The sequence below is a fragment of the Pipra filicauda genome, unplaced genomic scaffold (genome assembly GCF_003945595.2).
Source record: "Pipra filicauda isolate LSUMZ 115617 unplaced genomic scaffold, ASM394559v2 scaffold376_size704792_pilon, whole genome shotgun sequence".
Classification (NCBI taxonomy): Eukaryota; Metazoa; Chordata; class Aves; order Passeriformes; family Pipridae; genus Pipra; species Pipra filicauda.
This window is the reverse complement of record NW_024104505.1, coordinates 1-130,563: the sequence shown is the minus strand read 5'-3', so window position 1 is coordinate 130,563 and position 130,563 is coordinate 1. Positions and strand designations below refer to the sequence as shown.

The following is a 130,563-nucleotide window of genomic DNA, read 5'->3' as shown; positions in this document are numbered from 1 at the left end:
ATGGGGCATGATACGGTGACAGAAAGTGACTGAAGGAATACAGTGCATTATTGAAACCTGACCCTCTGGAAGAGAGGGAGCTGCTGGCCTTGGAAGGCGTTTTTCCTAGAAAAACTTACTAACGCCCTTGTCACGGGAAGAATTTAGCCCTGGCATAACCCGGGGAGAGAGAGGACAGCACGGACACTCCTACTGCCTCCGCCACCGGCAGAGCCCAGGATGACCAGGAGCGCCGCCCCGGGGCGGTGGGAGCCCAGCCCGGGAGGCGGCCCGGCCCCGGCGGAGGCAGGGCTACGGCCGCCCGCCCCCTCGCCCTGCCCCCGCCCCCCGCCCGACACCCCCGCGCTGCCTGACACGGCTCCGCCGGCGGCGGCCCCGAGCGGCGACAGCGGCACCGGCACCGGGTGAGTGGCGGCGGGCGGGAGCGGGTCGGGGGCGCCGCCCCGGCGGCTGCCGTGCTCCCACCCCTCCACGCCGGGGGCAGGGAGGCGCTGCCCGGGCAGTGGGTGCGGCTGCCGCTGGCCCGGGCGAGGCCCCTTCCCGGTGCTTCCTGCGCGGGCGGCGGCGGGAGTCGGATCCCGGTGGGGTGTGGGAAGGGGACCGCGCTCTGCTCCCGGCGCGGCCCCGCCGAGGAGCCATCGGTGTCTGCGAGGGGAGAGTCGGCGCGGTGGGTGACAGATGTGTGAGCGTTCGCAGCGGTTCGGCGCCCTCCTACCAAATAAGGAGAAGTTTAGTTTTCATACCACGTAGTGAAAAACCGCGCTGGCTTCCAGCGGTGTATTGGCGTCAGAAATATTACAGTCTAATAGTTGTCATGCACTTTTGATAGGTGGTGTGTTGAGTCGTTGACAGTATAAAATAAAGATTTAAGTATTGCGATACTTCTCTACTTCCTTACTCCTTGCATAGCCACACTTCTCTCAGAAGTTTTGCCCTAATAATATAGAATTAATTTTTTTTCATTCTAAATACTGCTATTTAAATTGATGGTATACGTGCATGAGGGAAAATAATATTAAATTAATGTGAACTTAAAACAGCTAAAAGTAAAAAAGAACCTTTAAAATGAAAAGGACATCTTTAAAGAGAAGCTAATTATGCTACTGTGATGACCAATATTAAAATTGGCAGTCTGACAAATTAATAATGAGTGTAAGCTTTCTAATACATGAGTCGTATTTCCTTGGTGATGTGCCACAATCTCTTTAGGGCTGAGTTAAACAAAATCTAGGAGTTCAACTAAGGCAATTGGAGCTCTGGATAGTTCCTGTTACCACGTGTTAGGGATGAAACAGTAGTTTGAAAGGGGCTTTGCCCAAAACCCGTGCTGATAGTTAAGCTTGCTCAGTTTCGCATGTTAAAAAGACGGATTTTTTGCAAGTGAATTTGAGATCTAAAAATCAGGCTCTGTTGCAAAGGGGTTTTTTGCTCTTTGGATAAATTGTAAGGGGTTGTTGTAAGAGGTGGAAATATGTCACTTTTACCTATTTTAACTCAATAAAAAAAGAAAGGAGGGGAAGCTCTTATGAAGAGTTTGTGATGCATCCAGTTGTCAATTTTTTAACTCCACTTACGTACCAGTGCAGAACACTGGCTTCTTGAACAATAGAGTGGGTCTCCCTGCTCAATGAGCACCTTTTAGACAGTGCTCAGCTCCAGAAGCTCTCAATGGTTTTTGTTCCATTGTTGCTGCATTGTTGGCATTGGATGCTTTGCTTTGTCTGTGAGGCCCAGTTTCTTGTGCTAACCTCAATGCCAAAGATTTTGCTTAAGGAGTTCAACATCTAAAGGTTTCATTGTGTTGGTGCTGCTTTGCACAGCTTAGATCACAAAACACCTTTCAGGTGTCTGCAGTTTTTAACCTTGGACACTTTGTAGCCAAATAGCGTTTTGTATGACTGTGGTGTTGCCCGGTGCTGAGCTGTGTATGGCTAAACTGTTGCAAGGCATCAGTGTACACTGGTGAAAATTGCTGTGTTTCACAGCCAGGAGGTGTCCAGGAAATATTTGGCAGTTCCTTGGGATCACTATGAATGAAAATAAATGTTTGATTAATCTAAATGTTAGATTACTTGCATAGTTTGGATCAGTTCTGCTCTTAGTAGCACATATGCAGGAACTACTGTCCTTTCAGACGTTGTGTGTGTAGACCTGCTGTAACTGGCTGGATGTCTGCAGTATCTTGCCAGCATATGTGGAAAGCTGTGGTATGATTTAAAAAACCAAATCTACCACATATCCCAGAGAGGAATTTAAAGGCAAATGTTCCATTTTAATTGAGGCTGTTGGTGGAAAGTTGCAAACCCCTGAAGACCTGTGGCTTTAAAGAGTTGCTCTGATTCTGTGGCAGTTTAAGCTCATTCTTCATAACAAGCAAGGCTCCTCCTCCTTGACCTTCCCACATCTTTCATGTTTTGAGATACATTCCAAACACAAATGTAAGGAGCGCACCAAGATTGTAGTTTCTGTTCACTTGCCCTCAAATGTGGAGGTGCAGAGGTTCTTTATCTGTTCAAGACTAAAATCTTATATTATCCTGTAGTCATGTGTTTCCAGGCTACTCGGATTTACGAAGTGTGACATTCCTAAAGAACAGAGAACAGGCCAGAACAGTGCAAAGGATATTTACAGGATTCCTAATAACTTCGTAAAAATTTATTTTACTTGTAGGCCACAATGAACGTGGAACATGAAATTAGCCTCTTAGTGGAGGAGATTCGGCGGCTGGGAACCAAAAGTAAGTATTGTAACATCTCTGACTGTACAGATGTAGTCATGTCATAGATGCATGTATGTATATGACATATATTTCATACAGATGTAGTCATGTTATATCAACCTATGAACCTGGAAAATTTAATTAAGCAGGCTCAGGTAAACTGAAAACTTGCATATGCACTTAATGTTGGACTGTCTAGTACTGCCTGTGTCCCATTGTCCCATCCTTTAAAGTAGTTCTGTTATGAAGTTAAACATTTAAGCCTCTGCAGCAGGGAGGATGTAGGCCTGAAATCCTGCTCCCACTAAAATCACCAGGAGTATTGGTTTTCGATACTCACTGTAGCGATCACAGAAGAAAGTTGCACCTTTTCCTTCCACCTCCTTCCTTGGTAACTTCTGTACTTCAAAATTCATACACTTCAATTCTGTTCATGATTGTGTTATTTGGAAGAAATTGATCTGTATGCCTAAAACTAATCCAGGAGTTATAGGTGTAGTCTTAACCTTCCTTAATCTTGCTTAGAAGGTAGCCTTTTCTCTTAAGATTGTTTCTTATTGCTAAAACTCCTCTTTCCTTACAATTATTTATGCAGTTTGTGGATGCGTTATCTGCTCATATATGGCAGTTCTAATGTCATTTGTTCAGTTCCAGTAGTTTTTCGAAACCTAAGGGGATATATATGTCATGTTTTGTATGACTGCATCTGCTTTTTAGGAGTAACCTCACTAACCTTAACATATATTTTAAAATTCTTGCTTTGCGTGAGAAATGAGTTCACACTGCAGCCTTTTCAATGTGAACCTCAAATACTAATGAGTGAAATAAAAATGTGAAAAAATATTTAATGTTTGGTTTAGATTTAGGTAGAAGCAGCAGGGAATTGGACTTGATACTTATGGGTCTCTTTCAAATTGAGATAATCTAGGATTCTAGGGTTTTAATTATTTAAAACTAATTTCCTCCTTGTGCTTTGAAGAGGTTCAGTAGCCTGTGCTTGTCATACATTTCAGAAAGCCATCAGTAAAAGTAAACACAGCAGATATGTGGTCCTTGATATGAGTCTTTGGAAGAAAATGGAAATTTATACCAGGCAGGAGTTCTGCCTACCGTTTATCATCAGCATTTATAATATGTTCCCCAATAAATTGGGAGACACAATGGGATTTACTTTCAATGTTCTGACTGTGTCCCCTTGTTTCCCCAGCAATCTCCTAACTAAAAGGAAATCTGCATGTGTTTTCACATTACATCTTTGATTTAGATGCTGATGGACAAGTGAGTGTGAAATTTGGTGTGCTGTTTGCTGATGAAAAGTGTGCCAACCTCTTTGAAGCCCTGGTGGGAACTCTTAAGGCTGCAAAACGGCGGAAGATTGTCACTTATCAAGGAGAGCTACTTTTACAAGGTGTTCATGACAACGTGGATATCATGCTGCTGCAGGACTGATGCAGTGTTTCAGCTATGCATTAATGGAATTGTTTGAAACGGTGACTTTCCATATCCTCTGAATAAGGCTGATCATTCTATGGTGTTTTGATGTATTTTATATATCTTTATAGCCAAAAGAAAACTGTCCTATTTTGGAAAACATTCCCTTTTGTAAGTCTTCCTAAAATGGTACTATACGTGTGTAAGGTAAAAGGTGCCAGATCTTTTTCTCTCTTTTTTTTTTTTTAATTTTTTTTTTTTTTTAAATCTCAGGTAATTCTCTCAAATGTCTAGTGGTTATTTTCAACATAAGAAGAATGGAACTGGTAATTTAATGTTTACAGATCAAAATGTGCCATGAAAGTATAAAATAAAAGCACATACTTAAATTTGTGTAATTCTTATTGCTTTGGTTTCTCTTCTTATTTGTAATCTGAAATGAAAGCAAACTGAATTCCTGCAAGGAACATATTTAGGCAACTGTACAGAAAGCATGGCATTGAGATAGAAATAATTTTGCATCATGATTCAATAGAAGAATGACCATCCTTTAGAGTGACCAGATTGTGCACAAAAAGGCATGAATGTTAGATGTACCTCATTCATCTCTGGCAGTGTCATATGCTTTCATTTTCTTATCCTCTAGACTTTTCAAGGAAGTGGGTGAGGAGCTCCCTGAATGCTTTCATGTGGTATTAACCAGAAGTTAGTACAGCAGCTTCAGATTGTGATTACTTTCGTCAAAGAAATCATACTTTCTCTAAATCACTGCAGGCAGAAAGTAAGAGGGGAAAGGAAAAAACTCTTTCAATTGTTTTCTAGCTTACTGCTAATTCTTCTTAGCAGGTAAAAATGCTCTCTCCAGTAGGGAGAAAGAGTTGTTGCATGAGGAAAGCAGCAGTGGGTGAGTAAACTGCTTACTGCTCTTTGCTTACACTCTACAGCTGCAGCGTTATGCAAGTGCAAAATGCTTGAAAAGTGTGTCCTTTTTTCCAGATACAGGAAAAGCATGCACAGTTATGGAATTTCTACAAAGCTGTGTCATTCCAGCTGCCATCCCTTTCATCTTTGTTTGTTCTGCTTCACACAACAGGAAGACAACTTAGATCCTGTATGCAAACAGATCTGGGCTGCCTCTGCCTGTGCTGGCCCTGGGATCTGGAGAGCAGGGAAGTGATACGCAGAGAAACTTGAGCTGTCTGGATCTAAGCCAGCTGGAGTGGAGAAGTAGAGCAGGAGCTCAGCACAGCTTACTGGCTCCAGTGCTCTGTCACTCTGATGCAGCAATGCTGCTTCCAGACCTGAGCTGGCAAGTGCCTGCACCCCTGCACTCCAAAGGCAGAAAGAAAGGGGACAGACACCCAGACCTTCAGCTGGAGGGGTGAGACCAGACAGCTCTGCATTACCAGATAACCACAGTCTTCTGCTTCTGTTTTGTCGAAAGCCTGAGTCATTGTCTGGGTTCATAGGGTAGCCTGAGTATGCTGACTGATTTTTTTTGTGATTGTCTGACATGCCAGTTTTGGTACAGAGGGCACCAACCTGCCCCAATCAGGATGTAGTTCTCTGTACAGGCTCATGACAGTTCTTAAAACACTGAAGGTGGCTCAGCCTTGAAAATTTAGTGAAAACAAAACAACCAAATGAGTAAGTGTAAGGCTCAGTGCTGAGTTGGAGTTGAGATGGGACTATGAAGAGACCTTTATGTATCTCATTTAAGATTTATCTTAGCAATACTAATAAAAGTGCTCAGGGCTTCTGGGAGCATAGAAAGAGACAGAGTAACTTGGCATTAAAACAAATCTGTAACAATCGGAGAAGAATGTGACTTGTGTACTACCTGAGGGAGTTCAGATTCATTTTTCCTCTGCTTCTGAAAGCAGAAGAAGAACAAAATTAACAAGGATGTATATCCAAGAATTGTCCTCAGTACAAAGTTTAATGTATCTTCTGAACTGTGTAGGGTTCTTCACTTCAGGTTAATATACAGGCACTGTTGATTTATTTTCTAACTTTTTTTTCCGAGAAAATCAAATACTAGTGTTTCTTCACGTGGATGGGATCACATATCTGTTAAGGAAATAATTACCACAGCAAATGGCCTGGACATGAGATGCAGTTCCTGGAGCACTTGACACAATAGTAGAAGGGCTGACTATAGGGAAAGCATTACCTATTTCTGTAAACAGTGGTACAATCAGCAGTCCCCTGTGATGGGTTCATGACCTTGCCAGCCATGGGTCTGAAGGAGATTTGTAGGTCAGTCAGGAGCACCAGTGATTCCAAAATAGAAATAATTCTCCTGACTGTGAGGAAGTAGGAGGAATCAGAGATCTTTTGTAACAGCATAAGAGGTGTCAGTAGAGCTGTTACCTGCATGTGATAATGCTGGGAAATTAGCAAAAGTATAGCTTAGTTAATTCAGACTCTATAAGATCCGAGAGCATGGTGGAACCTTGAAGAGAGGTTAGATGAGCTCCAGGCAAATCTAGCTGGTACAATGTAAGATGCTATCAGTGGGTATCTTCAGCTGGGACTGTTAAAAGTAACTGATTGAGTGGAGTGTGTGCACTTACCTCACCTCAGCTGTTTCCGTGCAAAATGCAGTGACTGGAGATAAACATGCTTTTCAAAGCAGTTTTGACTAAGCTGTGAAGGTGCTGAGGTGCAGGTCATCATAACCGCTTGTGAGAGGTGGTGACATCTTAAACTTTGCAGCTATTTCTCCTGTGAGCATAGTTCTTTTGCTGGGAGCATGAGCAAAGCAAGGGTTGAAATGTACGCGACACTATCTTTTACATGCGTCTCTCATGTTGGAATGAAGTTTGAAAATGAATATTGTGGTTTGCTTGTTTCTCATCTCTCGTCCAAAGATTTGCTGGAGGTATTCTTTCTGCTTCGAGGGATTTCTCTTGGTGACAGCAATGTCACTTTTGCCATTCATCGCTGTGTAAAGCTGATTATCTTTGCCACAAAAAAACACTTGAAGGAAAGAACAAGAGTAAGAGGAGCAGGAAATTCTTACATGCTGAAAACTTATTATATTGCCACTGATATTAGTGGTTTTATTTAAAGTTAGTTGGATGTTTTAGGAACAAGCTGAGATTCTGCTCTACTCCAGCAGCACAAAATGCTAAGTATGTTTAAACAGTTGCAGAGCATTTGCCAAGGAGACACAACATGAACCAATAATTGTCACAGGACTGGCCTTAGGGCTCCATATTAAAACGTTAACCCTTAATGTTATCTTTGTATCACCTCCACCTAATATAAAAACAAGTCCTAAACATTTGTTCCATACTCTGCAGCATAATTGATGTTCAGCATTACTTGAAAATTCTGTCTGATAACTGTATTATGGGAATCATGCTTACAAGGGCTTAAAAAAAACCCAAGGTGTTTTTTTTGGAAGCTGGCAAAGTCAGTAATTTTGCAAAATTCATGTTCTTGTTCATGTCCTTCTTGAGAAAGTATGGGACGTTTGGCCTGTTACGGATCTTTTTGTCTGATGTGTAAGAAAATGATTCATTCCAAAGTCAGCCACAAAAGGTAGAACTAAATATGAACAAAGCAACTTGAAGGAAAATGAGCTCCTAGACCAAAAAAAGGTGTTTCAGTTCTCTGACAGTTGTTTGGAGCAGGTGATATGACTAGATTGAAGGAGTTTGGTGGCCCAGAGTCATATTTAAGCCTGGATACCTTTAAGGATCAAAGTCAGTGTGACATACTTTGTTTTGAAACCCAAGAGATGATGATATATGCCAGAATACTGGGGGGTGGGGAGGGGGGCGTTCTGCTTTCCTACAGATCAGTTAATTTTTTACTTTGTAAACTGTCTATTAAGCTTATGCAAAAGACCCAAACTGTTCCCTTCAGAGCATTTATTATGTACCAGAGTAAAAGACAAGGACAAAAGTACCGATTAGTACTCTCCAATACACGCAGGCAGGATCCTAGTCAAGACTGTTGATGTTACAGGTGATGTTAAGAAACAGTGATCTACCTTTGCTCTAAGAGCCAGCACCTATATCAATTTAGATCTCCTAAGGATTTGATTTTCAAGGAAAGATCTCTTCAGCATTTTGATCTGAAATGGCATTCTCAAAAAAATCAAGAGCAGGTTGAAGAACTGCTCCAGTCCAATGATTTCCAGGAATCTCTATGGGCAAAATTTCCAGGTACTTCTGTTTTAAAAATAAGTTGAATGGGTTAGTTGAGGATAAGTGCTTGATAGTGTTTCTAGAAAGCAGTGTTTTTAGGATCTAGTTACATAAACTGCTCTAATGTGAAATTATTCCAATAAAGTTTTCCTGAGGGTGGCAGTTCAGTTTAGTTCTGCCATTCTGTGTACGGCTTTAGCCAGAAATGCACTGTAGAAGCACATTTAAGCAGCTGAAGCTAGTCTGCTGGCAGGTATTTTGAATAATGCACCAGAAGCAGCATTATCTTGTGGTGTAGCCTAGATGTCATTGCAGATTATGCTTATCTCTGCCAGACCACCTGGGCGACTCGGTGAGGTTAAATAGCAGTCTGGTAACCTAGAGAGGGAGTAGCGCGACCTACAAACACTCTCCGAAGTCTTGTCAAATCAAATCCAGATGAAATGTCCTTTCAGAGAAATGCTTAGAGTTATACCTGAGCATTTTCTAGTACAGCATTTTCAAAAATACAGCGGCATTATGTCCATCATCTTGCTCCTTTTTGGAGCTTATTCCTGCACAACCACCGTAAGCTGAGTGACACTAAGAGTTTTGCTGCCACCTTGCCATGCTTAAAGCTGTTCTCCAGAGAGAAAAATTGTATGTACCATGTAATTGTATATGCATAATATGTGTATGTATTGGTATAACAGGTACTTAAAACCTATTTTTTTCTGAGTGGGGAAACACTCAGTAAAATGACAGTTATGTTTGCATGGGAATATAGTGATCTGCATTTTCTGGTCTTTGCTAAGTCTGCTAAGTGCCACAGAATATCATGTTAGAATAATTAATATCTCTATCTTGCAGAATTAGGTCTTTTGTGAAGCTTTGGTAATAGAAGATGTATTACTGCCAGGTCTTTATGAGTGAAGAGGCCTTGATCTTGTCTCTGCAGCTAATGTTCTAAAAAGCTTCCTTTATAAACTTGTATTTTGGAGCACAGTATGATTTTCTTGGATATCTGTTTTCAGTTTTCTTAGAGAAAAAAAAAGGCAGTCAACAGCAGTTGAAGACACCACCATTCATCAGGACTTCAGTACTATGTAGCAGTTCACACAGAAGTCAAGATACAACCATGGAAATAATTGCATTGCAGGTACCTTCTGTGGTGCTGGAATACTTAAATTCAAGTATGTGATGTTTGCAAGATACTCTGGTAGATCCAAGTCCACCTCAGTCAAACCTAAGGTTTGACTGGAAAAATTTACTGGAAACCTAAAATCAGGTGAGCCTTTGTCATGGTTTGAGAACCCCAAAATCCAATTCCCTAGTCCAAGCCCCCTCCCACATCTCAACCCAGTGTGAGATGGTTTTCCAGACACCACACAAGACTCAAAATGGGGGAAAGGGAATATATATTACAATGACTGTACAAAATAAATACTACAATACATGATATACAATCTTAGTATTTACAATGGATCAAATCTCTTCTCCCCTCCAAATAAAAGTCCAGGAGGGAAGTAGGAAAAGATCCTTTTCCACTCTCAGAGCAGCAATGTCTCATAGGGAGCAGGTTGTCCTATGGAGGAGCTGTAGTTCACCCAGACAACAGTCGCGTCACCACGTCATACCACAAAGCACGGGGTCTTCGTGACAGTCTGTATCTTCAGGGGATTCAAGTGCCCTTTGCAGAGCTCTGTGCTCTGTCTCAAGCAGTGGGGGGGGGGCAATGTAACCCTCTCCACATTCCTTCTCTGAGCTTTTCAGCTCCTTCTTACAGTGCATGTTGCACTTCACCCCTCCCTTCTAGGAAGTGAGGGGTCTCCAAGGAGTTTGGGCTCCTTTGGTTCAGTTCTTACCCCAAAAACTCTGTCTGTAGAGCTTAGGTCTGCTCCTCTCTCTGCTGCTGGCTCTCTTTCTCTCGGACAGCTCTGTGTCTTCCTTGGCTGCATGCTTGTTGCTGCTTCTTCAGTTATCTCTTGGCTCTTAGCCACAATCTCTGGACGCTGCTGCTGCTCTGTCTCTGCTCACCCATGGTGGAGAAAACTTCTTTAGCTTTCAGCTACAGGTACTTAGCCCAGCCTTACACTGTTCCAAGTCCCTGCAGCCCCCCCCAGCCGGGGGCTGGGGGGCCAGAGCCCCCCAGGGGGCTCCTGCCCTCACTCCTTGTGGCCTTACAACATGGCTACTCTTTCAACAACAACTACAACTACCTTCTCTTCCGTTCTGCTTGTGATATGTTTATATTTTGCAGAAGCGCTCATTGGGTAAAACCTCAAGGGTCACCACCCCTTGGGGTTTTACCATTTTATAACTTCAGGGGGAAAACTGTTTCCCCCCACCACAGCCTCCATGCACCCAGAGGCACTGCCACCTTCTCTGTGCTGAACACCAAAGTGCCTGTCTCAGGCATATGTCCATAGGGGATCAGCACACACATCTTAAGTCCACCAGGATCTTGTGCTGGGAAGCAGGGACACTGAGCAGTCCTCAGCTTTATACAAAAATGTCTGATTTTCTCCTTAAGCATCCACTAAGAGACTTTTTATGATCTTGGCGAATGGTTCTGGCTTGAAGAGAGTGGGAGCATCAGCAGCAGGTGGGCGCAGGTTGCTGCCAGGCCCCTGCATGGCACATGGTGTGCCAAAAAACATGTCAGCAGGTGAGGAGAAATCACTACATAAAAAACTGTGCCTCAGACTCCTTGGGGAGCTGGTTTGCACTTTTTTGTCAAGCAACATCAAGGCTGAATGGTTTGCTCAGAGCCAAGAGTGGGATTCCCTAACCTGCGTCTTTGTGGTGTGGAATACAATGCCTCTCTGTGTGCTTACATTTGTATTGTGTTACATTTAAGCAAGCCCAGCCAGCTGGCCTGATAGTGGGGAAGTGTCATAATGGGACTTCTCAGAATTGTTCTCTTCTCTATAAACATTTTGGCAATTTATAGAATCACAGAATATTTCTAGTTGGAAGGCACCCGTAAATTTGAAGCACACATCAGCTTGGTTTTCTCTCAAACACCTTGTATAGTGAGAAAAATAGCTCCCAGTCATGCTTGGGACCCCATTCAGAGATGTGCACCCTAGTAAGGGTCTTGACAGCTTTGTTGACATTACTGAACACATCTTGTCTTAGAAGTATAACAATATGTGGCCCAGAAACCGAAGGGTTAAAAAATGGCAATACTGCAGTCCCACTGCCATTACTAAGTTTAGGCCTGTATGCAACGTGCTTCCCTTACATTTTTAAAGAAGCCAAAGACAGCAGGGTTTGCACTTCGATGTAAAAGTGAAACCTTCCCCTCTGCAATCTGCAGCCTGCGCACCAGCAGGATGTTGTGGTGGGTGACAGCCAGGGGTGAAACACTTCTGCAGAAAAGGAAACAAAACCAATTCATGTCAGCAGAAGCAAGAGGGAGTAAACGGTATAAACAGTGCAAACTAAATGATACTGGAAATTTTTGCTTTATGGCAATCCAGACTGCTAGTGATCATGCAAGCACATATTTTAAATTGCTATGTTGATAATCTCTATTTTAAATAAAAAAAGAAACATCACTGAAACTGTCTAGAAAACTCCTAACTTGAGCCATACCTTGCAAGCTGTGTCAAGTCTCATGTAAATCTCATTTACTCTCCTGTAAATGTAAGAAACAAAACTAATAATCTTTGCATTATTAGTTACAGATGATGGCAATGATCTTGGCCAGCTAGTGATGTCTTGAGAGTATGCAGACAGTTGGCACTTTATCTATTTATAATTTTTAAAATGGCAGTGCCATCCCTTCACTCCCACTCCACTTCTCCCACATACACTCAGCATTTTATGAGTCAGGCTGCAAAAATATCAAGAGGCTGATGCAAAAATTAGATTTTGGAAAGTTCTTTTTTAAAGAAGGCTTGAGGTGCTTTTCCTTTGCTTTCCTTATTTTCTGGCTGTGAATGGGTCATATTTCCAAGCCTTGTACTGTCTGCAGTACAAGGACAATGTTTTCATTAAATCTAAAATCTGAGAGTATTGTATGGTTAAGGCGAGGCCACGAAAGAAATAAATATTTTTACACCAGATTTCTAAGAATGCTTTTGTATTTCGTAGAATCTTTATTTTTGCAAACATCTATGGGATGGTTCACATGAGATCAAGCCATGTATTAGGCTGTGGCTATAGAAGCAAGAGGGCAGTCATGAAAATCATGAGTCTTATCACTGCGTTCAGTACTTATGCATGTTTCCATCCTCAGCACAGGTAGTACACATCAGGCCATTCAGGCATAACATCATGATCCTGTGGCTTCATAACTACAGCAGTTAGGGATACCATACCATTAACTAGACGATACCAAGGCCACAGCTTGGACATACAATCATACTCTAGACACATTTGTCTCATGAGAGAGGTTTATATTACTATCTTCACCCATTAGCATTATGGTTTGAAAGAATATGGCATGAAATGTGTTTCAGGTTTAAAGGTTCACTGGGGTGGTAGAGATGTGAAGGCTGCTGAGTGACCTGGTCTCCTGGTTGCTGGAAGGCAGCAATCCTGGGGGACAAGTCCAGAATAAAACTCCTGAGTAAACCTGACGTTCCGCTGGGTGCTCAGCCCAGTCCTGCCCATGATTGTGAGAAGGGGCTCTGCTCCGGGGACACTGTTGTCTCTACTGTGGGTACAGCCACGTAGCTCCTCCTCACTTGGAGGCCCATAGGGTGAGGGGTGGGCATGAGGCTTCCACCTTCTGCCTCTGAGATGTGCCTTTTGGGGTGACTATCCAACAGAGTGATATATCTGAGCTTGTTGGAGAAAGTAAAGTGTGAGTTTGTGTCTCTGTAACACCAGCAGTCTATTTTACAGGTATCTATATTTTTTGTTTTACTTTGTGGCTCTAGGGTATGCCCATGCAGCATAACCCTACTTGTTATACTGCGAAACATCTCCATCTTTGCATAATGGGCAGACAAAATAGCCTTTTGAATTCTTAGCCCATAAATCCCAGAAAAATCTCTCATAAAGGCATCTGATCACAGAGCCCATCCCTGGGGCTTTCCAGGTAGCACCAGGGCTTTTTAGTGGAAACTCTCCAGTGTAAGTATTGTACTTTGAATTTGTGCAGTTATGTGTGGGGCACAGCACAGGCTGAAGGCCATGCTGGATGTGCAGCATGGCACAGCACAGGCCCAAGACTGCTCAGGTTAGCTGTGGAGTGGATGACTGATTCCTTGATGCACAGCAGTCACAACACAGGTGAACTTTAGTTGATTCCTTAACGCTACTCCTTGGCTCACTTCTGAAATGAAGTCATTTAATGTACCAGAGAAAATGGGAAGAAAAATTGGGGAAGTACTTTCTGTTGTTTTCAAATAGAGTAACTTGTCTTTGTGGGAACTTGGGTATGTCATGTATTGGAGTGGACTTTACCTTAAAAACTGTCCCAAGGGGAATTTTGCCAAATACACATTTTCTATTAAGTAAGAACTGTATTGTATCACACAGGATATTAACAGGTACTTAATCCTACTGGGTGTCATGTTCTGTTTCTGTGCCTTCCTCTTCTTACAAAGTGTTGGTCTTTTCTGATTTCCAGAGCTGCCAGACACTCTAATGTTGGCCCATGTTATACTGACCCACACATTTTCTTTTCTGCTCTGTTGTGTCTGAACTGCCGATTCACTGTCCAGGGAGCAGACTGTGGGAGCTGTGGTTACAATCAGGGAGGAAGTGTGTAGCAGTGGCAGAGACATGACTGAGTTTCGTTTTGTAATGTTCACTTGCTTTATTCCAAAAGACATGCTCTCTCCTGTAGTCTCTTGCCTTTCCTTTTTGCAGAAGTTTCATTTCCTACATGGTAGAGCAAATGAAGCAAGGAGCCTCATTAATTCCCAATCTTACTTCTTTTTCTTATTGCTGTTCTCACTATATGACAAGATCCCTGTGAGAAAATAAAAGGAATAACATTTAATTAAAGGTTATCTTTCATTGTACATACACTAGGATCCAAATTAAGGTGCCATGGAAGGTATCATTTATAATTCTAGAATGTTTAAACTCAGTCTAGAACATATTATATAAATGCTGTATGATGAACATATATACTTATTGATAAGCATTATCTCCATGTTGATAAGCATTTTTACATACGAGTCTTCCATGAGGAAGATGGATAAGCAGGGTCTCACTCTGGATCCCTGTAGGAGTTGTTCTTGGTAGCATACTCTATCCTCCCTCTTCACAAAGGGCTCATGCTCTGTTATTCTGGCAGGATATTGGTGGGGCAAATGCAGACGGCAGAAGGACTGCAGCAACCTGAAAAATGCTGTTTGTCATCCAAGCTTGAATGGAACTCCATGGAAGGCAGGCAGCAAACTTGTCACCACTCTCCTCTCCAGACTTGCAAGGGCTTGCTATGAGGCAGAGGTAGCACTGAGCTCCTCCAGAAAAGGTCAGATATCTTTTGCAATAGCAAAGACTAATCAAGCTAAATATGTAACTCCTCACAACCTGCACATAGAAGTTCAGTTTGCTCTCTCATATCATTCTTACTGCTAACCTAAGTCATGGCAAAAGGCAGGGAAACCTTTTCAGAAGAATGATTTTGGCATGCTTAGAAATTTGGTAAACTTAGAAATGTGTTTAATTCTTTTTTTGTGGGTACACAATGGCTTTTAGAAGCAAGTGTAATGTTTAAACACATGCCATTTGATCCCATGTCACTAATTACATCTTACCGAGCATCGCCAATTGACAGCTGTTTGTTCCTAAATACTTTTTTTAGAGATTTCCTTTCTTAACATTTCCTATTAGCACAGTACTAGGTCTCAGACAGTGGAAGTCTTGCATAAATAATATAGAAACTGAATGAAAGCTGTGTTTTCCCTTTGGTCCTCAAGAATGCCTATGAGCAAGGTTAGAGGATGATAGTATTTTCCTACTCTCCAGCTGATGTTGCCCGTAGGAATGAAGCTGGTGTTCTTCCAGTCTTTTTTCACTTTCATTTTATGTAACTTCCACAATTTTGTGAGTGTCCTTCATCTTTCTATCTTTTTTCTGCTTATTATAGCAAGGCAATCTCATGGAAGCAAGAAAATTTTATCTCCAGCTTCTTTCTCCTTGCAGAAGAGAGCATTTGTTCATTGTGCCTTTTCACAATGATGGCAAAATGATGTACAATTATTACTAGATTAGAAAAGGTGTTTGTGCTAAGTTTGCACAACAGCAGGTGATTACATCAAGTGTAAACTGCTGTATGATTAGGCCCAGTGTTTCTAAATATATGCAGAGCTACAAAGGGTAAGTTATATTGGAAGTTTTCCAGCAGAAAGTATTTGATCTTACAGCTTGTACTTTGATGTTTGTTGAATATGTTTCAATCAGAGCTGTAAGATTGGGCTTAACATATTCAAAGCAGTTTGAATCTTTCAAGATCATGTCTTTTTTCCATTTCCAAACCCAATGGCTTCAAATCATCACATTCCACCACAGCTGAAGTGATTTATAAGTCTTAGTGCTGCAAACTGCAGTCTTCCAACCTGGAACTCTCTCCACAAAATATTAATGTTCCCCAATGATTTCAAATCACTTTGCACACTGTAAAAAGAGCTAGGCAATTTAACACCCTTAAAAACTCCCTATGTTTGGCAGAGATTTGTATTTAAATCCTAGGCATGTAGAAAACCAGGCTGATACAAACCACAAGATGTATTATTTTGTACCTTTGAACGTGAAAGGTATTTCCCAAGTTTTTTTGCTCTGTTAGTCAGCTAAACGTGTCAGAGTCTGTAAAATTACTCTCTGCCTCTTAAACTTCAGCAAGTTCTTGTAAAACAAGCCAAGAAAACTGGTGGGATTTTTTTGGCATAAAATGCAAACTTATATTATGCTTTCCTAAACTACATACTCTTTCTCACTACTGTTTCTTCTGTCCTTTATCTTCTCCATAGACTATACAGAACCTCCTGTTCAGCGTGGGGCATTGTTTATATAGACAAGAGAGTGGCTCTGAGACCATACAAAGAAGATCCAAAGCTGCATTCAAGGATTAGAGTAAATCTGTTGGATTTCTTCCTCCTCTTCCCTTTCTATGATCTGGTAAAATGAGGGGACTTAGAGTAACAGCATGTGAGGTGGGATCAGTGGGTGCTTATGTGTTGGTTGGAAGCAGATGGGCCTTCTAGATTAGTTGCCAGTGGATACAAAAGTATTTGCACAGGTGGAGTAAGAACAGTCCAGTGTGGGAATTCTCCTGGTTTGTTTTTGGTTTTTTTTTTTTTTTTTTTTTTTTTTTTTTTTTTTTTTTTTTTTTTTTTTTTTTTTTTTTTTTTTTTTTTTTTTTTTTTTTTTTTTTTTTTTTTTAATGCAGAACAGTCTATCCTTCTACATTCTGGAAAGAAAAGGCCAGGGCTTACTGCCTTCCTTAACAAGTTGCAAGCACAAAATCTGTCCCCTCTACCCTTATACACATAAATACTACCTTCACTCGTGCTGGTTTTGTCTGGAGATGAACTGCTTCAGCTGGTTCAAATTCTTTTCTCTTCCTCATGTTCCTTTTGCTCTGCACTTTTGTTTTCCCATACAGCTGAAGTCCCTGCTGGTATTTTGGATAACTAGAATTTTGTCACTGACCTGGTAATGTCCACAGAGACCTAACCTTTGTTATTAGCCCTCCTGAATGTAAGTGCCAAAACCTATGTGTTTGCCTTATCTCATCAAACTGGAACCAAATTCTGGTGTAAGCACATTGCTGCCACATCACTCAGTCAGTCCCCTTCAAGGCTATAATGAAGGGCAATAGCAGCCATGGACAATACTTGTGGTGCAAAGTGCAAAGGTTCTTTGATAAAAGGATTCCTTCCTGAGTATGTGACTAGGGGATTTCAGCAAAAACCCTGAGAGCAAACAAGCTGAACCACATAGTTCTTTTATAGCACAGAGAATTACTGATGTGTTAGTAGGATAAATCAGATATCAGCTCTCCCAGAGCACCAGGTTTGGCCAAGCATCTTATTTTCTCTGCTAAGTTTGATGTTGTGTTTTTAAAATTTATTTACTTATTTATTACATTTTCTTTCTTTGTCCTGTAGTGAGAGGAAAGGTCTGCAAACTGAACCATACCTGCATGCTTATATCAATCTCATGGCCCTACAAGCAGAGAGCCTGTAAGATGAACTGAGCCATAACTACAGGAGCAAGAAATTTGTATTGGTTTGCCTTCGAAAGGAACAGTCAGCTATGGGACCTGTGAAGCACTTACTGTTATGCCTCTGAGTTTAAGGAAAGTCCAGGCTGTTGGTTTTATTTTTTAGGGAGACTCTTTCTGTATTTGTATGCACACATAAGAAATGTTGAAAATTAAATGAAAATGAAACATTAGCTGTTCTTCAAAGCTTGTCACTGTTATTTGTTGTGCCTGCTATTTTGCTACTATAACAGCAACCAGAATCCTCTAGAAATACTGTATAGGGCTCCTTGAGACCTCAATTCATCTCAACAAAGAAAGAACAAGTTACAAGAAGCCAAAAGTTAAGAAGTCCAATGTCCTCCACATAAAGAGGGAGCACACTGGATACCATGACAGGTTGACTGCCACCTTCCTCTGTTCCAGAGGAGCTAGCTTGAGTCTGACTCTGAAAGAGAGCAGTTGTGTTGCCTGAGGGGGGCAGGATGAAAGCTAGCATACTAGAAAGTTTGGATAGCTGTTTCCCAGTCCTGGCACTGGCCCCAGCTCTTTCTGTGACTTGTTTTTCCTGTATGTAAGGTAAGGGTTTCAGTATTTACTTACTTGGCAAGGTGAAATGATGATTAATTTGTCTTGGTTTTTGCAGTCTGATGTACAGAGTGCAATTAGTTGCAATGTGTGCACACATCATCCCCCGGGCAGGCCGCCTTCAGGCTGTTCTGGCCAGCACGAGCATGAACCCCAGCAGGAGCAGCTGCTTTCAACTCCTCCTGAACCAGGGAGAGAGGTGTCTGGATTTTCCCTTCCTCAGTCCCACACGAAGATGATTGTTTGTCTTTCACCTGAAGGTTTAGTGCAGGTGTGGGCGTTAACCATTCCCCAGCTTCTGGGCTGGCCCTGTGTGTGGTGATGAAGATCCAGTGTACGTGAGCTGGCAGTCATAGGTGGCCAATTGCATTATAGATTGCCCAGAAATATCACCCTTATCCTTCAGTCAGGACAATGCCTCCCATGAAGACAAATTTCAATCTAATTGTAACAATATTCTTTGAGTATAATGAGACATAATACAAAAAGATTGTGATGACAACAATATAAATCAGCACAGCAGTTAATGGGAACACCCCACAGGCCATTCACGCATATGCTTCCATTAACTGGTCTTAATTCTGTGACTTCATTTTTTTTCCTGTTTCACTGTAAAGGATTTGCAGGTCTGGATATTAAATCTATCTGAGTTTTGTAACAGAGAAGTGAACAACACTGCAATCTAAATTTAAACTCAATAACTGACAGCCTACTCTTTCTGATTAGAGAAAAGAAAAAGGTCATCTCTTCCAAGAAACTTCATCTCTTCTCAGTGTTTCCAAAGACTGAATATCACCTTCACTCTCTCTGCCCTTTTCATCATGTGCCTGGGGCTGTACTCCATAAATTCTCTATGGATTCACTAGCATTGCTAGAGCTTGTGGCATTGCTACAGGTTCCAATGTCAGCTTCTCTTTTCTGTAATGCAGAGGTCTATAGTACAGAAAAGAGGGAAAGAGCTTTAATGATCTACCCCAGAGCCCCCAGTCCTACTTGGAGATATCAAGGAATGATGGTAAATTAGATAATGAAAAAGACCTCAATTTTTTTATTCTTCCTGGCTCATAGAAGATTTTTTTCTGCTAGAAATTACATATATACTACAATTTCGTTATTATAATTTACACTGAGTTCATGCATTTTTCCTGGTGTGAAGCTCTGTGATACTCAACCCACTTTTATTTTGAGAGTTGAAAAAGACTTCTTACAGCAAGAAGAGACCTTTCAATCTGTGACAGGAATGGCACTGAGGTTAAGTCTGGCAGCAACGGCTGTGCCAAGTAGAGATGCTGTTGGCATTTCTGTACCACCTTTGTGTACTTTATCACCTTTACCCATCCCCATTCTGCCCACATCATCTCAACTATTACTTGTGGCAGAAGTGTATTGAGTTGTTACCTAATGGAGTCTGCTCCTGAAAATCACAGATCTCAGATGTTCATAGTAGCAGCCAGACCCAGAGTAACAAGTGCCCTCACATTAAGGGTATTTTTCTGTGGTGAAGCAAGTACATTGGGTGTTCTCTTCTCCTTTCTGAGTTTTCAGATTGCCCTGAAAGCTTTTTTTCAACTTTTCATTGAAATTATCTGAGGCCCCTGTTAATTTGATGCTGTAGCCAGCAGTGGGGACTTTGAGAGACCTCAGGTTGCAATACCCACTGCCTGGATTGTGCCTCCATACAAGCAGCCCAGGAGGACCCAAGAGGGAGTAGGTAAAGCCAAGCATACGTTAGGGTGTGAATAAGCACAGGGAAGATGGTGCTGGGAATATCTCCTGGGATCTTGCTGTTCAGAGCGCTGGCAGTTGGCCATGCCAGACCCCCTTCTGAGCAGCTGTCTCCAGCTTGCTGGTTTCTGCCTTGTTCAAGGAAGCAAAGTCTTGTACATTGTAAACAACTGGAGCTGTGTCAAAGACACCCACCTCTCTTATCATTACTCTTCCTAACAGAAAATTACTACAGAACCTTGAATTTTGGCTAAGCATTAAGGTTAAAACACAAAAAGAAGAGAAACGCTAAAATACACAAAGTATGCCTGGTTCTCTTCAGGCATCCTGCAAGATTAATTTTCTATTCCTCCTTACCCCCTGCCTGAGGCACCACATTGTCTATAATGCAGGATTCGCTTGGGAATGTACTTTGTCTTGGAAGTGATCCTTGGTATTTCTGATTATTTTTTTCCCCTGGGAACTTGTCATTTGCGGGAAATATTAATGATTTCTGAGTTTGACATGATATGGGCCAAAGCTGAAAATGAAAATAGAAAACAAAGATATTGTCCTTGAGCTGGGATTATGGCCTTTTCAGACAGTTTCATCTAACTAGAACACTCCTGAAAAACTGTATGCATTTTTGTATCATTTCAGGATAGCACTATGAGGTTCTTAGAAGTTGCTTTGTAAATGCATAACGCCAATAATTTTTCAGTGTAAGGCTTGCTTTTATCCATGGATTTCAAGGCATTTTACAAGGGACAGCCATATCATGATCCCATCATTCTAATGAACACGAGATTTTAAACTAGAGAGAATGATTTGCTCAATATCATACCATAAGTGTGTGGAATTGCTAGGAAGAGAAGGCAGATCTCCTGGAAGAAAAGTCAATATTCACAAAAAATAGGCAGCAGTCCCTATCCCTGTATCTCAGCATGAACTGAAGGTTTCATTGGCTATGTACACAATTTTGAGTCACTAATACAGAGTCTATTGGAATTGAAGCTATTTCTGAGTGACCTCTCTCAAAGCTTGCAGTTTCATTTATTCATGGGGTTTAGTACTGTATTTACAGCATCCCATTTGTCTTGTTTTGTTGGCCTGTAGAACAAAATGGACTATTCTGCAGACCTGAGTCTGTGCAAAGAATGATACACTATTGGCAGATAAAACTGGGAAAATATGAAAAAACTAAGCTCCCTTTGGCATTTACTGACTCAAGTTGGATTAGTACAGAGCGAAAGGTCAAAGTACTGGCAAATTCCTTCTCTCAGCTGGGGGGAAGTGAGCAGAAATCTCAGAGGCAGAAAGTACATTCTTCAATGGGGAATTTTGATAGATAATATAAATGAGCTGAGAAAGAGAGGGAGGAAAATCCCATTGATTTAAGTTAAATGTAACAGCCATAGCTATGAGTAGGTTTTGTCTCCATTTCTTAATAATGAAAAAGTATTGAAAGTAAAACAATTAGAAAATTATTAATTTAAAAACAATTAGTTGAAATAGATCTGTGAATGACATCATCAAGGCTAAGAAAATATTTTCCGAGTTTCTCTTTTTTTTGCATTGTTTTCATACAGCTGCAAATTACATCTCTTCCTTTCTTACAACATGTCTTGTTCAAAGCAATTTTTAAAAACCTCACAATTAATGTTTTGGTGAACGATCAAACTTGAAACCAGATCCAGAATTTCCCTGAAAACCCAGATAGTCTTATTTGCTTTTTAAATGGGAAATGATGGATTTCATGCTTCTGAGAGCAAATGACTGGGACCTGGATCCTCAGTCCAGACTTCTGAGGCCTTGTGACATTTAACAGGCAACTTTTCTCTTCTTTCCTATGCCATCAGTTCATTAGGAACTCTTTGTCAGCAGCATCCCCTTCCCTCCCCTTTCCTTACATGTGGGAGTCCATGTAGTAAAAAGACAGAAGCAGCGTTGTCCTAAGACCTCTAAGCTGCATAATGTAGACCAAGTCCTTTGGTCACAAGCAGACCCAAGGGAATGGACTCTCTGCTGGCTCTGGGATCTTCATGGGGCTGAAATATACTTCAGGCTCTTCTTTGTCATCCACACATGTTTTTTGTCAGGCACTGGACTTGTGACTGCTATCTCTGGTGACTTAGGTCACTATTTGACCCATATGCTGGAACACAGAGTTCAGTGGACATCAATAGCAGGTGAGCAATTCCCTACCTGACATTATCTAACTGTACCAATCAACATCTCCCATGAATCTGGGGGAAAAATCTAAAAGCTCACACAGACCTATAAGCTATTCTACAACAGATTTAAAGCCTGGAATATGTCTTTCTGTAAAATGTACTTACCCCTCGCTATACTTAGGCATGTTCTCAGAACGATCAGTCTGGATTAGCTCTTAAAATAAAATTAAAGTTGCAGCAGCAGCCATAACAGGGTTGTCACCAGCAGGACCCAGACTTGGTGCATGCTGAGGGGAACAGCTGGTTCATTTCAGAGAAATGAATAGCCAGCTATCGTCCTTGCACCTGGCCGGAACCGGCTCCCACAGCTGGAGATGATAAACAGGGCGACCATGAAATGACTGGTGTATTTTTCTGGAGAGGAATGAATTAAGTAATAATTGTGGCAGAAGTGTATGATGTGTAGGAATTACATACAAAGCAGGTGTCATGAACATGATCTTCCACTTTCCCCCATCAATGAAAGCTTTTTAGCTCTCTTGTCTTAGGGACAGAAAAACATTGGGGAGAGGGTCTTTTCACAACATGGAAAAAAGAGGAATCACCAGACCAGGGAATGCAAATGAGCCTTCCAGACCACTGGACAAGACTCTAATCCTCATTATTCTTTGCAGATGCAGTGGAGATTTTGATTGTTGCTTTTGTTAGCTAAATGCAACTGAGATATGATTTGTACAGGAAGCCCATCTGTTTGTAAGAACGAGGATGATTGGAGAACAGCAAGGCTGAGCTCAGCCTCCCCTGCTGCTTACAGCAGAGGGTGTACGCAATTGTTCCAAACATCGGCGATGTCTTCAGGCATGGAATATGGAATAACTGACTATTATCACCACAAAGGGCTTAACCTGGTGACTGGGAAGGGGCAGGTAAGCCTGCTGTACTGGCTGTGCTCAGGAGGCTGAATAAACAAACCTTGTCCCTGTGCCTGCAGCCACAGCTGCCCTGGTTCCATAACAAGGCAATAAGGTCTGGGGCAGTGGGCCTGGGTTTCAGCACAAGGTGAACATCATGTTCATGCTTTGCTCTGGAGTCAGGGCCTTAACCTTTGATCATTAGTGCTCAAACTTCCTTGAGCACAAGGGACTTCATACAGCACCACTTTCCTTAATTTCACATACAGCTCTGCAGTGCTTTGCAGCTTCCCTACCACAGATGTCTAAACCAATCTTCCCATTCATTTGAGTAATAGCAATTAGTAATAGCGGAACCCATCTCCTGAGATCTCATTATAAATCCCCAAACCCAGGCGTTTACACATAATTAGTGATAACAGAAGAGACCGATCCCCTGCCTGTCACTCATCCCAGGGATGGCAAGCATATCCCCTCTTACATTTTTGGAAGCTCAATCTAGTTTTTCAAAAGTAAACACTGCAACAGTGAAATAAAGACTGCTCCATCCCTTCTCCTTCAACAACTGTTGCTATACCACCTTTCTACAGATGCAGAGAAAACTTGCCTGTGTGTGGCTTGGAGCCTTTGCAGAAAATAGCATCCATTATTCAAAGGATGAGTAACAGCTCACACATTACATGTTGTGTTTCCTTTTTTTTTTGTTAAGAAATGCCTGAAAGAAAGGCTAGCAACTTCTTTGCAGTGAACACCTATGGAGAACTAGAAAAATTCCCAGGTTATGGATAATTTTGTGTTTTGCAGCTTCCCAAAACTCAGGTATTTTTCACAGACACATGATATTCTCTTGGAAAATCTGTGCCCTGCCTGTCATCTCAGCAATAACTATGTGAAATTGATATAATTTTCTTTAACTTCATCATCTACCAACTTCTGAATAGCAGCAGTGAAGGTAAAAAATGCCACCAATTTTCCCTCAGTAGTCGCAAAAGCTGTGAATGTGCTGCTCTGACACCAAAGCTCCCAGGACTTGAAAAATACTTGGCGCTTTGCAAGAGTCTGCATTCAGCCAGTTGTCGCAAATAATTTCTGAGAAGCTCACATTTTCTGATTAAACCACTTTTCCTTGGCAAACTTCACTGGCCAACTGCAACGGTAACAACCTGTCTGCCATTATTTCATATTAGGGACAGAGAAAGATGCTTCAGGAAACGCAGCTTTTATTGTCTTAAAAGGTGGAAGGATTCACATAACACTACTCAGGAAAAATGATAAGCGACTTCTAGGACAAAGACTCCTCACAGACAGTGGGTTGAAGAACAGAAGTCACTTCATCTTTCGCTTTCAGAGTTTCAGCCAAAGCCATTGAAGAGAGGGAAGCTGCAATACAGATGTTCCCAGGCACTCAGCTGGGAGCTTTACTAACAGAGGATAGGAGGTGAAAGACCACTGTGGCATCAGTGGAAAGTGCAGATGGGAGCCACAGAGAGAGAGGATGAGAGACTCATCTCTCTTCAGAGCGGGTATTTTTGAAAGACAACTAACCGGAGCCCAGATGTGAGTTTTTAGTTGTCTTAAGAAGCTGGGTGAGGCATAACCTGTTATCTGGAGAGGTGATGGTAATAGCTAGCAATAAAATAAACCAGTCAAAGTACTCCATTTTGTCTCCCACAAAGGATGTTTTATTTTTATTTCTTGGTTATGGGTAGTTCTGTTTGATCAGTTTGAATCTGGACTTGAATGAACGTTTTACAGCTGTGGAGAACTGCAGAGGTTTGAGTTTTCACTATTTTAATCTAATTCTTTCTTTTTAACCTTAGGCTTACATAAAAGCACCTGCATAGAAAGTTCATAATACAGGTTATTTGTATTAAATATTTCTGACAGGAACATCCCAAAATGATTCACAACATCTTCCCACTAGCTTTCTCTCACACTTTTTGACAGCCATGGAGTGAAATATGTCTCTCTCTGTCAGTAATTTAAGTAAAATGGCACTATTTTATCTACTCCCATCTCTAGTCAATTGAGTCTCTTTTCAGAGTATGTCCCTGATTTCAAGTGTCTAGTCTGTACCTACTAAGAAAGTCTTGTTGGTTCCTATACCATCGTGCTGATCAGGTGCAGTAATTTTTTTCTGTTATTGACATTTTCAAGCTCATTTTTTAACCTCAAAGAAGATTACACCAAGAATGAAATATTGGCCAATGCCTGTAAACCCAAAATATATTGCTTAGGGGAATTTTTCTTCTCTGTAGAAAACAGACTTAGTACATTTTCTCAAAATCTCTTGATCCTTTCTATGTGCAGCTCTTTTGAAGTACACAAACGCGATGCTGTTTATGTTACTACAGATGGGTGTTAAGGTGCCTTTTATGTTCTAAATCAAAATTCAGTGAGATTTAACAATTTGTGAACGGCTGCAAATCAAGTATGTAAGGTCGGCTTTCTGACTCTGTTGCTAGCTCTTTGTATAGGGAAAGAAATAAAATATAAAAAATACAAACAAATAAGAATAAAAGGCGGTGAAAGGTGATGTGTTTTGCTAACATCTTCCTTGTTTGTTTAAGGATTTATCTATTCTGATAAAGGAACTCCTAAGAAAGTATGATAAATGGAAAAGATCTAAGTGTGAACAGAAATCTGGTTCAGTTTTCCAAAATTTGTGTGAATGATGTAACTACTTACCCGACTTCTAAAATAACTAATTTCAGAGTGAAATGGTCACAACTGATCTGTGTAGTATATATAGAAAGAAAAAGAGATACTTACTTTTGAGTTATGAAAGCTTCTGCAAAGGATTGGATTGTGAAGAGAGAATTTGCAGGACCAGTTGGTGTGAACTTGCTGCACTCGTCAGAAAGATATATCTCCAGGACAAGTCCTGGCTGATGATGTGCAGTAAGGACTTGCTTCTATGGGACAGGGAATGGGAAGGCCTTTGTGGAGAGGCTGGTGGAGACCCCTGATGTTTAGGGATCCTCATTACCCCACAACCAACCATGGGGCTAAGTAGGACATGTACAAGGGGACTGTGCCAGTCTCGTTCCCCTATCAGACCAGGCCAGGGAAATCAGGCAGCATATATGGTAGCATTGGTACTTGCCACACTTGTGGAAGACTTTTTTCACGCACAGAACATTACAGCAGATCTCCATGACTGCTGAAATTGTCGCAAATTACTTGATCTCTGCACTTGATTTCTATGATCTCATCCTGAGAAGGTCTTGCTCACACATGGCACAACCCTTGTAAGAGTGTAAAAACTGAGTGGACATCACTAAGATTTGACCTTCCAAAGCAGGAAGCTTACATTTTGCAAAACTGATGTTTGAGATGTTACACTCCTTTACCCAGCCATGAAAGTTACTCCTCCAGCTCTTCTGATTCATAGTAAGGAGCTGCTGTCTTGGCTCAAACTGACACATTTAGTCAATTTAGTGTCAAATTTAGCCTGACACACCGCACGTACTCTGGACATGAGAATCAGGCCTCTATTTTACATCCATGGGGTTTTCACTGTTTTACAAGAACTTGAAGACTTGAAAAGTTTTCCTTGGAGGTCTGATGCTGTTACTGCAGGCAAACACCTTTACTTGCTAGTGAATGAGATAGTGGAAGGGATCCTTTTTTTGTTTTTTTTTCTCCTGTGTAAACTTAAAGAAGGGTAAAATCTGCTCTTGTCAAAACAAATAGAAGGTTTATAACTGAGGTGGCTGGAATCAAGGTTTGCCTAAACTTGTGGCCTCAGAAATTGGCTACACTTTCTCCATTCCTCTGGTTTCTAAACAGAAGTGCAATTTAGAAGGTTCAAAATTGTGAACCTAAGATAGGCAGGACATTTAGCTATGGCAATGCAAGATACTGAAAAGCACATATTTTCAGAAGGTTTCCACGAACACAAGAAACTGCTTTAAAATCGCTCTAAAATGTTGATTTCTGCAAGGAAAGAGACTAGGCTATGTGACTCAAAACTTCTTGTGATAGCTGCTTCAAGACTATTTCAAAATATGGTGGCTAATTTTCTTGCAAAACTAAGGTTCTGGCTTAGGTAGGCCCAGGTACAAGATGATCCGGGATGTATGTGCAGTGTCTCCTAGGAAAAGATTTGGAAACTGTTCCAGTCCATTTGCCCAGTCACTGCGGATAAAACTGTGACTTACAAAATACAGCACCTTCCCATCAGACAGACCTCACTTATTGCACGTTTTGACCCATCCACTTTGACTTGACCTCTAGAGCCCAGACAGCTTAGGCATACTCTTGTCCTCCCAGCCTGGATCACTCACAGACCTCTAACCATAACTCCTCAATTTCTTGCATGCCTCTGTACGTCTTCTATGAAGAAATCATGGAAGACTAATCTGCAAGACTTGGAAGAGAAGGAAAAAAAGTTAATCTTTGTGCAAGGAAAAGCTTGCCAAGCTCAGAATAACAGCTCATTCTGGGAGCTGGTCTAATGTTCTTATAATAGGTTGTAATTTTTTATTCCCGAGTTGGATAAGCTGGTAGGTAGCAATGTGAGCACACTGCCAGATGGTACTTGTGAGCTGATGCTGCTTGTCAGCCAGGCAAAGGCATGTCACGAGTGCTGCTGTTTTGCAGCTGACAGGCAGCATCTCACATCCCTGGGTGCAGGAATCCCATGAATATTAGTTACCAATTTTCCGCAGGGCTTCCCCCACTGAGAACTCCTGGACTCCTGCAGAAAATGAGGCTGATGCCCCTCCACAAAACTTCTGTAGAGGCTCGGTGCTTCCAGCTCTGCTCCAGGCGTGTGCAGCAGTTCGAATGTCTTCATCCAACTCATATCCTAAAGGTTCGTCCCATTATCCGTCACCCACGGATCTACCCCTACCAGGAACCACAGAAGACGAGAAATCCAAAGTCAGGGCTGTACTGTTGTAAGGCTTTGTGCTCCTTGACCCACCCCCCAACATGAGACCGCATTGTTTTGGTTTCCTCCCATCCTCCCCCCCCTCTTTATTCCTGCACACTCAGGTGACATTTTCCAACTGTTCCTCGCTGTTTGGACATTCACACCGCCTGGGATGCCGCGGTGGGACCCAGCCCTCACCGCACGGGCCAGGACCGGCGTGAGAAGCCCGCAGGGAGACCCCCGGCCCCCGCCTCGCCCCGCCTGCGGGGGCACCGGCTACAGCCCCGATCCCCGCTCTGGCTCCCGGCGGCGGGGCGCGATCCGTCCCTTCCCGGGAGGCGCTGCGATCCCACCGCCCGTGCCGGCGGGAGCGGGGCTTTCCCTTTCCCGATAAGCCCCTCCCGCTGCCCGCGCCTGGCTCAGCCCCAGCCCCCCCCCGCACACGCCGCTTCCCGCCGCCGCCCGCGCCTGCTCCGGGAGGAAGAGGGGCGGCGGTGGCGGGCGGCCGAGCGGGACACGCCTTTCGCCCTCCCCGGCCCGGCCCCCCGGGCCCTGCCGCCCACCGCGGGCGCGGCGTAGCGCAGCGCGGCCGCCGCGGCCCCGCCATGAGCCGGAGGTAGCGGCGGCGGCGCCTTCTGCAGCCGCCGCCGCCCGCCCGCCCCGCCGCGGCGGCGGCCGGGCCCGCGATGCCGAACCAGAAGGGCGGCAAGGGCAAGAAGAACAAGCGCGCCAACAGCAGCGGCGACGAGCAGGAGAACGGGGCGGCGACGGGCGGCGGAGCCGCGGCGGCGGCGGGCGGCGGTGCCGCAGGTGGCGGAGCCGGAGCGGCGGCCGCGGGCGGCGGCGGCGGCGGGTGCGGCGGGGCAGGCGGATCGGCGGCCGCGGGCGGCGCGGCGCCCGGAGACGTCAAGAGCGGTGAGCGGCAGGGCCGGGCCCCGCGGCCTCCCGCGGTGGCGCAGGCGGCGGCGGGGACCCGGGGTGCGACGTGGGGGGACCCGCGGAGCGGGGGCGCGCCCGGCGGGAGGGGATGTGCGGGCGGGTGCCCGGGGCGGAGGGCGGGTGTCGCCCGCGGCCCTGCGCGGCTGCTGCCGGCGGGATCTCCCTGGGCTGCGCGCCGGGGTGTCCCCGCCCGGTGTCCCTCCCGGCGGCCGTACTGAAAGCGGCCCCGCTGCACCGTGGGCCGTAGCCTTGAGCAGCGGGGGCCGCCGGCCCGGGAGCGCGGTCCGCGGGCAGAGCGCATCCCCGGCGGGCGGGAGGCGCAGCGCCTGCCGGCAGCGGCCGCGGCTCGTCGGATTCGGTGCTCAGTTGAAAAATCCCCGCTTTATTTCATCACGATTGAAAATGGAGTCCTGCCTTTCGGTCCGTTTCGTTTGCCGTTGTACAGCAGTTGGGTTTGTCAGGGTAACGTACTCACTTTTTCATCAACCATTTTATGGTGCTTTCGGTCGGTGGGTTGAGTTTTGGTTCGGAGCAATTTTGGTGAGTTGTTTTCTTGCAGAAACTTGCGTTGCTATTCGTGTTTGTTTTACTGTAAAAGGATACGTCAGGCTAAAACTAAAGGCAGGCAAGGATTTTATTACACTTTTTGCTGAGCCAAAAAAACTCCACCTCTTAGGTCTGCTGCTAGGTTTACAAACTGTGGCATGGAGTCCCTACTCTTGACTTTTTTCCTTTCCCAAGTTGGATGTCAGCTTCTTACTCTTGATGCTTTACAAAAAGTGAGAGGGTAGCTACAATTGGTTCTATGCTTTGTGGTGGTAGTTTTGCCTTGGCTGCTTTTAGCCACAAAGGCAGTTTCAAGAGCCATAGTTTGGTTTTCAAGATGTCTGATTCCCGTGTATTATTTAATGGAAACTTTTCCTTGGAAATAGTAGCAATTAATTACAAATCACTTCAGCTTACAGGGTGTTTGCCAGACTGCTTTTGTAAGAGTATTTCTTACTCCAGAGAATCATGGAGAATGCTTAGAATTTCCTTTTTCGGTTTGTTTTGGTCTTTTTCTTTACTGTTTGCTTTAAGTGAGTGAACAATGGGGGAAAAAAAGAAAAAGAAAGGTTACCAGGAGTGAGAGAATTTCTAGAGCATTTTTATCATAACTTCAGTATGGTGTCCAACGTTCACTTTGCAGGTGATGTCTCATACATGGCACTGTTGGCTTTCATTTAGGTGGGGAAAAGCAGTGTTTGGAAATTTTTTTGCTCAAGGACAAGTGGCAGCAGAGGTGCATTTCTGGTGTGGCTTTTTGCCTGTGGATAATGAGGTGGTGTTCTATCTGCAGATGCCCCAGAAGGTGATGCCACTGAACACTGGGTGGTGGTACACCTCTCTAGCTGGACAGGTTGTTAGTCTTCTTCAGCTGTGAGACTGTGTGTGCCAGGTGCCTGACGTATCCTCTGTGCCGGCCAGCTTCCTTGGAAGTTGAGACTTGCCTGTTTGAGAGCTAACCTGAGGTGCTCCTTTATTCTCTCTCCCTGCTTCTGTATGACTTCAGTGTTCAGAAACATCCTTGACTATTTTGCCAAGTCCCTCCCCTCCCCGTTTTTCCCCCCTCACAACAGATGTACAACATCAGCTTTGACATTTGCTGTAAGTGCCTGGTCAGCACACCTGATCCTTGCCTTGACAGAATCATTGCATCTAGTCGTACCTTTCTTTTCAGATAATCATAAAAGCTGGAGGAGTAGATGTGGTTGCTAGCTTTATTTTACACTGGCTACTGCCCATCAGATAATCCTGAGCTGTAAGTTTCGTGAATTGTATTCTCACTGGTAAGTCCAAAGCTTTCAACAGTTTTGGTTCAGGAGATGAAAGGAGAAACTGTTCCTGACATGCTGTAGAATTAGGAATCTGGCTCTCATATGCGAGGAAAAGATTAGATGATGATAATGGATTCCCTGAAGTCTTCAAAACCGATGAATCTGAAATGAAACTCTGTACTGTAGCCATGGCCTTGGAGACAACTAGCCCATTACTAGACTCAAGACATTTGTAAGAGGCTGTTCACTTTAGGGTTGCTTGATCACTAAGCAGTTTATGGAGGATGTGGCCTGCTGCAGTGAGTGTTGAGGTTAATAGAGTTCTGTACACAATCAAGCCTCACTTATTCATGGGAGACTATCTGGATTGCGGATTAAGTGTGCTGGGTGCAGGGAAGCTCTTCATCGTGCTGCTTTTGGATTGTGCAGCTTCATGCTGTGACTCCTGCTACCCAGGTTCACTGGTGCTGTGGATCCCCAGGCTCATTCTTCTCTCCTGCATTGTCACCATATGCTGTTCTAGAGTAATTTGCATATGCCTGGTCTCATTGGTCTCCTACTCTATCTTTACCCTGGAAAAGCAAGGGATGGTCATAATAACATAACCTGTTTTCTTTCATTAATGTGACAAGACAGAAGTATGCAGAGAGGAAAGCATCAGATTTAATAATTGAAAATGTCTGTGCAAACCTTGGCTTTGCATCATGGTGTCAGTATGACAGTCTAATTATGCAGTCACATCAGGACTCTGCTTCACTCACGAAGAAGTAGTGATTCGGATATGGTTTTTTTTAAGTTTTCAGAGTTCATTCTATGTTCCATGTATTATTTCTGCCCCCACCCATGTGCCATAATGAAACAGAATTTTCTGATTTCCTCTGGGCTTATCCGTGCAGCTCTGACTAGTGGTGCTATGTAGTAGAGAACTGCTGTTACAGCACCCCTTTACGGTGGAAAGTTGTTCCCTTTTACTTTTTGATAAATTTTGCTTCAATCCCTGCGCAATTTTCCCTCAAACTATCATTCAGTTTTTGGCATGATATCTGAGAAATACCAGCTTTTCCCTTTCCCCAAGAGGGCATCTGTTTATGCTTTTTTGTTGTTGTTGTGATGTTTTAATTTTTGCGTGTTCAGAAATCAAATTGTGCTCGAAGGGTTCTACAGTTGTACGTGGGAATCAGGAAGACAGAGAGTATAACCACTGACAGATGTGATGGCTTTTCTCCATCTTGCACTGTGATTTCTTAGCAGGTATTGGGATGATGCCTAGAAAGAGGATTCACATTCTGTGGCTGTGCCTTTCATTCCTCTCTCTTCAGTTAGACCAAGCAGGAAATCTGTATATAATAGAGTAATCTTTCTTGATGAAAGGAGTGGTCATTTTCTGCATTGAATGAGGCACAGGTTGTGGGAGAGAGAAGTGTGGGGTGTGGGTAGACTAGTTTAACAGTATCATAGTGTACAGGGAGACTGAGATGTGGTGTCACAGAAAGCCTCATTTCTTAGATTCCTTGTCTTTAGAGTGATTGAATAATGTTTCTAAAATGTTTTTAGTTTTCTTGATGGTTTTCTGGGTTCCTTTTCATAACAAAACTGAAAAATCTGAGTGGTTATCATGTAACATTATGCCAGCAGCTGCATAGGATTGTGCAACCTCATTGACACCAGCATTCCTGATGGCAGTAGTTGGTTCCCTTCATCTGTAGACATAAAGAAGTGTAACATTTTGTGGATACTTTGCCCTGATCAGCAGAAGAGGACAATGATCGATGGGGTTTACTTTCACGTCTGAGGCTCTGAGTAGCAAATTCCTATTCTGTTCCTGCCACGCTGAGGCTGGGCACTTCTACACCATCAGCTCCAGCTGTTTTATCCCTTTGTCCTCTGAACTTCTAGCTTTAGTCTCCACATGCTATTGTTTCTGACCCTAAAATTCTTTATTCTGTCCATTTTCTTTGACTGGTTTCCATTCTTGGTGTCATTGTCCAGTAGACCCAGGTCCTCTTCCTCCGCTTGGTGGTTGCTATCTTAGCATCTTGCTGCTTCATCTCCTTGTCCTTGTCACTCTGGTCTCTCCAACACTGCTGCTGTGAAGAGATGAGAGAAAGAAAGAAGCTGGCTCTCCCTACCTGTATTTTCCCCTTTAACATGGGGTTAAATAAAGCCAGCTTAATTAAATTCAATGAAAAAGCTGTTCCTGAATCGTTGTTTTAACAGTATACTGGCCACCTGTTTTAAGACCATAATTTTCCCCTTCTGGTATAGGTCAGCCCTTAAACTGCACAAGTGTCAGAGCTGGAAACTTGGTGGGCTGTCAGGTGGAGCAGCCAGTGGTCAGATTTGTGTCAGATTTGGACACTCTTTACCTAAGTTTCACAAATTTTTAAGACTTATGTACTTTCAAATAAAAATGGTAACGTAGAACAAGTGTACGAAGAAGAAAATCAGCACAACAGTAACTAATGTGTTGAAAACTGTGATTGGCCAGCAGTTATGATTTACTAAGAAACAGAAATTATATCCCGGAGGTGGGATAGTTAAAGAGGGCCAGAAAATTTGTCAGTGCAATGTTTAATTTAAAAACGTATTTTCAGAGCATGAATTGTAGTAATATTTAAGCCTGGATTAATATTTGCTGTCAAATGTTCCCTGCTGCATATAACATTCAGTTCCAGTTTGGCACTCTAATGATATTCAGTATTGGCACCTTCTGATTATTTAGCCTGAGGGAGTCCCATTGATATCAGTGAGGCCACCTGGAAAATTAAGTTTCTATTCTGTTGCAGTGACTACAGAATTTAATACCTATTAATTTACTAAAGGGAAATAATTTTACTTCATAATTCCATTGCATTCGTCTAACTGCAGAAATCAATTGAATGCAAATTTTGCTGTCTCAATGCAAATCAGGCTCGAAAGGACTTTCATGTTAGTTTTAGAATTTTTAAAACTATGCAATTACATGCTTTGGTAGCAAATACAGTTCATGTTCTGCAAATCTTTGCAAATGGAATCATGTCTATGGTATTAATGAATAAAACAAATACTGTTCTTTCATGCAAGCACGTACACACCCATTTAAGGTTTTTTTTAAAGTTATTTGCTATCAAAATGGTTATCAGTGACCTGACAGCATTCTCTGTTCATATGATTAGTCATTGCTCAAGTGTAGTGCTTTCATGAGTAAGGGTTAGGCTTGATGTTTGTTCTGTTTCATACAAGGAAGTACAGTTTTTGAACTGATTCCTTTCTTTGTCTGTACTCATCCCGTATCTTACTCCCAGTGATCTAACAAGTAGTGACAAAACGATTTCTAGTCCTTGGAGTCATTTGTAAGTTTTCTTCAGCCTCGCTTATAGCCTTGCATATTGAGACATCCTTTGAGATTAAAGTACTTTCATGACTGGCAGGCATCCATCCTTCTCTGCTTTTTTTCCTGCAGCGTGTGTGAGCGAAAAAAATGGAGGTAAACCTTGCATCCAACTCAGAGTAAAATATTCTGCCAGGGGAGGTTTAGGTTGAATATTAGGAAAAAATTTTTACAGAGAGGGTAATCAGACATTGGAATGGGCTGCCCAGCGAGGTGGTAGATTCACCATCCCTGGAGGTTTTTAAGATGAGACTGGATGTGGCACTTAGTGCCATGGTCTAGTAACCGTGGTGGTGTTGGATCAAGGGTTGGACTTGATGATCTTGGAGGTCTTTTCCAACCTGGTTGCTTCTATGATTCTGTGATTACAGCTAATCTTCAAGGTGTCTAAATTATAACAGCATTAGTAGGGCATGAGCTTTCTTTAACAGTTTTGGTAGAAATTCAGATAATTTCAAAGAGGCCTCTCGAAGCAGTAATCTAGTCACTGGAGTGGGTAATTCCATTTTGAAAGCTTGTGGGATCTTGAGTGGAGCACTGGCATTTCCTGGTAGATTTTAGTGACATTTATCTTGAGAGCATTCACTTCAACCTTCATATCTTTGTCTCTGAATCTGTCAGTCCTCCTTCCCAGGCTTGAGGGGGATGTTGCCGGTGTTCCTGTCTTGAATGCCTACTGGGAGAGGAGGTAGCTTCTCTTAGAGCCTGGCTGTTTGAGTATGTCTGGCACTCTCAACCTCCACTTCTGTGCTACTGATACCCGTTTTGGGAGCAGTGTGCAGTTGAGGTTTCTGTGTACTGCACAGATGCCAAAGACGGTACATGACAGGGCTGAGAGCCAGCAGAGCATCATGAGGGAGACGTTTATGGGAACCAACAACTCCTTGCTCAGGAGCTGCTGTCTTTCAGAGATGCTGGGTACTGCATCTCCATGTTTCCCACTGAGTTTCTACCAGCTTCTTTAGGCTTTAGCATGGGAAATAAAGTACAGTCTGTCACACTGAAACTTGGGAAGGATAGCCCAATGACAAAAACATCCCCAGACTTGAAACTATAGGAGGTGCTGATACCACTTGATTCAACCTATTTTCTTTTCTCTTCTGCCTTCTTGTGCTTTTGGACTGGGTCTGGTGGCTAACTGGCTCTCAGTCTGGGTGAGTCCAGCCTGCAGCATTTACATCTGTACTTGGTATTAGGGTATCTACTGCATGCCACGGTTATCTCTTTATTCCCAGCATGAGTTGGCGTTTGCAGCTGAAAACTTACTAGGCAGGTGCATTAGTCTTGCTTTATTTATTAAAATGTCTGTTTCTTTAGGCACCGAGGTTAGTTCTCTATAACAGTTCAAGTTATTAAAAGCTCTTGGAAGACTAAAATGAGAGGGTTTAGTGGTGGAAGTGCTCTTCTGTGAGGATGATTCATGTGCAGACTAAGCAACAGCCAATGTTCAAAACACATTAAGGCCCACCAGGCTTGAGATAGTCACTAATCTCTGCATTCACCACAGTAGAGGTCACCAGAAAAATCCACCCAATGCTGAGGAGTGCAGGGAGTCTTCCTGGCTAGGGCACGATTGCATATGGGATGTAGAACCAGTTGTTGCCTGACCTCTTTAAACCAACTTGGAGTTCATATGGGAATATCAGGAGTGCATTGGCTTTAGTTGTCCTGGTACTGATACAGCTAGAGGCTTAGGTCTGTCCTCTCTGGTATGGTGAATTGGGGATATTTTCAGTTGAATTCAGGGTACTACAGCACAAGCCAGGGCAAGATTTCTCCTATGCAGAGAGGGCCTGCGCATCCTAAGCAAAAGCCAAAACTGGTGATTGAGTTGTAGTCTGTATTTGGATGAAACATATTAAATGCAAAGAAGCTGGCTAAGTTGGCTAGATGATAACTGTGCAGATTATGGTGACTTGTACAAGACCATGTGAATTCTCATATGATGGATTTCAGCAGTGTAGGCAGTTGGTCCAGCTTGGAGCACAGATGGCTGTGTAAACAAACTGCAAAATTATTGTGCAGATGTAAGTGCCTATCCTCCTTAGTTTGTACAGTTTTGTGCTTGACTTTCTGCCTTACTTTGGTGAGGTGATGGCTTAGCTGGGAGTGGGTGGTTGAATGAGAGCCTCAGATAACTGACTTTGTATCACATGTTAGTTGCTGATTTCATAAACAGCCATTAGGTCCGGCTGTGCTGTAAGTTAGAAGGTGTTAATGTGGCAGGTATGAGTTAAGCCTTCATGATTTCCATGGCATCTTCCTACTGTTGTGTAGTTTCTAGGCTTCTTATTTTTTTATTGTGAAGAGATTCCCTTGGAGGCCAAGTGTGAAATTAGCATAAGTGAAGTGCATGGAGATAGTCCTGCCATCTGAATTCCCAGATGAATCAGAGTTTATCAGCTCCAAATTACCTGAAATCCTTTCTAGGGAAAGGTGATCATTCATGTGACTGCTCACTTAATAGAATTAGTGACATCTTGCACAGGGGGTAAAGCATGTGAAGGAGCTGGGCTGCTTATGGCTTTGTTCTCCTTAAAACCCTTCTGAGCATAAATATTGATTGCAGCTTACCTGGTCCTTGAAGGTAGGATTGAACTCCAGATTGGCACCTCAGTGGCAGTATGTAGGTGCTTATGCGTATAAAGCTACCAGCCAGACCGCCTTTGCGATGAGGAGTTGTCTGGAGTCAGTGGCACTGTCTGTTGCTCTCTGAAAATGGAAACCTCAGCTTCTCTTTCCAAGAATGTGTGAGGGAGTCTCATGACACAGAAGAAAACCGGTGTTAAAGGGGGCTTGCCACGTACTGCTGTCTTGTTTTTTCCCTTCCCTCTTGACTGGAAGCTTTAATATTGATCAATTGGTAAAGATTGATTAAGAAGTTTTGAAGACACATCACTTATCATCAGTGAATGTTACAAATATAAGAAGTGAGCTGAACTATTCTGAAAGACTTCTCTTACTGTTTGTTAGCTGTTGTTTGCTGTTGCTTCACTGAAGATCCAAGCCTGCCTTTTGGATCCACTTGGGAAATATTTTTTCTCATTCTATTCTTCTGCTACATTCAGGCTCTCAAGAAGGTGGTTGATCATTTCTATATTGCCATATGATTTGTACTGTTTAGCCAGTTATGGGTATGGCAATACCATTTTATCACATCTTGATAATCTTTTGAATATTAGATTGTATTCCAGGGTTCAACCAAGCAAACAATTAGTTCAAGTTTCTGTTTCTGTCTGTTTTGTTGTTGTTGTTGTGATTTATTTTCTATATTACAGCTGCATTACAGTATTAGCACCGTAGTATTGCGTGACTTCAGTTAAAATAAAGCTATGCTGCTGATGGCAGAGGAAATTCAGAAGATTTTTGCAGATGGTTGGTAGGGAGTAGCCTTCCACGGGAATGACTCAGCTCTGGTTCACACTGGCAGAGTGAACAATTCCTAGTGTGTAGGGTTGTGAAGAGAGCAGTGTTCATGGGAAAGCAGAGTAGAGGTTAAAGTGCTTGATTTGCAAAGTATGTGTCCCACAGATACCCCTCTGGCCTACATAATGTGCTGGCAAATAAAGTGTCCTTGGCATAGATGATGAGATGGTAGAGTAACAGTAGACCAAGAGCAAGCCATAGTAAATGTCTTGCAACTGATCTGGTGCCAAGACCTTACCTTTTTTTTTTTTTTTGGATGATTACTTTTTCCAGACTCATAACAACCTCCTGTTGCCTGACAATTGTTTTAAGATGACAGTAAGGCTGCCTTTTCCAGCAGCCACCGCACTTCCCTCTCCTCTGCTCCCAGCCTCACATGTTTAACACCTCCCTTGAGCTTTACCAGCAATGGCAAGTCTGTGCAGTGAGCTGAAACCTGTGCTGACGAGTATGGGAAATAATTATGTGTTTCTGTCCACTGACTGAAAAACTCTGGTGCTTAACACAATAGATAATGTGGGAGCGTGGCGGGGGAAGAGCCAATTTTGCTTTAGGCATCTACACTGAGGACTTGGAACAAATGAGAGCAGTCACGAAACTGAAGCCATGGAATCATTACATTTGACTTGCTGGATGCAACTTTGGTTTTATGATGGATGTGTAAACAGAAGTAAACAACATTCTCCTCAATTTACTTCACCGGGGGAAGTTCCTCAAGGCAGCCGTTGTTCTGCTGCTTTGATTTGGGTCATGAAATGGGAAGGATGGTCTTCATATACCCCCTCTCTTTTTTATTAAAAGGTAGAAACCAGTTCATGTGGGCGTTTTTTTGTTGAAAGAGGTTTATCTCAGATGTCTGTTTCTGTTCCTGGCTTTTACTGATGTTTATAAACCTGAACAGAAAAGCTGAGAAAAAGCCAAACAACCCATTCCAGCTTCCTTGCAGTCTTCTGTCATGTCCTCGTTTTTGAAAGAAAAGTTAATTTTGTGGTAGTTCTGTCAAACATAAAACACAACCTTGTTTAAACAATGAGCTGTCTTTGCTCAAATGTATGTTTGTGTGGAATATTGTATGTCACATCTGTTTTTGAAGAAATTTATGTAGTGCTCCTTGCAACTATTTTCAGAATTACTGTTCCAAATCATTACAGAGGAATATGAGAAAACCTGGTTTTTTTTTATGTGGAAACATAACTTCTGGAAAGAAGCAGCATGCGCCTGTAGTTGCAACTTGACAGCCTACATTGAAGCCGTTCCACTACACAAAATTGTACTCTGTCTTGCTTTGTTCTCTTAGGCTGTGAAATGCATCTTGAAACTGAGAGTTAAATAGAAGTTCTTTTATCATTATTTTGGCATTCTTTTAGAAGGGGCAGCTGGAATAATGGATGCTGCTCTCATACCAGGTAATCTTTCATTTTTCCTGAAGTTCAGTTTCATAACTTTGGAAACCAGAAACCTGTTGAGCTGCTACTTGGAAGCAAATTATATTTAGGTGACAAACCAGCTTGGGGCTGCAGGTGCAGATGGGCAGTTTGGCCTTGTGAATTTCTATTTACTCCCCATTATCATCTCTCTTGACAGTAGTCATTGCACCACTATCATAAAATGTTAGAATGATGACGACTCTGACTTTTTGAAGAATATCTCAAGATACATTTTTAGTTATGGGAAGTACAAGGGCTTGATAACAAGAATTTTGAAACTTTTGTAGTACTGTAATAAACGTTCTGTCTCATCTATAAAACGGTGATTAAATAGCCCAGACCACTTTTGAGGATGTGAACTGATGGAAACAGGTCTTCACATTTGCTAAAAAGTGGCTCCCATACTGATCTGAATGCTGTCTCTTTTGCTCTTAAGTCATATCTGTTGCCGTGAACTGGGAAAGTTGCACAAAAATAGCTGTTTTCTGTTTCTCATTTATTCTTCATGCAGGAACATGTGGCATGGTTATGTTTGGCAGGAGACATGGATGGAGAGAAGTCTGCAAGGGATGTTCAGTCCTGTACAGTCTGTTTTGTACAGATAGACCTGCTGGAAATGGAAATGTTAGGCAGAACCAAATGTTGGCTTGAGGCTTCTGTATGCTTTTCAGGTAGTGGAGTTTTCTGCTTTCTTAAATACAGGGATACTACAGAAGTGGTAGAACTTTCTACTGAGACAATTTTAATTAGCCATTCTGGGCTCTTCAGTTTCTCTTGTGGAAATACTGCTGTAGTTTAATCAAGGCCTTCTGCAAACCAGCAGACTTCATAATAGCAAATCTGTATCAGTGAAGGCAGGTGCTTTGACTGGCATGGCGCAAAACCGTGCTGTGGAGCATGGCAGCACGGCAGAGAGACCTGTTAGTTTTCTACCAAGTATTTCTTATGCTGCTAAAGTGACAGTAGTGAAGTGTCAGGGGAGTGCCCAGAAGAGCTGAGTAGAGACCAGCTTCTCCTCTTAGCAAGGATGGTTTCCAAAGTGATCTCAGTGCCACAGTTTAACAATTCACTGGTGTCTTTTGCAAGGGGGAAGGCTTTTTCATTCTCTTGCTTTCTTCCAGCTGCTCTAGACCTGCTTTTGCTATGGTGACCAGCCAATTCACACTGGTAGATAGAAGATCAGGTGAGGTAATGTCTGAAGACTTAGTAATCATCTAGTTAACTTAAATGTTGAAGAAGACATCACTGTCCAAAACTTGAAGCCTTTTTTTTGTTCATAGTTATGCTGTATGGGAAGTTCCTCAGGTAATCTGACATCTGTAAGTTCTCAAGAAGCTGGAAAAGATCTCATTCCACAGTATACTTCCATTGACCAACTAGGAAAAGGGAAAAAAAATATGTTGAAAGTTGCCCTTACATTAGCCTCTAGACACCCAGTACATGATCATAATGAATAATTGTGAACGTGTTCTGTGGAAATCATGGGCTGTGGTAATTTTTTTTGTATTTCAGTCACTTATTAATTTCATTTTTTTGCCACATAGTGAAGGGTCTGTAAACTTCTCAGGGGGCTAGAGATCATATGTTTTTGTGTACAAAACAAAAAATATGTTCAAAGGTTAATCGAGAAAACACTTTTTTCAGTCAGTTAACTATGCCAGTATGGATGAACAAGTGTAGGGTCTTCATTCAGTTCTAGACTTCTCTGTATAGTAACTTTCTCAGCTGTCAGCCATAATTATACCTGCAATTGTTAGAACATTTACTATCCGAAACACGGGGAGAGTACAAGTGGATTTTTGGCATGTTCTTTCTTTCCTGCCTCCTTGTGGTGGTGGTAAGGAACATGTATCAAAATAGATGAATACAGGAAATGCATAAGTGAGAATTGTTCATGTTAGTACCTCTGATATAGAAGGAACTTCCGAAAAGTCCCTAGGGAAAGCCTCTCTCGTCTATGTTCTCTCCAATTTGGTAATGTGTTTTTAATGACTGAACATATCCATATTTTGAAATGAAATAGGCTTTTTCTGCTTTAAAAGACAGTTTTTGGCAATGTGCTGTGCTTGCAGTTTATAGGCGAGTCCTTGAAGGAAAAGTGTTGCAGAAAATTCTCCGTGCAATTGGTCCAGTTCTGGCATTAGAAACAGAGGCCAAGAAATGAGGTGAAGGATGTGGCATCTTCCAGGGAGTGGCTCAGGAGAGGTTTTTTTGTGCTATTTGTACCTGTTTCTTCTGTGTAAATAAATAAGTCTTAAGAGATACAGTAATCTTGAATTTACTGAAGGTAACCTTGGAGATTTTGTTTGTTTATAGCATTTTACAAAAACTTGTTGGGAAGGAGCAAAACACCTAGTGTGGTAAAGATCCCTTGTAAAACATCATGTGTATTGCTGCTGGAGGACAGGTGATGATGGGTAGTGTGTCTGTTACTTAGAGTCTGAGTAAAAGTAAATGTAGCAGTGTAAAACCTATTATTCCACTTCAAATTACATTGTATTATTTATGCTAGCAGTGATAAGAATGGGATTAAAAACAGTGCAACCAAGTGATGGTTTTTTTCCCTGCTTATCAGATAGAAATTTAAGGTCCTAAGGAAAAAAAACCTGGATCATGACAGTCTCTCTCAACAAGGCTCTCTGTACCTCTGCTGTAGATCTTGGAACTCTAGCTGAGGCAGGGAAACAGCAGGGAGCTGTGCTGTGTTGTGTACATGGGGTGAGGCAGCACTTGACCATGGAATACCCCGAAGGAGTCTACTAGTATTTGAATGCAGCCATACAGAGGTTAAAAGGCAGCCTGACAGCCATGTTGGATCAGTATTTTCTTTCTATCTCTCCATCCAGTATTTCCTCCAACTGCCAAAGAATTTGTTGAGCTGTGTGGTGCTACCCTGAGTTGGTCTAGTGATTACTTTAATGGTCGGGACATCTTTGCCTCTATAGGTCGCAGGAGTCAGAAGCCACATTTGCAATCTGGCAATATATTCTGTCACATTTGATTCTCCCCAGATCAAACAATTTGTATGCTACCACAACAGCCTTTGTACCTTATATATGCTATTGTAGAGTATTATAAATGGATAAATGAATACCAGTTTATACCACAGTCGGATACGATGGATTCCATTCCCTTATGGCTCCCTGTACTGTCTCAAGTTATTTATCTAAATCTGCCCCATCCTCTCTGAAATCAGCTTCTGAAGGTGGTTCAGGGGTGCCTTCAGGAACTAAATTCCAGACAGCCGTAGTGGCTTTTCCTGATGCAGTAGTTGTGGCTAAGAAATCCTGAATCAGGTCAGCAAAGTTACTTGTAATGACCACGTGTAAGTGATGAGATTACCTTTTCCAAGTATGGATCTAAAGTTTTTTTAGCAAATTGTAATAAATCATAAATTTCTAGAAAGAAATCAGAAGTCATGAATATTTGCTAAAGCTTACTACGGGATTCATAAGAAGAGGATCGTTACAAGTGGAGGAATTAGGAAGACAGAAATACAGAGAAGAAATATTTGTATAAGCATCTAAATATAATATTTATATTATTAAATAAATTATAAATTATAATTTATAAATAAATTATAAATTATAAATAAATTAATTAAATAAATAATATTTGAATAAGCATCTAAAAAGTTCATACAGAAACTCCAATAGAAAATTTTCGGCCCCTTTTGTACCTCCCAGCTGCAACAGAGCAGCCAGCAATGGGAGTCATATGTAGTCCCGGGTACTTTTGAAGGACCAGAAAACGTCATGAGTCAATAAATGCAGAACATATTTTTGTAGAACATTTTTTGTGTAAAAGCTGACTTTGTTGCCAGGAGATGATTGAAGTAAACTGTTGTTTGCTCAATGGTATGGCAAAAGCTGCTACTTTGATGATAAAAGACCATGTGGCATTTGTTTTTTTTTAACCTGTTGGTGCTGCAGAAGTGTTTGGTTTGTGAAATTTAGCTATCCAGGACATCAGTGGTGATGACATAGTCTGTGTTTGCCTAAGCAATGTAATGAAGCCCCTCCTTTCTGTACTAGGAATATAAGCTGTTTGTCTTGCTTTTCAAAGTAGTCTGCTTCCTCCTCTCCCTAGCTGTTGTCTCTTGCTCAGTCCCAAAGAAAAGATCAATTCCTGCCTCTCCCTGTGATTATGAAGCTGGGCTGTATTGCTTACTTGTTTTTCAAACAGTGTTCTCTCCATGTGGCCTCTCAGGCTTCAAAGCAACCCTCCAGAAACATTCACAAAGCTTTCTGCTTGCTTCTTAAGGTCTCGAAACAGTATCTGCAAACGCTTGAGGAGGGCTAATGCTTGTGAGGTGTTTTGGTTTTGAATACTAAACACACTGTGATGTTGTTTTGTTTCTTTATTCCTGCATTTCCATATCTCCTTTCACATGCTTAACTCTTTTTGGAAAATACTGCTTTTTGCACTGACTCAGAGGTAGTGCTTGTGGCCCCTCAGTAATATGGGCCATAAGAGCTTGTGTGTTTGTCATGGTGTTTAAAAAAGTATTGCAATAAATAGACCATTAAGTTATTAATGTATCTGTTTTATCTTCCACAGAAGCTCCTTGTGCTACTCCACTGATCTGTAGCTTTGGAAGGCCGGTGGACCTGGAGAAGGATGACTACCAGAAGGTTATATGCAACAATGAGCATTGTCCTTACAGCACTTGGATGCACCTTCAGTGCTTCTACGAGTGGGAAAGCAGCATCCTCGTCCAGTTCAACTGCATTGGAAGAGCCAGGAGCTGGAACGAAAAGCAGTGTCGCCAAAACATGTGGACCAAGAAGGGATATGACCTGGCTTTTCGCTTTTGCTCCTGTCGGTGTGGGCAGGGTCATTTAAAGAAGGACACTGACTGGTACCAGGTGAAGCGAATGCAGGATGACAAGAAGAAGAAGTCAGTGTTGGAGAAGAGTACGGGAAGGTCCATGGCAGAGTCAACAGAGGAGGCCAAAAAGGGCAGGCCGGCCAACAAGCCCCAGAAAGGCTTGAGTAATGACCTCCAGCGAAGGCACTCGATGGACAGGCAGAACTCCCAAGAGAAGGGTGTGATGGGTGGCAGCTACGCCGTTCGTTCACCTTGTGTCTCTCCTGGCCAGTCCCCGCCCACTGGCTACTCTATTCTTGCCCCCACACACTTCAGTGGGCCTCGTTCCTCGCGATACTTGGGAGAGTTTTTGAAGAACGCCATTCACCTGGAGCCTCATAAGAAGAACATGGCTGGTGGGGGCATGTTCAGGAATGCACATTTTGATTATGGGGCAGCTGGCTTGCAAGCACATAGGTCAGGACACTTTGATGCTCCTGTGCAGTTTTTGAGAAGGCTCGATCTATCTGAGCTGCTCACTCACATCCCCAGGCATAAATTGAATACTTTCCATGTGCGGATGGAAGACGATGCCCAGGTGGGCCAAGGGGAGGACCTTCGGAAGTTCATCCTTGCTGCTCTCAGTGCCAGCCACAGGAACGTTGTAAACTGTGCTCTATGCCACAGGGCGCTGCCAGTGTTTGAACAGTTTCCGCTGGTGGATGGGACCCTATTCCTTAGCCCATCAAGACATGATGAGATTGAATATGATGTTCCCTGTCACCTTCAAGGTACAGGTTGTCTGTCAGTCATGCTAGGTTTCATTAAATGATGGAACTGCCTTCTGTGCCCTGTCCCCCTCCATTATAGATTTTCATCCCTATTCTGCATTTTTAAGGAGTTCAGTAAAGCCTAAAGTCATGTCCAAAGTACTCGCGTGGATCAAATTGAAACACTTAGAAGGAATTACAAAAAGCAAATACTCCGTAGGAACATCCACGCCTTGTGTTTGTGTTTACAACTAAAAGATTTCTTATCTGATTTCTAGGTAGACCATGGGAATGTTTTCCAGCCAATTTGTTTTGCATGCTCCTTTATCTGTCGTGAACTTTACTCCAAGATACACATCAACCTTTTAATTTTAAAAGTGCAGTACTGTAGTATGGGTGAAAGTTGTATTTTTACCACTGATGAGGGTGAGGTGCCTCTCATTTGCTTTCAGACCAGAGAATATCAGTTTTGTTTTGTAGCAAACTGTTATTTTTTTCATATGGAAAAGACTATAGTCTGACCTATGTTAACACTGGCCTGGAGAGGTTGGACATAGTAAAGGTAAGCTTTTAATGTGGTGGGTTGAAGCAGCAGTGTAGTAGTGAGGGTTTTAGACTTATTTCCAAACTCCCGCCTGTTTGAACTGTGTCCTCATCATGTCCCAGCTCTGAGATGAGACCAAGGCATGTGTTTTTTTTTCTCCTAGAGAAACAAATGAATGTGGGCTAGCATGAGCTTCAGCTCTTCCTGAAGGCTCGAACTAAGTGATCAGGTGGTATACAGCTAGACATGCCTGTCCTGCAGCCTACTGGCAGACAGCATGGCTAAAATAAGACAGAGTATTCATAGTTTGGAGTTCAGAAGCATAGAATTATATGTTGAAAAGTGTGTTGGTAAGTGATTAACGAGAGGTGTTTTAACATTGAAGTTTCTCACCTTTTAATAAAATTTTTTTATATCCCATGCACTGTCATAATATATGTTACGTAACATTCCTTTGCTCAACAAACTTTGTATTTTATTTTTTTCCTTTCCTTAAATCACTGTGCGCTAAATCACTAAACTGTATTCATTCTGACATTATTGTTTCTGTCTTGCCTAATATAGTTCAAGGAGAAAAAACAATAGGCAAATATACATGCTAAAGAAGTTCCAGGATAAACAGAATATACGTATATGAGATAACAATGCTTATTTGCTTTGGTGGGGAGTCAAGCACAAGGTGCTTGTCATTTTATCAGTACTAATAGCTGGTTTAGTAATAATGTAACTCATCATTTGTTAATGTTTGCCACTAAGAATGAAACTCTGTGAAATTTTACTTTTTGTAATTAATTACTTCTTAACCGTTGGATGATATATCTGAAAAACCTGCTCAGACAAGTTGCTGTGAATAATTAATTGTTAAAATTTTTACCTCCTTGTCCTGGGTAAAGTGGTTTATTGTCAGAAGTGCGCTTTGAAATGAAATTTTTAAGCTGTAAGGTGCTGTTGCAGACTGTTATTTTCTTTTAAGTACATCAAATTACTTCTTTTATTTCAGGTGGGTTTAAGATACCAGGTGCCTTGTTTCCTTTATAACAAGAATCCTGAAAATTAAGTGGTAGGGAAATGTAGTATCTTAATGTGCAGAAACAGTGCAGAACCTCAGATGGGGAAAGTTATGTATCTTCTGGCACAACCCAGCTTCTGTGTGTGGAATTATTTGAACATCACCAATGTCAAGTGCTTGCTTTAGGAGCAGAGTTTATTGTATTTGCGCTTTAGTCTCATTGCATCATGTTTTCTAAAGCCAAATATGCCAGTGTGGAATAACTCAATTTTTACCAGCTCATACTAGCATGTTTACTTAGTATATATATTTTAAGAAGAGTCTATTTTTTCTTCTTGTTTTTCTAAAATAGTTGGCTTAAAAAAACAAAACAAACTAAAACCCAAACTGTTAATTTCAGAAATGTCTGATATAGACTAATCATAAATTATTAATATTTTGTTCCCATATATCTAGAAGAGATACAGGATGTGTGTCTGTTAAATTGCAGTTTGTGATGTGTTCTGTACTTTGATGCTAAAGAGCACGAATTGCAAACCAAAATGGACACGTATTATACACAGTCCTGTTATGTTGCTGATCTGTAACTGCAGTACTGCTTAGCTTTGTATTTTCTAGCTGTGCAAAATATGGTATGTTACAGAATTAGTACTCTATGTCAGCCCACTTCTAATAGCCAACTATTAAACTACAAATCAATTTAGTCATTACAAATCAGGCATAATCTGTGTGCCAGATCTTTGTAATTTGTGTGGGGTTTTTTTGTTTTTTGTGAAATTTGATCTCAGATTTTGCATTGGTGATTTTAATCACCTGTATGTGGTGAAAATATTTGATTTCCAAGTCTGAGACACTTGATTTTTTTGAAAATAAATATAACTCAGGCTTTGAAAGTCATTGTGCATACGGAGCCTAAAGTCATGATAGAGCTCAATATATTCATAGTTCATGGCATGTTAAACTCTGTATGTGTAATACGTAATGTTTTTAAATATTCTTAATGAACGGTCAGAAGAAAATACATGAAAAAAATGACTCTTTTAACTGTTGCTTTTTCTGTGAGGATTATTAGATCCTTAGTTCCCTCTTTGCTGGAAGATTCTGGCAAGTTGTGAAATGAATCTGTACCAAGTTTGCTAATAAGCTTCAGCACTTCACTTCTTCTGTCAGGTGGGGATGAAGCTAGGGCAAAATCCTGGTTTTGGAAACACAGCAGCTGATCTTACAGCTTAACCTGGCATCTGTTCTTGGAGGTTTAGCAACTCCTTTTATAAAATATTTTGCTAAGTTCTACCAGCAAATGATGGAAGGGAGAGTGGGCAGGGTGATGACTAATTCCTGAGTTCTGCATGCATGGAAAATAGCTTTAGTCAAATCCTATGTATTTCCCATAGAGAAGCTTTTTATACTTTTATCATTCATCCTTTATAAAGGAAAAAAAAAGGTGTGATTTGTGTCACTAAAGATCAGATAGCACATTGCAGAAAATGTGTCTGTTTTAATCTTCTGATTTGTCTCATGAAGATATGTCTTTCCTGTCCACAGGAAGGCTTATGCACCTCTATGCTGTTTGTGTAGACTGCTTAGAAGGGGTTCACAAAATTATCTGCATCAAGTGCAAGTCCCGATGGGATGGAAGCTGGCATCAGCTGGGAACTATGTACACCTACGATATTCTGGCAGCATCTCCCTGTTGTCAGGTTAGTACTATACATAAATAAGACTCTAAGGTGAAATTGCTGCTGATGATAAAGTCAAGGTTTGTGTATCTCTTCTCCCTTTCCTCCTTCCATCCTTCTTTTGCAGTCTATGCCTACGAGCGGAATACAAGAAAGCTGTCTGGGTCCTGTCCCTTTGTCTTAAGAGGTACAACAGCCTATAGCTAGACAAAAGGCATTGCAATGGTCAATGGTTAATACTTTCGGTTTTAAATAAAGCCCCCTTAAATGCATTTGCTATTAAATCCAGTGCCGCATCACTAGCAGCAGATATAATCCACATTTTCAGCAACTGTTTCATGTTTTCAGATTTTTTTAGTTCATAAATCATGTTTTATCATAATTGTAGCAAAAAAGCTCCAAGGGAACAGAAAGGTTTAAAGTGTCTTTATGCTTGGAGATTACTCAGCTCTCCTTAATCTTTGCCGTGACTGACTCTGGTGATGGTGCTTCATCCACCACAGCCTGAAGCAACGTAGTTTTTATTAAATGCTCACCTAATCTATACCTTGAGTGAGGAAGATCCAAGGCTTGGGGCTGCTCCAGAGTAGACATGTGCCCAAGACAGCAGGTTAGTTAGCATTCAAGAGAATTGTCTTTGTGATGGACAGAGCATTTCTGCTGTGCAGGTAGGGGTAGACAGCTGCAAAAAAAGCATTTGTCTGGGAATGATCTCAGTGGTCCGCTCCAGATGCTCGGACACAGCGGTGTTGTTGGTAGGTTAGGACAGGAGCCTCGCAGAGATGCACGTGTTCAAACGGCGCTCGCTTCATGGTGATGTGCGTACTTGAGAGCAATCTAAAATACCATTTTGTCAATATGAAAAATGGCAATTTATTTTAAATCTAACATATTTACGAAAATGCGTTGCTCTAAAGACAAGTGGTGTTTCTGCTGCTAGTTAAGATGACATTGATAGCAGTTATAACTACAACCAGATACACTGCCTCCAAATTTAGTGTTTCTTGAAAATGTAACTTTAAAAACTAGGGACTTTTAAAGATAAAACACTGATGCTGACTTGCTATCTTTGTAAAAGGTAGCAACTTTAAATCTGAATTGATTCTGTAGAATGTATAATACAAGAATTAAGAGCTCATTAAGACCCTTAATTACATGATTAATGGACAGTGTGACAGTACATGGTATCAGAACTGATTATAAAGTCATTAACTGCAGTGACTGTAGTTGCCAGATAATACACATTATTGTTTCACCATGATTGTTACAGGTGATTCCATGCATACAGAGGAATGACATTTAAATATGGTATATGATTTAACTCCAAATTGCCTTGCTGATTTTATTTTTAATAATTTCATGCCTTATTTCAAAATATTTAATTCTACACCACAAATTTACATGAAGGATAAAACCTCTGTCAGGTTACTAACACTGAACTGATGTGCTGGACAGTAGCAAAGGAGAAAACACTTTGGTTAAGAAATTAATAAAAATTCATAATCTAATAGATTGTATTTCTTAGAATTTCTGCTTTTCAAGCAGAACAGATGGCTGTGAAGCTGTTGATTAGTTTCTTTTTGAGTCTGGTCTCAACAGGAATAGTACTTTAATAATTTCCTCCTCTCCTCATCCAGGAAAATCCCTTAAATCAAGGTGGCCATAGACAATACTTTTTTGTTCTTTTCAGTGAAGAGCTGAAGCTTTCATTAGCGTATTGGGCTGTGAGGTTAAGCTACAGTACAGCTCAGACCCTTGCTCTTTTGCTACCTTTACTCTTAAACTCCTTTACAATCTCAAATCCCTACTGCTTCTTCTGAAAGACCTGCTGAGCTTTCATGCTGCCTGTTGCTTTCTTTACATCAGATGGGCTGTATTTCTCAGCTAGATTCCTTCTGAAGACTCACTTTTTTGTAACAGCTGAATATTAACGGCTCTGTCTGTCCTCACCTTTGACCTTTAATTTCTCATATCCACCCAGTTAATGTTGCTTTTTTCTCAGTTGATTTTGTAGAATAGTTTGTGTGCTTGAAGTGATGTTTAGTTTGTGTATCCTGATAAGTATTACAAAGGGTTAAATAGCTACTTAAGGTGACAACAATATCATGTTGTGCTGATAAAGTAGATTGAGTTATACATTTGTTAAGCCAAAGGATTAAAATGCTGATATATTTCACGGACAGATGATGTTCAAGTGTCAGCTGAAATGGTTGAATTGCGTGGCACAAATATAAAATTTCTCTCTGTGCTTTGGGGCTTCATTAATAATTTATTGAGACAGCACTTCTTGTGCTGGAGATTGAGGAATTGGTTCAGAGATTAGGCAAAACAAAACAATCATTTGTGTACATAAACCTTGAAATTCTCTGCCTCTCGTCAGTCAGAATGGGACTTGACCTACTCTCCAGAATTTGGTGGTGATATTTAATGTGAAATATATGGTGCATACCTGTGAGTTACCAGTCCAGGTGAGGAATGTCCTTGCTAGCAGATCCCATTACTGCCAATTTCCTGACTGACCCATTCTCCTGCTGGGGAGGGCAAGGGGCTGCCTCTGGCACCTTCGTTTTCCAGAGGTGAGTTTGGTTGTTTAAAAAGTGTTTTTTGTTTGTTTGTTGTTTACAGGCTCGACTGAACTGTAAGCACTGTGGGAAGCCAGTAATAGATGTACGGATTGGCATGCAGTATTTTTCTGAATACAGCAATGTCCAGCAGTGTCCTCACTGTGGAAATCTAGACTACCACTTCGTGAAGCCATTTTCTTCATTTAAAGTTTTGGAGGCTTATTGACGAAAGCTTTGCTTTAGTAATAGCTATTTTATGGGTATTTCAACTTTATTACATATCTTTTTATAGGATTCATTCTGTGATGAAATTTAGTTTCTTTTCTAACTGAAAGAGCAGCTTCTTTGTCAGTGTACATATTAATATGTATATATATATATATATGTCGTTAAAACCAGAATCCTCCTGACATGATCTCTGTGAAGGTTGGAGGCAAGCCAATTTAATGGCCTTTGAATATACCCCAAGTATGGGGTAAAGATCAGCTAAAAATGATTTGGGTTTATTTTTTTGTATAATTGTAATACAGTTTATAGCAAGGGTATGGGGAGACATACAGGACAGAGAAATATGTCCAGTTGAAAAATGGGTAGTTGTGTAGGGTCGTTCCTCCAGCTTGGTGAAAATGGGAAATCCTTGGAAAGAAATGGTTCTGTTAGTGCTGAATTCATTCAGCCTTTTAATCGGTCCTCACAGGCGCCGGAGCTGGCTCTATGCTGCTAGTCCTGCCAGTCCCCTCAGCAGGCTTTCTTTCAGATTTCCCAAAACAGGAGTAAACTAGGGTATCATGACAAGTGAATGTAAATTATGCCAGCAGATGCAATCTTGAATGAGGTTTTTTGTTTTGGCATAGCATCTTCCTGCTATGTGTGTTTGATGTGCATTGCCCTCATGGCAATAGTGCTGCTTCCAACGGGGCTGTCATGTGCCCAGCTGGGTCATCTGCTCATACCAAAACAAGCCGGAGATCTTAAAATGCTTTATTTAAAGATATTTCTTCACAGACATTTTAGAGAAGGAACTGGCTGAACTGAGTGGGTATGTGTTTGTACGTGCCTGCTGGGGCTGAGGCTTTGCTGCCTGCTCTAGACTGGTGTGACTGATGTGGAAGGAGAACCATGAAGTGGTATCTGGGCCCTCAGATCTGTAAGAGCTGAGAGGTACTGAGTACAAAACATGACATCGCTTTTTAAAACAATTAATTGCTGCATCTTCATATTTCAGAATTGTGTTCAGTTTAGGATCTAAAAACATGGAGACATTTTAAGAAAGCAAACTTAGCATATTTACTTTCTACACGCCTCTGTGCTGTACATAACAGACTGCATTAGGCAGTGAATTCGTATCAGAGAGTTTGGCCCTGTAGACTCTGCAGTTGTTGTTTCTTGATTCCCATTTCTCCTTTGCTTAAATAAACTTCTTTAAAATAGGTCATTATTCTTTTGCTTGGTTTCTCAAATCAGTTGAGACTTATGGGAGGTTTGGTTTTTTTGCTTTTCTCTGTAGTGTATTTATGGAGTGTTTGTCCACTTGAGAAGTATGGGGGTTGTTTCTGTTTACGAGATGGGATTTTTTTTTTCTTAAGTTTTTTTGTTTTCCAAATTAGAATCTTTTTAAAGAATGTATCTGTAAAAATCATTGTCTTGAAAATGGCCCTGATACTCTGCCACACTGGGAAAGAAACAAAAAAGTCAGAGGCCAAGAAAGTGTTTTTCCCATATTGGACTGGGAATTATGCTTTCTGCTAAGTTAAGAAATGGACATGCACATAAAACTCAAGCTGAATACCCATATTTCTTTGTGTGTAAAAATGCCAAGTTCTCGGTTTTATTTCCTGGCTATCTTCACTGCAGAATTAGGTTGTTTTAGCATTAGCTACTCTTTGAGTAATACTCAAGTTACACAGGGGGTTTATGTGGGCACAAGTGACTTACTGCTAACTTGAGTGATAATGTCCTTAAAAGCCACCCAGCTCATGTGATCCATTGCTAGTCTAAACAGCAGTGTTAGCAGGCTGTGGTAGCCTTCTTCACTGGTGCTCTTCTCCTTCAGTCCTTGCTCCTGAGCTTGGTTTTGGGTCTGCAGCACATCCTTGGGTTTTGTTCAGTTGTCCCCTGTTTCGTCTTCAAGGAGAATTATGGGAAGGACTTTGAGAGACTTCTAACACTGTCCCATGGCTACCACAATATTACACCAAGCCCAGTTGCAGTGAGACCAGCACTGTAAAAATTGTTCATAGGAGCAGGAGCTGGCCTGGGCATACCTGGACTGGAAGAAGGTTTCTAGGAGATAAAACCTAATTAGCTGTGCAGTGTAGACCTCCCTTATGGAGGGCAATGAAATTATAATTTGGATTAACTCCTTGGGAAGGATGAGCCATTCAGCTTTGATGGTGCACTGAGCAGGCTCATGGAGTTAGGGTGGCTAACAAGCTTGGAGTTGCATTTACTGGCAGTACCATGAGAACCACACCAGACAGACAATGGCTAGACTGCCCCAGCAGCCTGAAATCACGCAGCAAAGACAAAGCTCCTGTAATGAGAAACATTAAAGGATACATTTCTTCCTCTAGTGTTCGATCTTGAGTGCCAGTCACACATGCCAGGAATCTGGGGTGTTACTTCCCACATAGGCTAATGGCACTGTGTGCCCACTTTTTCGTGCACTGATGAGGGGAGGTGTCACTGTACACCCTACATGGTAGGGGAGAAGTGGTATCTGGAGTCCTAGATGCTTGTTCACTTGCTTCCCTTAGAGTAGCTTAATTTATAATTCTGTTCTTTAAGTTCTTAGATGTCTCTCTAAACATGTATGTGTGACAATCGAGAATGAGTAGATGTGGAGGAAAGGGAATTTGACCAGCTTTAAAAACACAAGTGTATGGGAGATTGTACAGTATATCCAAGTCAAAAGTAGGAATGGAGCAGACTGAGAAAATGGGAAGGGAGAAGCATATTTAAAGTATTAGCAGTGACAAGGATTTACATACAAATCTATCCAAGAAAACAGTTTAGTTCTCCATCAGCATTTCCTTTTAATTCTGTTGTTAAGTGAGTCTTACCTGCTGCTTGAGGAAATGCCTATTTTCTTGCAAAACACTCTCAACTGGAGGCTAGCAGCACACGTAGCACTGTAAAAATGATCCTTGATGGAAACCATCTGAGCTACAGAAAGATTCCTCTGAACTTTCACTCCAAAGTAAATTGTCCCTAATTTGTAGAGGCTTTCCCTGCTTCTTGCTGGTGCTGAAACCTGTTCTTGGGTTACTGCAAAATGCAGTATTTTTTGTAACTGCAGATTACAGTCAAGGAGTCAGCCCCTGCCTCTGGCCATGAGAGTTTTGCCTAAGTAGAAGGACAAATGTAACTTCTTTGGGACATAATGGCTACTTTGGAGGTTAAACTAGACCACAATTGGCTTTGCTTTCTGTCTTGACAAGCATTGGAAGTAGTTATGAGCTTATAAATGTGTCAAAAGGGAAATTACTTCCCTAGCTAGGGAGCTGCTTGCTTTGCTTGTTCGGCTAAAGGTTATTCTTCATTACCTTTCATTTTTCTGGTGCTGTGTGGTTTTTTTTGAACTGGCCCGTGGTCAGATTAAATTTGCCTGAAATATGTTTTGTAAACGAGAATACAGTCCAAACCTCCAAACCTCTGGATTTGGAGGTTCATTCTACTCTCCTTAAGTGCACGTTACTCCTTGTGATAGTAATAGGAGTTGCATGTGCAAATGCTTTTCTTTCCAGTAGTTAACTCTCCTTTCCATAGGAGAGGCTTGCATTTAGATAGATTTCATATTTTGGATGTGTAAAAATGATTTCATCCATCGGTAGGATGTTTCCAAGTAAATTCTGATGACCATAACTAACCAAATGGACATCTTTTACATGCTGATGTGTAATTTGACATCTACCAAGGTGAACAGCCTAAAATTGTTGTTCCATCTAATGCTGCAGTCATTAAAACTACAGTGTTCTGTTGCCAGCCCATAGACTATCCTATAGTCTATTTGCATTAACATCTCCAGTAGTGAGCAGTGTATTCATGAGTTTAATTGGGAAAATAGGGAATATTCCTACAAGGGAGGCATCTAACCCAATTTCTTTCTTTTTTCCCTTTTTTCCCCCCCATGTACTCTTCACTTTGCTGTAACAGGTAACCAAGGACAAACATGTTGTAAGGCCACTGGTGAGAAAACCCCTTGAAAATATACTTGTCCAAAAGGTTCCTTGTTGAGACATTCTTGGATTGCACTTTTGCAGATGGAAGAATATGTACATAGCAAATGAATGTTGATGAAATTAAAATAATTGGTTATGATATCAATTACATGTGTTGTTAGAGAATATTTTGTTGTGGCTTCTCTGTATTAAAAAGTAATAAATACCAGACAGCTAATGGTGTTGGTTCTTCTTTCCCTGTTCTTCTCTGGACTAGTTTCTTACACCTGCTCTTTCTAGAATTACTCTAGTTGCCTTAAATTTAAAGGGCACAATAAAACCAGGTTTTTGGTGTCAATTAAAGTGAAACTTAATTGTAATAATTTTGGAGACTACTGTCCTAAAAGGGTGGTAGTGGGTGATGTGATGTGCCACCTTGCCAAGCTGAAGTCCTGTTCACTTTGTTGACGTTAGAAGTGCTCCGTGTGTAGCACAGCACGTCCTGCGGGAGCTGTTTCAGGAACGCCCATGTGCTATGCCAGCTGTTGCCAGTGAGGCTGCATAGAGGACAGAGTGCTGAATCCTTCACTTCTGGCTGAGTCTGTTAATGGAAATATTCCCTCTGGCGCCAGGGAAATATCAGAAGGGCTTCTGGAGGGGAAAACACGATACAATAGCACTATGGTAAAAGGGTTTCCTACGTTATGACTGTACATGTAATCTCTGAAACCCAGTTGCAAGGGAGGGGACCTCAAATCCTTGCTTTCTGTGTCAGTTTTTTCAGCAGTCTGACTAATCATGGAATCATGCATTTTAGCAAGCCTTGCTCCATGTGCTTGCAGCATGATTTTTCAGCCTTTGCATATTATCACAGAGAAGTTCAGGAAGGATATAAATGATCATGGCCATCTGGACATACAAAAAGTAAAGCAAATACTGCTGAGAGGGACGGAAGGCCATAGCTCAGGAGAGATGAGGTGTGATTTGGAGATTTGGGAACGCTAAAAGAGCCAACTCTAGCTGTGCACGTTTAATTTTGGAAGCAGGTGCCATGGCTGATTTGAATAACCTGACACTGACAACCTGTATGTTAATTTGAAAAGCACTCTGGATAGCTGCTTTTTAAAATACGAATATTTGCTCATGAGGTGAAAATATAAATAAGCTGCCATCAGCTAATTGCTAGTGAATGCGGTGATTCCATATCGATATTTTACTGAAACAATAATGGGTAATGGTTTAACGCTTAAGCCTATGTGGGAAAACTAAATGATAACTAGTATTTCAGTGGGACTGTTCCCCTAGCTTAATTACTGCAGTCCCTGGTACTGAGTACTAAACTACAGAACTTGAGGTTTGATCTTCTGTGGTACTTACTGTGTTGCTAAAAGAAACTGAATAGCATTGTGAGAATGTAGAAAAAGGAAAATGTCTCAGAAAAGAAAGCTTTTCAAGCTGTTACATGATATGGTATGTAGGTAAAACAGGGGTGGCACAGGCAAATTGGGTTAGGAGCATGCCTGGGCTCATATTCTGCTGGAGGCATCCCTGATTGTGTCAGAGGAGGGGAATGAACTATTCAGACTGCATATGCGTGTGGGTGTTTGCACCTAAAAATACATGTCCAGGTTTCATACAAATATATTTGTATTTAATTTCTATTCCTACAGTATTCTGTGAAACAATTTCTGTTCATTGTGATGCTAGTAAAACCTGGCCTTATAAAACAAAACCGGCTTTCCAAAACAGCTGCTGCTGCAGTATTTTGTCATTGACTTGCTACATTAGTATTTTTTGGCCTTAAATACATGCATTAGTCACTGAGTTTCCTGCACATTTGCTTTTCATTCAGTGATGTCCAACCACCATCAATGGGATGTGAAGAGAAGCTAAAACAGCTGGTATAGCTCCTTAACCCACAGACCACCTGATCCGAAGCTCATGTGAGCCAAGCTTGCAGAGCCAAACCAACTGTGTAGCATCCAGGAGGAACTCTCAAGTCATGCTTCAAGAAGAAATTTGCTCCTTCCTCCTTTGAAGAAACTACTTTCCTTTTTGTAATGTACCTGCTTGAAGTGCTGTATATTCGAGAGTTTGCATTTGGCTCCATTTTTATAATGTAGCCCTGGAGCTACTCCCTTTTGTTAAACATGTGCTGCACTTGTTTTCTTGTGAGAAAAACACACATGCAGATCCCATCCATCTTACGGCTTCTGTGTCCCATTTTCCTGGTTACATACTCATTTAACAAGCAGTTGAAAAAAATAAAAAGCTCTGGCAGGATCTTTTCAAAATCAAATTCTCCCTGGTTATCAAGATAGGGTTAGAGAATAACAAATCAATGCGATGCCTGCGTGACTTTTATTAATACAAGAATGGTAACTGTGGAATGGGGTCTGTGGAATAGAACGTAATCCAGCCATAAAAATCAAGAGGACTTAAATAATAATACATATTGCCAATTGCCAAATACTTCAGCCTTTTTTTCCTTATTTTGTGTTTTTTTTCAGGATCTGAGCTTTTAAATGAGTCTGGCTCCAACTGAAGTAATACTTTATATTTGGAATGTGATTAATGTAGGCTCAGTTTAATTGCCTGGGACTTGTTCTAAAAAGCATCCCTGCTAACTGATTATTTGTATAATGTTTGCAGACTTCCCAATCCCCACGTGACAAACTGATCCTTCCATTTTTGTGTGTTTAGGAAGCATCATTCAATTGGTACAAGACACAAACACTGGTTTGAGGATACTGAGCCAGGCTTTTCCTTTTCCATGTCTTTTATAAGACCTGTAGGCAGACAGCACCTCAGGTCAGAAATGAGAAAGATTGAGAAACTGAATCAGAAACTAGAATCAATACTTTAAAAACTAGGGAATATTTTCTTTAAAGCTTTGTTTAAGTGATTGCTGTGGTTACAAGCTCTGTAACCAGGATATTCCAGTTACACAAATAGTAATTGAATTTAGCATGCTTTTAAATTTCAGTCTTCTGCCAAAGAATATGTTGAACTGTGTGGGAGTCTTTCCTTGCCATTGGGCAGCCTTTCCATTTGGTGCAGTCAACACTAGATGGGCTGCTGTGTTGACGGCAGAAGGGGAGCAGCTGCAGACCTTGGTGTACGGCCGGGTGGAACATAGGAACCTAATAATCAGGGGCAAAATACCACATAAAGTGTAATTCACTGCTGCAGGCAGCACGGCAGCCACATTGGTTCGAGTGGAAGTCAACTGCAGAGTAAGGGATGAAAAGTTTTATGGCAGTTCTTCCTGATGATTTTGTAAGCAGTCCTCACTTAAAAATTGACAATGCTTGTACCTTGTTGAATTTAAATTCCTCTGGCTCTGACTGGAAAGAGTCCCTGTTCCACTTCTTTACCTCTGCCCTCCCACTCATGCTGGAGCTGAAGGGATGCTCACAGCCAGGGAGATGATGGACCTGGCTCCCTCCAGACCCAGTGAACTGGCTCTGCACCTTAGTGCTTGCAGGTACAAGATGCCATGTGGAGAGTCTGAAGCCTTGAAGAGAGCCAGCATGAGTGTGACTGAGCTGAATTATTTTGCCTCTGCATTCTACCTCATCTGTGGTATGCTTGTGATGTGCTTCTGAGAACTATTTATCTAAAAGGCTTGCATGGAAAAGGAAGGCAAAAGAGGAGCAGGACTTAACTGCCCCCGTTGGTGCATGTCAGTGTCATAAGACCTGTTACCCAGGGGAACATAAAGCATCGTGAGCTTGCTCAAGTTCCCTGCAGCACACAGACATCTGGTGAGGGTCCTTGCTTCCTTAGTTGTGCCCTGGAACAAGATCAGTGGGAGCACACTGTCACTGCCACGGTGTGACTGCTGAATGTGAAGTGTTGTGCTCATGGAGGTGGAGCAGCTGTGCAGCAGGTGGAGCAGGATCACCCACCCATCTTTCTGCTTTTGTGGGAAGATCCTAACAGAAGTAGGCCTCAGGAGCTGCCTATTTGTAGCTGGAAAAAATGAGAAACGAGTCAGTTGCAGTAGAACCAGGAAGCCAAGCTGGGATTTTGGCAGTGTAGTTGTCCTCTGTCTCCTGAAGTCTGTGGAAATGGGGTTGTGCCTGTTTATACCAGAAAAAGATATGTGCTAGTGCTTTGGATAGTTGATGGATGTCAGAACTTCAGAGTACAGGTATTGCTGAGAACAAGCGCTGTACAAATTAGTCTAGTCATGTGTTTTGCAGATCCCTCATTAGCAAGGAATTCTTAATAAGAATTATAATATTAATGAGGGTTTATCCTCTAAATCCCTTTCAAAGGAAGAAAAGAATCAGAAAATTGATTCATACAGTAAGGTGAGGACATTTGGCTGAAGGCTGAAAGCATGAAAGAGGTGATGGGAGAATTAACATTTCACTTCCTCTCTGGAGAGTGTACAGCAGAAGAGGGCTGGAGGGAGGAATGTTCTGACTCAACAGAAGTCAAGTACAAAAAGCTTCTTCCACTGGTCTCTCTGTCTTGTCATGGTCACTATAGGTGGTGTGAGTTACTACTCGTAGCACTGGGCACAGCCCAATGCAAGAACACCATGAGAGGGGAGTTTGCGTGCTGCAGTCAGCTTTTGCTGAGGATTGTGTCTGCACGCTGGCACTTTCCTTGTGGGGATGGCAGTGTTGTCATGACCTTACTGGAGGTTTGTTATTTGTGTGGATTTTGGTGTGCTTCATGTCTGACCTCTGATGAAAATGTGCTGGCAGAAGAGGAGCACTGGAGGGCCCAGCCCTGCTCTGCTACCGGTCTGAGAGCACAGCTGCCCTCGTGTCCCTTTACCACTCAGCTGCCATGTCTGTGCAAACACACACCTACACCTAAAGCAGCTGGACTTTCCGGGCCAGCTTATTATTGAATCCTCTCTTCCTGCCGTGCTCAGCTGCTGACTACTGGAAATGCAGTTCTGTGAGCCAAGTCAGAGAGAGTAGGCCAAATTTTAAAGTGGTGTGTAAAATAGTCAGAAAAAATACTGTGTAACTGTGAACTCTATAATTTTCCTCTGATTGTTTTGATGGAGGTCAAGGCATGATAAACATGCATGTGAAAGCTTGCACTAGTTTAACCACATCAAATTGAAAATGTACAGGCATGAACAAGACCCAGAAATGTCAGTATTACACTTTTGAAAACCTGTAGTGTGGTGGTGAGGACCCCAAAATAAGTCTGACTTTCCTCCATAGCACAGTTGCTCCCTCTGACTGCTGTAGGTGCACACTGCATGGGCATAGTGGAAGATATTTCAGACAGGCTGCAGTCCTGGAATTGATAGTGCTAGAGCACAAACCATGTGAACTTCATCATGTTGTCTTAAGCTTGTCCCTGGCTTTTGGAACCAAATGGTTGATGCTTCACAAGTCTTACCAGTTACGTAGTTGATCATCAGCTGTAACTATGACTCTTAGCTAAAGTAGTTTCAGTAGAAGTTTTCAAAGCAAAAATACATATCCAACAGACTTCAAAAGGTTTATAACACATTTATTGTTCCAACTTTGCTGGTTGGAATTCCCCTGGGAGATGCCCTGTAGGGTACATTTCTGTTCAATGTACTTGATCTGGATGCAGGAGTTGAATGCCCCACTAGCAAGTTTGCTGATAATACTAAACTGCTCATGACTATGAGAGGTTTTGTAGAGGGCTCTAGACAGATTAGAGTACTGGGCAATGATTAAAGGGGTGAAGTTTAACAAGTCCAAATGGCAGATTCTGTACCTCGGATAGAGTAACATCAAGCACAAGTATAAATTGGGAGAAAGCAGTCTGGAGAGCAGCCCTGCAGAAAGGGATCTAGGGGTGTTGGTTGGCAGCTGGCTCAATGTAAGTCAGCAGGGTGTGCCCTTGCTGCCAGGAGGGCAAACTGCATCTTGGAGTGCATCAAACACAGCTGATCAAAAGAAGTGATTATCCCTCTGTATTCAGTGTTGGTGTGGCCTCATTTTGAGCACTATGAGCAGATCTGGGGCCCATAATTTTAGGAGGATGTGAAGGTCCTTGAATTCATCCAGAGGACACCAACAAAGCTGATGGAAGGGCTGAAGGCATGTGCTGTGAGGAGTGGAGGAGGACTTTGGGCTTCTCTAGTTTGGAGAAAAGGAGTCTGAATTGTTGCTATCTGTAGCTTCCTGAGGAGGGGATGTAGAAAGGGAGCTGCTGATCTCTTCTCCCTGGAATCCAGTGATAGGATACATAGGAATCGTTCAAAGCTGCACCAGAGGAGATTGAGACTGGATATTAGGAAGCATTATTTTACCAAGAGGGTAGTCAAACACTGACACAGGCTTCCTAGAGAGACAGTTGATGCTCCAAGCCTGTCAGTGCTTAAGAGGCATTTGGACAGTGCCAAAGTGGTCAGGCAGTTCAACTAGATGATCATTGTAGGTCCCTTCCAACTGAACTATTCTATTCTATTCTATTCTATTCTATTCTATTCTATTCTATTCTATTCTATTCTATTCTATTCTATTCTATTCTATTCTATTCGGCTTCTCAATAGGAGGCTGGTGTGACAAGATAAAATGTCTTTATAAGATTGACTTAAGCTTCTTGACCTTTAAGGATTAGAAAAGACTTTTGTTTATTTTGCTTTCTCTGGTTGAATGTAACACACATGGGTGTGCTTTAACCAGGTTCTTCTGGTGCTGCATTTTTGTTCTTAATCCTTGTAACATTTTGCCCGACAAGCAGGAACAGTACATGTTGAAAGTTCATACACCTGTGTAAATGTTATTGTTAACAATTACTGCTCTGCTGAGGACTCAGAAAGTTTTGCCAAAACCTCAGGTGAAAAACTATCAAGTACAGGAACCTGAGCTTATGGGAGGTAGGTCTCAAGTAGCTGTCGCTGTGTCACACATCCTATTGGAGCTGCAGCTGCAAAGGGGTGAGGCTTTTGCATTCCCAACAGACCTGGATGATCCCACCTGTTTGCCAACAGTTGTTTCTCTGCTCATCTGGCACAGCTGCCTACATAGTCATCCCCTGAGCAAAGCCAGGTCAAAATGATCTGGTTTGCTTGAGCATTTCATAACTAAATCTAAAGCTGTCTTATGTATTTTCACCAGGCTGGCTTAGAAAATCATCACACGAGCTGGTACGCTGGCAAAATTGGTGAGGGTTTGGCCGGTGATGGAGTTCATGGTGAGGTACTAGGAAGACTGGTGTATGAAGGGGGAGTGGTGGCTGCTTTGCTTGGATAGGAGCAGTTCAAGCAGGCAGGGAAGTCACTGCTGCAGTTAAACACATACGTGGGCTCTCTTGTTATGAAATCAGGATGTCCCATGTCTTCTCAACAGAAGAGCTGGTTTTGTTGAGCCTGGAGAAGGCTCAGAGGGAATCTTAAAGTAATGATGGGAGGCTATAAAGAAGATGGTGATACATAGTGGCAAGCAGAGAGGCCAAGGACATGAGCTACACCAAGGAAGATTAGATAGAAGGAAAAAAATTTTACTCTGAAGAAAATCAAACATGGGAACAAGTACCCAGAAACATGCTGTCTCCATCCTTGGAAATATTCAAAACTGACAGGACCTAAGCACCCTGATGTACCTTCAAAATTGGTCCTGCTTCTTTTAGGAAGGGGAGGTGACCTCTAGGGATCTATATCAATATAAAATATTGCATGATTATAATCTTTAATAGCATTTTAAATTAGATGAAAGCAATCTTACTGAGCAGTAAATGCTGTGCTCAGTAACTAACAACCACATTCACCACTCAAATTTTACAAACAAGAATATGAGGCAGAAAGATCATTTATTTCTCTGAGACACAGGGTCCCAAGAGCAGGGATTATAATGCAATAATTGCAGGAGTTCCAGGTGCACCACCTGGTGTCTGCATTCTATGTTTCCCTGTGCTATCTACCAGTGCCAATGGGATTCTTCAGGGTGCAGCAGGGACCCAGCTCCTCCCTGTGGGAGAAGGGCACCAGGAAGAGCAGAAGTGCAGCTGTGGTGTTACAGAGCTTATACCAATTAAGTGCCTTACGACAGCTCTTCAGGTCTGTATGTTTCACAGCTATAATAGAACATTAATATATAATTAAAATGTTAGTATGGTATATGTTCATTCACCAACATACTGAGATTTAAAGTACAACTTTTCAAATTCTGTTTTCAGTCCAGGAGATGTCTCTTAAAATAGTCAAGGAAAGGCTACCATTAAGAACAGCATTATAGTCCAGAGTTAACATCCAAATGTGTGGATTCCTTTATGAGCAAAGGATGGCTGAGTTATGATGACCGGAATTCAGGTTGTAGTTTCCTGAGATATTTTCAAAAAAAAAAAACCCAGTGGAATTACTGCAATGATCTGAGTTAATATTAGCTCTTCCTGGTGATGGTGGTGGTGTGTTTTTAACCTGAATTGCTTGAGTGACCCAGTTCAAGTGCATCTGCGCAGCACCGTGCTGGTGAGGTGTCTGGGTGGGAGTGATGCCTTGAACGGGGGGACAGGCCAAGAAGCTGTAAGTCATGTTACTGCTAGAGCTGGCATTTTATTTTTAATTCTGTGGAAACTGGTGAAAACACCCAGGAAAAAATAGCTGAGTAGCATGATGAGTAGCACAACTTGACTCTCCTCCTGGGACTCTAGGGTTTTTTTCTGTGTATGATTGGCTGTGACACTGGAGGTGTTCAGCTTGTAACTTTTTTTTTTAGAAACTGAACTAGCCGGCAGTTTGTAGGCTGAAGCCTGCCAGTGTTAGCCATAGGGCACCAGGACCACCTAAAATGAGAAAACAGAAATTCCAGAAACCCAGGGAATCTCAGCAAATGCTGATTTTAAAAAGCTTTGTTTTATTTGTTGTTATTGTCTTTAGTAATGCTCTCCAAGGGATGGATCGAAAAGGGATTACCACAGTGCCCAACTGTAATGTTGCTGATAACTGACAAATCATGGAATGAAGCTAGGAGGGACCTTGAAATATTCCCTGTCTGGGTGAGGTTTATTGTGGTCCATGTGCCCAAGTCGCACAAGCCAGCTCTCCCAGCCCTCTTATTTTGGTAAGGTTCCCAGCTCTGTGTCCACAGCAGATCTCACTGAGCTGGCACTTGGGGATGGGACCTTAGAATCTCTTCAGTCCCCTGGTGTCTAGACCATAACCTTTTCTTTAAGGGATTCACGGTGTTAAACAGTGTATCTTTTCCCTCTGGGCTGCAAAGTCAGATACTGCCACAGCCTGGCATTTGAGGTAGCTTTTTTTGCCTAGAAAACTGCCCAGCTTTGCAAACTAGAAGTGATGTGAAATAAGAGTGTTCTGCCAGAAGGGCTTTTCATGGCCTGAGTGTTACTGATGTGTGAGGACTTATGGACATTCAGAAGCCCTCTGCTCCTCTCAGCTTCTGCAGTGAGTGAAGCAGTAGCACCACAACACCATAATAAGCCATTTTTGAGAACCACAGTAGCAAAAAAAAATAAAAAATTGTTTTCTTTTTCAAGATTGGTTGTTTTCCAGGTTAAACTGTAAATCAGCCCACAACTGGGTCAGGAGGTGCCAACACCCAAATAGGAGAGGAGACTGTGATACCCAGCAGAAGTGGAAGAACCTCTTTTGTGGTAGCTAGAGTTTAAGAAATAACAAATACTCTGCTGCTCACAACAGTCATCCATATAGTCCTATATTCTATCTCTGTCTCTGGCTATAGGAGAATCACACTTTGTTTACAACATGCTGTGTTTATGTAGTAAGAGAGCAGGATTTCGGTACACCTGAGCTGACCTCGCAGCTTACTGCTGCCTGAAGAACTATTCCCACTTTTTTCCATCAGCATTCTTAACATACTGGAAAATAATCCTTCTTTCCTTAGTTGCATTACTTTTCTGTTGGGCTAGTGAGTTAGATTAGTCCATCAGAGAGCCTGACAAGTGCCAAAGCTGGCGCAGAGAAGGGTCTGTGGAGCCATAAGCTTGTGAGAGGAGCAGAACATCTCTTGATGTAGAAACAGAGAGTTGTTGTGACAGCTCAAACAGTATTGTCAGCCCTGACCTAGATGTCATGTGAAATGAAATCTGAATTTAATCATATTTTGTTCTATTTTTAACAACGACTATCCAGCAATCTGCAGCAAGCAGAACAGGTTTAGGCCAGCCATTAGGTGGGAGAAGTGTGAGAAAGAGCGAAGAGCTGCAGGAAGTCAGTGAAGTGGTTAAAGAAATCGTAGAATCATACAATGGCTTGTGTTGGAAGGGACCTTAAAGATCATCTGGTTCTGACCTCCCTGCCATGAGCAGGGACGCCTTCCACTTGACCAGGTTGCTCAGAGCTCCATCCAGCCTGGCCTCGAACACTTTCAGGGATGGGGCATCCACAGCTTCCCTGGGCAACCTGTTCAGTGCCTCACCATCCTCACAGTAAAGAATTTCTTCTTCATATCTTGTCTAAACCTACTCTCTGTCAGTACAAAACTGTTGCCCCTTGTACTAAGAGTACACATCCTTATGAAAAGTCTCTCTCCATCTTTATTATAAGCCCCCTTTATGTACTGGAAGGCTGGTACAAGGTCCCCTGGGAGTCTTTTCTTCAGGCTGAACAACCCCAGCTGTCTCAGCCTGTCTTCATAGGTGAGATGGTAGTCTGCCTTTCATCCTTTTTGAGGAGAGAATGTGAGCTGGAGCACTGCAGCGCTGGGTGTTTGGAAGAGCTGCAACATGGAGGGTGTGGCCCCTTGTGATCAATAAAAATTGCTTTTTTAGCACTTTTTCTAAAAGTAACTTCAATAAATGCAATGTGTTGGCTAAATTCTAATTGAGTAAATCCATTCTGTCTCTATCAGGGCCCTTGAAGTATTTTCTGGGTAAAATGTTTGCTTCACAGGAAGAGAGGACTGGCTAATGGTCCAGTAATTCAGTCCCTTTGGATGGGATTCTTGCTGGAGTCAATGTGTGGAGCTCAGCTGGCTCCAAAGAAGCTCCTCTGATTTACACCTGCAGATAATTGGAACTTAATTTTCTGCTGTGGCAGTACCAGAATTATCAGGGCAAGATACAAAAAAACCCCCACCCCAATTATGGAATAAACTCATAATTGGAAGGTTTCTTTCTGTTACCAGTTTCTGGATGGATTCTCCTCTTACGATTTATACCTAGTGAAAACCTCTGCCCTAACTCTAACTGTCTGTATTTCTGCAGTGTATTGCTGTTGCATCACAGCCCAGAGCAGGTGGCCCTCAGCCCAAAGTGAGGTCATAAGTCATTCCTTAACGCTGAACATCCCTTTTTTCCCCCTTTTTTCTTTTTTCTCCCCCCTTGCAAAAAAAAAAAAAAAGAAAAGAAGAAAGAAAAAAATTATTCTACTATTCTAGTAGTATAGAACTTACTTTCTTGATCCGTGAACATATTTTCTTCATCTCTTCTGTGGCTCATGGCCACAAGGTGCAACATCTTAGTACAACCTTAGAATCCTTTTTTTGTGCTAAGCATAGAGTGTTTTTCTAAGGCTGCTTTTCTCTCAATCTGTATTGCAAGTATTTTATCTGCACCTCATAGCTGAAGCCTACTAACTTTGTCAGAGACAGACTTGCACTAAAGCCTCTACCTTTTTTTTCTTCTAGGCATAAAAATACTTTCAATGGGATAAACAGGGAAAGCAATCTCAAATCAGAGATGCATAAAGAAAAAAAAAACTAGTATCCAAATACAGTGAAATGTAAAGCTTTTTCCAATTTTCAAGACAGGGCTGCAAGTAGTTGTGACAGGGAAGGAGGATGACACGGTTGTTCCCTCTTTATGGTGACATCCTATAGGACAAAGAGCACATACCTCATGAGGCAACATGAATGGGTGTACATGCATCCCTTTGTGGCATCCTCAGGGTAAATCCAGAACTTCCCTAGCCTGGATACAGGAGTTCAGCTGCTCTGTCTGGGCAAGCTTACATCATATGGCTCCCTTGAGTAGGAGCAAAGAGCAAAGAGCATTCCCTTTAGACTCTTGTTCATATACATGTGATGTAGATATAGTAAAGTACATTATTCTGGCCTTATTTCTGAACTATCACCTCTTTTGGCTTTTTGTATGCCCTTTCTTTCAGAATATCTCTAAATATCAGAAGGAATGTGGAAGCTACTTTGCTCACAAATGATGGATGTCCTGGCATCTTCTTTGACACTCCTCTCTCAAAGTCAGGACCAAAATGTAAGGCCCTCCACTGCCCCTCACTATGCCTGTGGAGATGGAGCTGACCTATGGTTTGTGCAGCCATCTGCAGCCCACAAGCAATTACCACTTGACCTGCTGTGTGGGGTCAAGTGTGATAAGCGGCCAGGCTGCAGGGTGGCCTGAGCTGTCAGCCATGTGAAGCTCTGAGCCAGTGGGGGCTTTGCATGTTGGCATTTCTGGGTTTCCCTGGGATTTGAGCACTGGCCCAGCGCTATCCTCCCACAGCCACGATCATCGTCTCCTCCTGCATCTTTGACAGGGGTGTGATAAGTATTTTCCAAGCAGAAAAAACAGCATTGCACAGCAGTAATGATGTGAGTGCAAAAAATTCAGGGGTAGGGGAGACCACCAGTGCACAAACACCCTTTCTCTGTGTCTGCCCTTCCTGTCCTCCTGACTCTCATCCAACTGGTGTGTGCTGTGTTGCTGGGCAGGCTGCCTGGAGGGAAGGGTTATCTCTGTCCCTGGTGCTTCCCCCTTGTCTCAGCAAAGGTCATGGGTGGATGTTGGCATGAATGGCAACACAGGGGTAGTGTGTGGGCCCAGATGAAGAACAAGTCCTGCTGCTGTTTCCTGATCAAGTAAGAAGAAAAGTCTAAATTCAATACTGATGAGTGCAATGATGTTCATTGCAAAGAGAGAGGCGGTGTGAATCTGAGCATGAAACTACATATGCAGTTGATTGCAATGTGATTGACGAAGTGAATTTAAAGATGGCATTAATAGTGAAGCTTAGAATGAAAGTTTCACTGTATTTTACCATATGTCCCTGTTCTGGGTCATTTGCAATATTGCTGCAGTTCTGTCATCTGGACTGTATATTCCATGCCTATATCTACTTCAGTTTTGTGGGAAAAGTTAAACTGAAACAGATCATCTGTTTCTTACTAATCTCTCATCAACTGGATTTATCAGTTCTGTAGTCTGCCTCAGGATCAGAAATTAGGTGAGAGGTGTCATGTTAGTGTCATGAATGTGATTTTAGCAGTCATCAAGAAAATTTTCTCATATATGTAAAAACTCTTGATTATTGAAAGATGTATTTTACATGTTCAGCAGGGGACCTGTCAGATTTTTGAGGCAACAAAAGGTTAGATATACAGAAAGGGAAAATATTTTTGTTCTTTCCTTGCAACTTTTTCAAATAAAGACTGTTGCTGATTTGGAAGCAGTGCAGCAATGGCTGGGTTTAGTAAGGAAGAAATAGCTACCATCATCACCTTTCCTCACCCCCAAATCTGTGCCTGGTGGTATGGGAACAACTTAGTGAAATAAAAGCAAGACTGAAGGAGGCAACCACAGAACATACCAGGACTGATGAGACTGGCAGTATCAGTAGGATAATGACAGGTAATGATAGCGATGAACACTGGGAAGACACGTCTCACTGCTACTTACTGCCTCCAAATGACCACAGAAGTGTCATGGGTTTCTGTGTTTTGAGAGAAAGTAGGTTAGCACACAGAAACCTGTGATGGTGGTTTAATCTTCCAGTCTGATGCAATGAACAGGTGCTTGGTTAAATTGTATAGATTTTCCACCTCTACTGAGAGTCTCCAGCCTCTATAGACCATGAGTTTACACATAAACCATCCCCATAGTTTGACTCTAAATACTCTGTGCAGCCTCGAATCAGCCAGCATTTTCCCTACAATTTGTTTCTCCCGTCTTGCAAACACATGAAGCCAAATCCTGAAACAAACAGCTGGGAGGGTCACTCTCCTGTGCTTTCAGTGTTACGTGTACACGCTGAGAATGAGGAGGAAACTGCAGGGATAAAATGCAGTTGGTACATGGTATTAAAGAAGAGAGGCAACAGGTATGTGGGTAGAAACTCACACAGTAATAGGAATTACAAGTATGTGACTCTAGTTTTAGAATGACAAGGGCAAAAATGAGGAAGGCGGAATGGAGTGGGAGTGATTTTCCCAGAAGGCTGTGTAATTATTCAGGAGGAATGATGCCGTAAGAATAAATCATAACTATGTAGGAAGTTTTTATCTGCAGGATCCTTGTCTCCCTGCTCGCTGAAGTTGGAAGGTATAAAGCAACAATTACATAATTAAAGATGTGACCATGATTGTGTAAAATGGAACCAACTTAAAGTTGCAAGGCCAACTTAAAGTTGAATTGAATATTTGAATGTATAAGAAAACTTCAACAACTGAAGGCTATTTGAAGAAAAAGAAGGACCTATTTAAAGAAAAAAAAGTTGGTTTCATGCAGGTAATTACTAAAATGGCAGCAGAATCAAACAAAATCAAGAATGAAAAAAACCCCAAAACATCAACAAGTATATAAATTGCATTAATTTTAAAAGTCACCCTAACAACAAACAAAACTTGTACTTGTAATGGAAACTATATTTCTACAGACTTAAGTCAATGGAAACTAAAAAAAGTATATTGGATGAGTATAACTTTTTATCTTAGGACAAGGATTTGTTATAGGTTAACATTTTCACAGGCACATAACTGGCTTGGTTTTCAGAGATGGCCATTCACTTAGTGTCTTGAATATGAACATTTGATGGAATTCATGTTGCCTAATTTAAACACCTAATCACAGACATATTAAATTTAAGCTAGTTGTCTTAAACTGGCTCTACAGTCTGAAGAGACATGGCATCTTCAGAGAGAAAGTAATTCCTTCTGTCTTGGATGCCAATATTACTGTGAAATATCTTGTCCTCGAAAGATTCCTTTTCTTCTCCACTGCTTATAAAAGGAGCTTAAGGTAACTAAGACTTGAATGATCTACTTTCAGGTGATTAAAGACCTGAAATAAATCCTGTAGGTCTTGTTATCTAACATAAGGCATCCACAATTGAAAAGTGTAGCCATAATAGCTGCTCGTAAGGCCATATCCAAACAGGCTATTGCAACTCGTGCTCGGTATACTCCAAGAGTTAGCTCTCGAAAAGGCTGGGCCAGGCAGTGCAGAGACAGACATACTGAGCCAAGGTGTGGATCATGTTGGCAGTAAGCAAAGATTCAAACCCCACTCTTGGAGGGTGGCATGCTAGAAGGGCTCTGTGGCCACTATTTCCCATGGTCTGCCAATGATGACATCTTTCCTCTCGGTTCACCCGTATGTCAACGTTGGCTTGAATGAGTCACTTTGTCTTCAGGGTCTTTTTGGGTTTTGTCTATAAACATAAGTTTCTTTGATTGCAACATTTCCCTTTCCGGCCTCTGAACATCTTGTTTAATTGCCCTTTTCAAATTCTTAAGCTGTCCAACTCAGACTCTGAAAGGCCTAGATTGAATTCAGAAGAAGGAGATGAGAAACAAGGAATGTGCCAACAGGATTTTTCAACTTTCTTCCAAAAAGCCTTCTTACTTTCTTTGCTTGAGACCATGTACAGCTGTCTGGGTTGGTACCCTCTCTTTTCTCCTTCCTTCCTCATCTCTGTTCTTGGCACTAGAATCAACCAGTTTCTGACAAGGTGGCTACATTAATAAGCAGTGGTGTGTTGGCAGGCATGCAGGAAGAGCCGGTTAGACAAGAGAGGGGATAAGAATGTAGCCAGTGCCTGGGAGTGTCTGTGAAAAGGATTCCTGCTTTCCTGATACCTATTTGCTTCTGGGCTATTTACTTGTGCTCTGCTCCAATGAACAGGGTGACAAGTGAGCGTCCTTGCCCTTCTCCTAGGAGCATCAGCACATGCAGCAGGGCCAGGAGGAAGCTGTGGTGAATAGGTTCATGTGGCTGTAACTGGGAGAGATGCCACCATTCAGAAGCATGATCTCAGGGTTTTCCTCTGGAATACATCTTGGTGTCTTCCAGTCTGCTTTCTGCTCCTTGCCTAGAAACTGGGATCTGCAGCCAACTTCTGACCTCATTTGTGAGCTGGAAACAGCCATGATCCCCACTGTTGGGCTCATGATCCCAAACAGTATGACAAAGTAGCAGTTTTCTGTTGGATGCAGAAAGGGGGTTGTGACCCCTACCTTAGGAATTGCATCAGTTTGGAAGTTTCTTTTCAGTTGTTTTTAGTTATTTTATGGGAATCTAGAAAAGATCTTCTCCTCTTCCCTGTAGTTCTGTGGAAAACAAAACCTCTTTTAGAACACTGAGCAGAAAAGACCAATGGAAGGTAAAGCTGAAAGCTGGTGGGTGTTTAGGCCACAGTGCTGATCGGTCATTTCCTCTTACAAAAATTCACCTTTGGTTGTTGCACTACTCCTTGGATATGGCTGACCACCTTGATCATTTCACTATTTTACTTTGTAATTACAGATTCCTTTCAGCTCATTTATTAAAATAACTGTATGTCCAAGTAGGCCATCTTTTATGCAATGTCAAAACAAATAGATAGAATTAATTATGAGTCTTTAAATATATGTATGTGAATTGCCATAGGTTTTGAAACATGAAACTGCAACACTTTAAAATTATATTGCTGAATGAGATGACTCATCATGCCTGGGAAAAAAAAGATCCTGTGATTTTATTGTATTTTCCTGTCATTAAGAAAATATTATACTTCAAGCAGATGAAGGATTGCAAAATTTGCAGACTCATTATTACTGGATAGTGGTAGCAAAGAGAAGTGCATTACATTTGCCTTCAGATATGTGAGTGTGTTTTATCATCCACATTTTTGTTTCTTTAAAAAAAAAAGGTATCCATTTAGAGGACAAAGCAGAGCTCTGGTTTGCAGAAGACAAGCCTGGACACACCAGTGTCTTCAATCCACTGCTTCCATGTCTGCGTCCCCTCTTTGCTCAGCGAACTGACCTTGGACAGATCTATCTGCTGGGTCATCCACACATTCTGTAGCTTTTGGTGGACATTCCATGGGTACTGACATATTCCCAAGGGGAGGGGGCATGTTTTGTGTGGGTGTTGGCATGTTTTCGGGGCTTGCTGGCATGCTTTCAATGGGTTTTGGCATATTCCCAGTGGATACTGGCACACTCTTGGGAGGTATTGGCACACTTTCTGTGGGCATTGGCACCCTTCCTGGAAGTGCGGGCATGCTTTTGGTGGGCTTTGGCATGTTCCCAGTGGGTGTTGTCATACTTTCAGTGGGTGCTGGCACGTGCTCAGTGGATATTGGTGTGCTTGTGCTGGGCTGCTCACAGTGTTTCCCAGACTCTGACTGTGGGGTGAGAGGAGTGGGGAGTTCTGGCTCCGGGGCAGCATTACACGTTTGAGTGTCACAGGTCTCTGGATTGCTGCTGTTGCTTGGGAGGGACTCCTCTGCCTTGTGGGACACACTGAAACCTTCAGCCAGCTCCTTCAGCATTCTCTTGTCACTTGCATGCAGCTCAGTGCTCGCCTGCTCAGAGGGGGAAGGGCTTGTGTCAGCATCTTCTTCTTCTTCTTCTTCTTCTTCTTCTTCTAAGATGCCATTTCCATTCACCTCTTCTGGATATTGTGCTTGCTTTATTTTTTTGTACAATTCATTCCTCTCTTCCTGCAGAGCACGGCAAAGGTTCTCTAGTCTCTGGATTTTCAACACAAAGCACTCGTATTCCTTGGACCTCATGGCTTTCTGTAGTCAAAGACATCAGACAAGGGTTCATTAGTAGAACTGGCAATTAGGAAACAATTTGAGACCTAAGCAGCCTTCACAGGATGCTGCCAGGTGGCTGGCTTTCACCAACTGCTCTACAATAACTATGGTCTTTTGGATCAAAGATTCAAGAGGAAATTCATCCCTGTTACTACAATGTATTAGCATTCTCCATACATATTCAGATCAATTTCACTCAAAAATATTTGCAGGAATACCTGTTGATGATCTGTAGAGGTGGAAAAACTGGATGTCTATACAGATAAGCATCCAAAAGTCTACCTGGACTTTTGGTTGGTGTGGGTGTGAATTTTGGAGGAAAACAAGCTGCATTCTACTTTTTGTTTGTTTTGCTTCTGGGTCCTGTGAGAGCAGCCTGAATTGGAACATTTTCTGCTTTTACACCCAGTGAGGAAACAAGAGATACATAAACCCATAAAAATAGAAACAGCAAAAGCACAGAGCTACAAAGCTAACCAGAAAGACCTGGTCCAAGTTCAGCATATGTTTGGGGTGAAACTTCAGGCAGTCTCTTATCTTATTTGAATGAGTTCCAATGTGCTTATGAACTTCCTTTGCAATGCCCCTGGGACAACATGTTTAAAACCATGGTGAGACTCAGTACTTGCTTTGTACTCTTGGAGTTTGCCTAAACAGGAAGTTAATGAAAGGTGTGAATTTAAAGTTCATTATCTAGAACACATTAATTATCTGGATGGATGCTCTTATGCAGAAGGAAAGTAGTATGAAGTCAACTAATGCCAGTTGGCCTTTCTGGGAGAGCATTAACAATTACCCATTTTTAGAGCACTTAAAATTCACAGTTATATAATTCAGTTTCTCATGGATGTAGTGAATGTCTGCACAATCTAAAAGCCCTAGCAGCTGGGATTGTCTTTTTCTCAAAAGACATCTAATTATCAAGGTAGCTTTAAAAAAAGACCCTTAGATTCAAAAATAAAATTTTCACTGACTTTTGGCGGTGTCAGGTTATCCTATCTCCTAGTTAAAGCTTTATGTGGGGGAAAAGACGCATCTTAAGACCAGAAAGACTGCTCACCTCTTCAATCATGTCCAGTAATGCTCTGTTACAGTTCTCAAACCTGGATTTCCATGTAGCAGTATCCTTTTCCAACTTCTTCATTTTCTTTGTCATCTATAGAAGCAGGAAGAAAAGCTGAATCACAACAGAAATTTCATGCTGCAGATGAAAATAGGGCAGCCCCTTTATTCGAGTCTTTGGCTGTACTCATAACTCTGCTACCAGCAGCTGTAGTGTCCATGCTAGGTAATAATTTATGTTAAGGGATGGATTTCATTTTAAGTAGCTGCCATATAACTTTCAGCCTCTAGTCTGTAGTCCTAAAATAGGACCAATTGATTATAGCTATCTTCCAGCATACAAACTATCACAAAAACAAAAGGCAAAGAAGTGGAGGAATCATTTGTCTCTTTACCAGACCAGTGTTAGATTGCTAGGAAGGTAAAGAAGGACTGGCATCTTCTGAGCCATCAATGCCAAGGGCATTCCCCCTGGATTAGTCACCTCTATACTACCTCCAAAACACACCACTAGCTAAATAGCCCCATTTTCCCCTTTGGTTTTCTGACTGAACTCTCTGTGAAGAATCATTAGAGACTGCTTGGATCAGGGCATGAGGATTTTGAGCCCTGGTGGCAGAGTGTTTATTATGAAAGCAGGTATAGCATGTTGGTGTGTTTCACTACAGGAATTCATAACCCCAGCTACAAGGAAACAGTCTGCGTGGGCTGTTTCCACACAGTGAAAAGGTGTTGGTGGGCTTCAGCTCTGCCTAGGCACTCCAGTGGAAAGATGTGTAGCCTATGTCAAGCTCTCTGTACCAGTGTCAGTCACCCAGAAGCTTCTGAGCACTCCTGGAGACATGGTCTGACAAACATGGCTCCAAACTGCCCCTCTGGTATCTCTTAGGGATCTGTACCCAACTACCATATTAGATTTTAGGTAAAGTGTTTATTCTTACAGGAAATCTTGGCTTTAGCTGAAAGGGAAAATTAAATGTTCAGCTTGCAGAGCTGAAATCTAAGCTGCTGTCAGTTGTGGCTGAGTGTGTCCCAAATCTTATTTGAATGTTGATGAGATTTTTCTTCAAAATGTGAAGAAATAGTCCCATCTCAGGTACAATTATTACAGTGAGAAATATAAAGGGAAAGTATCAATTACAAATTTCAGGCATGAGTTACTACTCACTTTTTCCATCTCTTGTTTGAATGTGGCAAACACTTCATTGCTTTTGGTCAATGTTTTCTGAAATTCTTCAAACCTTTCAGAATAGAGAGTGATCTGCATTAACAGAAAAAAAAAATATTAATTTCAGAATCTCCAGGACAGTGAACTTCTACTTTGGTAGAAGATAATAAAATAAATTTTGCATTTGGACATTGAAATTAGCTTGTTTGGAGAATATGAAGCACAAACATCAGGAAACAGAAACTCTACACATCTTTTTAAGGTTGCAAACTATTATGATTCCATTATTGCAGAAAGGTACATTGAGTAAGAATAGAAAGACCCAGGCAAGTGATTTTTAAAAGACCTGGGAATTGTGGATGCCCTATTCTCCTGAATGTTCCAGCTATGGTGTTTCTACACAGGGTATCCAGAAGCAAAATAATTCCCTAGATATAGAGACTTCTGAAACGTTTCCCTTGGTTTGATCCCGACCCATCTCCATGGACACGAACTAAGCTGAGCTGGTCCAACCACTGATTCTGTGCAGGACCATGCAACAGGATTCACTCAAGGTGAGAGCCACCGTGATAATGAGCTGTGCCTAAGCTCTAAGTCTTACTTCACCACGCAGACATCACCAAACCTCTGCTTTAACCCAAGGGTATAAGCCCTGATGGACCTTAGCAGAGGAGCTCAGTACCACTTGGCTGCCCAGCTGTTCACCTGCCTTATGGATTACTCCCCCAGCCAGGCTAGGAGCTGAGTGCTACCCTGGCTATGCTGCTTCTGATGTCCAAGTGAGCTGGGGGAGAGGCATCCCCACATCAGGCTGCAACCACAGTTTCCCCTCTTCCATCATTCTGCCTGGTGGCTCAGACTGTGGCCTGGAGCTGCAAAGGCAGTGCTCGATGTGCTTCACTGGACTCCCCTGTTGAAGAGGAGTGTCGTTGCTCACCCCACCACTAAGCAAAGCCCACCCTTCACTTTCACAGCACTGTGATTCTGCACTGTATTACTTCAAGATGCATCCCTGTACCATGGCTTGAGCAAGCTGAGGGTACCTTGTCAGCTCTGTTTTGTAGCCTGCATGTGGACTGCAGCTGTGGGCAAGGCCAGCAAAAGCAGAAGTGATCTCCAGCTGGCCTTTTCTGCCGGTTTCACTTCACGAAGCAGAGCAGAAGAAAGGTCTGTTGCAATGTGCCAGCATTTCAGACTACTAGGGCTCCATATTGTACTGTCAGTGTATACCTGGCAGCCATGTGAAAATTCACCAGTAGCTGTATTTTGTCAGTAATACCTATTTTTTTATATCTAAAATCATTAGGGAGTTCTAAAGATCTGAAGTTAGTTTTTCTGTATGATTTTCTCATTTTTCACTTTTTCTGGTGTGGGATTTTTTGGGGGGTTTTTGTGTTTGTTTCTTTGTTTTTTTGTCCTCTGGAAAGGAAGACCAGCTCCAGCTTATTCACTTCCTTCTAGTGCCAAAGCATCCCCAATAGTGTTTAGGTGATCAGACATTTCATCTGTCCAGCCTGACAGCTCTTAGAAAAAGTGATTGACATAACATGTGGTGGCTGAGGCAGGGTAGGTGCAGGGCAATGGGAGGGTCAAGAACAGCCTGCAGTATTCTCACGTCTGAGTGGAGGCTGGCTGCCCTCTCCACACTGTCAGGGAGCTGGCTAAATGATTAGCTAGGAGCTTTCTTTTTGTGTGGTGCCGGTCAACTCATCCCCTCCCCTGATACTACTGTGCAATTACTGAGGAAAAGAAGATTTAGAAAACGTTGCTAGTGGTGGAGCATGTTTAATTCTGATTTTGAAATCAGGTATGGTTATATTATGTATTATACTCATTTAAACTAGTTGTTATGATGCCCCTTGTCACAGCCATAAATGCACTGTACTGTGGATGTGTTCCAGCTAAGTTTAACCTAGGTAGTTATGGCCCCAGTGGCTGTGAACACAGCACTGGCTGCAGCCCTTCCCCGCCAAGGTGAGCGAAGACATGGGAGGTTAATCTGTACAGAGTTCTCTGTGGTGCCAGTATCAGAGCTAGCTGACATGAAGCTCGTGTGTATTTATAGAAAGCTGTATCCAGAGTTGTGACCTAGGCACAAACAAAAACTCAGAGGGATTTGTTTCAGCAGGCCAAGTGCCACAGCCTAAGTGGGACACTGATATCAAGTAAGACATTTGGAATAGATGTCATAGCTCTAAGAGGAAATGCCTGAGCATCTCAAAGCCAGGTGAGGGAGCAGGGGTGGGAGTCAGCAAACTGAGGCTCTTAGCCCAGACCCATTGCCTTAAAAAAAGCTCACCTCAATTCTGTCATTGCTTTTCTCTTACAATTTTTGTTTAATTAAATTAAAAACCTTTCATGTTTGAACAGGGCAAGCTCTGACCTCAGCTGGGGCCCTAGGCAGCACCATAGCACCAAGAACAGTTTCTGCAACTTAAAATTGAGTAATGAATGAATGTTTTCACGGTGTCTGGGAACAGGCTGTGAGAGCTGTCCCTACCTAGGAGCACAAGCTTGTGCTCCTAGGTCAGGGAGACAAGGACCCCCCTGCTGCTGCCCACTGCCCATCCAGTGCCCTGACTGTGTGGGCAAGGAGAGCAGAGGTAGAGCTGCTGCCAGTGCAGGGCCTTGGAGAGTGGGGGCACCTCAGCGCTGCAATACTGAGAGGGTGCTTCTTACAAGGACACCCCTTTGGCCTTGTTATGTTCTTCTTGGTTGCCGTAGCCTAGTGGTTGCACTATGCTGGCAACCAAAAATTAAAGATCTCAGCTGTCATCTATCTTATTTTGTTTCAATGCATGAAGCTAAAATAATCTGCCTAAGCATCATACCTGGGGAGAGCGTGCAGCATCCTGGGAAGCACGACCACAGTTTGGGTGTAACCCTCAGCTGGTGCCAGATTCCTGTCACCATTCGGAGTGCCAGAATTGGCCATCTCAGGCACATTATGTGACCCAGAGACAGGCTGGCATGAAGATGATGTCTGTGGTTCCTTACAGCTCAAGGAAGCAGTGGGTGCTCATCACCTCCTCTAAAATGGAGTGGTATTTCTGTGAGGGTTATATTATGGCTTCTCCCTATCTCACTGACTAATGTCTTATAATTTCCATGCAGCTGTTCCTCTGCTAATCATAGGACGACTTGGGTTGGAAGGTACCTTAAAGACCATCCCTGGCGTGGACAGGGACATGTTTCACTAGACGAGGTTGCTCAAAGTCCCATCCAACCTGGCCTGGAACACTTCCAGGGATGGGACATAACATCTATGTATTGTTTTGTGTTGTTTGCATCAAGGAGCTCTTTATGCTCTTTCTATTTGGCACTTGCACAAGACCTTACATGATGGCATCTGGTCCATGAGGGAGGCCTTTCAGTGTTACCATTCTAGAAATAATAAAAGTAACAAAAATAATACTAATAGTGTTATTATTCCCAGTAATTTGAAAGGGAGGTTGATGTGTGACAGAGCCCTCACACTCGAGCCATATACAACTGTATGTTTCATTTCAGCAAATGAATCACTTAAGTTTCTCTACACAAAACTGAAAGGGGCACATGTATTTTCAATGCCTTTGCAGACTTGTTTGACTGGATTTTTTCTAAAAACAATTTTACTGTTTCAAATGTATGCTTAATAAATTCTAGTTTTTATCAATACCTTCAGTTTCATTAAACTGGCTACAGAGGTCTTCCTGCATAAAAAAACCTTTTTCTGGTTGAACATAAAAGTTTAATTAAAACCACCCTGAGAAAATTGGGAGCAGGTTTGCAGTTGGGACAGACTCAGCTGGAGGCATTTGAGGTTTGATTGCAGAACCTGTCAAACTCGTGTCAGCAGGAATTTATATGTTCTTCCGTGTGCTACTGGCTTATCTTAACCCTTGAAAAAACAGTTGAAGAACCAAACCCCTCTTATCACATTTCCAGGTTATCAGTTTAACACTAGCATTTCTTGACTGCTCAACAGGTAGCAATTAGACCATCTGCAAGGTCAAAGCTGGAACAACTTACCAGTATAATTAACAGTGAGCAAGGGCTAGGAGAGGGTTTCCTAATGATGAGGAGGTTGGCAGCTGCAAGAGGGGCTGAAAGACTGACACCATCCCTCTCAAGCTTCTGCTAATCTTTCTCACAAATTTATCAAAGAAGATAAATCTACATGACTCTTTCTCTAAGTGTAGGAAAATCTACCAATACTCTCTTTTTGATGTGAAAATCCAGGATATCATCCAGTGTTCTCACTCCTTGATTCATGGTCTCACTCGACTATTCAGTGTTGATTATTGCATTGCTCCCAAAGTGTAGTATATACTGCCTATTTCTTGGTTTTACTACCTTTCACTCCAGCCTGACTCCTGGTGTAATTTGGCAAGTAATTTTATTTTATTGAAAGTTTCAAATTACAATTAAAACTAGCGACCCCTTTGCATGAACTCTTAGTAGACAGAATTCCTGCCAAAGTTAATGAAAACACTGCCTTCACACTCTAGTTCAGAAAAGCACATGAGCACATCAGCTTCAGTTTGGTAAATGTTTCATGATATGCATGTACTCCAGTGCTTTGCTGGATTATAAACCTGCCTGAAGGGTAGTTATGGTGTATAATCAAGCCAAGGCACATACATTGTTTTGTGGTTGAATACTGTAAACACTCATAAATCAGTGAACTATAGAATGATTAGGGTCGGAAGGGACCTTAAAAGATCATTTAGTCCAACCCTCCTGCCTTGGGAAGGGACACTTTCCACTAGACCAGGTTGCTTCAAGCCCCATCCAGCCTGACCTTCAACACTTCTAGGGATGGGATATCCACAAATTCTCTGGGCAACCTGTTCAGGTGTCTCACCACCCTCACAGTAAAGAATTTTTTCCTCATATATAATATAAATCTCTCCTCTTTCAGTTTAAAACTGTTACCCCTTGTCCTATCACCACATGCTCTGGTAAAAAGTCTCTCTCCACCTTTATAAACCTCTTTTAAATATCTAAAGGTTGCAAAAAGGTCTCCCCAGGGCCTTTTCTTCTACAGACTAAGCAGCCACATGACACAGTATGATCTGCAGTTGTGGGCATTACCTTACAGCTGGCTTGAAAATGACCTGTTTCCTTTGCAATAGTTTATGGGATGTAGAATGAGGGTAGAAGGAATACACAGAAAGTAGTTTAGATACTTTACCTGGAACGGGCCTCATGGGTTAAAAACTGGGAAACAAAGGCACACCATGCAATAATCTCTCCTACGTCACCTGTGCCTGCAGGACAGTCTCTTGCTCCTTTAGCATTTTGGCCTGGAGCTTCCATTCTGCAGCTTGGTTCAGGAGCTGTGTTTTGGGCAGCAGAGAGAAAAATTGTTAGGTCTCTAGTTTATCAGTTGGAAATCCTCATTCTCCAGCTACTCATATATCTACCTCTGCTGCTGTAATAAGGAGTGATCAAACTTTCAGGTGAATGTAGTTAGAGGAGTTAGGCAAGACAGGGTATTTAGTGTTAACTTGAGACATGGGATGGGCCATTTGGTTTCCAAAAGAACATTTGAACTGCAGCTCAAAAACTGCTTTGAATTAAGTGTGCAGTACAGTGGGCTATAAAAATTGTGGTATTTAACCATATCTTCACCAGACTTCTAGAGAATGCTTGTGATGCTTTTTGGCATATTCATTTCAGCACAGCTCCAGCCAAATTCCTGCTCTCCAATGAATGGCAAACTCCCTTTTGCATTAATGATCAGGACGTAGCATGGTCACAGTCAGACATGCCTCAAAAAATCTGCAAGTTTTCAGAAAGGGAATGCATAGTAAAGGCCATATATTTGCTGCTGTCTATTATCTTTGGGCTCTATTTGCATTGACAAGTGGAGAATCCCAGTTCAGCATGACAAACATCTCACTTAGGTCAAGGAGGCAGCCCAGGAAGAGCTTGACTGCAGTTTCATTCCTGGCTGCTCCTGGGAAGATGTAACTCCCTACTCCCAGGCATTTGGCAAAATTACATTCTGATATGAAGGCTTCAGATAGACCAGATGGAGGGTTGGTCGAGGCTGAACGAATTGTAAGAATGAGGTGTACAGAGACCTTTTCTGGCTACAGTTCTGAGTCAGGACTTCCAAAGTGCAGAGTAATATTTTAGCAATTGGTTTAATCTGAAAGCAGGAAACATTTAGCGAAGTGTGGAGGAAATATACCGGCTGCCTACCAAACATTTATAAAGTGTTTTACCAGTCAGGCCAAATGTGTTTTAGAAAAAGAATGCTAATGATAACTTGAGCAATGAGACATAAAGAAGTTAGTTACCACAAGATTTTGTTCTGTTTGACTAAATTGTGCTTAAATTGTACCGTAAGTTGGATTTAAAATAACACAGTTGGGCTCTGAAATTATATTGAAAATTAAAAGGACTTTGTACATCAGTGGACCCTACTCTTATACTGGAAATGAAAGGTGAATAGAACCACATGCAGGAAATGTGTTTGATTCCTAGTAAAAACCTTTATTCTAACCATTCTATTGGAAATAACACATGTAAACTATATATACCACCTGGCGAGAGAGCTGAGGATGCACCCTAAAATGCTGACTGCCTTCATCTATTTGTGGCAAAAAGATTATAAGCTCTAGAAAAATATTTCTTCCATCAATTTGGCCTTTGATATAGACTCACAGAATTGTTGCCATCTACAACTTCCTAGACAAGAATGTTTTACAGCTAAAGTATGTACTGTGTGAAGAAATGCCACATTCTATTTGTTTTCTACCTGCCTCTCAATAGTTATTTTGAGAATTTAATTGGATGTTTGGTTCAGTGGAAATAAATCAAATTCATGAATTTAGATCTTATTGGCTAACATTTCAAATAGGTTGTGTCATAGCCAGTAAAAAGAGATGGTATGGGTGGGCCTGGGTTAAATGAGTTTCAGTCCATGCATTTATTTTCTTGGAAGAGGGTAGGTTTCACACACATAAAAAGAATGATTTTTTTAAAAGTTGCATGAGATCTGGATATTTATATTTCACCTTTCTTTGATATCTACTTGTTTATGTTTTTTTTAGGAATTATAGGGTATCATGTTTGAATGATTTAATGAAAACCTTTTTGAAAACCTTCAGAGCTACACAGTCCCTAGGCCAGTCATTTCTTCGAAGAACTGGGCTTTTATCTGTATTGCTTTAATCTCAGCCAGGGTTACCTTCATACCCAGTGTGACTGGAACAATGAAAAGGTCCCACATCTTGTGCCATGTCTTCTGCCACAGCACAACAGATGGACAGAGAAGGCAAAGGAAGGTTGCTTCTTTTGCCTGTTAATGAAATTCTTCTCTCTTACTGACCCACATAGCTTCTGCAGCCAGTAAAAATCCAAGAGTTAATACACTATTCTGTAGTGGAAGCAAGCCACAGAGAGCCTTGCTCAAATTAGTATGTGTTCATATGCAGCCCGAGGTCATCTGCAAACACCAAGCTGGGAGAAAATGAATCAGAACTGATACATTTATTAATAGGCTGTGAAGTGGTAACAAGGAGGCTGAAGTATAAAAAAATGAATAAATATTGCATGTTGTGTTTACAAAGCAGCACTTGAGTGAAGTGTGGTGATGTTACACTCTATTATTAGAGCTATGATAGCTGCTGGAGACCCAGACAGTCACATCACACCCAGGACTAAAAGGACCAGTTCCCATTTAATGGCATGCATCTAGGGACTGGCTTAGAGAAAATTAAGCTTCCCTTTTTGCTGTCAGACTCTGTAAATTCCAATTATGAAGAAATCTAATCAATGCCTTGCAGTCATATACTTGAAAGCCATAGATGCTTTAAACTGTGATTAATTGCACATCAAAGTTTGTATTACAAGTGCTAAAAATGTATGGTAGGGAGAAGAAATCCAGGTAGTGCTGACCAGTTACAGGATGATAATAAAATTGCATCCTTAGGTCAAGTTGGCCCTTTGTGGAGGCCACACACTATGAACCATTGCTGCTTATATAGGGAATTGCATTCTTGGATGCATGTGTAGAGTGAATTGTGCAAGCAGTGAGAGGACCTGTCTGTTGAGATGTACAGAGACTGCAGGAGGGGACATCTCTCCTTATCTGACTTAAAGAAGCTAAGGGGCAAAGGGGCAAAGATTCCTACATGGAAGAACTGCCTAGGAAGATATTAAAGCGAGCCATCAAAGAGTAATCAAATAGATAAAAGAATACAATAATTTTAATTTAAGAACATTTGCAAAAACCTGCAGCAAAAGTCATGCACAGGGATATAGAAAATGCTATGGAGAGAAAGGTTCTGAAAGCCATTCTAACTTTGCACATTACTGAGCTGGAGAGAGTTACAGTGAAATGAGAGAACTCCTTCAAAACCACCTTGATTTCATACATACATATACGTTACTCCCACGGACACTAGCACAATAGCTTGGTGGGTGGGACTAAGAGCATATCAATAGGATTGAGGTGGGAGCCAAGTGTAGGCCAGCTTTCTGTGTGCTGGGCTACCTGTGATGAGTCGTGACATGCTTAATCATGCCTTGACTCATTGCATGGCTTTTGGCCTGCCACTTAAGTTCTTCAGCTAAATCTAACTTGCTCTGAGGTGTTGTTAGCCATATATCACCAGCCTGCCTCAAAGACAGAGTTTTTAAGCATTAATTTGGACAATGTGAAAAACATTCTTTGTACACTGCACATACCATTATACACCCACTGCTTAAAGGTTTTACAGCTTGTTTTTGAACCTGTTATTTCAGAGGTGCTAATCATACATACAGCAAAGCCAGAAAGAAAATCTTCCACTCTCAACTGTAGACAGTGATGACTTTTGCTACTTAAAAGGAAATGAAAATACCAAAATTGTGCATACCAGTTCTGGATAATCTACACAAAGTAGTTTTGACTAGAAACACGGCCAGTCACAGGCAACAAGCATCCCCAAAACTCATATTCTGTGAGACACAGCAAGAAAGATCATTGATACAAGGCTGTGTATGTCAGTTTTCCACAGAGATAATGCCTGGTCTTTTACATCTTCTGTTTTGAGGGTTTTTTTCCCAGTATATGAAATCTGGTAGTCAGTAGCAAAACTGCCAGTGACAGTAGTAAAGTAAGTTCCATATTTGCTTTACCATTGCAAGTGATTTCTTGGACATGTTTCTTGGGGTTTAAATCTGCCAAGAATCAATGGTCACAAAGGGAATTTTGGGGTTTGGCTTTACGTACTTTTCACAGTGAAAAGGAATAACTCAGCTGGACCAATCAAAATGTCATGCAGTGACATGCAGATTTGCACACAGAGAAGTCCCAGCCTCTCTTCACCTGCCCTCTTTAGCAATTAGTAAAGCTGAGCAAGAGTATGTGTTCCAGCCACAAGATCAGTGCAAAGAAAGAGGATAAATGCTCTTATGGGCAATTTTTGGTAAGAAGTGTTTGCTGTGTTTTGCTTGTGCTCTAACCCCAGGAATCAGAGCCCCACATTTTTGTCCATATTTTAAGATACTTATTAGCCATGCTTGTGCTACTACATCTGTTTCCAGATATGGGGAGGGGATAAATGTTCTCTCTTTAGAGCTCTCTCATGCTGCTCCTGAGTTAGCTGGAGGACTGGTGAAAACTAAAGCTTTCTTCCAGCTGATGAGAACCTGTCACTCCCCCTGAGTAGTCTCAGCTGTTGCCTCTGCTGAGAAGAGGTACTATGTGTCAGTGTTGAACTCCAATCCTTTGTAGATGTGAGGGTTGCTGTGAAAATACCAGACAGTCTGACAAAATTAATTTTGGTCTGATTGAGTCATAAAATATGTGAGACTACGGATGGAGGAGTGTTGTCTTCCGATCCCAGCTGTGCCTGTGGGTGACATCCCTCCTGGATCTACTCTTCCCTATTCCCCTGATAAAGAGGTCCCCTCCTCCAGATAGGGAGGAAGAGCAGACAAGGCTGCTAAGCAGACCCAGACCCTTTCTGCCTGAAAGGTGGGCTGGCAGACCAATGTAGGGAGGGGAACTGAGAAGGGAAGGATCTATCACAGCAAGCAGCTCCTGTGGACTCCTCCACAGGAGGATGCCTGGGGAGGCTCCGAACCTGGGAGGATAGCAGCCTTCAGCCATGTTCTTGTTCTCCTCTCTGATTGTTAAGATGTGTGCATTTATCTTGTGGGGAGATGGCGTATCAAATACCAGAGCCATTTGAAAACTGATGGCATCACCTACCCAACATCACAATGAATCAACTGCATAGTAACAGTGAGTTAGCTAGAGCAGCCTGTACTCTAAGCTACCGCTCTGCAGTTTGCTTCTAAAACTGTAAATGCCAATGGAAGCAGCCTTCCAGAGGCTGTTCCTTTGTATTAAGCATTGATGGTAGCTATAAAAACTTCTCTGCTACTGTATCCTAGATTGGACCTGAAGAACCAATATATTAGTGAAATAGCATGCAGGGCTTGTTTTGGCTTAAAGTTAGATAAAAGACAGACAGATTAGAACGACAGGTACATATTCCTTCTCTTTCTGATGTCGCTCCTCAGCTTCTTTCATCATTTCCCGAGACTGTTCCAACTTGGCATCTACCAGTTTCTGCTGAAGTTCTCTGTGCTGAAATATTTTATCAAGGTGCTGTAAGAAAATAAATTCTGCTGAATGCGTAGGTTTAATTATCTACATAGACCTTCATGCTTATGCATGTACAGCTATTAACCAGAACTCTTGTAAGACAAAAATATTGCAAAACAAGAAGACACCCAATCTATTGCAATTACTAAAAAATCACAGCTCTAATAAGAACAAACTGTGACAGATTTTGCAGGAGAAGGGAAACCAGTTTACTTTATCAATTTTGACCTATTGTAGGGGGAAAAAAAAGCCTTAGCATCTTTGCCAGTTTTATGGTCTACATATGAAGTCATCACTATAATCCAATATGACTGAAGATCAAATAATTGCTCATTGATAATAAATATGCAGGGGACACACTTTTTTTTAGCTGTTCAATGGCCTATGGATCCAAATCACTATGTGAACAAATGTGTAAATCACACCTACAGAACTTGGAAACAGGTGCACAGGCCATGCCATCCTCTATGTAAATACAATCCCCTTTGCTCTGGCCACACCTGCACAATGTGGGCATGGAGGGCCTGGGATCTGGAGATCAGACCAGATGAACCAGAGACCTCCTCTAGACTGTAAAATGTCTAGCTCTATGGTGACCTTCAGGAGATAAATGTTGCTGATAGCCCTCTTCACTCTTAATTCATTTAGGTAAAATTCATTGGAGCAAATATTCTGTGTCCCTCTGGTTTACATTTTCTTCTCATAGAAACCACAAGACAGGAATGTACACTTCCTTCATTCAGTATATGACTTCATACATGATTCAACAGATTTGGAAATGCAGGTATTGTATCAGCCATTCCAGATTGTAAAGACAGATTATTTATGTTTTATTCAGTATGTTGTCTGATTGCACTGAGGCTCACAGTAAATGTATTTAAAAACAATAAAAAGACCCATGGTGATATTTGTTAGCATTTGTCATAAAATAAAACAAAAAGGCAGTTGGGATTTTAACGGAGGATGGGGATTTTTGCGTCAAAATTTTCTGACCAATTCCAATGTTTACAGAAAGAATAATTTCCCATCTGTCTATTACCTGCTAAATCTTATGGTGAGCACTGTGTTTGCAAAAAAAAAAAAAAAAAAGAAAAGAATCTATTCAACTTCAGAGGGCCTCCTTTATCTGTTGTCTTAATTTTCTGCTTTGGGGAAGGGTCAAATGGCTTACATCAGAGCTCTTCTCAGCAAAGTGTATCTGGAGGGAACAAAGTATATTTGGTGTCACCAGCAGAACAGGTTGTTCAGAAAAATGGGAGCTGGGATGTGCTCAGTGGGAGCTCAGCAGGAAGGAGGAAACGGATGCTGGGAGATGTCCCCAGGGATTTGGGGGAGCTATGAGGAGCCTTGGGCAGTTTAGCAGACAGCTGGCACACCTTGCTGCTTGTGTGAGTTGGCACCCCTCGGCACAGCAGCAAGTCTGCCATGGGTGCCATGGCTGGGGTGCTGTCCCATACAACTCCATGGCCGCAGAGCATGGCAGGCTTGCTGCAGGCATAGTCCCACTCAGAGGGCAAAGTATGGTGAGGACTATCCTTATTACCTCTGTGAGACGCCTGAACGATAGCCGGCAAGGCAGATAGGCTGCTGGCAATGCCTTCTGCTTTCCCTGGGTTTGCTGCCTGTCTCCTCCAGTACCCACGGCATTGCTCTCACCTCTTCCCGCAGCTCGTACTGGTCAATGATGCTCTTCAGCTTCTCTGCCAGCTCCGTATTCTCTTGGCAGAGCTTCATGTTCCTCTCACTTTGCTGCTCGATCTGAGCCTGTATTTCACTCAGTGTGCCCTGGAAGTGATTAGTTATTTCTTTCCTCTTCTCATCTTCCTCTCGTGCCCTCTGAATTGTTTCCTCCTGTTGTTAAATGGGAAGGAACACAGTAAGTTAGAGGCATAATAAGCAGTTCCAGAAAGATACTGTTTCAGAGTAGCATAAGCCCTCCCTTTGAAGGATTTTACATGTTTGCATTCCTCTTTGGAGATTTTCTTGCTTTCATCTGCTCCGGCATTAGGCGTGATTCTAAATTTACAGAGCAAATTACACAGTGGCCTTGAAAAAATTAGGGAACAAAGAATTTGCATTTGTAAAGATGGATGTAGAGCAGAGCTCCAGATCAAAGCAAGCCTGAAAGAGAGGACATGTGTGCATATCTTGATTCATGATACTGCAGCACAGCTTTTGCTTTGGAAGAAGATGTTTAGTGAAGCAGTCCAAAGCTCTTTTATCGAAATTCTCTTTGACTGAATTAGAATATGACCCTTTAAAATACCTCCTGTTAACTAGGACTCTTCATATCAAATGTATGGCCTTTGGGATTTTAGTTTTAAGAGAAATTCATCACTTGCTGAAGAATCCATTCCAATTCCTCAAGTTTTCTCCCCTACTTTTTAACCCACATAAACATTTGCACTAATTTATTAGTGAGTGGAATCAAGGAAAGCTTGTGTGCAGTTTCTTACAGAATCAAAGCAGACATTCAGAATTATTTTTTTTACCTATTATTGAAATTCTGTTTTAGATTTGTTTATACAAAAGACAATGCAGAAAGAATCTGGATTCATTGCTTTGGATCCAGAAATATGGACTATTTTTAGTCCTTACTTTTGCTTCCAGGACAGTTGTCCTTCTGTGGAATGTAACCCTGATACAGAGTGGCTAGGACCATATCTGCTGTAGTTACAAATCATGCCAGGACCATCTTAAGAACTCACTCCATAGCATGCAAATGGCATACTCTAGTAAGGTTTCAACTAGCATAGTCATTTACATAAAAATCTCTGATGACACTGCATATGGATATTTTCTATAAATATATTTGAATAAAGCCTTAGCTAACTCTAATAGGGTATAATTTGTATCATGAATGTGCACAGAAATCACCATGAAGCCCTGCTGTGCTCTGCAGTTTACACAAGAACACATGTGTATGCTCACAAAGAGAGTAAAAGAAAACATGAAACCAGAAGAACTCTCCCTTTTAAGAGAAAGAAAGAATGTCAGGTGGAGCTGGGCAAGTGACTTGGAGATTGGGTTCTGGTTCAGTACCCGGATTGGAAATTGGACACATGGAAAATTTGCAGCAAGATGAAAGAGAAGCTCTCCAATTATTTTTTTTTCAGTTGGTGAGAATGATTTTGAAACATTTTGCTTGACCAGCAGTTGAGCTGTGTTCTGTTTCTAGTCACTTTTTGTTTAAATTTTTCTAGTAAAAGAATGCTTTTCCAAAGTAGAGTTATCCCATGACTCACAGAGTTAAATCACCCACTGTAAAACTCCCCACCCTGAGGGAGGTACTGAACCTAAGTATATATAATCTTGGGGTTTTGGAACTTCTGGTACCACTTGTTAGTTCCAGAGGAGGACCAGAAGTCCACTAGGACTGCAACTGCCACTCTCGACAAGACTGCGATCATTACTTCAACAGGACTGTGACCATCATCTGGACCAACAGGTTTCCTTTCCTTTTACCAGGGGGACCACGTGGTGCTCAGCACAGGGGTAACAAACCCCATTCTATTCTTGTCCCAGGGTGCTGGGTTATACATCTGTCTTTGGGGGTTAAAACCAGTTTTCTCTGTATCACTGTATTTATTGTAATCTTTTTAATAAATTGTAACTCTGACTTGTAATCTCTCTTGAGTTGGGTTCATTTCTCCTACCGGTTTACTTCTAAACCAGCACAACCTCTAATACACTGTTTAAAAAACTCTTCATGCCTCTTAGTTCTTCATTATAGAAGTGCAGCCCCGAGCAGGGAAAAGAGTGACCAGGTGCTTTCACTTCTGGAAGTCAAAGTGAGAAATTGAACTTGCATGTCTGGAGTCCTATTTCTATGGTTTCAAAACATCCTTCCTCAAAAAATTTATTGTTTCAGTAGACCAAATAGTGTTATAACACATCACTGCTGTGATTTAAAGCTCTGTGGAGTAATAAATCCAGCTGAATATATAAAAAAGGTGGATTGTGCATCTGTCACACCAAATGGCTCTGTTACAAGGTGAAATGAGACATCCTGAGAGTAACAATCATGCAAATGTACACAAACCAACCCTCTGTGCATGTGTTCCTCAGAGGATCTTATTTCCTGCTCTTCTGAGGTAAAATAATTATGCAATACAGAGCACAGAGACAATATATAGATTCATTGTTAAGACACTGAGCCAGCAAGAATTTGGTTGCAAGACACAGTATTTCTCTAGATCTTTTCTGCTTCAGAGAAAAATATATTTGAGGAGGATGTTTGCTTGGGGAGGGGCCCTGGTGTGTGTGCCAGAGAGCTCCTCAGAGTCCCTCATTTGTTAAATCCTTGAGATCCCAGTCACAGATTAAGGCTCAGTGTGGGTGAGAAGAGCTGGCTGAGCTGAAGGACAACTGTGTGGCTACAGCACTGCACAGACTGACAGGCACTGCCTCTTTCCTGTGCCCAAGACCAAAAGCCTCTTTGCTCAGTGCTTTGCCATGAGTGGAGCTCGCTGCATCGCTGCTAGTGCCCAGCTAACAGTAGACCGGTGCCTGGTCCCTAAGGTAATACAGTTTTAATCTCACAGGCTTCTAAGTGCTACCAATAATACTATGAGAATAGTGATAGGACTTTGGAGGTGTCTGCTTTAAACCTGAGCCTTTACTAGCCTATGGCTGAGGCTGTGTCTGCACTGGAGCCAAGGAGAGGGCTGGATGCCCACGGTGCCAGCATCAAAGCTCTATATCCCTGCCAGCTCTGCTTCAGGGCTGTGGGGCCAGCTCCCCTTCACCCATCTCACCTGGACAGGCACGGTCTGGCAAACCTCAAATCATCATTATCACCTAGGTTTTATTATCGCAAGGCTACAGCCTCAGCTCTTTGCTCGTACCAATCCCTGGCACCTGAGAAAATGCATGTTTTTCGAATACTTCCTTAGTGTTTCCCATTTCAAGATAACACAGTGTAAAGTAAAATCCTGAAGATTTCCCCCAAATGGGAGTCTTGAAGACTGATTACTGTTTTGTGTTACTGCTGTTGTAACTGAAGTAGCTGCGTGGAGTCTAGAGCTTCTGGCTGACTTGGTTTTAGGGAGCAGAGCAGAGGGTGTTTGGGGAGTGAATTCTCAGCATCATCATGGTTAATTCCTAACATGCATACAATGCTTGGTCTTGTCAGTTGCTTCACTTTCTACTTTTAGTAGAAAAAAAAGCTACTTTTAGTAGCTTTTAATTAAGTGTTCAATTTTAGTGAGAAAAATAAAGCATTGTAAATTATTTTTAGATTTCCAGTTGTGGAAAGCTGAAGTCCAGCCATAAACTATTGTTCTTTTTTCTCTGCCTTTTCTTAATCTTCACAATCCATGTCAACCTTTCAAAGACATATTCTTGCATCCTACTGTAATATTGCTTTTGCTCAGGTGTTTTGCTGCTAAAAATGTAAGAATGAATTGAATAAAACCTTGTAAAATCAAGACAAGGATATTTTGCAGTTTGGGATTTAGCACTGGAATGTGAGATAATTTGAAAATAGAAGAGTGTGATTGTCTCTGGAATTGTCCTCATGCCTCTCTGGGCCAGCTCAAGAAGACTGTTGGTCTGCTGAAGTCCTATCAACCAAGAGGATATGAGAGTGGAATTCTTTTTTTCAATTAACCGTTTTCTTCATTCCTGGGCACCACAGTCTGAGCCAGTTTGAAGCTGAGCCCACAGTCAAAACTGTTGACTTTTGTGACATTTGTATGAAAGTCATTGCTTAATGCCTGGTGGCAAGAAGGACAGGGGACCTGAGATGTTCATGTCACTGCAAGATACTAAGTAGCTACCAAACTGTCAGATAATTGACAGAACATGAACTCCATCCAGAGAAATTAATTGCTCTGTTTCATAGGAGACCTACTCTCTATTGCAGTGGGAATACATTCTGCTATTTCATGAACCTTTATTCTGCTTTTCTTGGAGGGAGAATTAAATGTCCGTGTAACTGCAAGGAAATAATCAGAATACCTGGGCTGTATGCAAGTCAGAATTTGAGGCTGGTATCCAATACTAACCAGAAATTTTTCTTCTCTGATCTGCCCTGTGGATTTTCAATACAACTCCACATTGCATATTCATCACCACTTGGCTGCATGGATCTCCAGTTAATGGGAATTCCACACACCATCTGAGTGAAGATGACACTTACATGACGTGATGTGCATACAATATACCACATGGTAAGTCAGAGATGGTTCGTGATCTGGGCAGGCCAGGTTTCTCCTTTGTTATTGAAATGGCACAATTTTCTACAGATTTTATTTTTTGTGTTTTGGAACATAATCAGAGGTGCTAATCCCTAGCACTAAAAAATTATGAATCAGCTTCTCTGTCCTGCCAAAACCAAAATAAAAACATTTAAGTATGAGATTTTAAAAATAACATTTGACGGATTTTCCTCTTTCGGACCCTCTCAGTACAGTCTTAAGTGAAAGAAAATTGCACTCAGTTAAATAAACAGAACATGAGTTTCTGGAGAGTCACAGATCTCCAGGAGCTAGAGCTTAAAGGCAAATATTCCAAGAACTATGCTAAAATTCTCAGAGAGATGAAACTGGATAAAGATAATGAATGCCTTTGTTTATTAATTTAATTCACGTATATTTTGCAATTATTTTGTCTTACTGTCTTATTTAACTTTGTTTTTTCTACACTGAAAGCACAGGAACCAGAGGAAAGATGGTATATTGGGTTTCTTAAAATTCTTTGAAAGAAGTGGCCAGAATTTGAACACTTCTTCCTACTACCAGATCAACTCAGGTACCTTTCCTGACTCATCTGGCATAAGCACAGGATAAAAATCAGAACTGAGTCTGAAATTGATAGGTTTATTTAGAGCACCTAGTCACAAGGCAAAACAGTCCAACAAGTGGAAAGGTGCTGGAAAGAGACTTTCCTAAATGTAAAGCTGAAATGTGTGATGAAATATTTATATACAAAGGGGAAGGGAAAATCATGCTCTCTAGTAACGAGATTAATAAGCATAAAGTAGCTGGGAAATTGTGTGAGAAATTCAACCAAATTTGTTCCAAATATGTTTTCCAAATATAATTAATTTTTCTTTATACCCCAGTCTCCACCAACTTGTTCCCCTAATATTATTTGTTTAGTAATCTCAGTTAAGGCTATGCAAAGCACTATACTCTGTACTCTTAATTCACTTTAGAACTGGCTTGTATTTCTGTTGAAAGATTTTGCCCACAGACAGTCTGGTTAATCAGTGTAAATCAGTATTGAAGTACAGTTCAGATCTGGTACAAATTACAGGCATATATTTAATTTTCACTACCAGTTCTGTGCTACTATAACTGGGCACAGAGGTTTGCTTCTAGTTTCCCCATATGTTAAACTGTTTCTATCCTTCTACTAGCTCACAGTTTAAATATATGTGTGACCATTGCCCTCTCCCAGATGTATTCTTACCAGTGTACAACGAAAGTTAGAGCTACACCCTGAAGGCCCACTCCTGAGCTGGTGGAAATGAATGAAAGTCCATTACAGTTAATAGGGGTTATATCAGGTGGAATTCTTGCTGCTGACAATTCATACATGTAATTCTATACATAACTATATCCCCTTAAAGAAGGGGTTTGAATAGATGAAAGCAGAGGCTTTTCGTATAATAATACAACCACCATCACTAACATGTCCTCAGAAAAAAAAGGACAATCACAACAGTAACATACTTCGTGAACCTACAATTTTTCACGAAGCATAAACATATTATAAATTTCACATTTAAATGGTGTGATGCACCAAGCAATAGGCAGACATATGGATCCCAGCCTTTTGATACTCCAGAAAATTTCCTCTTTGAACTGATTCTTGTAATCCAAATTACTTTCACAATGTTGGCATTCTTCCTGTCTTATGTTTGATGTCTTGAGGCAAATGTCCTGATTGACTGACCTTCACAAATCACTTGAAAAATCCAAGTACTCAAATTATGTGAAAATACCCACCAGCATTCTGTGAGTCCACTGGAGCAAAGCTGGTGTCCCTGTTATTCTGTCCATGCACATGCATTTTCATCTGCAGTCTCAGGGACCTGGTCTGTTAGCACCACTGCTTTTCTCTGTGCTGAGCTCCCTGATCATGCAAGGAGGGCTTACAACTAGTGTGGGCAAACACAATATCCAAAAGTGCTTGGATATTTCCAAATGAGAAATAAAGAGGTCTTGGTGTAAACGGACCTCAAGACATATAATTACATGATATATAATTAAAACATATAATTATATATTTTTATATATATTACATACTACATATATTGTACAGTATATAGTATATATATTGTACTTATTATAAATACAATTATAATATATAATTCTATATTGCAAGTACAGAAGCAAACGTCTCTTTGACCTGGTACTAGAGCAAGATGGGAAGGCATCAGCATCTTCTTCCCCTCCACTGCTCAGTACCTTGCTAAGGCCACCACCCACCTTGAGGTTTTTGTTGTGTCTCTGGAGCTCCCGGCACAGGCTCTCCAGCTTGCTGCGGGCAAGGATGGCTCGGCTGTGCTCACTCTGCAGCTGGTCCTTCTCCTTGGTGATCTGAGCCTGCCTCTTCTGTAGGTACTTCAGCTTTTTCTGCTCGGCACGGTGTTCTTCGAGCTGGGCAGGAAACAGGGATTAAAATGAAAAAAGACAGGCAAAAAAGAAAAGAAAATGAGCTTTTTTGGTTTAGAGAGTGTTCACACTTTCTTAACCTCTTAGGAAATGTTTTGTATTCGTCAGTGCTAATGGGAGAGGAGAGAGGGAGCTGGAGAGAGTCCCAAGACTGCTCACTGCAACAGTCCCAAGTCTGCTGTAGTGTGGGTGGGTGAACATAATTTTTAACATTCTTGTCACACCATTTCAGCCCTTCCTTCTTTGGTTTGAATTTTTTTGAAGGACATCTGTGAGGTTTTTATTTTTGTTTTGGCTTTAGGAACTAGAACAGTCAGTAGTGCTTTATGCAGTGAGATTTCTCCAGATCATGAGATAACACAGTAGTTGCTCATTCTTTTTTACAGTTTCCTGAAATAAAAGTGGCTTCCCAAATACCCAGGAACCTTCTGGAAAAAATAGCAAGACAAGTGCTGGAAACCAAGAATGCTGTCTGGATGGGAGCCTTGTTGCTGATGGAGGAGAATTCTCTTCAGGGAAGAGCTTCCCAAAATGTCATGCGGGCACCTACTCTTGCCAGGCTCCTCTTGATCACAGGACCATGTGGCAGCATCTGTCAGTTGTGTTTCTGGAGGTCCTGCCATCAACAGGGGTAGGTTGTGGGAAGTGAAAACTCTTTTAGGCTCTTTGTCTCCATATAGTTACTGAAGGAAATCTGGACAGTCCCTGATGTTCATTTGAGAACCTCCTGTTCCTGTGGGTGCATGGCTCCTGCCTTCCCTAGAGGGCTGGTGGGGAGGAGAGTGTATTTGGAGGGGAGAATGAGGGGCAGCAACAGAATTGCTAATATCAGTCCCTGCGTAGTCTGGTCATTTTTTTTGACACATGCCTATTAGAGTCTGCTTGGAAAAAATTTCCTGTACTGTAAATTAACAGTCAAGTCAAAGAAGCATTTTCCCTCTGAAGCTTTTAATGATTTCGTCTCCCATTCCAACACATAAGAGCCCTCCCCACTGTATCACAGGCGTGCATACATTGTGAGATATTTCTGAAGTCTAGATGTTTTCTTGTTGAAAAATATTAGCACATGATCTGCAACATGCAAACCTTAATAATAACAGTTGCTATTAAGACTATATTATCTAATAATATGGTACCACTAGTATTAATTATTAACCCCAGTATGACTGGGAAAGTCTGTGAGCACCGGGGAATGATGTGCAGCTCAAACAAGACAGTCAACAAGCATCATATTTTTACACTTTCTCTGCCCGAGGATCTGTTTTCTGCAGTTGTTCTGTAATTTATGCTTCCAGTAGAGACCTCTGTGTATTATTAATCAAATTGCACTTTTTGTGTACCACAAAACAATGCAGTCGTCCGCTTGGAGTATATTTACAGTTTGTGTCCAACTTTCAGCGTGTGCATTGTGTTTTACTCCCATAGATCAGAATAGGGCCTTTCGAATCTATTCAAGCACCGAAATAATTTTTCTAGTATTGTAGGAAAAAAAAATAGCCTTTCTGTAGTTAAGGCTGAAATTTTTTTTCCTTTATAAGCTTAATTTTGTTCCCTTTCGCTTTCATTTGAGAAGCATAAAAAATGTTCTTTTTGCTTCACATTTTGCATGTGCAGCCAGTGCTGAGTGGATAATAATTTACCCAAATTTCAAAAGTCGCTCAAACTCTGCATGAGATAGGTGGTTTAGAATAAAGTAGGTCTTAATCATAATAAAAGAAGTCTTCCAAGCATTTTTTGCCTTTTTTTTTCCCCATTAAAATAACTTGTACTAGAAACTTGTATTTCAAAGTTCTCAGGAATATCTAAGACTACTTTTGCACTGAGAAAGGGTAAATAGGAATGACAAAAGGGCTGCCAATGATAAATTTTTAAGAATAATTAATGAAATATAAGCTAAAATTAAATGCAAATAGAAGGAATTACGATTTTTGGAAGGTTGATCTAGAGAAATAAACAGTTAATTTAGGAAAAAAAGTTTTATCTTGACCCCACTGCAGACAATGAAAACACTTACATTTATTTATTTATTAGCATATGGTTCTTGCACCCAACACTTATGAGAGACCCTCAAGATCTCTGAAAATAAGCCAATCACAGCTTGTGCCCAAATGGCTATGCTGTCTTGCTTCCCCAACCTCACAGGCATGGCTTCTTTCTTCACCAGCCCATGCTCTTCCCTGATGCCTTCTGTTGTGTACTCGCAGTCACTACACACTGTGCCAGGGCATGTGCTGACAGATAAATAACATATTGCTGGTTGGCCATGGGGAAGGGTCAGTGCTGCATTGGGTGCCCAAGTACCAGAAACCTCTTAAGCCACAGCCAGCCCCAACACTACCTAAAGCAGGGGAAGCTCAATCTGCCACATGGCTACATCTTCCCGTGACCTCTGCTGCAACGAGTGTTTGCGTCACCACATGGCTCACCAGACCAGGGAGCTGATCTGGGTGGAAAACAACTCAGCAAAACAAGATGTGATCTGAAGTGTGTGATGGGGATAGACAAGAGGGAGCAGAGAGAGCTGACAAGCTATTAATCACACTACACCCCTCAGCCGCGCTGAGTGAGCAGTGTAAGGCTTTCTCCAACAAGATTTTAGTTGTATTTATTGAATGATTTATTTCAGTGACATTGCACAGTATGTCAGAAACAAATGCTCAGTAGTTTTGTTTTAGCACCTTTCTCCTCCATGAGTTACTGGAAATAAGGTCCCTGTTTTATACATTGCTGCAATGCTGTTTGAATGCAGTGAAGAGTACTTTATAGAGGAAGGAGACCTATTTCTGTTAATCTGAGAGCATGAATTCCCTTTAAGCATGAGATAAAGCATGAACAGAGGATTTCATATGAAAAAAGGGAAAGCTAAACTTCACATTATGATGAGACATGGACACATCTGTGCATAAAACCAATTACAAAGTCAATGATCTGCTTGGCACATTTTTCAGCACTCCACAAACTGTAAAATGCTGCAGCCTTTTAATTTGAAAGATTTTCACAGCTTATGCTCATACAGTCCTTTCACTACTTAGAAAAAAATTAATCTGAAAATAACCCATCATCAGTGTGGAAAGAACAGAGTTGGGTAGGTGGCATTGTTATAGGGATGATGTTATGTTGGCAGAGGCTTTGGCTCTTCATATCATTGTGTTGTGTTTTCTCTTACGATTAGTCCCAGTTGGCTATTATCTGCTTCCTAATATTTTATACTAAGTCCTGTATTATTTTCATTTTAATTAAATGACTGAAACGTAATTTAAAGAAATACCCACTTACAGATGCATGCAAAACTCCTTGCAGAAGGTGAAGACAGAAGCCTAGACATTAGTCTCCAGTGTGGGTCAGTTTGGTAGATTTGCTTTTAAGTATGAATATTCTGCCTCATCAACGTTTTGACCCAAAGTTCAGCTTGTTTTCCTCACTTTTTACTTTTTTTTCTCCATCTTACCCATAATTATTTGACCATGACAATTATTTTGGGATTCATTTAGCACAACAGACAGATCTATTACATGAGATTTGACCATGCTGCATGACAAGTTTTTTATACCTTCCTATATGGACAGATTGTACAGAAAAGAACCAATACTGTACTAACCAACTCAGCATACTTCTTAAACAATAGGTCCAACTTCTCTTCTGGAGTATTCAGTTTATTCAAGCTTTGCATCAGTAGGGTGGCTTCTTTTCCTTCAAAAAAGAAGAAGAGGAGATTTGATGGTAGTTTGGTTGATGTTCTGTTATAAAATTGTTTGTTTGATGCATGGATCTGGAAAAACTCAGAGAGAAATGAGGTATTTTGGAAGGAAAGGAATATTTTTTGCTATGAACTTCTGGGGTTTTCGCCATAAGAACAAACATGCTAGAATCTTCCTCCATTTCAGACCTCAGTAATGTGCTCTATTCTAGCAAAAGCGTTATCTGTGAAATGCTTTTGTCCTGTGTAATCTGATTTTCATTGAATGTTTTTGCAACATGTTTAGGTCACATACATGGCACATATTTGACTGAAATAGGGAGAGAAAGGGCCTGGACCCTGAAGGCCCAGGAATAGATCTCTTTGCAAGTGAAAGCAGATCAGAACTGGTGTACTCAGCTCCTTTGCTGCTCAACTCATACATGACATAAGGAAGATTAAGTTAGGTATGGAGACTGTGGTGTGGAAGTCAACAATCAGAGAGTAGTAGGTACTGCCAGCCGGGTCTGAGCTACATGATCCTGGTGTAAATCAGTTCCATGAGTTGGTGAATAGAGTATGTATACCAGAGAAAGTCTGATAGCTCTCTGGGGTGTGAATAGCTAAATCACTGCATAGCCATTTAAGTATTGCTTCTCCTCTGATACCTCTCAGTATTCATTTCAGCCCCAAGCATGAGCTTGAGCTTGAACACTGCTTGTTCATCAAATACAAAGTGTCCCTGGCATCCCTGGAGATAAGGTTGGCTGTGGTGCCAGGGGCTTAGATGTGCTTTTCCAAATGCTCCCCTTTCCCAAGGCTGTGAGACAAAATCTGCTTTCTGCTTTAGGCTGGACTTTTTCCATTTCAAGTCTAGTGCAGTCCAGAAGTACTGTCAGTGGAGAAAATCCTTTATTTCACACTAAATTCTCTCTACAGCATCTGTATAAATAAGTTGAAGAGAGCTAAAATCAAATCCTAGTGTGAAAACTGTTGCAAGTGCAACTGGAGCACTGTGTGTTGGTAGGGTTTTCAGTGAGCTTGCTGAGGTACCAATAACTGCACCAAAGCCAAGGCAATAGAAACTGAGGAACTTTCATCTGGAAATTCAAGGAATTTGGGAAAAAAATCTATAATCTGTCCTATGCTTAGTGCCTTGCCTGTAAGAACATTCTGTGGTTATTTCTCTACAGGCTTAGTCTGTGGTTGGGTTTGGGTTCTCATGCAAAGCAGAAGCTTGAAGATTGGCCAGAGTTAAATGCAGGAAGGAAAATAAATTACATGTTTGTTAGACTGGAGTGTGACTACATTGCTCTCTAGTGGCTGCCCATCAGAAAGGACAAGCTGTACAAAAACTTGCTGAGACTTCTTTCTAGCTCAGCTAACAGCCCTGGCAGGGCTGAAGTGCTCTCTAAGCACTGTGCTTAGAGAGAATAAATGTATTAGTTTATTTTGTATAGTCCATAATGAGTCCAGAGGCTTCCTAAAATTTGCTAAATCAAAAATAACCTGGGCATGACAGTGAATTTGTTCTGCAGGTTCCCACGCCACATAGTAGCACCATTAGCACCTTTGTGACTGGTGAGCAGTCATACCTGAGGAAGCAGGAAAAGAATACTGAGGCACAAACGAGAGACTGGGTTTTCCTTTGTCTGAGAAGTGACTTTGTGCAGTGTATTGTCAGACTGACAGCTGTGGATAACCACTTTGGGCGGCTCAGTAGTACATTAGATTTGTGTGATACAATCCTAAGCTCTTTTCTTTTTAAAAGGACTAATATCTGATCCAGCCTACATGTTGGGTAATGCAAAAAAAAATTATTAGTTAGAGAAAAGATGTAATGGTCACTGTAATTTTCAATGGTAACCGAAGGTTCCTATTATCCATGGCAGAGACTTAAAATGGAAAAGAGCAAGGGAGTTCTTACTTGTGTTTGCAGAAGGGCTGTGTATGTAAATACTTGCCTAGTCCTTTCAGGATTTTCTTCTCCAGCTTTTGCTCCTTGTTGCCGCTGGGCTCCTTTGCTCTGCAAGCATCCCCAGGAGCCAGCTTCTCTTTCTCGCTCTCCTCATTTCCATCTTCATACTCTGCATCTTCCAAGATGCCTTGCTCTCCCTTCTTAGGCTTTTCAGTTCCTGTAGAAGTGTTTTCCTTCTCCATCAGGCTCGTGGCAGACCCGTAGGTTTTAATGATGTCCTCCAGCTGCCGGCTCAACTCCTCTGAGATGTCACACGTGGCTTCTTCGGGCCCGGCACTTGGGTGCTCTGTGGGGGCTGGAGCAGGGGACACCAAGCCAGGGGCAGGTTTGTCCCCACTCTGCCCCTGGGTATCCTGCTCAGGTGATGTCGGAGACTGGTCGTTCTCCATTCCTAGTGCAGTACCTGACAGCAAACAAATGGAGGGTTGACTTAAAAGCACACAGAATTAGTCATCGAACTGTTCCCAAAGCTTGGCCAGCATGTGAGTGATTTTGTGTGAAATTTGGAATGGCATCTCATCCATTAGCTCTGGCTTGATAAATATATCACACTTAAATAAATAACCAAGGTGATTTGCCTGCAAGGAGAAAAGCAAATTATATACTTTCCAAGAGAAAAACCTACCCAAATCTATCACCTGAAAATGGAAAACCTCCTATTCCCATTGCCAGCAATGACAGATGAAATGACACCTGAGTCACTTATACCATTTTCCTCCCTGCACACCATTTACCACGTTTACTTTTCTTGATCTGTTTACCTGCAACGCTGGCTACCGATATAGGCAGCTTCACTTCAGAGCTGCATTAGTTTCATTTCCTATTTTTCCCCTGTCAGCACATGTTAAGTCAATAATCATGAAAAATATTTTAAATGAAACTGGTGCACTGAAAATTGTACTGTGCCCTTGGAAAGCCCAGCATGGTGCTTGATGTACAAGAGATCTGGTTTGGTACTGTCACAATAACAGCAAAGAATAAGATAAACAGCTCTAAACCACCCTTCTCTTGTACTTGCTGCATGATATTGACATCTTGTTTGACAAAGTACAAAAATAAGAATAAATCACAGTGAAATAAAACCAACCAGACATAACATGGTTTGATAGTCCATGGTGTTTTCCAGGATGCATTTCAGCTAATTTATTCCCAGTTTGCAAAGGGAAGCTTTTGATTTCTCATGTCTCTGAGCAGCTGCAATGAGTCAGGCAAATACAGAGTCCCAAACATACCTGTGTTTCTTCAGAGCCTGCTCCAGTTTACCCAGAACCTGGCAATGAGGGTGTCAGCAAGAGCATCCTAGGCACCTGCTCCTAGCTTCTGCAAGGTGTGGGCCAGCAGAAGCTGCATGTAGCTAAAAAACTCGGTGTAGAGAAGGCTCCTTCCCTCTCAGAGTGCCAGCAGAGCTGCTGGCACCACTGTGTTGCCCTCAAGAAGTAGTGCAGAGGGGGTGCACAGGTGGGCCTTGCTCTGCAACTAGCCTCTACTTCTTCTTGACTGCAGACTATACTCTTTTCAACCATGAGCCCTTTCTCGGTCTTCTTCAGGCTGATTTTTGTTCCTCTCTTTAATGACATCATTTACAATGGTGCCAGTGGGGAAGGAAGAGAGGAAGAAGCTTGTTTGGTTCCTTTCTTATTTTTTAAAAGACAACTTGCTTTGAAAACATGGAGCTAACTGGGAAGCATTTTGTTCCCTGTTCATGCAGGCTGTAACATATATCTTCTACAGTGTCTAAATTTCTTCAGCTTTCAAAATTGTAAACTAGCATGGCCAAAGGTGGTATATGATAAGAGAGATGTCATTTATTGTAATAAATGACTTGATGTTTTTTATTAAACTCTCCCCAGTCAAAGTGATGTTTGCAAGTGCAGTGATGGCCATCACTAAAGCAATGTTTTTCAAGATTTGATTTTCTATATGACTAGGCTTGCAGATAAGATAGTCAAATGAGTTATCATCTCTCAAGCAAATAATTGAAAACTTTGACTGGGGCTCAGGATGTGCTCGAAAACTCATAGCCATAAATCCATGCCCCTGCAGTCCTCCCATAGGTACAACTTGCCAGAAGAAATGGCTTAGGCAGTTGTCTGGACCTTGTTTCACAGACCCTTCAGACAGTTGCATTCCATTCTGTCCTCCTTGTGGCATTGTCATGATATCACTGCAAAATGATTGTCAAATTATATCTGTCTGATTTGATGTCATATTGAGTTTAACTTACACTGAAACATAAGACCTTATGTATGCAATTTAGGTAAATAATTCCAGATAGCATGAATATTAGCCTACAGTTTATGATCTTTTTTTTAACTAGGGCTAATTGATTGCCAAATAATTCATGGTCACTGAGAGTATTGTAAATGAGCTAGAAGCTCCACAAAGTATGTGTTTATCTCTGACATGTTCAGTCTAGTGTTTACAATTGTAATCATTAATTTGAGCTAATTGGCAGTTGGAATCAATCAGCTAGAAAACCCAAGATCACCAACTCTTGTTTAGGCAGAACAAAACTCTCTGTTTTTTTAATATGTTCATCACAGAAGGAGAACAGGATTGCAAAATGTTCCATTTCCAAACATGAACTTCTCTTCTGACTATCTCCCTCTCTTTGTAAGAAGGCACAAACTGATGTTCTCATCACACCTCAACTTTCTCCCTTAGGTGCCTCCCAACTCCCAGCTTCATCTCTCACGGACCAGCACTGTCTGGCTAAAGTTTCCTCTTATATTAAACACAAAGTATGCCTGCAAATACAGTAGGCTTTAAATCAACAATCGACCTATGCATGGTGTAGCTCAGTAATAAGGGAAAAGCATGGGTGAATGAAAGAGAAACTGGATTGTTAGAATCAAGATGTTTACAAGCTGGCCTTGCAGGAAGTCATCCCTAACATACATTCCTAGCTAGAAGGAGATTAGTTATAATCAGTCTCTGAAACCATAGCAATGTGCATCCTCTGAGGTCCTGTCCACAAGCCCAGAACAGTAAGCAGGCAGGAACCCCATAAACATCCAGCAATGAACCTTTAACCCAAGGATGCCCACCTGCTGGGTCATACCAGAGATTGTATTTACTCACACAAATAAATATCCAAATGTTTTACTTTGTTCTTCTTCAGGCTAAACCAGAGGTCTGATAAATTCTTTCCAGCACAAACACAATGCCTGTGAAGACTTCTGTACCTTCTTTTGCACAACAACTTCCACAGCTTCATGGAGTTTATTTTGAGGGAGACAGGGCAGCTCTCATCCACTGATAGTTGCCTGCTTACAGCCTTTGATGCTGGGAGATTTTACTGCATTTGGCCCTGGTTCTCCTCATGCTCCAGCCTGTTTAAGCTTGATGCAGATAAGGAATTCTGCCTTATCAGGTCATAAAAGTCTTTCAGTGCCAATTTCACCAAGACCCAAAGTGTTTACATTATATACTATCTTAGACACAGTAATGCCTAAAAATTAGGTGACTGAGTCCAGAAGAGGAATTCTTTGGTTTCTCAGACTTGCCTAATTTTAGACTACCCACCTCGTGAGTTTTGCAACTCCTACTACCATTACTGTTGCCTCCAGGTACCTAAATTTCCAACACAGCCTTATCCTGTTTTATGGCAAAGGGGAGGACTGACCAGTTATCTGAGTGAGTCTGACGATTGCATCTTGTTTATTCTTTTCCTCCTGCGTTCCCAAATTCTGGACCTGTTCCACAGCTCTGAGATCAGCACCTTTCTTGGCCCTGGTGCTTTGGATGGAAACTTGACCCCAGACACTTGTGGTTGCTGCTTCTACAGATAGTCACTGTGGCCCTCCTCTTCTCCAATGGGAAATACCCTCAAGAGCCAGAGGGTGTTGCTGCCTCACCTCTGTGAGAAAGACCCTTCTGCATTCTCCTCCTTCCTCTTTTAAAAACTTGGGAAAACCCAGGAGAGCAATGGAGCTCTCAGAATAGCTAAGCACACAACACAGCTGCAGCTGCACTCAGAGGCAACAGCAAAAGGTGTGCTGCTCAGATCAGTCTTGTTACATGCTGAGTTTGTTTGTCTCTGATTATATCCCTTAATATTTCACATTTGCAGCACAACTTGCCTTCACTGCGCTTTGACAACAGCCGGTATTTCCAAAGTAAAAGGTCAATAGGCAAGAGTCAATGACTGATTTAGCAGAGCTGCAACAGCCATCCCTCTGCTGCTGGGGCAGCTGTTCCCATGCTGGGCTGCACCAGCCCACCTCGCACTGCTGGAGCCAACACTGCTGCCCAGGCACACTCCTGGCATGAATAAAGCAAAAATTAAATGTTTTCTTCTTAGCTTTTCTTGCAGGTTGTCTTAAAGACTGTCACAGAGTTTTGTTTATCTTTGTTAGACAGTGTGCTTCCCCTTCCTTTTCATGGAATTTGTTTCCCCCTTTCATTCTTGCAGCTTGAACTTCTAGAGGTTTTACAAACTGTTCTATATTTAGCTTTTGCCTCCTCATGTATCCAGCAGAAGGACACATGGCACCTGCTCTGCAGCCAGGAGCTATTTTAAGCATTTCTAAAATGGGTAATGGGATGGGTACTCAGCACTTTATGCTCAAAATTCACATATGCACACAATTCTCTAAAGCAAAGCTTTGCATACACTTGTATATTTGCAGTGAACATATGTTGATAAAATCAGAATTCTTACCTTGACATAACACTAGATTGAACTACAGTAACATGTCAAAGCAGAAAACATTAAACTCTGGAATGGCCCACACTACTGTAGCTCCAATTACTCTCTAGAAAAATACAAGTACCTTTTTATAGTCTAGACACCACCCTATGTATTACTTCAGAAAGTGATGATAAAGCCAGCTACATGCTACATTTGAATAGCTTTATGATTTATACACAATTTTCTAGTACAAAACCGAACAAAAGTTTGGAGGTTTCATGGCAGGTTTCCATACAGGCTCAGAAGCAGACTCAGAGACTTTCTGAAGCCCCCTGCCTCACCTCACGTTCAGCACCTGCGTCTCGATCACTTACTGTTGTAGCAAACCAGCCATGGCCCCTTGTCTCACTTCAAGGCAAGCTCTACCAAAATAATCTCAAAATTTTTTGATCACTCTTAAAAGAAGCATTTCTTACTTTCACCAACAACCCTAGATACTTGCCCATTTTCCTCAGGTGTCACATGGTGCCCAGGCTTTTAAGGCTATTCCTAGAAAATGTGTGCTGACAATCCAAAAGGGAAGTACTCACATTAAAGCCCTTGCACCATGCCACCAAGCAGTGACTGTAAGGAAGCTATTCATCTAACTTACCAGAGCAAAGAGAAGAGCTGAGCAGAGAAAAAAAAAGTCAAGCAGAAACCTCAGACAAGGGCACACCAGCAACAGGACACTGCCTCTGTAATCTTGCCACCGAGGGAAGAGGGATGGGAAGACCAAACGAGGAGGGAAGGACAGAGTGACACAGCAGGAGCAAGCACTGCAGGGACTGAGTGCACACTTTGTAGGGGACAGTCTCTGATAGGTGCACAGGGAAGCTGCCTGCTGGCTGGCAGCGTAAGCTAGCTATGTTGGCTGTTCCCTGCTCTCACAGAGATAGCACAAGAGGTTAGAGACTCGAGCCCTCTGAAAGAGAAAATAAAGGAAGGATACTTACACAGCTGCTACCCTTCAAATTTAAGTCTTAATCCCTCAACTGCTTGACTTGTTGTGTGGTGTGAAATTTGTCTGTATTGACTATGGATTGGTCAAAATTGGTTGAATTTTTCTGTCTGTATCACAAAGATTGGGATGGCATTCCATAATGTGAACTCCCAGCTGTGACTGCCCTTTGCAACCTGGGATTTGGGCAGGATTTGTTAAAAACAGATTGATTCTTAATCACAGACTCACTGGCTTGAAGGGACCACAGGAGGCCTCTAGTTTAACCTCTTGCTTAAAGCAAGCTCATCTGTGATCTCAGACCAGGTCTCTCAGGGCTTTATATTAGTCTTAAAAACCCCCACAGACAGACTGCATGACCTCTCTGGGAAGCCTGTTCTGCCTGACTGTCATGGTGGTGAAAGTTTCTTTTTACCTAGCCTTAACTTCCCTTGATCCAGATTGTGCCTTTTGCCTCTTGTCCTCCCACTTTACACCTGTATGAAGAGCCTAACTCTGTCTTTTGATAATCTCCTCCAAAGCTGGCTCTTCTCCAGGCTGAACATCCCGCTTCCCCCAACCTCTCCTCATGGAACAAGTGCTCCAGCACCAGCCATCATCGTGCTCCTCCAGTGAATTGACCAACTTCTCCCACTGAGGCAGCAATGCTAATGGAGTAGGCTGGTGTAGCTGCCCCGCTGATCCTAGCAGCTCCCAAACAAGTGCTCTTATTGCTGTCAAGGTAAGCTGCCTGACCCACTTTCTGCATGTTACCCTGCCAGCTCAGGTTGGCCCAAAGTTGTTGACACAAACAAGCAGGGTGCTCCCCAGGGAGCTCAGCTGCACACTGGTTATGCAGCTACCAGTATTTCCCACTTCTGTGACCCACAAGTCACTCAGGCAGCATTTTGAGATGCCAGATCACCTACGGACCATCTGCCGCCCACTCCCTAGAAGGAGATGTAGGCCACTTTAATAAGCAGATATGCAAACAACGGAGAAATGATAGGCTGATGCTGGAAGTGGCAGTCAGGGCTATGGAAGAGAAACTGGACTTGGTCTGCAGTGAAAAAAAATAAGGCTCAGAACAACAATACATGGAAAAACACATGTATACTACAATGATTTGGAGTAAGCCTTCAAACTGAACCATGGCACGAGAGGAACCAGAAATGTTTTGTGCCTGATTTACAAGGCATGTAAGAGAAAACAGTACTGCACAGCTCAGTATCAAGAAGTACCAGTTCAGAAATAGCCCATGTGTTACCAGCATCTCAGACTTTCACTGGAGAGGACTAAAGCTCTTGTTATATTTGTGGAGGTAGAGTCTATGAGACAAAAAGTTCACACTTGGAGTGGTTTCTCCTTAGTCTTATTTCTCTGCTTGGAAAAGGCAGCTCCTAGAGTCTGGGCATGTGTGGGCATTGTGGCTTAAGGGAAAATCAGTTCTTACAATCTTCTTCAGACACTGATGGTGGCTCAGTGGTGGTCCTAAGGAAGTCACAGATTTAAGGGTAATGAAAAGGAGCTTGCAAGGCCAGGGGCTTCTGCAGCAAATCTTGCGGAGAGAGTTGGAAACTGGCTGGACGTGTTTTGAGAGAAGATAAAGCTCCGGGGATGTTTGTGACAGGGAAGCGTGAGAGAGCAGAATACTAGTGAAGATAAGAGAGTTTGTGTGGGCTCTTCGTGCTCTTCCTGATCTGATTGGAGAATTCTCCTGTTTCAGTCCCCTGTTCATTTTTCTGTTGAAATAAAAGCAGCTCTGAGATCAAAATGCACAACTGAGCTACTGAGGAGCTAAGTAACAGCTGAGATGCAGAAAGTTACTCCAGCATATCCAAACTCCTTGGCAAACACAAGGCAAGACACATTCAGCTTTGCTTTCTTTCACTGGTGGTATAGCTATTACATGTCAGCTCATTTTTTTCAACAGCCTGACAGCATCCATACAAAACCCTTATCACAGCTCAAATGACATGCTGGGATTCACTGGGCACTGGGAACTTGGTCATGTCCCTAAGACATCAGTGTGTACTGATAACAGGAAATTAGTTGGGATCATCATTATAAAAATTAGCTTGTAGTACAAAGCTACATATTCTGAATTGTTCCTAAATAAACAAGTACATAGAACAGTCTCTGGTACAGTCAGGAAATAGAAAGAGGCAGACAAATTCTGTGTTCCTGAGTTTGTGGGGAGTATGTGGGTGAAGCTTCAGAAGATGAAAGGGATCTGATGGATTTTGGCCTGTGAATTGAAATAACCACCTTAGGAATCGAAAGTGAAACTCAGACAGAGAAATTTAGAGGAGTGTGTTGAAACTACCACGCAGGCAATTTACATGCTGAGGACAACCAACTGACTGGCACTCAGACTCTGCACACTGGGATGGTTGCATCTGGCAAACTGAGGAGAGAGCTGACTGAAAATGCCCTCTGTGAAATCTGCACTGTTTCTGAGGTTTCTGCTTTTGCAATGCTTTCAGCATTTCATGTCCCTATTTAGGGGAAGAGAAAGAAATCTTTCTCTAATACATGAGAAAGAAGAGAAATGCACCTTTGTTACATTAAAGCTAGATGACTCCTTGAGAATTTGCAGTAACAAAGCTAAATTTATCTTACAGGTGTGTTCAGCTGTGAACTGGATTGCATATTAATAACTCTACACTCTCTTTGTTGCTTAGTGGTATTTACACAAAGATCATTAGGCATGTTACAGAGAAACTGTCTGTTTCTGGGTTAAACATATTGAGTAGCAACATAAATCTACTGAAGATATAGGCTTCCCAGGGAGGAAAAAAATTTCCACTTATATTTATCATTTGCTCTATATAATATTCAATGTGTTCAGCCTTACCAAACAGAAGGATAAGTTCACCATTAAGTCAAGGCTATTGAAGCTTTTGGGTTTTCTTCCTATCTTTCTCTGACATACTTTTTCCTTTCTTTGTCTAGGCCATTTTCCTCAATTACAAGATTCAGGTCTCACCTGCTGATGCTCCCTGCTCTCCTCCCTTCCTCCAGTGCTAATGTTGCTTTTGGGAGTTTTGTGTACTCTTTTTGTGTCCCATAGGAAGGTTTAGGTAAAAGACCAGTGGTTCATGTTTAGAGTCTCTCTCTCAAATGCTCAAGGGCTTTAAAAAACGCAGTCTCTCTCTGAAGGCAATACTGTGTTGGTTAAAACCACTTGAAAAAGTTTTGAGGGGTTCTTTTTCACCACAAGCTATGGCAAGCCTTAATTCTTCTTCCACCCAAATTGTAGCTGCTTTGCTCCATGAGACCCTGCCTGCCAGCAGCAGAAGAAAATCTGGAGACAATCGTTCCCAGTCTTGTCACACACAAGGATGCAGACTTTAGTGGACTGCCATGGTCTGCTACTTCAATGCCAGATCTGTATCAGTGAGAGCATCATTTTTTTATTCTTTTGCAGGAACTTTCACAGTTTTCCTGCTGAAGAGTTTGTGATTTATTTTATGAAAGATATAGGTTTTTCATATTATATTGCACCTGGGCAGAACCATTTCCTATAATACTGTTATTTCAGTCAATTATATTAGAAATATAATTGGAAGGCCAATCACATCCTGGGTTGCATCAAAAGAAGCATGGCCAGCATGTTGAGGGAGGTGATTCTTTACTCTGCTCTCATGAGACCCCACCTGGAGTACTGCATCCAGCTGTGGGGTCCTCAGCACAAGAAAGACGTGGACCTGTTGGAGCAAGTCCACAGCAGGGCCATAAAAATGACCAGGCAGCTGGAGCACCTCTCCTGTGAAAAAATGCTAAGAGAGTTCAGGTTGTTCAGCCCAGAGAAGAGAAGGTTCTGGGGACACCTTATAGCACCTTCAAGTACCTAAAGGGGGCTTATAAAAATGAGGGAGAGTGACTTTTTACATGGACGGATAATGGTAGGACAAGAGGTAATGACTTCAAACTGAGAGATGTTAGGTTTAAACTAGATACGAGCAAGAAATTCTTTACTGTGAGGTTGGTGAGTCACTGGAACAGGTGCCCAGGGAAGCTGTAGATACCCCATCCCTGGAAGTATTGAAGACTAGGTTGGATGGGACTTCCAGCAACCTGATCTAGTGGAAGGTGTCCCTACCCACGGCAGGGAGGTTGGAACTAGGTTGTCTTTAAGGTCCCTTTCAACCCAAACCATTCTATGAAATAAAACTGATCTGTTCTATTTAAGTATGACTATAATATATTCATGTCATTACATAATAATATAACATACATGCAATATGATAATATACAGTAACAAGCAGGCATGTAAAATATATAATGAAAGTACAATGTCTATGAAGGATTTAGAAATGCCTATAACATAATCCACATAATTAGAATTTAGAAAGAGCTCTCATAAAGGGTCTTGGGACACAGAAACATGTTCACATGTGAGCAGTGGTCTAGAAGTCAGAAGCTTGTTGAACCTGGCAGTGTTCTTCTGCCACTGGCAGCTATGACTGAACTGATATTGTGAGAGTCCTATGCTGTCCCAGTGAAAAGTTTGTCAAGACTAATCTCCACTGGGCTTAATTTACTTCCATAGAAATGTCATAAACACCTGGACCAATAAGACATTTTGCATGGTGGCCTCTTGTGAATCATTTCTCTCTTGTTTAGTCCTGTGTCAATGTAAAAAAAAAAAAAAGGTGGGGAGGAGTAATATAATTGCATTTATTTGTATATACAAAGCAGGTGTTCCACACTGCATCAATTTTCTATAGATTTCCTAGCTCCAAATCAATCTCAAAAGGATTGAAGGTTGTGATTTGCCTTCTAATAAGATTTTATGGCCTGAAGGGTTTGTCATATACCTAATGTTTGACAGGTCTTTTTCTTCTACAGCTCAAAGATCCTGGCTACCAATGGCAGTTAATAACGCAGCCAAATTAGCTGACACAAAAAACCCCAGTAGGCAACTGACTTAACTATTTTAAGCAAATAATTTAATTCTTAATCTACATCGCTAAGAATATCATTTCTGAATTTTAGCATGGAAACCACTTCAAGAATCTGAAGAGAATCCCTATGCTCTGCTACTGAACAGTTTTTGATTTATTCTTGGAAAGATTCAAGTCTTTTGAAACTTTAAGAGCTAGCAAAATCAATTATCAGGGTTTCAATTTTCTCTGGGCAATTTCCACTGCTTCAGCTTGCCCAAGAGACAGACTCTACATAAATATATTATGCTACGTGCTATTTGGAGAATTTGGCAAAGTTGGGAATAGCTTCACTTGAAAAGTCACACAAAAGGTAAGGTAAACCCTCAGATGAGGCATGCAGTCACACTTGAATGTATATCTGCTGTTTGAAAATAACTCTTCCCCAATATATAAAGGTAATTTATTGGGAAGGGAAAGAGCAGTGTTAGCTGTTTCCAGTTATTCTGGTACTGCAGTGAAGTTACTGATGCTTTACACCATTATAAGCAAACGTAAATCTAGCATGAAACTTCAAAAAGGTACTGAATCCTGAAACAGTCTATTTTTGTAATGTAATTGCATTTTAAAATGATGCTCCTCTAGCTAGAAATTATCTTCTATCAACACACAGTGAGAGCAGAGTTGGGCCAAGTCAACTGTCATCCTGGACATTTTCTAAACCTGCCAGGGGAAATCTCTGGGCCCAATTCAGATGCGATCTTGCTGTAAAATCACATATCTAGTGTAATTTTGAAGTCTTTTAAATGCCAGTGGTACGTTCGTCAAGGGTGAGTTATAGAGAGGAAATTATTGACTCCTGTATAATAATGTAAACTGACTTGCTTTGTACAAGGCAGTTTTTTTGGTCTTTTCCTCCTTTTTCTAAATCCTTCCATTTGCTAGTAATGTTCAGTTGCATTAGTTTAATTATCAGTATGTATCATTTATTTTAGATTGCTGCTAGAACTGGCTTGTAAAAATTAGAAATGGAAAAGACTCATTAAAGGCTCAGTCCTGCAGCTGCTCCGTGTGTGGAGCTGCCATTGATTTTCCCTAGCAGCACCTGCTGGTAAGCAGCACAGAGAATAAAGAAAATTAGAAATTGAAGGCTTGAATCTCTCATCTGTATAGGTGGTACATGGGCAAGAAAGTATCTCATAATTGGAGCCAAACATCTTTCTCTGGAAAGGACGAAGTCCAAATTCTGCTGAAAATCATAAGTAAGCTGAGGGGGCCAGGGGGCAGGACAACACTGAGGTTACAACTAACCTGACTAGGACTACTGGAGGGAAGAATAGGGGCTAACACAATGGGAACAACACAGATTGATATAACACTTAAAACACGCTTGGAAATTAGGGGAACATTTGTGGTGAAAGATAAAGATCTGTAGAAAGATGGGGGGAAATAACAGAGACAGTGATGGTGAAATAAGTCCTAATGAGGATTTTATAGGATAATGATAGGGTGGATGAGGAACTGTTAGTTCAGAAGGAATGCTGCAGTGATCAGCAGAAGTGGCAGCGCTACTGTGTGATGTCTAAAACTGCTGCTGATGTAAATACCAATGACCTATTTTAAGGCATGCGTGGAAAGAGAATGACTACATGGAAAATGGAAAAGGTGTATTGGCATTGGCAGATCAAAACTGTGAAACAGTGTTAATTGGATTTTTCTAAAAGGATTTTCTAGCTATCTGGGTAGAAGCACCTTATTAAACATAACAACGTTTGTAAGACCAAATGAATAAAGAAGAAAATAAACCCCAAGAGATGAAAGGATGAATAAAGAAAAGATCAGGTGAGACTGATTTTCATATTTTACTAAGCTGACAGACAAATACAAGAGGTGGCACAGTGTCACAAACTTGTTAGAATACGGCAAGTCTATTTTGTGTAGATAAAAAGCCCATGCAAGTAATATTTAATGTGAAAAGCAATTTGGTCTCTAATTTAGATCCTGGATTGAATAGGAGTATATAGACAGATACGTGCATAATATTTAGCCTTAGATGTGTTCAGATGTGTCCCCAGAACCCTATTACTAAGAATTTAAAGAGTATTTTTCCTCTAATGGCACTCTGAAGGAGAGGGTGGGTCAAATCTCAGTGCTTTTCAATAGCCTCAGAGCAGTTATCTAATGTGAGACTCCCAAACTATTTGGAGTATGGGGAATTGCTGAACTATGGGGGGAGGGGGAGGGAATCAACTATTTAGCACCCCACTTGGAATCACAGAGAACAATTCTAGTTCACTTGGATACTCATCATCAGCCAATCCATAATAGTGTCTGAGTTCCTATAGCATTCCAAGATACATCGCTACTTACTATTTAACTCTGTGGCAGTGTTTTCCAGTTGTGTAGAAGCTTGCATGCAAGGATCTAATAAATTCTATTAAGTAACTCTACCATGAAGCAGCGATGAACTGCAGAAAGCTCATTGTACTCATTATTTGAAAGGGTAAACTAAGACATAAAGTGTTACATGTTACATGTACAATAAATAATGACTTGCCCAAGGTCATGCAGATGGGAACAAGATGCGCTCAGACTCTTCCCTGCTTTAATTGTGGCATGCTTGTTTTATACATGAGGACCAGAGTTACATAAAGCACATAAAGACACCGAACATTTTTGTGAAGTGGACTTCCCTTTCACTCTGAGCATGTGTCTTCACTTTCTGCAAAGGATTTGCATCAAATTTATAGGACCTGTCCAGTCAGCTTGAATAAAGATGACCTAAAAACCACGCTGCTTTGAACAAAAGAGGACTAAAGTAGGTAAATTATAGGTCTGGAGGGCCTAAATGTTAACGAATATAAAGGAATCTTCCTTATACAAAGGAACTGTACTTCACATGACCACGGAAAAACGAAATTCTGATTTTCATTAAATTCAGAAGACTTCTTTGAGATCTCTGAGACATTTCAGAGGTTGTGACTATGACAACCCATAGAGAAAAATGTAAATAAAATCCAAGGACTGCCATATCATTATTCTAATGACTAGTAAATATTACCTCTTCTCAGTTTTTCTTTTTTTCTTTTTTTTTTTTTTCTCTCATCATTTGGTATCTTACCTGTCTTCCCTGTCTTGTAAGGTAGCCAGTAGGTAAGTCACCCAGAGCCACTGTTCTGTTGCATGCTTGTGCTTCCCTGACACAGCAGATTCCTGCTGTCTAGTTGGACCTCCAGGCTTTTCAGTGTTAACTTCTGTGCCACAGTCGTTTTTCACTAGGAGATCAGGTAGCAGAGCAGGCAGGAAGGGTAGTTACCATTTGTAAGACTGTGGACTATTTCACAAACAAGGAAAAGGAAAAAAAAATAAAACCAGTCTTTAGTCCTATTCTTTCTCACTTATTCTCCAATCACAAAGAAAAAAACGTATTGGAGGGCATAGAGGTCAGTGGGGCCCCCAGCAATCTCCTATGTACCAAACAACAGCAAAAAGAAGATACAGTTCTTATAAGACTGGTTTGCTCTGTCTTCTCTTTCCTTTTATGTCACCAACTCATGTTTGACTAGCTGGGTCCTTGTGAGGCTCTATCAATTTTTAAATCCTGTTCTGTCATCCCGTTCCTTCCTAGATGGTAAAGTGTCAAGGAAACCCACAGGCCATCAATCTTCCAGGTAACCTTCATCAAAAAAGTGGAAGAAGAAAGACATGAAGCATTTCATCATCATCATCCATCTCAGACAACAAACACTGAGGAATCATGAATCTGGTAACTGCTGGCACAAGCAGGTATAAGCTGGCAACTTGCCTTTCTAAAGGAAAGTACAAAATCCCCCTGATAACCATGGATGCTTTTCTGCAATGTGAATTGATTTGAATATTAAATACTACATGCATCTATAGCAGAACAACCAGAAAAACAAAAGTGTCTATAACCCTAAGATGTGACATACATGAAAGTGAAACATGAGTGTACTTAAGCTTCCTTAAAAAGCAAAATGCAATTTCCTCACAATGAAAGAGGTTGACAAAAGCCACTGAAGAAAAGCACTTTGGAGCTGTTCATTTTTGTGGGGGAGGAAGAAAATAAAGAAAATGTTAGTAAATCAGATTTTCATCTACCTTCCTTTCCTTCTCAGTAGTTAAAGGCCACTTGCTACCGGGGTGATTCAAAAAATCACAAAACTAAGAAAGAAGACATTTTCAAGTTATTTCTCTTTTGGCTGAGGAAAAAAAGGTAATCAGAAGGTCCCAGTAATTCATTATCAGAATTATTTCAACAGTATTAAAACCCAATAAGCTCATGTCAGAGGAAAATACAAATCCGAACATGCTCTAATCCATTCCTGACCCCAAACGCCACTCTAAGATTGCACTCAAATATATGATGTTATATTTGAACTAAGTTAATAAGGACTTTGGATAGGCTCTTAGTCATCACAGTTATCGTGAATCCTGATTTAATCCAACCTGAAATTGTCATCATTACACGAGGTGTTGTAGTTACAGAGGATGGTTCATGTCTGCACCTGCAATGCTGTGCTCATGCAATGCTTTAACTTGATCAAGCAGGTACTCCAGCGACATCACTCCAGACTCTCAAGATGGACTTATAAGACCCAAGACTGATTTACACCACTATGGTGTACCCTGACCAAGCAATATATAGTCCTTCTGAAACAAATAATCTGTTCTGAACACTTTTAGGCCCACTGATACTGGGGTGGTGACTTAGGGGAAGCTGAAGAAACTGCATGAGACTTAGAATAAGCAATGCAGTTTTGGCATATAGTACTGCTTGCACTCCAAAAGGGATCCCAACACTATGACTATACCAGGTAAGCCATCAGTCAGGCCTTGATTTTTAACTTGGACTTCACTGGCCAAGCAATTACCTGTGTCAGATGAACCCAGAGACCACTGATCTAGATTTTGGTGATGAAGCTTCTCTGGAAAAATCATAGGTGAATAATAATTTTAAGTCCTGTTATTCTTCACAATTCATAAACTGAGACCACTGTCTTTTGAAAGCTAACCATAAAAAAAAAAAAAAGGGAATAGAATGTAGCTCCTGAGCTTTGCCTTATCTTCAATCACAGTTAGGAGAATACCATTCGGGGCAAAGTTGTTATGTACAGTAAAAGCTAGAGAGATCTGAAGGAGAGGCAAGGAAGACAAGTAGTCTCCTTTTCTTCCTTAGGCCAAAATACTGATAGTTCAGCTCTGGAATTTAGAAGTGCTCTGCCTCACTGGTTCCTCTGGAGACAATCTCCTCCACCAGCCCTTGGTAACAGAGCCTTGGGGAAAAACACATAGTCCTCTAATAGAGCACTTTGTTGCTTGCAATATTTACAGGTAAAACAAAGCATGTCAAAAAGACTCCTGGACTAGAAGTCTGGGCTAAAGGAACCAGTAGAATAAAGAGTCAGTGTGGGTATTAATCTAATTCTTATGAAGGCATTGTGGAATTGCCAAGATGCAATTCTTGCATTAGGTAAAGGCTCTACTCCATAAGCATCCATCACTATTCACTCTGACTACATGCATTCAGTTAAAATGTATAAGATAAATCAGATTAAAAGGCTGCTTTTTTAAGTACTTTAATCAATAAAAAAGGCAGGGCTTCAGCTACACCTAGCTACAAGCTCCCAGTACTGCAGCCTCTCTGCAGCTGCTCTGATGCCGAGGCTTTATCTGTTATAGTCAATAACTATAGTCAATAGCGCTCTGCTTCAATATAAAAGCTGTAAAATGAAACTAGGCACCTCCAAGTAAGTATCAAAAATCTAAACAGCTCCTTGTAAAAATCTGTGTGATTATCTGTTCATTGTTATCTTTCACGTAAAGCACTTAATTAAAACGTTGGGCAAGAGGATCCCGTCTAAAAAGGAGACAGCCTAAGAAGGAGACCAAGAAGTTAGACGATGAGATGGCGGGCTGCCCTGCAGCAGGTCCCTATCTGAGAAGCCAGGAACAGGGTGAGATGCCTGTCAGAGGTTGCTCTTCTCCATATAGGGCAAAGTCACACACAGGGTGACTTGTGACAGACCAGCTGTCGCCTGCCCCTGCCATCCCAGGGCACAGCTGCAAATCCCCATCACAGTGGCTGATCGTGCATCCCATAGCAAACACACTGCTGCCTCAAACACTTTCAGTGACTTGTATTTGCCCTGATTAAACTGAAGTGAGGACAGGAGGAAGCACAGAGCTGTGGTGCTTCCCGACCACTAAAAGAGTCCCACTAGATGAAGATGAGATGCTTTATTACAGGGGATTTAAAAAGAGAAGATGGTTTTCAGAAGTAGGACTGAGCACAGACTTCAAGTCTAAGTTTTGGATACAACAGTTTCCAGTGTGACGACTGACTGGGAATGGGACTTCTCCCTACTCGCATCCCAGGAGCAAGGACGCACATCCTGTGTCCGTCCTCAAGAGCAGAGAAGCTGGTGCCCAAATCTGCAGGCTTCATTGGTTCCATCTGACAGCAGCTTTATTCACCTGCATCCATGAAAGAAAATTCAGTTTTTTGGTGTAAATAATGGTCCATGAAGAAGGTTAACACCTCACATTTTCTTTAATTCTCTACTTTTCTGGCATACAGTGTTGTGCCTGTCAGACATGACACGCAAAAACAATCTGTCCCCATCTCTCCATTGATAGGCACCTGTTCATTGCATGTGGTTTAGGATTTACTAGTCTTCAGACTTTTTCCCTAAAACTTCATCTCTGATGGTCATAACAAATTTTTTTTTCTGCCTGCTACTCAGAAAGACTTTATATTCTTCTCTGTACATGTGCTTGAACCTCATCTTTCATCTCCTTTTAGGATCACACACTAGCTTTAGTGCAACCTGCTGATAAGCAACCCAGAAGCAACCCAAAGTATAATTATATAACCCTTATAATCCTATAAGCAACCTAAAACTTTAACTATTTAGAAGCTTGGTGTCCTTTCCCATCATTGGAAAATCTCAGGAATCCATTTCTGCCTTCAAATACATACTCTACTTCATACAAAGTTGATGTAAAAACCCCATATAACTGTATGGGGTTTATAGACAGAAATAATATCAATTATTAGACCAAATAATGTAGCTTGAAGAAAACAGAAAAGATGTTGAGTAACAAGCCTTTAAATACTTATCCTCGCAGGGAGAGAGAGTGAAATCTGAAATACTCTGCATTACCTCTGTTTGAACAGCAGCAGATAAGACATTTTATATACTTTCAGAAACCTCACCCTCTCCTGCACAGTGCACTAGTGCTAGCAAAGCAGCCTGCAGTAGGAAACTCACAGGGCAATTGTTAGGAGGCTCCTGGTTAAAACTGCACATAAGTAAGTGTGCCTTCAGTATCTTGTGATGAGCATCTGCTGAATATTTTGAACTTAAGAAATGTTGTGCATTCACACTAATATCTTAAGACACAGTTTTAGGAGCTTGACAAATCTGAAAGTTTCCTTTATTTTACTTTATTGCTTATAAAATAGGTAATATGTTGTCAAATAAACACTGCAATAGAGAGAGATAACAAAATGGCCCGGTGAAAGAAAAATGTGTGAAAAGTGGTTAGCATTTCACAAAGCCCAGTAAGGTGGAAAATGTTTTGCTAGTTTTTAATATGGTAAATATGTCTTTCAAAATCTGTTTCAGGCTTGTGATCAAATTGGCCCTCTGTAATTTTTTGAGGGAGGGACAGGCACAGCAGATGGAGAGGGACTGCAATACCTGAAGCAACTCTATTAAAAACCTGGTGTTGCAAATTTTTTTCTAAAATGAGGCAAACAGAATAACAGAGAACCTACCATAACAGCAGCTCATCTGTTCAGTCATTTGATGTATCTCATTATTGTTGCAGTTACTACGACTCAGCTTTATCTTATGCGTGAGCTCAATAGTGGTACCATATTGAAATGTGTAAATATATTTTCATAAACTATGTAAAACACCTCCTCTGTACTGACAAAATGATGCACTTAGAATACATGAAATTCTGAGAAAATGCTGTTGCCTTGAGTTCCAAAATCCTCTATTCCTCATCTGAGTTTTATTGCACGTGCAGTGTTATCTGAAAAATATATCTGTCAGACTATTTAAAAAATACTTTGTCTTATAATTTAAACAGCTCCCGTCAATGTTACCTAGTCCTTGTTCACACTGCTATCCCTATGAGTGATGATACAGAAATAGACCAGGTTAAGGTCGGTGCGTGTAGCCCAGATCTGTGACATTGGCATTTCTTATTCCTGCCTGCAGTAAACCTGCAGTGAGTATTTTTGAGGAAATGAAGGCTTCAAAAAGGACAGTTCTGGGGCCAGGGACAAGAACTGCTTTTTCTGGCTTCACTTGCCTCCCCCTCATGCCTGTGCTCACCCCAGTTTTGCTGGGTTTCTGATACAAGTGTGTATTGGCCCCTTGGGTACCAGCTCACACATTAAGCCCTGCTGTGCCACACAGCTAGGAGGAAGTAGAGGCAGAGGGCAGGAGGAGCAGGGTCGGAACAAGGTAAGAACAGGATGACTCCTACAGTGAGTTGTCTCAGAAGCCACTCATGCCCTGAAGAAATACCGGCAGTCAGTGCCATGGTCTAGTAACCACGGCAGTGTTGGATTAAGGGTTGGACTTGATCTCTGAGGTCTTTTCCAACCCGGTCGATTCTGTGATTCTATGACTCTATAATTCTATTCTGTGGGGTTCCACAGACACAAGCGTTTGGCTGAACACCAATGATCCACTGGGATGTGTATCCAACCCAGTGTGGAAAACATTTCCCTGGGGGAAAAGTAAAAAAAAAAAAAAAAAGAGAGAAAAAGAAAAAAAAGAAACAAATGAAAGGAACTCTGCAAATCCAGATGTTGGAATTTTCCAATCTTCCTAGCAAGACAAGATAAGCAGGGGATAATCCTTGTTTATATAACTTTTTTTTACTTTTTTTTTTCTTTAATAAAACCTGAGACCAACGGGCATGTTTTCACAAGGTTTGTTTGCTTCTCCTCTAAACACACTACGAGAAATTTCGGGAGGGCAGGGTGCTGGGCAGGGCCGCCGCCCCCGGGCACGGCTCTTCCCGGCACGGCGCTCCCGGCACGGCACTCCAGGGGCCCCTCGGGCAGGGCTGTGAGGAGCACTTGGCCGGCTCCCCTCGCTGTGAGCCATGCCAGCCTCGGCGCGGGGCCCTGGCCCCGCACTGCCCACGGCCGGGGCTGGCACGAAGCCCCCGGCCCGAGGGCGGCTCTCGGCGCCCTCGCCCTCCGCGCCCGGCCGTGCCCGCGGCGGAGCGGTGCAGGGAGCGCGGCCGCCACCAGGGGCCGCCGTGGCGCCGCCTCCCGACCGCGCAGGTGGCTGCGGCCGCCGAGCCGGGCCGGGCCGGGCCGGGCCGGGCCTCCCCCAGCGCCCCCGAGCCCCGTCGGTAAGGGGGTAGGTGCTCCCCCACTGCGGCCTTCAGCCCAGCGCCCACCCGTGAATTCTTTATTCCGAGGGAAGAAGGACGAGGACTGCGCTAATCGGCGCCTGATTTCTCACCGAGCGCGCCTTGCGTGGCGGGGCGGCTTAGGGCTGATCTCCCTTCCAAATAAAGCAGCGCGGCTATTTATGGCCGTGGCTTAAAGAGGAGCAGATCTCATGTACCATGTTGGAAGTTCTTGAAAAACAGCCAAAGTACAGAGGTCAAGTTTCCTGCACTGACAGAAACTTAGCGGGATGGCAGTGTCCTTCATGAGGAGCTGGAGAACTAGGTCGCCGTGCATCCTTCACTAATCACTCGGTTCCAATAATAAATTACTTCAGTGTATTTCCAAGCAGCATGGAGGCCAGAGAGGATCTACTTGAAAGTCTGTTACTGCCTCAGCCATCGGGAGCATTGCCAAGGGGTTCACACTGGCAAGATGAGGGTCAGGCCCCCAGAATTACTTGGTGGATATTATGAATAAGAAAATACACAGTTGTGTTATCCACTAGGATATGACTCTTCATTAGAAATTAAGGGACAAGGTAGATAATATGATTGTTTGGCAAATTTCCCCAGGGTCAACTTTTAAGAAATCACAAAACCCTTGGCGATGCATTGCCCAAAGCCAGTGCTTTCAGTAGCTGCTGTTACTTAAGAGGCAGCAGCTCTCAGGAGTTTTACAAGGTGTTGTACGCAAATAGACTCTACCAGTGTGCACATGGAACTGCCTATTCTTGGAAAAGCTTATATAGAAGGATTTAATGTTGACAGACTTAAGTAGTGATGTCTCAACTGTGAAGAATCTGTTGTTTAATCAACTTTATGAAGCAAAAGTGCCTATCATTAAAGTGAGAGTATTCCCTTTTGTTTTAGGAGATTGCTGAGGCTTTAAACATCTATGCAATTCGCTATGCACATAATCTGATAGTCTGTTTTACAAGAAGTTGATAAGAATCAGAAAAGTCACCCTCCCAAACTCCAGCAGAAGAGGGCAATGAACCGTGCACCAATCAAACAGCCTTAAAAATGGAAAAAGGATTTATATAGTAGCAAATTGGGCAATGGGTCTTAAAACAACAGCTGTATTCTTCTAAACGCTCTTACGTTATTGGTGAGTTAGTAAGTTATCATTCACTGCCATTTGATGTTAAATTTACTGTCACAAAATGTTAGCCATCACTAGCTGAAGCCAGAAGGTTCCTTTTTTTAAATTGTTGGGTACTGAGAGTTGTCTAAGAATGGGCTGTCACTGCCTGCAGAGAAAATTTTGTCATCTCAGGTTTTCCCAGAAGTGTACACTTCCTTTTTTCTATCTTTGCTAATACTTCAATATTTACTTGGGGTTTGGTTGTTTTTGTTTGGTTTTTTTTTTGTTTTTGTTTTTTGTTTTGTTTTGTTTTGTTTTGTTTTGTTTTTAACATTCATAAAACATATTAGCTGCTTCCTGTCTTAAGGCAAAGAAGGCCAAGTATCACTTTTCTCACCAGCTGGGACAATCTTAGCAATAGCAATCAGTTTAACTTCCCCGCTGGATTCAAAACACTGCTATTTACACTCCCATTGTGTGGTGATATTCTCCGCTGTTTATGTGACCAGGTTTAAAATTTAACTATATCCACCACACTGGTTTTCTTCCTAATAAAGTGGGAAGATGTGGATTAAAAAGTAGGCAAAAAGACAGCATGGTGATACTGGTCCGGTATCGAACTTGGGAAGCATGGCTAAACAGGATTAAATGTATTATTAGGGTCCTAGTCCCACAGCCCTCACTGAACTAAATATTTGTGCAGGAGCTTTGCCAAAGGGCCAATGAGGGCAGAAGGCAGCAAGTTGGCATTAAAGGAGCAAGGTATCAGCTGCCTTAAAATAAAGGGCATTTTCCCCCAAAATATTTAAAGTAGAACTGTATGGATTTGTTTCAGTGACTTCAGTTGGTAGCAATTTGTGGGAGAGAAGGGTCAGAGATATCCCACTGTGGAATACTTCAAGGATATATGCTATGCCCCCTCTCCTAAGCCACTGGAAATGAAATGCAATCGGCTCCAGTGTGATGCAGGTCTGGATTGATGCAACAGTCTCCTGTGAGGTGAGAGGGACAGGATGACACCCCCCCCCCCCCTTCCCACATTACAAATACTTTTTATATATGTCTTTTTACATAACTCTTCCAGGTGATATAATAAATATACAAAAGAACAAAGTCTACTATATAAATGAAAGCAGATTTATAAAATTACAAGTTTAATAGATAAATATAATAAATACTTTATGCATCATAACTCTGGACAACTACATTTAAAGCAAGTATGTTGGCAAGTCACAAAAAAGTTGCGCCTTGGCAACTTTATTTTTCAGAAAAACCACACTGACAGGCATATTACAATGTTACGCATGAGGCTTTATGCTGTAAGTATGTTCAAATCCCACTCACCTACTGAGTTCACCATGACGTATATATGGGTGTAGTGTACTTTCTATTTTGGAATGTCTTTTTGCACACCAACACGGTTGTACAGATAGATGTTCTACTTACCGGGGACAGTGGGGAAGAGTTTTGAAGAAAAATACTGGTAAATGACTTCTAGAAAAACTAAAGAATTTCTTAACTTTTTATTGACATTGGCAAATTAAAATAGAATAAATTAACAATATTTTCTCAAAAAAATGTTTTGTACAAAAATACTGTCAAAATTTCCTGAAAAGCTTTCAACACAGTAGTATCTTTTCATGTACTGAATAAACTATATTAGCACAGTGTCAAAACGCTGAAGACAGAAACAAAATAAAAAAAGATCTGTGAAATGTTTGCCACTAGTCAACATTCCATCCACACCATATTATTGTCTATACATATGGGGGAAGGGGAATGGGTAGCAGACTTTTTAAGTAACAGTATTACTTTTCCTGATCCGGAAAGGTTTGGCCCACATCTGTTAAGCTTCCAGTTTAGCGTATTCAGAAAAAAAAAATTAGTCTGCACTGCAATGCATAGTTAAAAATTAAGCAAGATGGCAGCTTTTGTGCAGTAGTGTCTGCCCTTCAAAGTTCATGCAACGAACTAATGAATGCAATTCTTTTCCCTGTTCACTCAGAATTTGAATGCAGTTCAAGTCATTGAAAATCATCGTTTACAAAATCCACAAGATTAAGGAATTTGCCAAGATTAATATCTAACAGTTCAGCACTGTGGGAATTATGGGCATGTTACTGCAAGGAAATTAAGAGAGGGAGGTGGGGAGGGTAGTGACCAACATAAAAAGGCAGAGTTTGCTAGATATTATTACTACGGGAGGGGAGGTTAGTGACAAAGCTACCAAAAAAAAAAAAAAGTGGTGGCAGCGATTTAAAAAAAAAAAAAATTATACAAGCGCATATTTGACTCTGCTTTCCAGATTCTCACCTTTTCAAGCCCTGAAAAGTGAGACACCGTGTCTAGGGGAATGTTTTCATTCGCACCGATAAAAGTCCTTTGTTTGTTTTAAATGAATCAGCAGCTCACCCTACTGGGCTGCTGTTTGCAAACGAAGTCTGTCATGAAGTCAAACTCGTTCTGTCCCAACCACAGCTCGGGAAGCTCCTTGATGCGATCCAGCCCCATTTCGATGACTAAGGACATGAGGACCTCCTCGTCGATGAAGTCCGTGTCTATGACATTGGGCGGCAGCATTGCCGCGGGGACGTGGGGGACGGAGGGCGGCAAGCCGCTGCCGCCGCCGCCGTGCTTGGGGTTGCAGTCCCTGAAATGCTGCTGGCTGCTGCCGTTCAGCTGGTGGCTGCCGGGGTGCAAGTCCGGCATGTAGTGGCTGTGGGGGTAGGGGTGGTGGCTGAAGTACTGGTTGTTCAGCTTCTGGAGCTGCATGCTGGCGCTCAGCTGCCCTCCTGGGCTGGCGACGGGGGGAGCCATGAACTGGGAGCCGCTGAAGCGGGCGGGGGGCGGCATGCTGCCGGCCGGGTGCCCTCCGTTCACGCCGCCCGGCCCCATGGCGTGCCTCACCCCGCTGCTCGCGTTCATATTCCCAGCTCCGTAATGTATATGGTCGCCCATCAGGGCGCTGAAGGCGTGTTGCTGCGGCGGCTGCTGCTGCTGGTGGTGGTGATGGGGGGTGGGAAACTGCCCCATGCCCATCCGGTGCGCAGGGTGGTGGTGGAGCCCGCCAGATCCGTCGGGAAATCGCCCGTGGTTCATGGCCATCATGTGGTCTGCCATTGCTCACCTGGAAAGTTAGCGCGTGAATACATTAGGAAAATACACCCTTCCTCGGACATCCAGCCGCCCTCTCCCAGACCAGCTGCATCTGCCTGGACATGGCAGAAAATACTCCGCTGGTGCTGCAGTCCTCTCCTTCTCGGGAGAGGGGGAAAAGAACCAAACCAACCCAAACCCAAAAATATACCGTGGCTCCACCATGGAGTACAAAGGGGAAAAATAAAAGGGGAGCCTGCGGCACGAAAATCCCGGTCCCCTCCGCTAATCCGGTGGGCAGCACGCCTTCCCACTCCAAGTCGCGCATACCTATCGGCGGGGAGCGTCGCGTTCGGCCTCGGCAGCCGCCTCCCCGCGCCCCGAAGGCGCCCGAGCCCCCCGGCTTCGCCCGGGAAGGCAGCGGATTCCCACGGCACTCGCGCTAACTTGGGGGAACAAGCAAAGAATTGGCAAGTCCCACCTAGCCGCTGTCAGCAACTTTCGGAATTAAGTCCCAATTATTTTGTTAAAAATACGGTAGTGCATAGATAACGACGTGAAGCCAAGGCAGCCGAGAAACACCTCTCCTCGGGTGTTTATACAGTCACGTTTTTCCTGTTGCACACAAAAGGGACACCCAGCACCAGCCACGAGAACCGCCGCACTCACCTCCCGGCTTCTTTTTCTCCTTCAAAGGTGGCGGTGGAATCAGTCAGCGAGAGTCACCCAGCATAGAGAGGGCTTTCCCGACTCCCTCTCCCCGGCGCTGACGTGACGGCGCCGCGATCGCTGCCGCAGCCCCGGACCTGGTTCTCGCCTCTCCGCGAGTCGCATCGGCACTTGCCAACAATGAGCTATGTTCCTTACACGGCTTTGGCCGCGGCTAATATAGGATTTCAGAAGGGAGGAGCAAAACCCTTACAGGCAACCAGAAGTAAAACCTGGAGCAAGCGGGGCGGGGGGGAGGGAAGGAGGTGTTGGGGGGGAGAAACTGGGGGGGCGGTAAGCCAAACACTGAACACGCAGGGCGCGCGCGCAGACAGCGGGGTACGCGCGTGTAGGGAGACACGCGGGAAGGGGCCCGGCGGGTCGGGAAGGCACCCAGGCACCCCGCTCCCTGCCCCTGGTCCGCTCTGCGGCGCCCCTCTCAGCGCCTCCCCTGGGAACAAAGCGGGGCTCGGCGGAGGGGTGGCAGGAGCGGCACCCCGCGCACCCCGCCGCCGCTCACTCTCCGCCCGCGGCCCCGTCCGGCTCCGCGTCCCGGCATCGCCGGCGGCCCCGGCGCCCCGTCCGCTCGCGCGGCGGGCGCGGACACGCGTGGGGCTGAGCGCTCCAGCGGCGCTGCCCGGGCAGGGCGAGGCCCATCCCTCCGGCGCTTCCGCGGTGCAGGTGCCCGGATCCGCCGGCGTGAGGCCACAGAACCCGCGTGGGCGTCCTTGGAGCCAGCCGCTCTCCCAGAGGCGAGATCCGAAATCCACCTTTTTCCACAGACACGGGCGCCGCATGCAGGAGGTGTGTGTATGAGGGTGCCGGCACTCTTCCTACTCCCACGTCCTTCCATCCCTTGTTTTTGCCCCACAGCCCCCGGGGCTGTGCAGGGCGAGTGCCCACTCACTCTTGCCCTTGGCCGGTGTGATGGGGTTTATTATTGTTATTTACGATTGTTTTCCTTGCAATGGCAAAGACGAACAGAAGACGAGGAGTGCAGGTGGGCACAGGATTTGCACGGGCAGTCGCCCTGGCTGGGCACGTCCGCTGTCGCTCCTCCTGCTCGGCAATGCCCTGCCTTGCTGCACAGCCCAGGCGGGGCCATGTGTATCCAAGACACCCCCTACCCTACCGGCGCTCCTGCCTCTTGCTCCAGATCCACCAGCTCCTCTCTGAAGGGCAGCCATGCTGAAGTAGCAGGGACGAACTGAAGGGCCAGGGGAAGCATGCCACAGGGCAGTGCTGGATGGTGGGCCCGTTTTCCATAGTGGCTTCTCCTGGCTTTCTGCTTCCCCTCTTTTTTCCTGCTTTCAGCTGTCTGCGGGCACAGTGGTAGATAGGACACTCCCCTCAGCACCAGGAATTGTGAATTGGATGTCAAAGCAGCCATCCTGTAGGCTTCCATGAGGTTTCTACTCTTCCAAGCAGTTTGCAAGGATGCAGTGGTGCTGGAGGGCCTCCCCAGGAGGCACAGGTGAGGGCAAATGGGATACTTCAAGATGCAGTCCATGTGGCATGTCCTGCCTCCTTTTGGGTGGGCTAGGTCCTTGGTGCAGCGAAATATAAAGGTGAAATCAAAAGGAGGGTAACCTCCACCTCATCTCTCCTTTGCATGGAGCCAGAGCTGGGTTCCTGGATGCAGTGAGATATAATGGATGAGTGATTTCCCGTGTGGCTGGTGCAATCCTTAGCAAAGCCATGTGGGCAGGTGGTAGTGGTTTGACACCAGGAAAATACACAGCTGACACCCCAGCTGTGAGGTACAGGGGTGGAATCAAAGCACTGGGAGGACAGGAAGCTTTAAAAGTGTCCGAGTTACCTCAAGGAAGTTACCTCATCCTGCAGCTTCCCTTCCTGCAGTGATCAAGTAGGGTGCCCACCATGATTTCACCTTTTGGTCTTCAAATGCATGTGAGTAGGTGGACATCTGGGAGTTCCGATTGAGTGAGGACCTCCAGTATGGCCAGGGATGATCAGAAAAGTGACAGTACCTTTCTGGAGTTTTTTCTTTCTCATTGGTGTGCAGGTTTTGTGGGGCAAAACAATGAATAATAAGAAGATCCTGTTCCATTTGGCATGTAGTCAGCTGTGTATCATGACAAGTGGTTTGTTTAATGTCACATATCCATGGTGATACTGGTATGTCTTTTTACTCTCCACTGCCTTAAGTTTGCAATCCTTTTTAAAGCCAAGCACACATTGTATCACCGACCTGCAAATGCCCTTTCCTATTTTCAGCTTTCAGATGCTGGAAGCTGCCGGCTTGCCAAAGTGAGTTATGGACAATTGGCATGAGACTGCCAGAAGCAATAGTAGGGAAGTCACAGCCTTGATACCTCACTCATACTAAGCATATCTTCAGGTATTTACAGTGTACATACAGAGAATTAGGCAGGACGGTGTTTTCTTCATCGGGGTTGCAGTGGGGTCCAGATAAGGCTCAGCTGAGTGGTGCCAGATGAGCCAAGTCTGTCACTGTTTATGGCCTTAGTAAAGTGGGAACACAATCAGTTGGTTGCTTTCCAGGAAACGGCTGGAAGACTTGTGGCAGGCAGCTAAGGGAATGCAGGACAAAGCATGAGCCCATCACTACCGATCTCACAGGAAACCCCAAATCTCATTTGTTTGCCTCTCCTGATCTAAGCCACGGTTATTTAAAGAAATCTTTTCACTTATATTCTTCAAAGTCTTCTGCATACATGTGTTGGTTCCTCAGTCAAACAGCAAGAAATCAGGGCACTGCATATCAGGAGAAAGCCAGAGATGGCCATGGGTGGGAATGAAAGCAGCAGGATTCACAGAGTTGCTTCTTAAGTGAAGAATCTGAGTAGAGTTGAAAGCAGAATGTGACTTATGTGCCCATCGAGGAAGAATCACTGAGAAATATCAAACAACAATGGAAAAGAAAGGGAAAGATGGATCCTGGGTTGAGTGTTAACATTTTGGATTGGAAGGTCAGACAGGCACTGAGGCTGGCTTGCAGATGCGTCCCTGTTCATTCCTTCCGGACTGGAATGTCTGTAGAGTGTGGTGAAAGGAAGGAAAAGAAAATCAAAAAGGAGAATCCCACATGGTGTTTTTTCAGGTATTTACTGGAAATGTTTAAACCAGCTGAATACTGGGGCATATCACTGGAACAAGATACATGAGGCAACCAATTTCAGGAGGACTTGGATCTCCAAGTCATTTTTTGCAACTCTGAGAGTATAATCCCTAACTCTCTGTGACTTGTCTGTCCCAATGATCATGGAGGTGAGTTTCTGTGTCTTCCCTCCCATGCTGACACAAAACAGTCAGGAAAACCCAGGTCAGGACATCTGCTAGGGTTATCTGATAGGAAGTTTTATATTAGAATGATATCCTGGAAGAAATGCCCTTTCCGTAAAAATGATTATGCTCTGCTATTGGGAAGACAAGCCAGGATTTTCTGGCTGTTCTTGTTTTTGACCTCTTCTCAGCTTCCTTCAGTCCCACCCTTCCCAGAGGCACCTGGCAGCTTGGAGGGAAGAGGGAACTTTGGTACAGGAGGTCCACAGCTCTTTGCTGGGTGGTTGCCCTGGTTTCACTGTCCACTCTGAAGAAAGCAGTGACGAGTTTGTGTAGATGGGCACCCAGGAAACAGAAAAATCTGTTTATGCCTTTTTTTTCCTTTTTCTGGAATTCTCTTTGTGAGAAGAACAGTTGGAGGTTTTTTGCCATTGGGGTTTTGACTAAAAGGGAGTTCCATTTTCTGACTTGTTTTACTGAGAGACCTATTATTCTTATGTGATTGAGGGGAAAGACTGGACACAAGATGGATCTGGTTATGTAATTCTCTGAGTATCCAGGTGGGAAGGAATTACCTTGGCATGTTTGTTTGAACGGCACCAAAGTCCAGACTATGGCAGAAAACATAGAATTAACTCAGTTCACTTAGTTCAATACCAGATACAAGCTTCCTAAAGCCATCACAGCTCCCCTCTGTTGGTCCAGACACCAGCCAGCTATTCTCCAGAGCTGGGTATCTGCCTTCCCATTGCAACAATCTGCTCTCTTGGGGAGGCCACTGTTCAGTGAGGTAGTGCACCTGACTTACAGGTAGGCAGCCTAAATGTGGAAGAGATGACCCATTGGGGTTTTCTTTCAGTGGTAGCCTATGTTACAAGGAGTTACTGGAGTGATGTCAAAGCAAATCTATATTGTGTTCCTAAGAGCTGGCTAGTGTGGGAAAGTCAGTGGAAATACAGAGAGAGACACAGAATGTGTCTCCATTAGTCTGCGCAGGACTAATTTTTTACTTGCCAAATTTCACAGGATAAACCATCTCTGTGCTGATTGGAAGAGGTTACTCTGCTGATAATGAGGGTTACAGGTATATGTTTTTAGTAGCAAATCATTTTGAAAAGCAAAGAGTTAGAGCAAGGAACTTCCTTGAAGCATTAGGGGATATGTAAGAGGGCTTCATGTGCTTGAATCTCTTGTTGGTATGCCAGGAACCAAAGATGTATGTATCAAATTACTGGCCAAAATTAGGGAACATAGGCTATGCAAATTGTGCTACTCTCTTCCCACCCACATTTTTTGCGTTAGTTTAGATGGCTCAAGATAGTAACATGCCAATGTATTTTATTTCAGTAATAATGAATATAGCTTTGCACCCTTCATCTGCATCATCTTTTTTGTGTGAGACTGTGTTTGGAAGCATGACAAACTCCATTGTTTTACCCTTATATGCCCTCTCAGAGCAGTCCTTCAAACTTGTGTGATCACAACTGAGATTCTTCCTTAAGTGTAATTTCAATACATGACATCTTCTTTGAAAAAGAAACTCTGCAAAAATTGGAAAATTTATTAAGAACATTATTTCCTGAAGGTGCTCAAGAGGATGTAAATATACAAAAATAAACATACACATAAGCAAATAATTAATCAAGCATAATTCCATTTGCTCTTTCTCACACAGAACTTCAATTTGGAGTTCACTACTCTTTACTTTTGGGTATCAGTGGGAACCAGAAATAACAAAAGGAAACATTCAGGTGCCTTTGACAAAGCCATAGTAGCTTCTGTAGTAAACTGAATGACACGAGGTTCAAATAGAGCACAGAGGTGGAAAGCAGTCACCAGCTAGACTGTATGAACAAATAGTTGTTTTGTTTGGAGACCAAGCCAAGTACTAGTGCTACTGGATTGGGTCAACCAAACACTTTAAAAAAAAATCTAGGTAGAATGAAATGTTTTATTTAATTAGAAATTATTAGAAAGCAGTGTACGTACTTTTAAGTATGTATTAGACCTGGATGAGTACACCTGAAGTGTTCATTGCATACATTCTGTAATTAATTGAACTGTAGTTGACAAGTAATTTATTTAAAGTCCGCCACATAAGTGAAACTTATTATTAGGATGAATTGGAATGCTAAAAAAAAAAAAGAGAAAGATTTATGATTACAAATATAGGCCACAATATAAGATACATTTACACACATGATTAACATTCACGTTTTTTTAGGCAGATCATTTCATACCCTACCCTACTCCCCTGTATCTGCATACAAATATTCTATTTTAAGTTGGTGAGGCCATGGAGGAAATAAGATACCACTCAGTATGAGTAAGTTTGACAAAATTTTAACTTCTCAAACCACCAACTGATCAAATTGACACAAGTCCAACAACAGTCCGTACTGGGGACTGGATTTTGAGGTGGTCACATCTTTACAGTACAGCAGTCCACTTAAAACACTGATCTGTGTGAGTGTCTGGCCTGGAATTTAATAATACTCAATCTAAAATGTAGTTATATTATTGCATTGATTAAATCCACATTTTATCTTTGCAGTTTCAATATTTCCGACTTGAAGAAAATGTTAGTAAAATTAACATAATGGTTATATAAGAGAAATGTTCTGTTGCAATGCTGAACGTCAATTTAGATATGGGTAAGCACATACTTTGGGTGTGCTAAACATTGGACTCAATGGTATCATATGTAGCAGAACCTCTCTAAATCACATGAGAAATGCTGACTTTGATGGGACTCTAAAAAGGTTCATTGTAGAGCAAACAAGTGTGTGCCAGAACGGTATGGTAGTATGTAGGAAAGTAGTTGTTCCGTATAGTCACTGTGGTCATTAAGGCTTCTCCAGCATCTTTGCCACTTTGAATTTTTATTTAAATAAATAGGGAAGTAGTTTAATCCTCCTCATGATGACAAAGGGTTACAAGGCAGCTGTGGTGTTGGTCACGTGTCACACATTGTCAGCAGACGGTTGCAGTTTCAGTTACATTTTCTCCTTTGATTTGATTATGTTCTTCTCCTAAATTAAATAATTATAATGTGTGTACTGTGTGGTACTGGCAGCACCATCCATTCCAGGCCTTCAGAAATATGCCGTGGGTTCAGGAGAATTTGTAAGCCATAAACCTTCTCATCTTGTTTGGCTTTTTAGGCAACTTACTTTGCATACATCTTCTCCAGTGGTTTATTTTTTACAAGTATGAAGAATCTGGGAATCATTCCAGTCTGACCTGTTTTTTCAGTGTTTTTTCACTGCTTTTCTTTGGTTGAAGAACCTTTTTACTGCAAAACTGTATTTTGAGGTTTTATATTTCAAACTGTGTCTCAGTCCAGCACTTCACGTTGTGTGTTCCCTGAAACACCAATAGGTTATCTTTGTTTTCTGTGGCAAGGGTTAATCTCTCTCAGACAGGCCATT

At 42.1% G+C, this 130,563-nt stretch overlaps 4 protein-coding genes across 7 annotated transcripts; 2 read left to right on the top strand and 2 right to left on the bottom strand.

The window, feature by feature from the left end:
• The first annotated feature begins 316 nt into the window (after positions 1-316).
• ABRACL (ABRA C-terminal like) lies at positions 317-16,540 on the top strand. 3 transcript variants are annotated; one of them, XM_039384787.1, is made up of 4 exons: positions 317-404; positions 2,671-2,737; positions 3,984-4,127; positions 16,230-16,540. In XM_039384787.1, the coding sequence occupies exons 2-4, from the start codon at positions 2,677-2,679 to the stop codon at positions 16,271-16,273; spliced, it is 249 nt and encodes an 82-aa protein (XP_039240721.1). In that variant the 5' UTR covers positions 317-404; positions 2,671-2,676; the 3' UTR covers positions 16,274-16,540. The 3 variants fall into 3 exon arrangements, with proteins under 3 accessions (XP_039240721.1, XP_039240723.1, XP_027576759.1); XM_039384789.1 differs by having other exon boundaries at positions 3,984-4,209; XM_027720958.2 differs by lacking the exon at positions 16,230-16,540 and having other exon boundaries at positions 3,984-4,554.
• An 11,668-nt stretch (positions 16,541-28,208) lies between these two features.
• HECA (hdc homolog, cell cycle regulator) lies at positions 28,209-54,473 on the top strand. 2 transcript variants are annotated; one of them, XM_039384784.1, is made up of 4 exons: positions 28,209-28,635; positions 43,260-44,300; positions 47,378-47,532; positions 47,639-47,778. In XM_039384784.1, the coding sequence occupies exons 1-4, from the start codon at positions 28,407-28,409 to the stop codon at positions 47,693-47,695; spliced, it is 1,482 nt and encodes a 493-aa protein (XP_039240718.1). In that variant the 5' UTR covers positions 28,209-28,406; the 3' UTR covers positions 47,696-47,778. The 2 variants fall into 2 exon arrangements, with proteins under 2 accessions (XP_039240718.1, XP_027577073.1); XM_027721272.2 differs by lacking the exon at positions 47,639-47,778 and adding an exon at positions 50,137-54,473 and having other exon boundaries at positions 28,215-28,635.
• Positions 54,474-70,856: 16,383 nt separating this feature from the next.
• On the bottom strand, positions 70,857-99,418 carry TXLNB (taxilin beta). The gene is made up of 9 exons (XM_027721295.2): positions 99,016-99,418; positions 96,974-97,065; positions 93,190-93,360; positions 86,408-86,602; positions 84,635-84,754; positions 79,404-79,478; positions 74,158-74,250; positions 72,988-73,083; positions 70,857-71,906 (listed from the first exon to the last, which is right to left on the bottom strand). The coding sequence occupies exons 1-9, from the start codon at positions 99,416-99,418 to the stop codon at positions 71,097-71,099; spliced, it is 2,055 nt and encodes a 684-aa protein (XP_027577096.1). The 3' UTR covers positions 70,857-71,096.
• Positions 99,419-121,184: 21,766 nt separating this feature from the next.
• CITED2 (Cbp/p300 interacting transactivator with Glu/Asp rich carboxy-terminal domain 2) lies at positions 121,185-124,220 on the bottom strand. The gene is made up of 2 exons (XM_027721317.2): positions 123,827-124,220; positions 121,185-123,188 (listed from the first exon to the last, which is right to left on the bottom strand). Exon 2 carries the CDS (start codon positions 123,179-123,181, stop codon positions 122,462-122,464), a length of 720 nt encoding a protein of 239 aa, XP_027577118.1. The 5' UTR covers positions 123,182-123,188; positions 123,827-124,220; the 3' UTR covers positions 121,185-122,461.
• Positions 124,221-130,563: the final 6,343 nt, after the last annotated feature.

Coding starts and splice junctions, on each gene's coding strand:
- CITED2 (XM_027721317.2), bottom strand. CDS start 123,181: ATGGCAGACCACATGATGGCCATGAACCACGGGCGATTTCCCGACGGA.
- ABRACL (XM_039384787.1), top strand. CDS start 2,677: ATGAACGTGGAACATGAAATTAGCCTCTTAGTGGAGGAGATTCGGCGG. Junction 2,738..3,983: donor TCGGCGGCTGGGAACCAAAA/GTAAGTATTGTA, acceptor TCTTTGATTTAG/ATGCTGATGGACAAGTGAGT. Junction 4,128..16,229: donor AGGAGAGCTACTTTTACAAG/GTGTTCATGACA, acceptor TCTTCTCCATAG/ACTATACAGAACCTCCTGTT.
- HECA (XM_027721272.2), top strand. CDS start 28,407: ATGCCGAACCAGAAGGGCGGCAAGGGCAAGAAGAACAAGCGCGCCAAC. Junction 28,636..43,259: donor GCCCGGAGACGTCAAGAGCG/GTGAGCGGCAGG, acceptor TATCTTCCACAG/AAGCTCCTTGTGCTACTCCA. Junction 47,533..50,136: donor CAGCATCTCCCTGTTGTCAG/GTTAGTACTATA, acceptor TGTTGTTTACAG/GCTCGACTGAACTGTAAGCA.
- TXLNB (XM_027721295.2), bottom strand. CDS start 99,418: ATGGAGAACGACCAGTCTCCGACATCACCTGAGCAGGATACCCAGGGG. Junction 97,066..99,015: donor GAAAATCCTGAAAGGACTAG/GCAAGTATTTAC, acceptor TCTTTTTTGAAG/GAAAAGAAGCCACCCTACTG. Junction 71,907..72,987: donor TACTGGACATGATTGAAGAG/GTGAGCAGTCTT, acceptor CTTTGACTACAG/AAAGCCATGAGGTCCAAGGA.